This window comes from Styela clava, chromosome 12 (genome assembly GCF_964204865.1).
Source record: "Styela clava chromosome 12, kaStyClav1.hap1.2, whole genome shotgun sequence".
Classification (NCBI taxonomy): Eukaryota; Metazoa; Chordata; class Ascidiacea; order Stolidobranchia; family Styelidae; genus Styela; species Styela clava.
This window is the reverse complement of record NC_135261.1, coordinates 12,297,286-12,436,337: the sequence shown is the minus strand read 5'-3', so window position 1 is coordinate 12,436,337 and position 139,052 is coordinate 12,297,286. Positions and strand designations below refer to the sequence as shown.

The 139,052-nt window shown below is 34.0% G+C and overlaps 11 protein-coding genes across 13 annotated transcripts; 5 read left to right on the top strand and 6 right to left on the bottom strand.

Annotated features, from left to right (window-relative positions):
• Window positions 1-7,896: 7,896 nt before the first annotated feature.
• LOC120329591 (zinc transporter ZIP6-like) lies at window positions 7,897-16,407 on the bottom strand. Of its 3 annotated transcripts, none has more exons than XM_039396248.2 (12): window positions 16,249-16,407; window positions 15,770-15,959; window positions 15,525-15,577; window positions 14,994-15,080; window positions 14,402-14,540; window positions 12,252-12,454; window positions 11,654-11,788; window positions 10,854-11,046; window positions 10,469-10,546; window positions 10,085-10,276; window positions 9,835-9,914; window positions 7,897-9,014 (listed from the first exon to the last, which is right to left on the bottom strand). In XM_039396248.2, the coding sequence occupies exons 1-12, from the start codon at window positions 16,345-16,347 to the stop codon at window positions 8,871-8,873; spliced, it is 1,593 nt and encodes a 530-aa protein (XP_039252182.2). In that variant the 5' UTR covers window positions 16,348-16,407; the 3' UTR covers window positions 7,897-8,870. The 3 variants fall into 3 exon arrangements, with proteins under 3 accessions (XP_039252182.2, XP_039252184.2, XP_039252183.2); XM_039396250.2 differs by having other exon boundaries at window positions 16,245-16,380; XM_039396249.2 differs by lacking the exon at window positions 11,654-11,788.
• An 18,014-nt stretch (window positions 16,408-34,421) lies between these two features.
• On the bottom strand, window positions 34,422-41,772 carry LOC120329548 (farnesyl pyrophosphate synthase-like). Its single transcript, XM_039396197.2, has 8 exons — window positions 41,475-41,772; window positions 40,282-40,425; window positions 39,433-39,531; window positions 38,647-38,751; window positions 38,043-38,204; window positions 37,470-37,541; window positions 36,945-37,085; window positions 34,422-36,446 (listed from the first exon to the last, which is right to left on the bottom strand). The coding sequence occupies exons 1-8, from the start codon at window positions 41,628-41,630 to the stop codon at window positions 36,243-36,245; spliced, it is 1,083 nt and encodes a 360-aa protein (XP_039252131.2). The 5' UTR covers window positions 41,631-41,772; the 3' UTR covers window positions 34,422-36,242.
• Window positions 41,773-49,637: 7,865 nt separating this feature from the next.
• On the bottom strand, window positions 49,638-54,203 carry LOC120329549 (isatin hydrolase-like). Its single transcript, XM_039396198.2, has 6 exons — window positions 53,833-54,203; window positions 52,345-52,485; window positions 51,742-51,857; window positions 51,146-51,275; window positions 50,704-50,935; window positions 49,638-50,424 (listed from the first exon to the last, which is right to left on the bottom strand). Exons 1-6 carry the CDS (start codon window positions 53,888-53,890, stop codon window positions 50,259-50,261), a joined length of 843 nt encoding a protein of 280 aa, XP_039252132.2. The 5' UTR covers window positions 53,891-54,203; the 3' UTR covers window positions 49,638-50,258.
• Window positions 54,204-67,610: 13,407 nt separating this feature from the next.
• LOC120330256 (kynurenine formamidase-like) lies at window positions 67,611-72,293 on the top strand. The gene is made up of 6 exons (XM_039397133.2): window positions 67,611-67,832; window positions 68,754-68,894; window positions 69,423-69,538; window positions 69,965-70,094; window positions 70,487-70,718; window positions 71,993-72,293. Exons 1-6 carry the CDS (start codon window positions 67,775-67,777, stop codon window positions 72,153-72,155), a joined length of 840 nt encoding a protein of 279 aa, XP_039253067.2. The 5' UTR covers window positions 67,611-67,774; the 3' UTR covers window positions 72,156-72,293.
• A 139-nt stretch (window positions 72,294-72,432) lies between these two features.
• Window positions 72,433-83,825, top strand: LOC120329751 (crystal protein-like). The gene is made up of 11 exons (XM_039396528.2): window positions 72,433-75,274; window positions 75,863-75,971; window positions 77,102-77,231; window positions 77,303-77,513; window positions 78,019-78,152; window positions 80,132-80,340; window positions 80,557-80,818; window positions 81,213-81,370; window positions 81,501-81,659; window positions 82,034-82,287; window positions 83,182-83,825. Exons 1-11 carry the CDS (start codon window positions 75,091-75,093, stop codon window positions 83,457-83,459), a joined length of 2,088 nt encoding a protein of 695 aa, XP_039252462.2. The 5' UTR covers window positions 72,433-75,090; the 3' UTR covers window positions 83,460-83,825.
• Window positions 83,826-84,556: 731 nt separating this feature from the next.
• On the bottom strand, window positions 84,557-89,417 carry LOC120330020 (acetylcholinesterase-like). The gene is made up of 7 exons (XM_039396833.2): window positions 89,340-89,417; window positions 88,518-88,726; window positions 87,935-88,199; window positions 87,388-87,545; window positions 86,736-86,900; window positions 85,607-85,755; window positions 84,557-85,106 (listed from the first exon to the last, which is right to left on the bottom strand). Exons 2-7 carry the CDS (start codon window positions 88,685-88,687, stop codon window positions 84,838-84,840), a joined length of 1,176 nt encoding a protein of 391 aa, XP_039252767.2. The 5' UTR covers window positions 88,688-88,726; window positions 89,340-89,417; the 3' UTR covers window positions 84,557-84,837.
• LOC144430588 (para-nitrobenzyl esterase-like) lies at window positions 89,376-98,450 on the bottom strand. The gene is made up of 5 exons (XM_078118605.1): window positions 98,276-98,450; window positions 91,922-92,042; window positions 91,158-91,284; window positions 90,670-90,880; window positions 89,376-89,473 (listed from the first exon to the last, which is right to left on the bottom strand). Exons 1-5 carry the CDS (start codon window positions 98,448-98,450, stop codon window positions 89,376-89,378), a joined length of 732 nt encoding a protein of 243 aa, XP_077974731.1.
• A 5,941-nt stretch (window positions 98,451-104,391) lies between these two features.
• On the bottom strand, window positions 104,392-111,470 carry LOC120329202 (cholinesterase-like). The gene is made up of 11 exons (XM_078118604.1): window positions 111,269-111,470; window positions 110,631-110,751; window positions 109,982-110,108; window positions 109,462-109,672; window positions 108,467-108,600; window positions 107,638-107,846; window positions 107,065-107,329; window positions 106,519-106,676; window positions 105,867-106,031; window positions 105,558-105,706; window positions 104,392-104,660 (listed from the first exon to the last, which is right to left on the bottom strand). The coding sequence occupies exons 1-11, from the start codon at window positions 111,441-111,443 to the stop codon at window positions 104,392-104,394; spliced, it is 1,983 nt and encodes a 660-aa protein (XP_077974730.1). The 5' UTR covers window positions 111,444-111,470.
• A 5,793-nt stretch (window positions 111,471-117,263) lies between these two features.
• On the top strand, window positions 117,264-123,869 carry LOC120330056 (crystal protein-like). The gene is made up of 11 exons (XM_039396869.2): window positions 117,264-117,362; window positions 118,034-118,154; window positions 118,794-118,920; window positions 119,236-119,446; window positions 119,827-119,960; window positions 120,551-120,759; window positions 121,061-121,325; window positions 121,772-121,929; window positions 122,346-122,510; window positions 122,673-122,821; window positions 123,396-123,869. Exons 1-11 carry the CDS (start codon window positions 117,284-117,286, stop codon window positions 123,662-123,664), a joined length of 1,887 nt encoding a protein of 628 aa, XP_039252803.2. The 5' UTR covers window positions 117,264-117,283; the 3' UTR covers window positions 123,665-123,869.
• A 5,555-nt stretch (window positions 123,870-129,424) lies between these two features.
• On the top strand, window positions 129,425-133,751 carry LOC144430586 (para-nitrobenzyl esterase-like). Its single transcript, XM_078118603.1, has 5 exons — window positions 129,425-129,503; window positions 130,180-130,300; window positions 130,941-131,067; window positions 131,379-131,589; window positions 132,563-133,751. Exons 1-5 carry the CDS (start codon window positions 129,425-129,427, stop codon window positions 132,718-132,720), a joined length of 696 nt encoding a protein of 231 aa, XP_077974729.1. The 3' UTR covers window positions 132,721-133,751.
• On the top strand, window positions 133,346-135,247 carry LOC144430585 (crystal protein-like). The gene is made up of 4 exons (XM_078118602.1): window positions 133,346-133,515; window positions 133,806-134,076; window positions 134,524-134,681; window positions 135,079-135,247. Exons 1-4 carry the CDS (start codon window positions 133,346-133,348, stop codon window positions 135,245-135,247), a joined length of 768 nt encoding a protein of 255 aa, XP_077974728.1.
• Window positions 135,248-139,052: the final 3,805 nt, after the last annotated feature.

The following is a 139,052-nucleotide window of genomic DNA, read 5'->3' as shown; positions in this document are numbered from 1 at the left end:
TTGGGTATTAGTAGAAGTTGAAAATAAATTAATATTAAAATCCCCTACAATCAAAAAGTGTTTATGTGCCATTTTGGATAAAGAGGTTTCAAATGCATCAGTAAAATTTAAAATATCATTGCGAGGATGTTTATATATAACGCCGATTACTAGGTTATTGCAAGTGTTCACCAAACTGACTTCGAACCACAGATTTTCGCAGTTAGAATAATTATTAAAGTCAAGCTCTGTAATTTCAGAGTAGGTGATATCATCTCTTATAAATGCACCAACACCACCTGCTTTAGTGGCAGATGGCGCATGTATGAAGCTGTACCCATCAATAGGTATATTAAAATCATGGTTATCAGATAATTTTGTTTCACTTATTGCAATTATGTGTGGAGGTGAAGAAAAATTGGATAGAAGCGTGGTCAATTCGTCTAAATTTTTCATGAGGGATCTGATATTCACATGAAAAATACTTTGAGTTTGACAGGGTTTGAATTGAATATAAATTTGCAACTTCCACATTGTTGCATGTGACAGAATTATCAAGATGATCTAATTGGAATTCACTATTACTAACACTATCACAAGCCATTTAAAAGGGTGAGAAAAAAAAATTGTAAGGAAAATACAGAATCGAGGAAAGTCAAACATATATAACTATCAATAATTGTATAGACATACAACTGAATTATTATTATTATTACGACCAGACATAAAATCAAAAAACCTACTTGATGAATGAAAGGTCATCTTCAGTGACAATAGGGATGGTTTTGGTCATTGAGTTCTTTTTAATGAGTACCCTCCCATTGTGCGTCCATAAAAATTTATATCCACAAATGACTTTGAGATCTTTGGCTTTATAAAATAAGTCTTTATTAGTGTCGGTTAAATTTTCCACAACAAAAATTTTGGTGGATGATGGTAATTGTGGAAAGTCGGTACGAAAGTTGGCTGTTCTTAGCTGACGACGATTTTTTAAAATATTATGTCTGGTTTTTCGGTTGACAAACTTTACTATGATCGGTGATGGTTTCTTCTTGTTGTTTTTCGACATCCTGTGGCAGTTCGATATGTCGAATGGTTGAAGTGGTACATTGATTCGAGCTGCTACTTTCATGATTATGTTTTCGCAGTCTTCATCTGTGGAGTATGGGATGTTGTGAAACTCTAGATTATCTAGTCTAGATCTGCGCTCTTGATCTTGCTGGCGTTCGGTCAAGATATCTATTTCTTCTTCAAGATCTTCGACGATAAGTTCGAGTTCGCGAATTTTTTTGTTATTTTTTGCTGTTGTGTTGTTCAGATCTTTATAGTTTGCACTAAGGTCATCAAATTTTTTTGAAATGAAGTCCTGGCTTCTTTTAATCTCTCCCACTTCATCTTTTATTATACTGAAGGAGGACAGCTGGGTTTTCACTTCCTTCAGTGATTCATCCAGTGAAGACAAGGACTGCTGGATGCCAATGCTGGTGGGAGTGGTTAAAGAGACATCTTGAGCAAGTCTTTCCAGATGTTGTTCAATGATTGCTGGTATTTCTAAACGCAATGTTTTTAATATTGTGCTTTCAAGCACTGTAACCAAATCAGAGATTTTACTCTCCGACAATTTTGGCACTGTAAAAGTACTACCAGCTTGTCGATCGGTGGGGCTTTTGGAGGGTCTGGAGGAACATCACAAGATTTTGAAGTTGACATCTTTCCAGATCCTAAACCACAGGTCGTAACTGATGTTTTGAGTTCAAGTTGGTAGGTTTACTCAGACGTTTCAATTATTCATTGCAGAGAAGATATTATAGACTATAGTAGGTACTCTATTAATATAAGTTCATAAAGCTATATCTGCAAACCTTGGACAGCAAATAATGAATGTTGTTGCAGAATTTCTTCTGTTCTGCGCTGTTTCCCTCTGTTCTGCGCTGTTTCTCTCTGTTCTGCGCGCTTTGCGGTGTTTCGCACGCTATTCAGTAAGTAGCAAGACCGCCTGCGGCCTACTATGCTCGGACCTTTGTACATTCACTCGTCTTCTTCTGTAAAATGCAAGAAATTTCATTCATCATTTCTTCCATAACTTTCCGGTGATTTAAAACAGTGGTTCCCTACGCCGGCCTCAGTCCGCGTGAAATTTCGTTGTTTTTATGCCGTCTCAATCGCTTTACTAAAGACGAGGTCGCGGTAATTTATTACACAATTTCTCTTCCGCCGTCATATATTGCAGCTTCTTGGCAACGTCTTTCGCGACATCTTGGCGCCGAGTAATCACTTTTCGCTTTTTCGACTCCGATTCGTCGCGAATGCGCTTTATCAAATCTCGCAAGATTCAGAAACCTGGAGATCTTTTTCAGTACTTCGAGCAGACACAGTAGGATTTTGAGCCTAGTGTCAAGTTACCGACGACATTGTCATTATATTGTAAAATCATTCCGTTTGAGGGGTCGATCAACTGCAGAGGGATTAATATAGAGAGAGATTTATTATTTCGTCAACCAGAAAACAAGCAATGGTACAATCAAATATATACACAAAATGCAAGTTAATTCGGTACAGACTGGAGGGAACGATACAACCATAAGATCATCAAAGTCAGCTCATCCTAAATCCACTATTAAGATTCACAGTTATTGTATATAAACCATGTGGTAGATATTCATGCGCATAGTCTTGTATATAGCATATTGTGACGTCAGGGGATTTCCCGGGCTATTACTCATTCTAGTGTTTTCTGTTAAGCTTGCTGGCTGCTTGGTATTTGATCTTATACCGTTCGCTGTTTCTTTTGTATATATTGTGTAATATACTTCGTTACTTCAAACAGTAGTCTCCTTGCCTTGTCAGGACATAACACCATGTGTCATCAGATCCGTTTGACACACAAAACATTTAGTTTTAATATATACGTTGATAATAAGACACAAATTCAAAGAGTTTGGGCGTTGATTCTTGAGAAAGAAAAGTATATATACGAAAATTGTTGAATTCGGCCTTGAAGCTTAAAAAATAAAAATACATAAGCGTGAATTCGGGCTTTAAAATTAAGTTCTGGTCCAGAATAGATACCTATATCCGTGTCAAAACTATGTCAATTGACACACCGCTCGAGACTGAATGTTAGCTAGATTCTCCAAATGCTGCGTTTTTCACTGACATGTTTACCGACAAATTGCTTTCCCTTTTTGACTGACAAGAGCAGGCAAACTACACCGGAATGTAGAGTGCCATAGCAAAACCGAAGCTACCAGCACCAATCCCATCACAATCCTCAAGCGTTTTTGTCTCATCTTCCAAGCTGACCAACATGAGAACGAATATTCCATATTCTACAAAAATGATGTCTGTGGTCCAGATGTATTCATTGTCTCCGAGATTGTGTTGTAAAGCAAAATGTAGAATAGTTACCACCAGTAGTGAGATCCAGCCGGTTCGCTCCTGTTCTATAGAAGAGTCTCACGGAATTTTATGAGATCAGCGAACCGGTTAGCATTACTGAAAATAGCATGACTTTTTGTAACAGAACCAGATGAAAAAAATGACATTTGTGCGATGGAACCGGCTGACATAAAATTTGAACCCCACCACTTGTTACCGCACCAAATTCGTTTCACCAGTGCTCCATTTTCAGCTTTCATTTCAAATGCGTTATTTCCAGACCTAATTAAATTTATTGCATCCCATCACTACGAACGCTAAAATTATGAGATTCAGGTGCTGAAAAACCATACAATAGATTCGGTAACTTCGGGATGCTGGAAAAATAGTTTATTTTAGTTTACCAAAATGTTCCAACCAACAGGTACTGATAGTTAATTTCAGCATAGTCTTTCGCAGATTTTCCAGGGCTAATTTATGATTACTGCGATTAAACTAAAGCTAATCGGAAGACAAAATAACAACTAAATAACTTTATCTATAACTATTTTTTAAATCACAACTGAAACCAGACAAATAACACGCGAAACCACGAAAACGAAGTAATGTTTACAACCGTGCTTACAATATCTTCCTGAGCCCGACTTTAAAAAGTTGCCATTGTAAAACGTCATCGTTTACTATTTGCTGATTGTTACAGAAACAAATAAAGATATCGATGCTTAAATATGGATGAAAGAAAACCTACGGAAACGTAGGCTACTACTGGAATGATATTTGGACATGTGGGGATAAAAACAACAGTAAAAGAAGAAATAGGCTTCGCATATCGTATACGGAAACAAGGGCTTGTTTTAAATCATTTTTTTCTGTATTTTTTATTGAAATACCCCCTGCATTGCCGCTAAACTACGCCGAAACGTTGCGTTCTGGCAGCTGCATACGCTTTCTCAAAGTTATACTACATTACATCAACTTTCGCGAGGTGGTTTCGTCGCAGGGTCGTTCACGTGATGCTTATCGGTTACGTGTTACTATGCCAACCGCGTTTGGGGTCGCACTGAACTACAGCTGAGAAGGTGTGTAAGGGCCTTTATCAATTATATTTGTGGCGTTTCGAAGTATTTATTGTATATAAGAAGCGCTTGGCAAGTTTTACATCCATTTTCCTTCAACCTATTTAATACAAAAAATAATCAAATAGTACAGCCATTTTGAACATAAACAGGTAAAAAAATTGATTTAAAACAACTGTTTTAGAACAATTCTTTTTGAACAAATCCCTACGAAACGAGACATCACCAAATTGAGAAGTACAGTTTCATGCTTTACGATACAAACAGCAGATGCTCAAATGGAGTGTTAATAATCGGGTCAAATCATGAAGTTACTGAAATAAAGAGTCAGAAAAACGACCTCGATCTAAAAAACGAACTGTAAAGAAAATCCAAAAACACAAACTAAGCTAAATTTCACGTGTTTCCAATTGTTTATTTTATTCATTTATTTAATTTTTCTCTTTCTGATCTTTTAAAGTGTATATATATATAAATTTAGTCGTTTCCACTTCCTGTTTGTTGGTTTTTAATATTCATTTTTTTGTTTATACATATTTTTTTATCTATTTTCAGTACGCGCGTCTGTTTGTCGTACTTTTCTATTCCTTTTAAACTTGTATAATACAAAAACCTGCACCGCAGGAACAACAGTGATTATGGGCTCCGAAGTTCAAGTTTGTTTCGTAATTTGTATTTTAAGTTTATATGTCCGAAATTTTTTTACATCGAAATACAGCATTAAATGTAAGTCAATAGCATGTAACTGATCATTGAAGGAGATTACAACCACTGGGCGCCGCAACCCAAGAACGTGATTCTGACCACTGTTTCCACCCCCATGTTCGTTGATTTAACTGAAATGGCATATAAGTGTGTAAACGACCCTTTTTTAGATAGCTACAGGTTCGTTCCGATAGGTCTATGCTGAAATGTTACTCCGTTTCGGTTATTTAGGGTCCGTTCTGGTGCTTGTAGGAACTGTGTTTTTTACCATACGGCAATAAGTTTTTTAATCCTAGTTTGCATTTGCATGTTTCACACTCTTTTCTTGATGTGCAGATGTGATATTTTTTTATAATACACATGCATGACTTTTGTTTTCTTTTGGAGTGGTGGTATTTCCCTATAAGGTTTGTAGACAGTATAATATACTTTTTTGCAAAATAAACCACATCTGATAATTATTATATTTTTGCATTAGTTTATGATAGTTTTTGGTTGACGAAACAATAAATCTCTCTTTCACTTTCTCTAAGTTGTCGTTTCCGATGCATTGGGAAGGGGAGGCACAATACTCTTTTTGTGCCAAATTGAATTCCAGAGCCAATATGGAATTATTCAATTATATTTTTAAGCCAATAAGACTGTAAATTTCAGACTAATTTTAAATAATTTATTTTGGGAAAACAATTGCATATATTGAGTTACAGTCAATTGCAAAGGAATGAAATAGTAATACAGACAACTATTCATATATATATATATATATATACATATACCGCGTGTTTCCCCGAAAATAAGACCTAGTCAATAATGCGAAACATTTTTTGACCTAGTCGATAGCAAGAAATTTCTTCTACACGTTTTGAATGTTTAATAATCTATGTTTTGCAGTTATTTTGAATAAAAACGTGTATTCATAAGTAAAATGGATATCGGTTTTCATATTTTTTATATATGGAAATCCCGTAATTCTCTACTTTGTAATTTTGTTTTTGATAAATGAAAATATAAGACATAAGACAAATATAAGACTGGGTTCTATTTTCGGGGGAACACGGTTTATATGAAATCCAAGGCTGATAATCCGGTGTTCGTCATATATCCATTTGCATTGAATATTGTCAGCACATCATAATAATGTTGATAACTAATTATTATTATTAAAAACAGATTTTAAAAAATTAGACAGATAATTTGAAAACCTATCATGCTATCAACCTTTTTCTTATACGCTTTTTATGTTATGCAAACATTTATATATAGTAGACAAACCAATACCATAATTTCAATGCTCTACAACTCAACTCATATTGTCATTTTTGCCTTGTTAGAAAGAGAAGGTTTTATACAACTCATCAAAATAAACAAATCTTCTCTATCACTTTACACCGAATCAATGGAATCAAATTCTCTAATTATCGTGTTCCAATGTGCAAATCGAATTTTATTGTGTATTGGCTGTTCGACCCGGGTATAAAGCACTTCATAAAAAAAGACTATTATTGTAACCATAATTCTTTAATTTACTTATATATTACTTATACTGTTAAGGGCAACAATTAACACATGATGTAATCTGGAGTATAATTTGGATCTAATTTGGTGAATAATGTGGTCAAGCTCAGCGGTTCCCAACCGCTGATCCGCGAAGCCTTTTGTCGGTCCACGATGAGTTTTGTTGTTTTTCTGTCGTCTAAACTAGCTCACCTTGTCATCCATCCGACTTTGATTAGACAGTTTGGCAGTTGACTTCAACTATAATCAGCTTTGCGATATCTCTTTTGATAAATATTTTTCTTTACCCTTCACTCTTGTTTACAAAATTTAGTTTGCGAACCGTTATACAATTATTAATATGGTGTGGCAAATATTTTTCTATTATTTTTTTGGTTTACTATTTGATTTATTTTAAGTTTTTCGTTTTTTTTTTCCTTTATAATATTTCTGTAATATTTCTTTTCTAATATTTCAACACGTACCATTTCTTTTGGCAAAACGTTCCAACTTAAACTCTGGACGCCATAAAACTTATTTGAGGTTTTGTTTGCTTTCCCCGATTTTATATTCAGATTTATTTTTGTCATACAAGCATCAATATGAAGCAAAAAAACACACACAGTGAAACTAAAGAAATGGAAACAATGACTTATAGCAGTTGACGTGAGGTCGCCAAATTCTCAATGAGCCATACAGTCAGCAACAGTCTGATGCTGAATTACAGCAGCTAATTTAGCGACGAAGCAATCGGATGAAAAATTATCTCAAAAAATACAAAATCATGGAAAAACAACAATAGATTCAAAATAAATTATACTACGCAAGGACAGTTATTATGGTTGTTTAGTTTTAGATGGCTTATTTGTGACATCTAATATTTCTGTTTTTATTCATCTGTTTTTATCAATTAATTATTTTATCGCCTGTTATTCCGATCATGAAGTCAAAATAAACTTCAACTTATAGTTATGACACAATAGATTTTTAAACCTAACATATGATGGGTTGTAGGATAGCATGGTATGCTACAACAAAAAATCAAATTTAATTTCCTTAATATTTTAATATGACGGAAGGTGCTTTAAAAATTATCTCATTATTTATTGAATAATAAGGCATTTTTAGGCGTATGTCGAAGACTGCATGACTGATCACGACACCAAACACAACCAAAGCAATAGTGACGGTTTAAAATCCTTTCACAAAGTACTCATGTATATTATAACCCGCCATTAGTGAAAACAATACCCAGTAGAGCAAAAAAATTGTCATTTGTGGTTTATTACTTTTAACTTCGACAAGACATTTTTCATGGAATAAGGTTGAAAAAATTGAGAAAACATCTCACATAACAAAGCATATCGATCGACTAACGAATCGAAACTTCGCAAATTCAATATTTGAGCTTCTGTTATTCAAATCCACCCCGTATCAACTTTAAATCCCAAATTGAATCAAGTGGTTTATATTTTATTGTATTTAGTAAAGTTAGAAAATCAAACAATGAAGCAAAAATCGGGTCATTCCATTTAATTACATGCATGACAACATGTCTTCCTGACGTAAATCTTCGTTGCCAAGTACCGGAATCTTTAAGCAATATGCCGACTATGGCTATCCTAAACTCGAATTTGCAGTTGAAAGGGTGATATCATGTTTCCTAAACAATTTTGCTATCAGTTTGTGAAGATTTTATATGTGATATTAATAAAGACAAACCATATCTCAACCATATAAATATATTTATAGTTTGATAACCTACTATAACTAAACGTTATAAAAATAATAAAAACAAGACATACAAGCATTATATATATATACATATATATAATATATTTGCTTTGAAATGATGTCTTTGGGTGAGCAACTGCTTCTATTTTATTCTGGTTAGTAGTAAATATTATGCGATGCGCTTTGTTTGCTCGGCCATTTGAGCAATGCAGATATGTAATGAAAAGATGGTATGTGACAACAAAAATAATCATCAAGATAATATAGAAATATTTGTAGCGAAATCCTATTATTGCAATGTTGTTATTGACGCACTTGTAGTTTTCTGTAAAAACGGTTTTATGACACCTAGACATAAATGTAACGTAAATGTACATATGTATTTTGTTTGGAATGGCAAAAAGAAAAATTTTATGCATAGTTGACTTGCATCTATTTGGTCCATATGCTGATCAATCCTCTGGTCGACTCACAGCATATCCTTTGAATATTCTCATATCAAAACTATTCAAATTTAAATTCATCTTCAAAAACAGAAATTATGAGCATTAATCCAATCCCGAGTAATAATCCAACGTTCTGGAGTAGAAAATTGGTGACCTCAGTTTTCGTATTCGAAGCATAGTTTCCGGAATTCATTTCAGGTAGCTTGTGAAAATAAAATATATCAAGAACATTATATTCACGAACATTTACCAAAACTGAATTAAGGTAAGGGCAAGTTAGCCATGAGCGGAATATATATACCAATGTACAAGATAAGATTGGAACTTGTAAAGGTTAGATACAAGCTGTTTTATTTGGAATGAGATGATGGCGGAACAAGCATATTCTAATTCGGGACTTACATCATATATCAAATTGAAACGTTCAAAAAACTAACACAAATTTCTGTTTGATGTTTATTATGAAGAATTTTAAAGTTGACTAACTGCTATGAAAGATAGAAATCCGGGAAAACTCAATTGCAAGACTATTTCTTAATCCCTCGGCAAAGTAGGGTGAGCCACCCTACATCTAGCATTGTTTTGGCCTGTGGCCAGCGAACTTTATGCACTGCTGGACCAACTGCACATGCACTTAATTTGACCAACTGCAACTTCTGTATTATGTAAAACTAACGGTAAGCACGTTCGGCAAGTAAACGACTTACAACTGAGAAGTGTTTTCGATCACGCTAATTACTAAAAAGCAGACGCTGGGCGAAACAGTCATCGTTATGACATTCATTCGTGCGTAGATAATGATAAATAGATTAGAAATTTTTGTTTTTGTGCATCAGAAGTTAGGTAGTTTGAGAGCCACAAAACTTTTGTTGGCATCGCGAGCTAAAGATAATTGAATCTGCTAGAAGGCAGCTACTATAATTTTATGTGGCATATTTTATGATTATGGGACAATTTCATATAATTTTTGATCTTTTTGTTCAAATGTCTTTTGGTTTCAAGTTGTAAAACAGTTTACTCACCATGTCGACAAGAGCAACGTACAAAAACATTCCAGCAGTGACCGCAAATATCCATGGTGTTACATTAGCAGCGTAATTCCCTGTAAAATAATATTGTACTGAATAGGAAAGAACGAACCGGCAGAATGGTGATTCTAAAGAATTACATGCTGAATTGGGAAATTCAAATTCACCCTCTTATCACGCACTATTCTACTCAATAGTAGGAAAATAAATTTCAAAAAGTAATTAAGACATAACATATATGTACCAATCAAAATTCCAACGATGAGTCCAAAATAACCGAGACAAGCTGCAAATCCATTATAAAATAAAGCTTGCTTTATTGACATTCCTGCTTTAATCAACATGGCAAAATCACCAAGTTCGTGTGGCAGTTCATGACAAAATACTGCGATTGATGTACTCATCCCACCAACAAGACTGATTGAAAACGCAGCACCTGTAAAATAAATTTAACATATTCCTGATTTAGCGTACACGTTAGATAAAATAAAGAATCGTTAAAAAAGGAAATAATCAAATTATATATTACTACTATTGCAATGCAAATATATCGAAATCTCTAACCAAATTCAAGTACTACTAATTAAATTTATTTTATGTCAGAATGCCATTGTCACAAACATCTTACCGATGGCAACACCGTCACTAAAGTTATGCATTCCATCGCCTGCAATCACCATCCAAGCCATACTTGCAATGCCTTTGTCTGCAATATAAATTCATTTAAATGAGCATATTCATGATATACCTGCTATAATTATAGTCAAGATTATAATTCAACCAGTAAAATAGCATATAAAGTTAAGGTAAATCGAAATGGGACACACAATTTTACTGGGGAAAGGAAGCCGCGTGGAATCAGAGCTGGGTGTCAGGTAGCGACAACAGATGAGACAGAAGAATTTCCATAGGGTGTCATAGTTAAGAAACATATATACTTATTTTATTTAATTCTGGGCGATCATGAATACCTACAACCTATGAGCAATAAAATCACGACGAATCAAATTAACCTTCCATATTTTCATGATCATGGTGATGTCCATGAGGATCAGTCTCGTGATGATGGTGATGTGAGTGAGACTTTTCTTTTGATAATTGTATTTGCCTATCACCATCTTCAACATCATCGTTAACATAATCATTCCCGGTTTTACTACGTAGTTTTTCGTCACTGTTGTCCTTTATATCGTTATGTTTCCTGTTCTGAAATAAATAAAACGTTTGGGGTATTTATAGTCATTGGTAACTTATTTTATGAACTGTATTGTTACAGTTACTGTAACCCGACATTCTAATCCCGATATTCGGCAATCAAATTAAATAGCTATTCAATGCTCGAGCTGCTGAATGCAAAAAAAATGAAATGAAAGAGAACCTTTGATTGAAAAACGATTTATCTTCAGCAAGCATCCATTTGATGCCAATATTTTAGCGATGTGATATATTAAACTAAAGAGAAATGCCTAATCATATATATATATACACGTAGGTGATGCTCTACCGGTATCGTCAAATTATTGAAACTTGATTTACAAAAATTGAACCGACTGAAAAAAACGCTCAGTGGCGCGCCTTTTTAAACCAAGTGAATCTCTGGATAATAAAGTGGACTCCGAAAAGCTTACACTTACATTGCTAATTACTGAATTACTGAATTTTTACCGCGATTTGTTTGGTAACAAGAAAAAGAAGAGGTGGATTGCGATTTTTTCAAAACGATGCATATGCCTAATTCATGTTCAAAAACTACCAAGGCTTATCGACTTTATCACAACATGCAAAGCAATAAAAAAATTTATGATTTCCCTACTAGTTTCATTCTCTCCCTTCTGTGTTGCATTATTTTCATGATACCTTCGACTACAAACAGAAAATAGATTCCAGCAAGAACGGTGAGATTTTTTAAAATTGGTTCGTTGCTGTGTTCGTGAGATGATGATTGAGACTGGACAAATAATAAAGTGAAAGATGCAAGTTTAAAATGGTAATTCGAATTACCGATTTTGATCCGGACTAAACAATTTTCATGCCGGCGATTATTCTATAGACAGAGTCTCTGTCTCACATATTACAAGGGAAATTTCACTGAGTATACTGCAACGGGGGCTTCGTATTTAAGCACGGTATAGTTTCCTCACTGACAATATAAACTCGCCATTGTTAGGTTTGATGATACAAATACTGTTCACCAAATTCAAACAGTCCAGGGACAAACAAACTTTACGACACCTTCACCGAATGACGTGTCTACACTTATGTAAAGTTCAAAAGTGGAGATTGATAACAACTACTTTGCGAATACTATTTTACAATGATTGAAAAACTGAACGACGACAATTTGGGGTACAAACCGTTTGTATTTTAATCACAAAGTTTCGATCTAAATTCGATCAAGTTAAAACACTTACATGTGGGATTAAATGAAGTAGGGCGTCTCCACTTAAAGCTCCTACGGCGCCAGCAACCAGAACGGACAACAGTGTTTGGAAGAAAGAAGCCGATATCAGAGGAACAATAGCGACTCCAAGAAATGACAATAAACTAATTACGGTAACAGACAAGAAGCCATATCCCCACACTTGCGCGGAAGTTGATTTTGAACTGGTTTCGTCTGTAAGTATAAAGATTTTGAAGTTTCATAAAAACATGGTATGTCGATTTTAATATGGTATTGAAAAAAGTATTTCCTGATCATATTGCTGCTAAATATTCTAAAAAATGACTCAACTATGGCTAATTTGTCTACATAGGTCCTTGAGACTACTATGAGGGGATCAATCGTGAATGATATGAGAAACAAGTAAAAACTCCAATGCAGCCTGCCCAGTTACCTAATGCCCAGTTAACGCAGTGCATTAAAGTCACATTCTTATATAAAAACTGTTGAAAATATTCTATGTCGGTCGAATGCGTCAGTGAATATAAATGTCAGTTTGTTGAAGTTAAATAAGTTGTGCTTAGCTTGTAGTATCTCACATATCTTGTGGTAATACTCGTGATTAGAGTGTAGCGAATGTGGAATATAAATATGGATTTTAATGTTATTTAACTTTTTTGAAATAATAGCATATACTTCACATTCGATACAAAAGCATTATCAAGATTGTTAATTTTTTTGACGGCAAGAATTGGTGCATTTTTGGTTGAATGAATACAAATAATGGCGCGTCCTATTGCGTTAAATGAGTAATTGCGGGTTTTGCGTTAATTTTACAGCATTTTACCTTGAAGACGAAAGTGTGACAAAAATGTTTTATTAAGTATTTGAAAATTATCAAAAAATGCGGAAAATCCGCACAACAGTATAAGTAGATAAAGTTGAAGGGTAATGCGTAGGCTGACATTTATTTCAAAAATGAAAATAAGCAGTTTTAACAAGATTGTGAATGACGCTTTGCTCCAACGCCTGTGCAAGGTAACATTTATCATTGTTTTATTACCTCAAATTTCACTTGTTCGGTTACGAGAGCCTCGTCAGCCCATATTTATTTCACTAGATCAAATACGATTAGGATCGAGGCGTAAAGTATAGAATGCACCTGAAAGTGAAATCGACAACAAACTCCATATGGCTGAATTAGTGTAGCATTGACTGGAACGAATTGTTACATTTTTATCTTATGAAAATTTTATATCCGGCTATATCAGTATTACTTTGCTCTCTAAGGCTATTTACTATTCTATACGGAGATAAGTAAATTGAATTAATTAAATATGTAAAGAATGTATTTATGGATATTTACACTGAAGAAAAATCGTTCTTTATAATAGCTCATGCTCGATAAAATAAAGCAATTGTATTTTTAAAATGTTTAATATCACTCGGATTTCAACACGATATCAGCTATGAACTGCGCTTAAATTACGAGTGTTATTCTTATTTGAACTCCGCAAATAAGACTTCGGTTCATGATTATAACCGCTAGGAGCATGAGTATATTCCCTGATGATTCAACTTATCGTTTTAAAACGCAAACGTATATTTAAGTTTGTTTCTGTATTAACCTATGGCATTGCGAAATATTAAAAAAGACATAAGGTCATATCGGTTCCTATCACATTAGATTAAGTGAGTTTAGTGCCGGGCGAGGAAACTCAAAGACTAACTTATTGAAAGTTTACTGGTTGGTTACCGAACTAGCTGAAGAATCATACCGACAAAACATTTTATCTGAAATAGTCTGTTATTCTATTCTTATCAAGATTGAAAAGATTGATCACATTAACTATGACATCGATTAGCGGCGGTAAAAACCAAACGTTCTCAGGTATTCAGGTAATTTGCCCTTTACAAAACACCTATTGCTCGCAAAACCTGGCAACCAAATTTTCCAACTGGAGGAGAGGTAATGACTGTGAACGCAAACAGTATCATTTTCGGTTGTAACAAGCTAAAAAGTATATTTGAAGGTATTATTGAACACATACCACTCGGACATTCATGGCTAAAAATAACACGTGTCTTAAAAATATGAAACATCTAAGTTTATGTCGGCATCTTGGGTACATAGTTACACTATTTTGTTAGCAGCGACAGCAGAATTCTTTAAATACTAACCATCATCTTCACGTTCGATGCAGGTTTTCTCATCCGTTAGATATATTAATGCCGGACAGAGCATCCCAAACTGGTAAGCTCCGATTCCTCCTTCCTTGTTAATTCCATAATCTTGAATTAGGATAGAAGCAGAGAGACACTGGTAAATAAACGTAAGTATTTGAAAGTTAAGAATAATCTGTAAAGGTGTCATTATGAAATAATTTTCTAGTCCGTGCAAGAATTATATAATCAAGGTATTAAGATCTTATATGGCAAGACTAACAAATAAAAGGTATTAGGTTATGGTAACTAAATGACTGATTGAATTTGAAGAAAATTTAATAGATAGTTAAGTACCAGAGGATGACATAGAAATCCAACACATGAATTTCGGCCATTTCTAAATCTAAAAAGGAGAATTTGAACTGCATCGTGTTTAAAATAAAATTATTCGTATGAATATTGCAACAAGAATGCATGCTATTATTTCCAATACAAGTTTTTTATTTTGAAACACTGCATCACATTTGATACCGTTTATTTAGATAAACAAAAAAATTAAGCGTTGTCATTAGTTTTAACAAAAATTTCAACAACAACAACAACTTACGTTAGAATTGTTTGAGTTTTCAGTTACATTTTCATGAAAATGTGGAATTGACGATACGGAGTCGGCAAATTTAGTAACATCAGTAGGCTAAAATAATAATCAATTTCATTGTTTTATTCAAAACAGTGTATTATTAATTATCTACTGTTATAAATGATTCTTTGCTGGAGCAATCAATAGGGCACATTGCCAAATTTAAAAATGAATGCCTCAACTTCTATATAAACTAAAACACAAATGTATCTACAATTATCAATCAACATCTGTTTGGGCCGAATGCACTGATATTTGAGCTTTACTAAGCTTGGGGTCCAGAGCTAGGTTTTGTTTTAATCATTTTCTATTGCGGTTATAAGATAACAGATAAGGCTTTTCTTTTAGGATAGGGCTATTTCAGATCAAATTATTTTTATTCCTGCAAATTCCAACTGTAGTATCTTCACACTTCCGACAACCTGTTTTGTGAGTCATACAGATGCGTTTCATTTTCAAATTTAACCACCAAAAAAACGTCAAGAAATACTTTTGTACCTGTTTATCATGATCACGATTGCCAGGATTGCTTCTTTTTCTTCTTCGTCGATCTGACAAAAATTAGCGAAAAATTCGTGTTTCATTTTCAGAAGTAGCAATATGAAAAATATTGAAAAAAAAAATAAATAGATAAATTGAAACGAAAAATACGTTCCCTGGAATGACATTATTTTTTTTTCATCATGAAAGCATATAACAAAATCAATCACTTGTCGCAATAATATTATAAATTTTCAACTAACCGTGGTGATCTTCTTCGTCTTCATCATGGTGAGGAATATCGTCACTTCTGGGCAGTTTGTGGATGATCCCAAGACCGAGATTACTCATCAGTTCCGCCAGCATCTGTTCACTCATTTTGTCGCTAATTTTGAAATCGACCACGTACTTTGTAAATATTTTCTTGATATATTTGTTGGCTTCAAATTCAGGCTAGAAACAATTTAATTCATATTTAATATAAAGAAAGAAACGAAAATTAACAAAAATAAATTATGAAATGCCATCATGATGTTTATAGCGTCTTGAGTTCATTGCGCTTCAAAAATTGTCTTACTCTTGTTAATTTGTCAAAAATTGTAAATAGGCCTATTTTCTGACCATAAAATAGGACGTGTTTTTCACTTTAAATACGGACGAAAATGTGGAAACAACCAACAATATTTTTTAAATGTTTTAGTATATTGTTTATGAAAGAAGCTTTTTATTTAAATTTACCTACCGTTCCTTCTAAAGCAATTTTTCCATCCGGTCCTGTGTACCAACAATAGGATTTTCTTATAAGGCAAACCAGTAACAAAGTAACTAAGACGTTTTGCATACTTAATATCTATTATAAAAGTGTACAAAAACTGTAATGTATTGGAAAATAGACTATTAGTTTAGTTTATGTTTCATCAATATATAAAATACAAACAATATACCAAATTTTCTTGCATCTCGACTGGAATTTGGATAGGAATCATCTACAAAGCATGCTGTAATATATATAACGGGATCCTGTTCGTATGTAGACAACAACATTCATCAGCACGTTCACATGGGTGCATTTTTTGCTGCTGATTCTTCGTTTTTCGAATCAAGCGGTCAATCTCGTTCACTTCAAACACTCAGAAAATGCAACCGAATCACTTTGGCCACCAGAGATCGTGTTTATAGAGACACGTAACTCAATATGCCGGGTCTGTGTGTATGACCTTGCATACACTTGCCTCAAACCACAATTTGGTTGAAAACTGCTGATGATGTCCAAGTAACTTATACGTTGTAGACAGCTTTGGATTTGCTACCTTGTTTTGTATGCTGAACCTTTGTTATTCAAATAAAGCTTCCTCCAATTTCACTACACTACGATTCACCCAAATTCAAGCTATAGAATAGATATGCCCAAACTTGTTTCAAAACAGCCCCAGGCACCTGACAGGTACTCACGAAGGTGTGCAAATTTGGCCTTGCTAACTGCACTGAACGGCGTTGAAATTTATCCAACCAGCACGAAAATGAGGGATTACTGTCGCGTCAGGATTACAATTTAGCGAAGGAATTACCAACAACTTTCAAAAGTCGAGGCGTCTTAGCCATTATTTTGCTTTTATTAATAAAATACTTTGTTAAAATTCGATACACACTTTGAACTTTATATGTGCTAATATTGTCAAATAATCTTTGAATAGTGAGGACTTATTTTCATACGAACATAATACGTCAACTTTTTCTACAATTGTTCACACTTTATCCGTTGGAAATGGGTTGGAATATTTTATAATACTCAGTGATACACGACATTTAGAAATGAAGAAGTAATTTTGTGATGGAATGTGCATTTTATATCACTTGCAAACTTATTCGCACCTAAAATGTCTAATCTGATAGAGTTTCCAATGTCGCAGGTGAGCACGCATGCATTCTTAAATGTTTTTCCAAAACAGGTTGCGCGCGTCGCCGTGGGATAAGTTTGCGTGTTCAATTAGTTATACGCTGATCCGTAAAATCAACCACGATTAACAGCTTAAAGGCATTCAGGAACAGACTTCATTGGAAGCCCTAACGTGCGTTATCCGTATGCCTAAAACTACAAATGCTTAAAATTAACTGAAACCGAAATCAAGTGACAAGCGAACCTTAACAAAAATCATTGAATTAAATTCGCATCCTAAATCTAAAAACCTATACCAAAAATCACAATGCAGTATCGCTTTCATTGTATGGTGATTGACGTCTCAAATTGATGGGATATAACTTTCGAAATTCTTTAAAAACAATACTGATTGACATAAATATGTTTTTATTCGGAAGACGTTGCGGTTGATGAGTATATCCGGTTTTTTCCGCCTACAACATTGAAACTTTAGCTACAAAACAGTCTCAAAAATGGAATAGGGCGTTACAGCTAAAAATACAAATTTAGAACATAAAGAATATTTAAATTCTTTAGCACGGTCGGAAGTTAATTAACTCAATCATAGGGCATGAACCAATATTTGTAACGGTAACTTTGATTAAAGTCCTTTCGAAACTTGAAAAACCTATACTGTAGCAGATATTTGTCAAGAAGGACACTTATATTGAGCATCACTCTTCCGGTCGTGGGCAAATAGATTTTCTGTATACTGAAGTTGAATATACCGGGATGGTATTGTGAAATTTGAGCAGTTTTTACTATATTTTATACCAATTTGCGGTTTAGAACACTGACACAAATTAAGTATCAGAAATGACAATGATTTCCCACTTAGATTAATACACAGTCCATTAGCTTAACTTCCATAATAACTGCATTAATCATAGAGACGCGTCTTTTCCAAATATTAACAAAAATGTGGACTTTGGGGTAATCCTAATTATTCTAAATTATTATTTCATACGCGGATCAACTCAGTCAAAATACAGATTCTAATCCAATCCTTTAATGGGGTCATAGCTCAAGGAGTTTTCGTGATAAACAGTTTCGGAACCAGATTAAAATGTGGCGCAAACAAAGTTATTCTCAGCGATTACTGAACCGATAAAGACTTTCCTGTATACAAACTGATATAAACCCTTAGTTGTTTGTTTCAAATCTCAGTATGTGTTATGTATTACAAAACAGATGCTATTCTCAATAACATAAAATAGTGTCAAACACATGACTAGAAGCTCCTTATACTTAAATCAAGTAGCAATGCTAATCTAAAACACTGAATTTTTTCGTACGAGCATAAAAAACTGTTTAAGTACTGTACTAAAGAGTCATTCGAATTTTACTGAGTCTGAGGCACGTACTTAAAAGCAAGTCTTACAGCTGTATCAAATTTTTGCCTTTTAATAATACATAAACTATAATAGCGGTTCCCGAACTTTTTTTTCGTGTGGGGCCAAATCATCAGAGTAAAAAATCTCACGGCGCGCGTACACAAAAATAAAATGCTGCTTTTAAATAAAATTCTACGGAGTAAACGGATTAAAAAGGTCAACTTTTCATCCTCATATCTGCCTGGTTTTCCTCTGAAATGCTGAACAAATCACTCGCAAATCACATGTTCGCCGAACTCGGTTCAGCCTATAAATAAACCGAAGTTCACGAAATTGCAGCAAGTTGTGTCTATCTGTATTGTTACGTGTCAATAGATGCAGACACTACGTATCAGAAAGTAAACAACATAGAAAGGTAAAATGAATTCATTTTACTGAGCTAAAACTGGTTTATATACACATCTTTTAAAATAGCAAACAATGAAACATTTTTAACAAATTCAATATGTAAAATATTCAATTATATTTTAGTTATGTTTAACACAAGTCTGTTAATTTTCGCCGCACACTTAGCAACACGCCGCACCTTTTGGGAACCGCTGAACTACAATATAAATTCTATACTCTAACTGTCTGTTGGTGAAAGCACGTATTGGCTACGCACCAGTATGTTGCATCCGTGCAGAAATTTCGAAAAAATCGCCCCCAAGCTTTGATGAATCAATGTAATCGAAAACTTCCTCTGTGGATAGTTCAAACTATTCTCAATATCTTCCCGCTCTGCGATTTTAATTATATTTACAGTGCGGTGTTATGCATGAATAAATCATAACATCAGAACATAGACGTCCATCCATCTGGGTCTGCGATCGTGTATAATTAAATCTAAATTCGTGAAGGTTATATAGGCCGTCAACGAAGTTGCATTATTGTCGACAAATTAGCTGACGACAACTAATTGACTTGCAATTATTATTTTTTTAACGTTTGTGCAATTTTAATTGTTCAGCAATGTAACTACCCCCCGGCTATTATGAACGTTTCAAGTATAAATGTTAGTTATCGCATTTGGGAATAGATTGCTAGTTTAGAATAATATGAGCACATAAAATGCTATATACTGTACAGCGATTAGGAAAATAATGCGATGCTAGGACAATGGGCCAAAGATATGTTGACCTTTGTCTAACAATACTGTACTTTAAGAAAACCGGGTGTTGCTTAAGCTTGTATTACACCCTTCACAAACATGAGCATCAGATAGTCACCACTTTAATTAGAAATTAGTACATGTTTGTATTAGTACATACTAAATATTCATACCTGGTGAAGCTGTGTTTTATCTTTCTTTCAGACATATAAACACCTGTTTCAGACTTTCAGACTCAGTCTGTACCATATATTGTCTATTTATATATATTTTTGATCCTATCTCCATTAATAGAACGTTTAATATTCTAAAAATTGTACTATGGTACAAACTGGTTTTTACCAACGGAAAATCTCATGTGATACATATAGATTTGTACCATTCCACATTGACAATTTGAAATATTCTTTCCTTTTAACATATCCTAACAACATGCAACATACCTCCAAGTTCTATTCAACGCGAAAATCAGCCCTATATTATTTCTTCAGAAAAACTGAAATCTGGTAAGTGTTATACTATTTGATTCAAGAAGCTTGTTGCTCACTGTTATATTTGAAAAATGCTTGCCTGAAGAAGTCTGTCACCGGTCACGCACCCATTAGGTTTACCATTAATTCTTTATTTGACTTAAGCAAACAAAAATATTGTGGAGCGGAAGCATGGAATCGGCAGTCGACATGCACAAAGCAAACAAGCACTCAGTATATCATCGTGTCGTCAAATCACGCCCCAAACAAGTTGAAACAATTTTTTATATAGTTGATAACTGGTTGCATAATATACAGTATATATATTGAGGTAATCCGTCAAAAAGTCGCCATGTCATGTGAATTCGTAATGAAATGAAAGTTATGGTGAGGCAGAAGAGTTCAAATCCAATTTTACATAAATACGAGGTTAATGCCCAACTAATGTGAAGATTCATATATCTAGAGTGTCGATGGCGTCGGTAAAATTGATCCAGCTCGGTAAAAATATCATAGCAATGTGTTAAAATATACATGTCACTAACTCATAAACAGATTTTAATAAAGATTTTATAAATCCCTAAGACAATTATTACGTTGTGAAAGAATCCTTAAGTCAGCGAGCTAGTTAATTAAACAATTATGTTCTGTAATCACCAAACTGAACTTTTCTAAATAATTTCATACAAGTAATGCTTTGTTATGCTTCAAAGGGACCTCCGGAAGTATGTGTTAGCAATACACATGCTATATTCCAATCTGAACTATCTCTATACAAAGTTCGACCAAATTCTCCAGAAACGGTGAAATGTGGATATAGGGCAATTGTTTACAAATGCATATGCAGCGCACTCTCGTAAGTCTCGTTGAATCGCATAAGCCATATCAGAATAAATTAGACCAACTCTCCTAGTTTGATAATGGGGGAAACAGTAAGTCCGATATCGGTGCCTCTATCTGAATAAGTGAGAATTGAACATCTTTGACGTATTCGCTAATAATTGTAGTTACAAAAAGATTAACCGCTCACAAGTCACTACATAAGTTCGTTCAAATAAGATACATGAGTATGAAAGAAAATACATTGTTCGTTTGATACAGGATAATGTAAACATATTTTATCGAATAGGAAGAATCAATCTCCTTATTTATAGAACTTTAACCTATACGAAATTCACATCGTCAGGAATTCGGAAATTGTTCGCAAGCCGACGAAGGTCTTGACCCCACTGGCTAACCCAAGTAGAGCAAACATTCAGTCCTGTATAACAACGAACGAAACCTATTGTTTGCCGTCCAGAAAAGACGCACATTAAGTCTGGCAAGCTTGTCGTCGTCGGAACCGTTTGCCGATAAGTTATTTCATTCGTTTTCACCCTCAACAAATAAAGAAAACCTAAATAATCCCGATCGATCTAAACCCATTATGTATATTATCTATCGGTAATTATTTGGGATAATTACTGTATCAACATTAATAACGTATGGACTAATACAGCGAAATTGATGGTATGAGCAATTATAGTATTGTGTTTATGATCGCCATTTAGTACTAACTATAGGAACGGGGATGCGTGTATGGTTCCTCTCGCCGTTGAATGGCCTCATCCTTGGAGGGCTATTAGGCTGCGCACTACACAACTTCTACCCAGAATAAATCGGCATAGTGGTATATCGTTACCATCCTTGATGTTTAAAAAGCAATGCATATTAAGGTTGTCGGATACTTCATTACTAGATGGAGTCTGCATGCACTACGTTCTAACTAATCTAAAGTCCTTTTGTTAAACATAATTACTGTACTCATTTATTTTAAACTTGGGTGTAAACACACATGAAAAAGATCTTTCTCAGCATCACCGCGGAGCAAAAATTTGAAATAGCGTAAAGCGCGACACTTTCACCCGATGTAAGAAGAATAAATTTCAGAGATTAATGGTTTTACCTATACCCTTGACAATGCAAACAAACGATCCTAGTTTGACTAGTATTATTCTACATTCCCCATTCAAGAATATACATGGATTGATATATTACTTCGATCATGTTTCAAAAAAATCCTGGTTGATAGAATTTTATTCTTTTCGCCTTTTCGAATTAAAGTCTGGCCTTCCGATTGAATGGCCCGGGTTGAGAAAAGATTTGCTCGGGATCTCATCTATGAGTGGCGCTGACTGTGGACAGCGGTTACTAATTTTAAGGGCTTAAATTATTCTGTAGGCTAAATCTAATCTAATTATGACCCACGGGATCTAATCATCTGTCAAGCATCTCTCTTCGTGAATTCCATTTTAGAAAAATTTAAGATATTAATTACAAATGGTATTCCGAGTGCGTATAATATATATAACATGATTTGAAATTTGAAATTGGCCATTTCAAAGCGTCAAATTGTTAGTGTTCAGTGTTCAGTTTAAACCGCATGCGCAACATAAATGGTAAAACTGAGCTATGTTGAACCTAAAAATAACGACACAGAAGAAAGGAGAAAGCTGTATACGTGATACTAAATGGTTGGTAAATTCCTGTAACCTTTTCCGAAGGTTTAAACACTAAAAACAGCTTTTCATTTTGTCAACTCATGTCAATTCGACTCGCCTGTTTTAATACCTCACAAGTCATTTCCCTATAACCGTCCATGCAGAAGCCAAAGCTCGAATACACATGATGATCACTAGCGCTGAATAAGCATATGTCTATCGTCTTTTTTCCATAATATTATCGATTCTGAGAACTTACTTGACTTACTGATCATCATCATCATATACATATAATCGGCCTTAAAGCAATATCGGATATATTTCGCATCTATCCAATCGAAATGAAAGCCGATAACAAGGATTAATTCAAGACTCAAAAGCCCTCAGTTTGTTCGGCAGTTTTTTTTTAATAACTATCAAGTCAGATAGGTTGGACGAGAAAGATGATAGAACCCCGGAACGACAACGTAAAACGGCGAAAATGGCGAAGCAATTGCCTGAACTATGTACGGGACGGGAAGTAATTAGCAGTACAATGGCGAAGTCGTTCTTAACGCTTATCCGAGTAAGCAACCGTAAAGGCGCCGATCCAATTCAAGTCGTACATATATATTTTTTCGTATAAAAGTTAAACAACCATTCAATATCAGAAAAATAGAAGAGCTCGTGAGTGACAGATTTATCATCGAGTCAGCTATGACCCGAGTCAAAAAATATTGAATATGCAAAAAAATGATTTTAGTGTGCTTCAAAGGGTTATACCAACTGTTGGGACAGTTCCCGTCCTCGGTGCTGTTACATACCCATGTGTTTACCTCAAAAAGCACAGATCTCAATTAAAATGTAGATACCATTGCCGGGAATAGAATCCAATATTCTAATGCAACATGATGCCGTGGCTACACTAGATTTTGCGCCATGACGGCCATCGTATATGTACAAAAACAAATCGGCACAGTATGTTCTCAAGATATTCATTTCTTTCAGTGTTTTTAATCCAGTTGCAATGACGTTTTTGTCATTAATGACAATATGTGGTCATAAGGTTTAGTGAATCATGTAACTGGTATTTAGAAAACTTAGATTAGATGCTTCGTTTTGTTATGGCCTGAGTACTTAATATATCGCCTTTGCAGAATGCATACCGGCACTCCAACTCCATATTTTTATTGAGCCAGTAATCTTCTATCAACTACTTTCCACAAAACATTTTCTATTAAATATTCATACTCGTTGCTGAGCACATTAGCCAGCATTATTTGGATATTTTTGTCTTGAAACATATCCTAATCACCATATCAATGTTTTTTCATGATTGTGTATTTCTAAGTTATTATATTATGACATTGTTTCTTTGCGATATTTCCAGGTATTTTGAGCAGCTAGGTTTCGCTGACTGAATTATATTTCCTTGATAATTTTGGATAATTATTACGAATATTAGTACCGTGTGGACCTATATAGCAATATTTCTGCTATGACCATAATATGACCAATTGTCGTATTGTGTTCCTTGCCTCCATTTCCATACATAAGTTATGAATAGGCACGGGTATGTGGTCTCAACCTTCATATGATTTAACTTTACCGCAACTGGCAATACATATACATAACAGATTGTATTAAAACAGCGCAGCATCTTGTTGGACAAGTCATTGTTAATAGCCTACGTCTAGTCGCAGTTACCGATTAAAACAAAAGTGATTACTATAACTTAAATATAATAATAAACTCAAATATAAATTCTGATCACAAAATATTGAACCGATCGTTATGTCCACCTCGTGTCCAAAAAGGAATAAATTTTAGGGATTACTGGTTTTTGTTAAACAATGCAAATAAACAATCGGAATTTGTAGAGAGATATTGCACATTTATTCTTTAGTAATGATAAGGGGGTGATTATATTATATTTAAAACATGCTCAAAATGTCGTTGGCTTTAAATTTTATTGTATTTGCATAGCTGAAGAAGTAAAACACTAATTGCTAATTATAAGAGCTTCAATTATTCTGTTAATTATGTAACCATCACCCAAAGGATCTAATGAACTATAAATCATCAATATCTCACATTTAAAATATGACTTTGAAAATAAATCTATCTAACTATTACTTAATTTTCATGATGCTTTTATATATAGAATAGATTGTTAATAGTCTACGCCTAGTCGCAGTTACCGATTAAAAGTGATTACAATAACTTAAGTATAATAAAAACTCAAATATAAATTCTGATCACAAAATATATTTTGTTCTCGGTGTCCAGAGCTCCTGGCCATATACACTATTTTTTGGAGTTTCCCAAGGGTCAATTGTTGGACCTACATTGTTCCTAATATTTATCAGTATGACTCTGAAGTTTGCAACTTTACGTAGTTATAATAATCCGAAAAGTTTCGACTTTATTGCTTGAACTGCCTTCCTATTTTGATGGTAGTTGAATAGGCCAGTACTGTCTTGGTGAAACAAAAATTTGAAAATGTGTGAAAACGAAGAACTTCGAATAAAAGAATAAGAGAGCTATGCTCAAATATATGGACACGTAGAGTCACATAATTTTGATGACGTCATAGCAAAAAAAAAGTAATAGCCTTCTGAAGAAAATTTTTATCTTTAACCACTGAAAATTTCAAAGCCCATTATTCGAAGAGAAAAGCGATTTCTTCAAAACGTGTTGACAGAGACAAATAATAACAATAACAACAAAATTTTAAAACGATCGTTATGTCCACTACGTGTCCAAAAAGGAATAAATTTTAGGGATTACTGTTTTTTGTTTAACAATGCAAATAAACAATCGGAATTTGTAGAGAGGTATTGCGCATTCATTCTTTAGTAATGAGAAGGGGCTGATTATAGTATATTTAAAACATGCGCAAAATGTCGTTGGCTTTAAATTTTATTGTATTTGCATAGCTGAAGAAGTAAAACACTAATTGCTAATTATAAGAGCTTCAATTATTCTATTGATTATGTAACCATCACCCAAAGGATCTAATGAACTATAAATCATCAATATCTCACATTTGAAATATGACTTTAAAAATAAATCAAACTATTACTTAATTTTCATGATGCTTTCATATATAGATTAGATAGCTTATAACTTCAAATTGGTAATTTCAAAACTTCGAACAGAAAAAAACGTTGGATTTGAGGTTGCATCAAAAATCTAACGTTCGGCATCAAAGTATACCCCTGTTGAATATTCAACTTGGAACCTCTTGCTCGGCACGAGGCCAATATTGAAACTAAAAATAATCGCATGACCCATGTTGAACCTAGTAAATAACAGCACAAAGAAACAAAATCTCGAGTGCCAAGGTGCTTGCTTGCTTTTATTTCTGCACCACATCAGCTACATTAAAATGGCAATATTAGATTAATAAAATACATACCTATTATCGAAACCTAGAATATAACGCTGGTCATCATTTGCAGCGTATGTTACCTACTTGATTTGCTCATATAACCTTTAAAACAAAACAAAACGAAAAAACAAGAACGGGTTCGCTGAATACTATGATATTCTGAAAGCGGAATTTCAGAACCCGTTCCAACCCACTGCTTTTTTGTAAATGACGGTCAAACGTACGTTACGATGAACAACAGTCTGATGCTTTTTGGGAGACAAATCATGACTCCTCTTGATTTGTGATCGATGAATATTTACCAACAATTCGAAAAGATTTATCGAATTCTAAGCATATATATCATCTCGGCGTCTAGGCTCGCAATGAACTCCCAGTAGCTCATGCACGTGCTTACGATTCCACGGAAGATTTTTTTTTGTGTCTCCGTGTGGTTTTACTCTGTTCTACATCATTTCTATCTTTTGTTTACAAGTCGCCTAAGTCTTAAGACTGTCCAGTTAGAACATTTGTGGTTAGATGAACATGATTCTCATTTCCCGTACATTTGTAAATTTGGAATATATGTGGAGAACTTTTGCTGGCCATCATCCATCATTCATTGACCAAACTCGAATAAAACAAAAACTTATTGGTACCCCAACAATAAGTTTTCCGTTTTCTTTCTCATATTGTCACATTTCAAACTCGATATCCGGATAATTCATTGCAATTGCCTTTATTCGTTCGATATTTCGAGCAAACCCGATTGACTCCTTCAGAGGTTATATGAGCACACAAAAGATTTTGATGCCAAATATTGGTATATTTTAAAGTTGCACAATCGAATTGATCCAAATAACAGATAACGAAATACACCCAAAATCTCAACGCAACTATATGGGGTGAAACCAAATTTTCGACTAACAAAGAACCATGAAACAAAGACAAGCATCACTTGGGCGAGGGAAAATACGTCATCAACTTTTTGCATAAAATGTTGCATAGAAAAAATCTAATATGGCAAATGAAATCGAGCAACGACCTTGTTTCAGGCAAATGACATGCACTATTAACAATAAGTGGTGAAAAGTAATGAGGTACACATTAACTATTTTCATGTACTCCGATTTTTGCTATAAATGAACCATTTTTCTCTGATCGCATAATCAACAGCGTTCTTAATGACTGACATCGAAAAATGTTTTGTCAGTCAATCGTTATTTTAATTTTAATGCAGATTAAACTTTTTGAATAAAATATTTAGCCGCCATTAATATGATTGTTAGATTGTTTGAAAACCAATCATTGAACAGGAATTAAAAGAGATAGACAAAAACTTCAAGCGTATCGAAAAAACAATGATTGTTAAAATTAGTCAATGATCCTCTATTTCCGTAGCTCTAAACTCGTAATGAATATAATCTTTGTATTATCGTTTACACATTAGTCAAACCGTTTCTTTCTGTTTCAATGAAGGCTTTTTCAAATTACTTTTGTATAATCAATTATCTAAATTAATCTTAAACTGAGTGTTTAGTGCACTTCAATCTCTCTATACTAAGTAAAGTTAGTTGACTATTAAGCGATAAAAAATAAATATCCAAACTTCACATAATTAATTATACTTATCGATCTTAAGATCGGTAAGTATGTTGATAGGTATTTGTCTGTCTGTTTGTTTGTTTGTCTGTTAGATGAACGCGATATTTCACGAAGGCGAGGTTGAATCTGCTCCAAATTTTGCATGAGCAATCATATCTCGGACCAGAAGCCTATTGATTTTGGATGAATTATGTCGTATAATTAGCGAGTTAATTAGTGATGGGACACAAGGTGTCACTATGGAGTAGGAGCACTGTTTTGGGGAATCCCAAACTTTCGATCGATAAGTCTTCGGTCTCTGAGCGATATTCTCGTTTGATTGTCTGTTTAGAATGCTTAGTCAACTCGAACATTTTGAGTCTCGGAAATTCTGACTTCAACTATTACAATCGGATTTAAACGAATTCGAAATTACGACTCCAGTGCTAATGATATCAAAACATACTAAATTTCGGCTATCTATTCCATAGCGGACTCGTACCTTTTAAGAGGAAAAAGTCCGTTAGGTCGTCATATTATATTGAAAGAACTAAGAAAGCTCACTGGAAAAAAGACGGAAATCCTAATTTATTTGAGGAAACATCATGCCAATGCTGGTAGGGGGTAAGGTCGATGAAGTGTTTTCATGGGAATATCGGTTGGGTCAACTCGCGAATGTTTCTTACATGAGAACAAAACAGTTTTCCATTCGTAGAAAGTGAATACGCATGCAATTACGTTGAGGGTTTGGTTAACAAATGTGGTTGATGTGGAGTCATACCATTCATACGCGCCTAACGTTACAGACATAATAGTGAAAATGGTCTTAATGACTACCAAAGCAACACATACCTTCAAATAGCGTTTTATAATTGGAATCACAGGCGATATTATATTTGTCGTGCTATTCTGCCTGTTGTACCAATGCTTGATCATAGGAAAAAAGAGCAAGCCGAAAATAGTTGACTTCTCAAAAATTCTTACAACACCCATAAACACGGTCGATTGTCGAATTCCCGGAGACGATCCTTTCTCGAGGCAAGTGGATGAACCTATCACGGCATGTAATACCATCGCGATTAATATCGGATACGACAAGATCCAAATTGCAGATGATTTGCTCAGGAACTTTGTAAATTTGTTCGTTAGTGGATCCAAAAATGAATTGGTATAAATTATTCGCTGTGTACACCATATTGACACCAGTACTGCCATGTTAACAAGACCGAATAAAACGACCGTAAAGGATTTGAAGACATCGCAACAGTCTATGAAATAATAATCCAGAGTGAGGCTTGTGCAAGAGCTTATACCTGACAGTACATGACAAGCAATTGCGGTAATTGTAGATAATTTGCTCCATTTGTTCCAGGCATTCTTATTTCTGTTATGTCCTTCTTTCATAAAGATTGACACCCTGTTAACCAGGAGATATCCACAGACTATTGTTAGCACAGCCCTCAACGACATATGAAGCGAGTAAGTCAAAGTAGAGTTGTTAGAAAAATAAGACTTTGTATAGTTTTTAGCATCAACCTCAGACGTACTCTCGTGAATGTCCATGATAGCGGTGAAATTCATATTATTCGTTGTTTCGATTTCTGACACTTGAGCATCAACCTGCATCGTACTTTCTTGAATTGCCTTCATAGCGGTGAAATTCATTCTATTTGTTGTTTCGATTTCTGACACGTAAATAGCAAATCTATCTACAGTGAAATGAATCTCAGACGGGTGAACCTCACCGAGATTAAACAAATTTGAAAAGAACATTTTTCATTTATTTATGTATCGCAAGAGCGCTTGTCTTCACTGACGGATTATGCGCCTTGTGCTTAGAAATCTATGCAACAGGTGCTGAAGGAAAGCAATAAAAAGATATTACCGTCGCTAATATCGTGTTTATCCTCATTACATATTTATTTCAAATGAGCTAATGATTCAAGATTTAATTACTATCATCACAATCTCAATCGGGTAGGCTACAAATCGAACCAAAATGAGTGTCCAAATGTTGATACAGTATCGCAGTATATATCTGCAACATCTCGACTTGTTCCAATGTAATATGAATCCGAGTACCAGTTTTCATATGAAGATTTCTACTTGATGTACAACAAACAACAGCAAAATTCATTAGTCGCGAAGAAAAGCTATTTTCGGATCTTTTGTACGAAGGCGAAAAAACACCCCCGATAACGCTCAAGATAATAAAATAAGTAATTATACATTCAGGGTTAGGAATGTAGATTGCGCTGGAAATTCAAATTTTTAAATCATTTCTAACCCTAACTGCATATTACTAATTTTTTATTTTAAAACGTAGCGGAGGTGTTTTTCTCAAATCTGACATCTTTGACTTAGGGGCTTTGTACAAAAAGATTCCCAATTACTCACAACAAAAATCCTAAGAATAACTATATTTGGCGAAACAACCCACTTGTGTCTAAAAATATTCCACTCCACTAGTTTAGCACTGTGTTTGCTGAAGAGATCGGATCGAAAAAGTGGTAGCCTCCTAGCTGAGTATTTGAGATCGATTGACTGTGTGTCATCAAGCAATATTTGCTCAAGAACAACAGCAATAGCATAGCGATTCATAGGTTCCCTTCCTATTTTATAAGAAAACGGGATGCTATCCATAAGCATCATAGACCATTCTGTGGTATAAGGCTTTTAATATTTGGTCGTTATTTGAGTCAGATATGGGTTGTAATTACTTATTTATTTTAGTCAGAGCATAAGAGAAAATTTGAAAATATGAGAGCCGAAGTTGGTGTTTTAGATGGTGCCAGTGTTTGAATTTTGAACATTATATGATTAATGCAAAGTCACGCGTTTGCTCACCTCTGGGCATTGTTACATGCAATCACTGAAATATCAAGAGCTATTGAAACTAAAAAGAATTTTAGTGGTTCATTAAGCACCAGTTTATTAATGCCAAGTGAATCGAAACCTGAAAAAATTTTAAGCCGACAAGATCGGGAAAAGTAAATATATTTGGCGTTATAGTATTATTTTATCTTTAATCTTGGAAGGGGTTAGAAAAAATCGTTTCACATACGTGCAGAGTTATAAATAATTAATGTTTCAGTTATTGCGTATTTAACGTTCAAAATAAGCATTACCATGCCAACCTCATTAAGAATTAAAATAGCAATCGTAATGAATAACCTACAGCTTACACACAGAAAGAATTAAGCCCTAATAAATGCTGAACGAGAATATCGGTCAGAGACCGAAGACTTATCGATCGAAAGTTAGGGGATCTCCCAAAACAGAAACTGCGGTTTTGATTCATCCGTCCTTACCGTGTGTCCCATCACTAATTAATTTATAACTCGCTAATTATACAGTATAATTCATCCAAAATCAATAGGCTTCTGGTCCAAGATATGATGAGTGCACATGCAAAATATTCAATATTCAACTTCTCTTTCGTGAGATATTGCGTAACATACAAAAGTGTCTAACAGACAAATACCTATCAACATGATACAGTTGATCTTGTAACATTTGTCGACACATGTGGATTTCATGCGATCTTCTGACATTAGCGTAAATTTAGAGAGCTAAGCCCAGTCTAGCGCAATAATCTTTTTTCTAGGGGTTAGACCAAATGTTTTTAAATAATATATTCGACAAACATTGGTGTGTGCCTGTGTTCAGGGCTGGATTAACCATTAGGCCAAAATTGGGTGGTTCAGATGATATGACTCCAGCCTATGCCTGTTCTTTGTCTAAATTCTGTTCATGAGCCTGTACCCTCGTTCACAGTCGGCACTGTAGGATTGGAAGGAAGAGCATATTTAAAGGAGAAATTTGAAACTTTGACACGCCTAAAACAGATTTTGACCAAGTTACTCAATCCAACGCTGCCACTTGCTTCGAAAATTTCCTCTGCCAAAAACTTGAAATCATTGTAGGCATTCTTGTTATCGCTTTCATGCCCAAGGCCGGCAAGCAGTGTAAGAGTGAGCTGAATTGCCTGCCTACAGAGCTTTCCTAATTCATTGAAGTCAAAATAAAAATCGGCTTGTTTTTCGTGTGGCTGCAGTTAAATATGCACCAAAAAGATACTTTGTTATCATCTGAAGATAGGTCTTTCAAGTGAGTACAGAGTCTTTCAATAAATCTGACTACTGGAGGTAATTTTTCCATAGTTAATGTTGCTCAATTTATCAACTCTTGGGCAGTCATATTCCAGTGTTTGTGTTCACTCAAATGATGCGTCTGAAGCTTGGCAATCTTGCTGTGAGTGACTGCTTGTGCTTGGAGTGATATCGCTTTTTTTAAAATGCCCTTGATAAATCTGCAAGCTCTTATAAAAAAATATCGTTTAGCACAAACAAATTAGCTTTGATTTGCATTCCAGTTTTTCAAAGCAGAAAACTGCCACTGGATCACGAATTTATTGTTCTTTGCAGTATTCAATAAGTATACATCATAGTTTATTACAAGCGCTTTTATAGCAAAATGACGAGACAGCCACCTTACAGTACTCCTTAGAGGGAGATTAGGTTATGATCAGATGCCAGAAACATAACCATTTTTTTGAAAATCACTAATATTGATGATGTAAAACATCTCGATTTCTTCTAGAATTGATTGACTGTGACTATAGCAATAACCCTCATGATTTTACCCCGATTTCGGAGTTTTACTCCCATTTCAGTTAAAATTACGAAAACAAAGTTAGTTTTTCCAAAAATTCGAACAAAGACTTTAGTATGAATCAAATTTCTCCACGTTTAAGAACATAACAAGTTCTGTCATTATCAAATTAAAATTTATATTTTCAAGACCTTGAATCTATACTATTATAGATGCTTGTACCCATGATAAAAAGAAATTGTTTAGTACACCAGACCATCAATATCAAATAGCAAAAAGAAATCATATCACACAGGCAAATACAAAAATAGCACAGTATATAAATATCACAGTAAAATGCAACAATATCAGCAAAAATAACAGCTAATATGAATCAATTTCACAGCGCATCCTTTACCAAAAACAAGAAGGTACCCCCAAAGTTGTTATGAGAACTATTTCCAAAAAATATCATGTAAGCTAATCATAATTTGGCCTTAATCAATCAATATCGATTACTGGAACTTACCTATTTAATTTCAGATAACACGAAACACTAGTTAGATTCCCATTTTTGTCATATACACCAAGTCTTAATCGTTTAGGCCCCCAAAGGCCCTGATCCGGACCTGTCTGTGTTTGATATATTAAAAAATTAAAGCGAGTTTTCGTCATTGTCAAGCAGATTCGCAAACCTTGTTGATTTTCATTTCTAATTCCTGCTACAGCAGAAAAGTCATATCGGCATAGGTCTAAATGGCAACATTAAGATTTGTTTTCAAGACTACATTCCTCATGTAAGTTATACTAACCTTGATTGGTCAAATTTTGGCACAGCACCATCATAATCTTTCACTATAGCTCTTCATTGCCCATTTTTCGTAAAAATTCAATTGAGATTTTTTATTTGAAGCTGAATTACTTACTGACTGCTTCAGCGAGTTTTACATAATAATGTAAAAGTACGTGATCTCAACTGGTTTCTTATGAGAGGTGCTTCATGAGAAATCATTATATAACCGTCGCTGGACTGATTGACGCAAGTTTTACTTTGAAAACGCTTGGTAGGAAACACTCGTCAACCTAGGATGTGGACCTATGGACCGTTCTGGTGTTGTGATGTCGCTGTGAAAAAATCACTTTTCTCTTAAACCAATTGCTTTGAAACTACTTATATCTAAGCTCGTTTTTTTTAAAAAAAGTCATTCTAGGGAAAAACTGTTCAATTAATCTAACTAGCACATTTTCTTTTCAAGGCCATAGAGATAGAAATTTTCAAACCTTTCAAATGGGTAATGTTGGGGACAAGCATTATAAAGCTGGTATTAAATTTCGAACCGGTTCATTCCGGAAATTTGAAAACGTCTTAAAAATGAATATTAGACCAAAATTGAATATCGAGGCGCCTTGGCCTAATGATCGGCGGTGTGGCGCATCGTGTTAGGAATACGCTCGCCACCGCATCTCTGATTACCCTTCGTGGGATCGCAGGTTCGAATCCCATGCGGGGATGATCATGTGCGAGAGAATTGCTGGACTCCTCGGCGCCGTGGGGGGTTCACATAACCGCTGGTCGGTTACGGCTTCTCCACCGCCAAAGTCCATGCTTCCAAAAACAAATAACTGGCTAACTAATCCCATACCCGACCTGGTAACCGGATGAGAGGCCGTGGTTCGCCATATGATTAAGTCGTCTTATCAACTTTCCTCTCCCCCGGGATAAATATGTGAATTTTATCCTATCCTATGATAAATCCGGCCCTGCGTACATATCTGCAACCTAGTGTTAGTTCTGGAGCGATTGACCTGAAACTCATCTCGGGGCGCGTCCTTGAAACACTACAGCACCACAAGCCATGGACCCTGTTACTGGCAACACAACTGGAGCACGACTCCCGGCAGCCGCGTGAGAATTAATATAAACATATATAACTACTGTAAATTGTGCCTGAAGAGTAATGTATGGATATAACCATCTTCAAACAACGCGTCCACCGCTGTGCTGATGATAAGTTTTTTTCCCATACACAAGCACCTGGTTTACTATTTAATTATTTGCTCAATTTTCTCATTTAAAACTTGATCACATGTCAGATTCATGCTAAAATCGGATAAAATAATATTTTTAAACAAATATAGAGGTACACATGGTCAAAAATGACAATACAATATGACTAAGGATATATTATTTAAGTTGATATAATGGATGGGCCAAAAAAATGTTTTTTGCCCCAACCTGATATAACCATAGAAATCGAGATTCTGGCAATGACCAAACAATATTAGAATAGCAAATTAAAGATTATAGAGATCTATGGCCGTTCAAGTAATAACCCATGACATTTTGAGGACCATCATAATATGTATAGGTTGGGATTATGTTTTTAGTTTTTCTTTGATTAGGTAGGTATACTTTTCTGAATGGTGCGATTTGCAGAAAGCAATCCTGAAGTAGAAACAAAATCACCAAAAATCTCAGGATCTAAACTCTGCAGCACGTTTTTGTTAAGCCCGATAACCCAATATAATAATGATGGTCCATTAAAATGGTGTTGCATGAAAATTGTTTGATTTTTCAAAGTGACAATAACAGCTCAACACAATAATTTATACTATGTCAGTGCAAATCTTCACATTAAAAATTCTTCAACAATGCTCACATTATTACGTTTTGTTTTTAAAAATGACATATAAATTGAATTCCATTAAATACACACTGGCCACAAATTAACAATAAACATATTTGAAAAAGAATTGCATACATCCATCACAGCGATTAGATACACCAGAAATGGCCGTTGCTACGGATGTACAAGAATGTTGACACACATATGCAAATTACATACAAAACGAGTACATAGAACAATCCAAATAGATTTTTCCTCGTAAATCCTTGCACGGATGCATTTACAATTTTATGCGAAGCACTTTGACATGCGGTGAGCTGATCAATTTTTGTCCCGAAAATTTAACACTTTAATTTCCGTTTGGGTATGATTGTACCCAAAAGTGTCAGTAACAAAGGGCGCACAAAAGTTGGTGTTTTCTCTAGAATATGTTCCAAAGGATCTGGGTTATTTTTTGGTCACCCTGTAGTTATGTATAGATATCTTGAACTCAATGTAGGAGGTCATTCAAATGACAATTAATACCTCCACCTCTACTCCTTGCTGCTGTTTGGCAGTAGATTCTTTGACTTGAGCAGGGGTGGAAAAAAGACATGCTAATTGTGATAAGTGACATTGTGTGATAATTGATGAACAATTAGCACGAAAGCACTATTTCTGGCAATTAATATTTAAAACTACTATGATGTTTTGAATTGTGTGTATACACAAAGTTTTTACAAAAATTGGGTATTTTGAATCTCAGTGAATGAATCGGCAAGGGTATGAAAACGGCAATATTGACAATAATTAGAGCAAGCAACACTTCGAAGAAGATTGATTGTTCATTTGTCATATTGGCGTCCATAATTTGTTCGCTCAAAGTTTTTTGACTAGCCAAAAACAATTTTTCACAACGTTCCACCTTTGAGTGTAATTTAACATTGCAAAATAATCCATGTCATATGCGACAAATTCATAACATTACTAAAATTCTTCATTTGTAAATTATTTATATAAATAACATTCATATTTTCAACAAAATCTTCCGTGCTCAATGATTTGTAAAATAAAATAAAAATAACATGAAATTGAACAATGCAATCACATTTAGTCAAAAAGGGTTTTCAATTATTTTGTGTAGCACTTCCTCAAAGCCCAGGTCTTTATTAAATATATGTGCATGTGCAATCATGGTGACAAATGTAAGTCGTGATTCGGATGGGTCTGACCATGTAGATGATTTGTACTATTTTTTACGTTTGTAAATTTTGTCTAAAAGTTCTAAAAACACAACTCTAGGAATATTGGGATGATTGAATTCTTTGATATCCGTCGACAACTTAGCATATGTCTCTTCTTCGTACTTGTGGTAATGAGATTCTAAATTTAATTGCTCGTAGACATCCACCACAGCTCGTTTTTTTTCTTTATCCCACTTTCCATAGTTTTTCTGTGCAAAAATAGTCCACAATGAATGAATAGACATCAAAAAGAAAAACTGATTGGGGAACAATTGTCCTCAAAAATGTGATTACTTGTATTTTTTTGTCTAAATTCCATTAAAAAAAACTACCTCCGGATTTTGGGCCATTAAAGAAATGTACTGATTTTATAAATATTTGCTTGATGAAAACTGCAAAGCAAGCAAACTGGTGAGATACCAACCCCCAAGAAGATTTACTGAATACCTATACATTTCCAACATGGAATGAAGTCGAGTGATGAAGTAATAAAATGTTAATAAATTTTATTGCCAATATGTACTTGTACTAAGCAAACCAAATTACTTGGAAAGTTGGAAGTTTTGCACATCTGGTTCATTGAAATTACTCTCCTAAATCTCATAAAAACAGCCTTATGGCAACTGGCAAACATGAATATTTCGAAGAAAGTAACTAAAGAAGGAAGATGCACAGTTCATAGAAACTTACAGAACAATTATATTTACCTGTAAAACTTGTCGTTGTTCGGATGAACAGAGTTCAAGTGCTTTTACGATTAACCAGCAACATTTATTCGATTCTATATCAGTTCCGATCTTTCCTGTTATGTCTGGATTTCCATAACAATCTATAAAATCATCCTGTACCTAAGAATCGATAGTAAATTTTCTTAGTAAATGTTACCTAGATTTGGTGATACGATGAAGAAATTCTCACAAAATTAGGAAACTATTGTACTGTTTCTATCTCTTTTGACGTCAGTAAGAGAACAATATACAAACACTAAGATGAAGGCCCTATATGTCATTTATAAAGCATGATCTTGGAAGAATGGATCAGTAACAAAAGATGCATACAATGTCCAAATAATCTACTTCGATTGAAGAGAGCCTAATACCACTTTCAACAAAATAAATTTGAATTTATTCAAAATCAGTGCAGATTCCAAGATTAAATAGCCATATCTGACAGTTGTGAATACTGCACATTTTAATTAACGATATTTTTTTAAATAAGAATGCTGAAAATACCTGAAAATAACAGCCCATTTCTGTTAAAATAGAACACGATTTTTTCAACGTCGTTTCATCTGCATTTCCAGTCTGGTTAAAAATATGATCACATTATATTAATAAATTGTATTTTTACATTTTACACTAGTGCAAGGAGTAAGAGAATATTTTTGATAAAATAAAACAAAATAGAAATAGTTGCATCAAAATGCAAATGGTAAAATTCAGAGTCACAAATTGTAAGACTAAACAAGCATTAAAACAATTCTATTTAATGTTTGTTAATTATTATGAAGAATTATTTACAGTTCTTTTAATAAATTGTAACAAATCTAGATGATAATTTTCGATTATTTCTGAAAATAAAATTGATTATGTTTCTTTTGAGTTATAATGCAAACATATTGATTAGGTATACATTGCACAGTACAGTTGGTCCAAGTATTAACTTATAATCAGTTAGTCATGACTCAGTATTCAAGAGAGACATGTGCAGATTTGATAAACCAGGACTGCATAGTTCCGCATGAGCTGCGCAATTTATTGTGATGATTCCGTAAAATCAATGTAACAGTAACAGCCTGTACTCACCAGGTAGAGCGCACAAGCAATAGGAAGATAGAAAGAATAAAATGATGTTTTATATTTGATGATTGCATAATAACGTTCCTTAGTAAAATAAGTGAAATCAACTTCAGGTTTCTCAGAAGTTTCCATGTCCAAACTCTGTCCCAGCTCGGTGAATGTCATAACCTGTGGTAATAAAACAAGGAGTGAGCTGTATACACAACAGTAAATATTATATGGTAATCGTGAAATAGATTCAGTTACATTGTTAAAAAGTTACATTTTATGAACAATTTTTACAGTGTTACAACTAAATTTGAATGCTTTCTCAAAAAATTCCTTTAGATATTTTTAATTGACTAAAGCATCAAAATTTGGTTTTAGTTTGGTTGTGGAAGCATCAGTTGGGCCAAATTGAATTACCCGCTAAGCCGAATTTTGGCCCGCGGGCCATCGTTTGCCCATGTCAGCTCTAATCACCATGGCTTCAGGCACAAAATGTTTTTTACTGGAAAAACAAACAAAAAACCGAAGTTTCTGAATGTTAGAGTGACTGAAAACTCAGCAATTATTTCAGTCCTACCATATCAACTTGTTACGATGTAAGAGTGAAATGAATACAACATACCTCGCGAAACAAGTCCACCAAATCTGCGTAGTATGGCTTGTGCCTACAATGATATTTTAACAGAAGAAACACACATGATTCCAATACCATGCTGTCATTCACTGCCTGGAAATGATAACATCATTTGAATGAAAAAGTTTGAAATTTGAACTGCAACCCGTCATCACATGGCATTAACATATTCACAATTGAAATAGGCTTTGTATATTATATTTGTGTCATTTTCTGACACCCTAATTCCTAACCACGACTCGTATTCCAGATCAAGGGCTCCCAACCTTTTTTTCAAGTGACTCAATTTTTCTAAAAAATAAATTTTGAAAAATCTCGCAACACAAGTATTATACTCAAATACTAAATGGTGCGTAGTTCTTTTATGGCTGCAAAATTATTATTAAATTATTACTGAGAAACTATCGTTTTTATATTTATGTTACCAGTAATTACTACAAAGTCCAATCCCAAATGTAGGCCTATAATTGAAAAACAATTTTACAAACAAAAAACTCAGCAAGATAAAGCATGGAATGGGTGGGTGCTCAAGAAAGATTCCAATTTATTCACCTATATTGGAATGAGTGGTTATGGGTAGCTGATTGAAGCGTGCCCACAAACCATAAAATTCCACACATGCCATGCTTGCATACTATTCTTATTGCGGGAAGATAATGAAGTTCAGCTTATGACGGGTATCTTGACATTTAGCAGAATGGTACCCAGTAAATGACATTAAGCTAATACTTTTAAGTTATTAAGATTTTTTTGTTTCAATTCAATATACTATACCTGTAATCCAACACCGTCATTCTTATACCAACATGGTTTTCCACGCCTCGTTTGTGATTGGTCCATAATGTCATCAGCAACCAAAAATGAAGCTTGCATCTAAGAAAGTGGATAAAAAAGGAATATAAGACTAACCGTAATAATACATATAGAGCTAATATATAGAGTTATTTTCAAATATTAATATATGATTTTGCAACAAGTTCAAAGCTCAAACCTTGACTACAATGACAAACAGTTTTATTGTGAGATTAAAGTTTATGCACTTTTCAACGGCCTTCTTTGTTTATAACTGACCTTTCCTGAATTACATGGAATCTAGGTGTTTATACAACAAAGAAATGCAGTGATTATTTTTCAATGATTGGGTCAATTAATAAAGTCATTAAAGTGTGAAACAATTCTAAAAAAATTTTGACAAACTAATTAACGTATGTGACAGAAAGATTGATTTTATTCAATCATGTCATTGTTTACTTTGATTTCCAATAAATCATTGACAAATACAAACACAATCGAATAGGCCGTACCTTGTCTTTTATAATTTATATTTGGAAATGGTCTAATACAGAATATATTCAATATTATTATAAATAGGTACAGTAGAAACTTTTTGGCTTTTAACTTTCCTCATTCTTGATGGTGATTAGGTCTCATAAAGTCTTTTTTGGGTGAATTTTTTGAGTGAATTTCATGGTTTTATTGTATGTACCTTTTCAACACATGCTTGCTTGATATTACATTACATTAGAGGATATAATTCCTCATTTAATAACAATTTGCTTAAATTTCATCTATATATGAAAATTATTAAAAATGACAGATTGTATAATATGAGCTAATTCTTACAATTTCAATTGCCCATCCGAGAGATAAAGCAATTTTTAGATCCTCTTCTTTTACGTTATCTTTCCCCATAACATGAAGATAAGATGACACAGTTGCCAAACCTCTCATCCTCTTCCCGGATCTGGCATTGTAGTTCAAAAGTTCCTGAAATCAAAAGCAACAGAATTTAGTTTAATCGTGACATAAGATTCTATCATTTTTTATGGTTTGCTGCAATATTAATATGATTTAATCACGACACACATCGCCGTCACATGAATAAAATTCATGCGCCGAACTAATTATGAAAAATCGAATGGTATCAAACTGCCAATTTTAGAATGAATTGGTTTTTTAGTTTATTGAGCATACTTATTTGTTTGCGATTTTGTGGCGATATGGAGGTGGCAGAGTCATCTGCCAGTGGTTTGTGTTGACAGTTATAACTGATGCCTTCAAATATAGGGTTTATGCTTGGAACCGGAGAGCGGTATCACACTAGTCAGTACGGCACACTAAACAGATTGAGCGACATTGTCTCGTTTCAGAGAAACCCATTTTACCGATGATCAGACACACACACCCCTCCTTTTGGAGGACGTCTGGACATTGTTGTCCCCCAATATCGGTAAAAATACAGTATAATGAAGATACACAAAATACTACAAAAAAGTGCAATCTAATAACGTCATCCTTGAATTCCTCAGAAAAAAAATATTTCGATTTACTGAAGGGAAATTTTTTTTACGGTGACTTTAGAGAGTTATTAGCAAAAAACAGCCATTTTGGTCATGTGACGACCGCGATTAATTTAGACAAGCATGGCGCGATATGACACATTTGACGTGGTGCCAGACGCCCCTCGTTTGTGAGATACATTGAGTGTTTGATTCATTTACCCGAATGGAGGGAAATTCTTGGAATTTGGATAGTGTGCCGAACTGCTAGTATAGATACTATTTTAAATATATCGTATTCGTGGTTCTCAGTCCTAAAGTTGCATATTTTTATTGATACATTTATTCAAAAAATCAACTTGTGTAGCTGCCAATTACAAACTTAAAAATTGAAAACTGGCCAAGTGTTAACCAGGCCTGATTGGGTGTCATATTTTTATACTTATAACTGTATAAATAAAACAGAAATAAGTAAACTTATGAATGAAACTTCTTATAAAGAAAACAGAAATATAACCATAGACTACAACAGCTTACCTCAATTCTTTCATAACTCCACATAATACTGCTATCTTTATCTCCATTAAGAGATGGGGGTGCTTTTATCAATTGCTTGACAATTGATGGAAAATGGTTTTCAAATAAATCCCACAACTCAATACCAGACGTTACATTTCCATCAGATGTGCTCATTTTTTTCACACTTTCAATTCATTCAGACATTAACGAATCAATCACTTTCCCAATTCAGCAATTAGAGCTTTAAAATTTCCGTTTGGCAAATCTGCTTATGCTGTTATGTAAATTAGAAATTGTTGAAAGTCAGTTCAGTCAGTCAGTACACAAAGTTGTAACGTTAAGTGTGTCTGTTACTGTACTTCTGTACTTAGAAAAGAATATGATTTACATTTTACCCCGGGCTGCATCGACATCACAATCACGTCATAGAGCTTGCCGAATATACGTACAATCGCCCAAAATGGCATCGGCGCCGACGATAAAGAACTGACTTAACGTCACCGATCTCTATCCTATTGGGATTGTAGTGACGAGAAAACAAGAGAAATAGCTGTTCGATTTCGGGTGTTGTCTTGGATGGCAGTTCGTATGGTTTGGAAGGGCTCTATTACGTCACTGTGACGTAATTTTTGAATGACGTAGTCAGGTGGGGGTTAGGATTGGTACAGGGAAAAAATTGTTATTCTACGCCCACTAGAAGTATGTCAGGTACGAAACTACATGAGACCCGCCCTTGACAGGATAGGATTCATATATTTATCCCGGGGGAGAGGAAAATCAATAAGGCGGCATAATCATATGTGAACCACGGCCTCTCATCCGGTTACCATTCCAGGTCGGATATGGGATTAGTTAGCCAGTTATTTTGTTTTCGAAAGCATGGACTTGATGGTGGAGGAAGCCGTAACCGGCCACCGGTTATGTAAACCACCCTGCAGCGGCGAGGAGTCCAGTCTGCCAGTAATCCTCTCGCACATGATCATCCCCGCATGGGATTCGAACCTGCAGTGCAAACCCACGAAGGGTAATCAGAGATGCGGTGGCGAGCGTATTTCTAGCGCTTAGCACGATTCGCTACACCGCCGATGCCTGATGGTGGAGGAAGCCGCAATTGACCAGCGGTTATTATGTGAACCACCCTACGAAGCTACGACTGTACGATGGCAAGGAGTCAAACAATCCTCTCGCACATACGATAACTACCCCTGCTGCCCTGTGTGGGATTGAAAACCACACACAGACACAGTCTGACAGTGACGCAGGCACAGCCGCACAGGCAGGGGGAACCTAATCCAGTAATCAGAGGTGTGGTGGCAAGCGTATTTCTAACGCTTAGCACGATGCGCTACACCGCATATCCTATAACTGTTAATCTATTTCACCCTTTTAGTACAGCAGCCAATGAAATGCCAAAATTATGTACAGCTCACACATCAGCACCACTCCACCAGGTAACATTGTCAGAACAACTTTCAATGCAGTAACATATAGATTTTTTTTAAATCCTGTGGACCTTCCCCGACCTTTAACCCCCGAAAAATACTTTTTATAATTTACAATTGCAAAATTTTCGGGACTATTTTAGGAGTGCTTATGCGAGTTGGCGCCTGTAAAATGGGGTATGTGTTTCAAACCATCATTATGATTCATCGCATACAACAATCTGTTTTTTAAAAGTACCGGTAAAGAATTTTTGCGTAGTCCATCACAGCTAGTTCTACACAAATTTTTTATTACTGCAATTAAATTAAAACTCCTAGGAAGAGATAGTGATCATTGAATTATCTGATTTATATTTAAGTTTCCGAAACACAACTGAAAACTAACAAATAGAGTTCAAAAGCGCGAAAACGAGGTAATATTTGCGACCACCCTTGAAAATCTGTCTTGAGTGAGAAAAGTGTCTGAGTGGATGCGAAAAGAGAGCATTGTTACGTCACTTTTTGCATCTTGCTGTTTGACAAAATGTCACGAAGCAAAGAAAGAAGTCGATGCTCGGGTAAAGATCCATAGCTTAGCATTGTATTTATTGAATACGTCAGTGGACATAACGATCGTTTCAATATTATGTTATTGTTCTTGTTCCTTGACACGTTTTTAAAAAGTCGCTTTTCTTTTTGATTACTGGACCAATGGACCTTTCCCCGACCTTTGACCCCCTAGAAATTCTTCCTATTCTCTACCATTGCAAAATTTTTGGGGGCTATTTTGTGAGTGCTTTTGCGAGTTGGCGCCTGTGAAATGAGGTATATGTTTCAAACCATCATTATGATTCATCGCTTACAACAATCTGTTTTTAAAAGTACCGTTAAAGAATTTTAGCCTAGTCTATCACAGCTATTTCTACACAAATATTTTTTACTGCAATTAAATTAAAACTCCTAGGAAGACAGGGTGACCATTAAATTATCTGATTTACATTTAAGTTTACAAAACACAACTGAAAACTAACGAATAGAGTTCAAAAATGCGAAAACGAGATAATGTTTACGACCACGCTTGAAAATCTGAGTGAGAAAAGTGTCTGAGCGGATGCGAAAAAGGAGCATTGTTACATCACTTTTTGCAATTTGCTGATTGGCCAATGTCACGAAGTAAACAAGGAAGTCGATGCTCGGGGAAAGGTCCATTGCTTTGAAATTTTCAGTAGTTAAAGATTGATATTTTTCCAGAAAGTCATCACTTTTACTAATTTCAAAAAATTCTGTGGACTTCAAGAGATTCGTTTTTGATGTGTCAGAATAAAAAATAGCGACACCTTGTTACTGGTCCATGTATTTGAACATAGGTATCTTGCAAATTTTATATTTTTTCGTCAAGTTTTACCGTATATATACTATGTTTTGAAATATATTTGAAAACGTAAATAAAATCGTCGCCAGTGGATTTAATTAGCAAATTATTCATTGGGTGTTGTTGACTTTGCAAAACAACAATTTACGTGTCCATATATATGAATCAAATTATCATTTCTCTTATAGTTTTTACCTTAGTTCATATATATGAGAAAGTTTTGAATGACACATGAAAAAATTTATCTAGTACATAATTGTTAAATATGTTTTGTTTTGATTTTCCAAAACAAAATTGTTGGCCGAAACTATTGACAAAATATTACTTGTTTTCTAAAAAATAATTATGCGGGAACAAATTTTGCAAATAAGCTTCAAAATATAGTTTTGAATTCAAAAATGCCCATATTGAGTGAAATTCATTATCGAGAATTACTAGTTTCAAATAAGTTTTTGTACATTAAATCAAAACCGGGTTGACCGCGTTAAACTTTTTCAGAATATAAATTATTTTTGTCAGTTGAATAATATTTTAGCCTCAAAATATTTTCTCCGAACTTTTTTCCAGAAAAAAAGAGAATTTGAAAGGTGAGGTTCAGTAACAAAAAACTATCTTCCTTTAAATTGCTAGTGTTGCTGTGAAGAAATTGAGTTCGTGATCCTAGTGCCGTATTTGAGCAGCTGAAATAAATTTGAACTCACTTTGCGAAATTTGAGTTAATCCCAAGGAAATTCAACATCAATGATATCTTAATTCTTTTTGGAATCTACTAGGGTGGCTGAGGCTGCGGTCTGTGTTTCCTTTCTCATGGAAGAGAAATTCCAGCCAGGAAGCATCGTTGAGCATTTATCGAGATCGGCAACAACAAACGAGAGGTCCGGCAAGGATTTTTGTAATGCCATCACAGTGATCAAGGCGCGGCGGTATGGCTCATCGTGGGAAGCTTTGGGAATACGCTTGAGACCGCGCGTCTGATTACTTTGCGTGGGTTCGCAGGTTCGAATCCAATGCGGGGATGGTTATGTGCGAGATGATTGCTGGATTTGCCGTCGTAGGGTGGTTCACATAAGCGCTGGTCGGTTACGAATTCCTCCACCATCAAGTTCATGCTTCTGAAAACAAATAACTAACTAATCCCATACCCGACATAGAATGGTAACCGGACGAGAGGCCGTGGTTCGCCATATGATTGAGGCGACTTATCGGCTCTCTCTTCCCGGGATAAATATGCAAATCCTATTCCATCAGTACAACTCATTTCTATCTCACTAAACTCAAGCGAAGAATATCGAACCGTTTAAACCTTAGACGGATGAGCCTGTGAACTGGACAGTAGGGAAATTTCTGCCAAAAAATCTTTGCGGTTTCTGCGAAGTCTGGTATTCGCATTAGAATAAAGAAGTTGTGGGGATAGAATACTCAATCTCGTCTATGGATAACAATCACTAAATACTGCAATGCCGTCTAGTTCCTTGTTAATTCTTCCTGCTTATGTTGTGTTTGCTAGCCTCTATTTCCTTTTATCGGACATGAAATGTCCATTTTTGTTGGAGAAAAATCCGCATTTGTAAAACACAAATTAGAATTTGTAGCACTTAAAGATGAAAGAAGTCGCCAAAAAGCTAATATTTTTCTAAAATTAAATCTGATTCCCATTTGATCCGATATTTTTATTGTTGCCACAATTGCCTGTCAGTTCGCTTGTAACAAAATATAAGTATAAGTTTATTTCGACTCCATAATCAGCATAACAGGCAATAAAATTATTGATAAAAACAAATAAATAAAAACTGATTATGAAATCAGAAAGAGCAAACAAAACCTTGGAGAAGGTTTAAAACGTACAGAATATATATATGAGATGAAAGGTTTTACCAAATAGAAGTGGTACGGATTCACTCACCCAAAACTATTAAATTTATTTACACACACGCACAGACACACAACAACAGAGATTTTATAAAGTAAGAAAATAAATTACATAGTAAACAAAAACAAAATGAATGAAAATTACTTGCACACCACACCATATTAAAATTGGTTGCGGCTGCCAAATTGGTCGATTTTCTAAACGTGAGTGAACAGTAAGGAAAAACTTTTCTTAAAAATATATATATTGCCAAGCTGATTGAAGTTGGAGTCAAATGCCAAATTGACCAACCAGAATTGGGTACATGAAGAGATGGGCTATGGGATGGGATAGGATATACATATTTATCCAGGGGGAGAGAAAGGCCGATAACACTGCTAAACCAAATGGCGAACCACGGCCTCTCGTCCGGTTACCAATACATGTCGGGTATGGGATGAGTTAGGTTTTTGTTTTCAAAACCATGGACTTGATGGTGGAGAAAGCCGCAACCAACCAGCAGTTACGTGAACAACCCTACGGCGACGAGGAGTCCAGCAATCCTTTCGCACATAACTCTCCCCGCATGGGATTCGAACCTGCGAACCCACGCAGGGGAATCAGAGGTGCGGTGGCGATCGTATTCCTAACACTTAGCACGATGAGCCACACACTATTTACAAACTTGAGTCAAAATAGCTGAGTGATACTTTCCATATTTTTTACAGGTAAATTGAAACATTTTCGTGAAGTTAGATACATGTATAATACATATAAAATGGTGATTTTAAATGTATACTCCATATGAAATATATGTAATAAAATACCGCACAAAACGGATTATCATTTCCAGTTTAAAGTGCAACATTTATTGATAAACTAGATTGCAGTGGAACCACAAAACGTTGTTCAGTCATCCCACTGGTCTTTATCCACACTTTCCACCACAGACACCTTGTTTGACGCATCACCTTGTATTCCCCAAATTAGAGTCAAATACTACCACATTATAGTCCAGATGGTAATAAGTAGGCTACTTGAAGTTACCGATAACAGTATAAGTTAATTAAATTAATAGGGTAGGACAATAGAATATGGGAATTTTGGGTTACAAAGGGTGTAAGTAAGGGGTTTTTCCATTTCTTGACACTGACTCCAGACAAAGTTATGAAATTAACAATTGTTGGCAGGATCACTTCGAAATAATATGAAGGATTTATCAGAGTCTTTGTTTAATTTTTTTTATTAGGTTTTTACTTATCGATTTTAATCGGTAACTATGTTGATAGGTTTTTGTCTGTTTGTCTGTTAGATGCACGCGATATCTCACGAAAACGAGATTGAATCTGCTCCAGACTTTGCATGTGCATTCATCATATGTCGTACCAGAAGCCTATTGATTTTGGGCGAATTATGTCGTATAATTAGCGAGTTATTAAGTAATTAGTGATGGAACGCAAAGTGTCACTATGGAATAAGAGCGCTGTTTTGGGGGATCCCCTAATTTTCGATCGATAAGTCTTAGGTCTCTGTCCGATATTCTCGTTTCTTCATTTGAGACATCAGGAAAATAGTTGAGGACATGCGCATGAAGAAATTTAAATGTGCACAGCTAATCAAAGAAAATACCATCTAGGTTTGTCAGTCACCTTGTGATAAAACAAACATAGCCATGCATGCCCCATTACCAGTGTTTTAGTACGAGACTAGGATTAAAACAAAAGTGATAAAAATGGATGCAGAGTGGCTCAACTGTACGGCTAATCACAGTAACTAGAGTTATAGGAACAGTATCATTATAGCTGTCCAACATTCTCGTGAAAACAACCATGTGCAAGTGTGAAGTGCCCCAACTTTCTGTCATCGACCATCACCAAAAGTTTATTTGTCTTGAAATTTGATATTTACGGTATTTGCTTCAAAATTATCTTCATCAATACGTTGTGGTTAATTTAATACAAAAAGGAGAAATATCAGTTCCAAACAGTAATTTTTAATATTTAGGAACTAAATGAGACTTGACTTGTTTTTGAAAAGATTTGTTGGACTTCAAGGTCTTCAAATTGAAGGGAAGGGAATTCCTAAGTTTTGGTCCAGTAAAAGACAAGGAATGCTGACTCACAGCTTTACTTATGAAAGGTATGAACAAATCAGAATTACTTTATTGGTTGGAGATATTTTTGAAGTAGGTCGTCAAAGCAGTTTAGACGGGTATCATTATGGAAGTTGTGAGCTAATGATAATACTTCAAGTTCAAATTTCATCACATCCTCCCCCTTAAGTATATTTAGCGATTTGAAGTAATGGTCTACAGATCTTCTTTTACCAAAAAAAAATCTTAAAAAATTCTTACAAATACTTTATACAAAATGTAATGAAAATTACAATTTTGAGATGAATGTTTTGTTCCCGTGGAGCCAGACTGAGCAACAGTATCGAATGTGACTTAGTAACAATGATTGAAACCTTGCTAGAAGAGCTGGTTGATTGACACACTGGGATACTTGGCAGCGACTGCATGCCAAGTTTCTTTTGGTTTTACTAATAACATGAACAAGTTTTGATTTCCATGAAAAATTTTCATTGAAGACAACTCCTAAGAATATTTCACTCACTCTTTCGATTTCTTTGCCATCGAGCAATAAAGGGTTTAAGCAACTCTCATTCCTATGTCTGCTCTGATGGAATAAAACAAATTTAGTCTTATTGGCATTGAAGAACAATTTATAAACCAACATCCAGCTATGAACGTTGGCCAAGTCTTTGTTTGCAACTGTGAATAGTCGTTCCATATTTTTTGGACATGTAGTGGACATAACGATCGTTTCAAAATTTTGTTGTTATTATTATTTGTCTCCATCATTTTAAAAAAATCTTTCCCCAGAAGGCTATTACTTTTATTCATTTTAAATATTTCTGCTCTGTGAGATTTGTTTTTGTTTGCTATGACGTCATTAAACGTTCTGCGGACATCGGACGCCAATTTGTGTCCTGCTGTACTGCTTCGCTTGGTGTGAATATATTTGTAGACTGTGATCTGACGGTACGGTAAACCGTACTGTACTGCGAACAAACAGATGTCCATATATTTGGGCGTAGCTCTCTTGTCTCAAAAAGAATCAAATCAGTGTCATCAGCGAACATGATCGACTCGGAGGAGTCTAGACACCTAGGCATGTCGCTTATGTATAGGATTACCATATTTTCGTGACTTCAAAGCGGGACTTCTCCGAAAAGGCCTTTAGCTGTGATTTTTAATTTTACATTTTCCGATTTCACTGCATAGACCTACACTTAAAGCCATCCCGACTGTCATCGAGAGTTGGTGCGCATATTCTCTGTCTAAATATCGGTTTCAGTTCGAAAAATAGAAACAAAATTGACGTTATTGATACGAAATAATTTGAATTTAGCCGCGCAATGATTGCAAAGCACTTCATCTTTATCATTAACGGTTTCTTTTAAACATGGGTATTCCCGTTTTCAAATAATAATTTTCACTGAAATTAATTAACTTTTATTAAAGGATAATGATAGCTTCGGGAAGTATAGTTGAGAGCATGCGACTCTAAGGTTGAGAAAACTGATCTAAACACTTAGCCCAAATAACACTACACTAATCCCACGTGGCATTAAATCATCTCATCATGTTTACAAGTTTTTCCGATAAATTCTGAACCGAGCAACAAACTTGCTCAATTTAAATCAAATCTCTCCTCAAAAACGCTGCGCAGAGTCGATGATTGTTCGAACCAACTTTATTCATGTGGGAATGGGAAACAAGTAGAAAGAATTTGGGCTGCAAAGAAAAAAATATAGAGGGCCTTTAAATTGGATAATATAACTAAATTAGTTAATTGGGATTCGATTGACATAAATATTTTTGTTAGGATTGATGTGATTGCCGTCAAGTCAACTAACTTAGGATATTCCCAACCTTGGGTGCAAATTGCCATAATTGCAAAATTACTACAATTTCTTTCATTGAATAATTACATTTACAGCATACAATTAAACATTTTTTTACTGGGTATATATATTTCACAAATACTAAGCATCATAATATAATTCTAGCTTTCAGCATGGAATGTGAATAATTTTGGATATTTTGGAAACCTCAATGTTCAGAAATATCCGACTCATTTCCTATGATTTTCAACTTAGTTTTGCAAAAATGCAATAATTCTTGCAGGTGATCCAACACCATTTTTAATCTTCAATGGCATTGCAAAAACATAAAATCCCTTTGGTTTATCCAGTAATTTTTCTAAATTCGCCAGGTCTTCATAAACAGCAACGTTAGCATCAGCGAAGACTTTATGTGTGCTGTAATTGAAACAAAAATGTAGCTTAACCTCCTGAAATCTATATACAACAACCCCCAAATAAAAGGTATCAAAATCTGTGTTCATTATTGTCTGTTCTAAATACACTGATACTAGGTTTAAATTTTTACAACAAGTCGTATTTCTATCAAATCAAACACTTCTTAATTACAAACATTTCCTATTTGAATTCGTTCTGCAAAACTGTCTATAAAATTTAGGTTTTATATGATAATATCTCTTCTAGATCTAATTTGAAGCTTATTAAAAACAATCTTACTGAAATCCGTGATCTTGTCCGTTATCAACAGTGTAATTATCAATCCCCACAGCAGCAATACATCTCTCTTCAAGTAGCCATTTCGCTGCTTCTGGATCAATACCCGGAGTCTGAAGAACATACCGAGCGTCTAGACCACGAAACTTTGTTCCGAGATAAGCATCTCTATCGCTCCAGTAGTATTGACCGTACCCCGTGCGGAATAAAACAATTGTTCCAGAGCGAATTCGTCCTGCAGAATTGTTAATGATAAATATATATTGGCATCAAAATTACCTCGTCGCGAGAAATTGACAAATAAAACTCTCGACATGTAATTGAAAATATTTGCGGGATAGATGAACATATATGCTAAAAACAAAGCATATATATATATATCGTATAGGACTGAGTTAAATGGAGTCTACGTCATGAATTTACACTATAGGATGGAAAATCACACCATGCTTTCTCTCCCATGCTTTTATATCTGCTTTTGAGATAAATGATGTTCTCGGCACAGGATCGCCATCCTTGACTAAATCAATCACCACGCCTGGGGCGATCATCTCTTTCATTTCAAAATCTTTTGCCTGATATAAAAAGGGTAATCAAGTGTTGGGGTGGGAAAATGCAAGACTCCAACAAATTCTTATTTTTGCAAACAAATGAAAAAAGTGCTTTATATTATGTAGACATGTCAAGCCCAGATCGGGGTATTTTACTTGAATTTTACACACAGGATTGTATTCTACGTTGTGTCAAAATATTTGTAGGGCATTTTCACAATTCCTAAAGCTTATCACTATTGCTAAATTTTCGATGTCGTAACCTTACCACCATCTTAGTGTCCAATACAGTTTATTTCCCAAGAAAATTCCGATACAATGATACGGAATTTTATTGTAATAAGCCGATTAGCTAATTGCACTAACTACAATTATCTACTTTAGAGGTTTTTCAAATTGAATTGTTGAAGATAATCTCTACATAAATACTCGACACACCTGCCGCTCCTAAATTAAAAAAAAAGTGAATAAACTTATATGAATATTTTACCGATTTTCCCAATTCATTGAATTGAAGTGGTGCATCTGCATGAGTGCCCGTTAACGAATTTGTTGTGAAATAATTTGAATAAAGAAAGAACTTAAACGGTCCATTTGTGAGAATTCCTATAAAATGAAAAAAAATAAATCAATTCACAATACAAGAATGGGTATAAGTAATATGAACTATGGGGCACATGGACTTTAATCAACTGAACGGACGGGATATCGGCGTATGTCAATAATCAAAACGTTTCATTTGCTTAATTTATCAAATAATAATTTTGTCTGATATATAGGTTTACTGAAATATTTAAAAAATGATCTAAATGTTGGGGTAACGAAATTATCATACCGTGTAAACGATACACGATAAGAAAATGATATTTTCTTGAAAATAAACGTTCCATTGCGGTCGAAATATTGTATTACTGTTATTGTTTAATTGTACAATATGTTATGTACGACGGAAATAAATATCTGAATCTTATGTGGAGTAAATATAAATATATATCTGGAGTTTATCCGCAAATACATATATACGCCACTAATAAATACTAATTTGCCGGTACATGAACTATTGATCCAACAAACATCATAAACTAAAGTAAACCTTTGAATATATCCATCATTTTGAATCCATATTCCGTAATAGTCGGCCACAATGACGAAGTTTCATTCATTTCATGCGTAAGATCCACAACATTGGCAGTATCAATTCTCAGTCTTGCCCAGTTTGATCTTGGCCAACATTCTTCATGAATAATGTTTGAAAAATAATTTTAATATTACGGTTGAAAATTTACAATTCCAGGGAATGTATCGGAATATAGATTTTTGTAGGTCACGGTTTTATTTTCGATAAAGTCAAAATGGATTTATTGAATAGGTGAATTTTAATCAGCTGGTAATCCAGCAATCTTCTATTATCAAGTCCATGCGTCTGAAACAAATAACTGGCTAATTTGTTCCATACCCAAGCTGGACTGGTAACCAGACAAGATACTGTGGTACGCTATATGAGCCGTAGTATGTCCTTTTGTCTCCCCGGAATAAATATGAAAATCGCATCCTATCCATGGACAAGTTGATATACTATCACATATTGATAGGCAATTTTCTAACAATGTCGAACCCCCTCCCCCCTTTTAGAATGTCTGAAAAAACGAAAACTAATGGGCGCGACTTGCCACGCGCCGAATAAGCGCACAAAACTTTATGGCACCGAATGTCGTCAAGCAGAAACGACGTGATTGTGGCCTTTCCCCAGCATTTGACTCTTGTAAAAATCGTCCTATACTTTACCATTGCAAAATTGTCGGTGCTTATTTAAAGAGTGGTTTTGCGAGTTGGCGATGTATGTTGGGGTATTTTTGTTTCAAACCATCATTTTGATTCATAGCATTCAACAATCTATTTTGTAAAAGTACCGGTATCGAATTTTAGCCTGGTCTATCGCAGCTATTTATACACTAATTTTTGATTACTGCAATTAAACTGGAACTCTTAAGAAGACAAAGTGATCATTGAATTATTTGATATATATTTAAATATCCGAAACACTTACTAAAAACTAACAAATAGATTTCAAAAACGCGAAAACGAGGTAATGTGAGTGGTAATCTGTTTGAGCGAGAAAAGTGATGAGCGGATGCGACTACGTCACTCTTTGCATCATGCTGCTTCGCCAATGTTACGAAGTAAACAAGGAAGTCGATGCTCGGGGAAACATCCATTCAGTCCGCAATTTCTATTTGAAGCCCTTGTTTCTGACGAATCCTGGCATATTCAGTTTCGATTTCTTAAAACATTCTGAATCACACAAAGCAATTTTCAGAACATCAGTTCTCATAGAAACTCGCGTTTTGCGGCTTCCGGTCAAACTTGTCAATTACAGATTTTGGCGTTCCGGAAGTATTCGTACTAATAGGACGCACAACCTGAACCCTAACCGGGAACAAAACTATTTTCAGGTTGTGTGCCATTTAGTACACATACTTCGGGAGCACCTAAATTTCAGAATCCCCCTTCGCTTGAAAATTCCTGCATGAATACAATTATAATATCTATTTCTTATACCAAAAATTGTACAATTGCTCACTTGCATGACAGATAGCAAAAATGCCGAAGAAAACAATCATACATCTATAGATGTCCATCTTCACCGATTTCTTGATCTATCTTGCACAATTTAAATATTGAAATACTGTAACAAACGTTCTATTGTGTATAGAAAAAAATATTGTTATAATATTGTTATGTTATAATTTTATGCGTTAATATTGAGATTTTCTTATCAAAAGGCCAAACTGATGAATATTTCCGAATTAACTTACTTTGATTGTTGAATATACACAAAATATCTTGAACTTATCTTGCATATCATCAGTTACATTAAGTGATGGATGTATCATGTTCTACCTAAAAACTGTAATATATTTATAAAGCACGGGCCGGCAACCTTTAGCATATTGAAAGAGCCATTTGGCATCCCTTTCGTCAAACTCAAACCTACTCGAAGCCATAACATTTTCTCTAATGCCCATAGCTATTAAAACTCCCAGCAAACCATACTTGTAAAGCAATAATCTAAATCCTACTAAAAAGAAGCCAAATAATTTACGAATTATGCATAATTCAGTTTACGACGAAATGAAGATAACTTGTAAAACTAGAAGAAAAATTTGTTTTGAAAAATTCGAATAATCTTAATGCGACCTATTTTTACAGCTTTCGACATATACCCGCTGTGATGTGTAATTAGTGAGTAGCAATCGACTTTATGTCCTCGACTTTCATTGAATCTCCACTGCTTCTAATACAAAACTGCTGCCTGAAGCCTATTATTGATTCTGAAAATTTATATATTTATTTTATTCTATCGACATATCACGTTCTTAATTAAGAATACTCAACGTTGTATATATTTTACGTTGACGTAAACGCCACGGGCATTACTGGTTCCAGATAAATCCAAAATCTGTACTGACGAAGACCACTGTATAAAACGACGTTACGAAATAGTGTTTCAGTATAAAAAAAAAAATTTTTATCGAAGATATCTCTAGTGGTAACGATCCGGTGACTGCATTGCTTTGTTTACAACAATTTTAACTGACAGGTCATTTGAAAAATACTCGATGAAAACCATGTTTCTATAAAAAATTAATCTAAACAAATTAGGTGGAATCTGATGTATATGGTACAAAACAAAGAAGGATTTAGGTTGATTTGCGTTATGGTATTACTACGTTGGGTTCTTTTGCTTGTGATTGCTAGAAATACATATATTCCAATTTTCCTGAAGTTTTGAACAATCGTTTTATCGAACGGTTGTGAACCACCACAGAATAGTTCACTTTGGACTCGCCTTAAATTTCAAGTAGGAGGTCAGCTGAACAGCCACCAGATTTTCTAAACTAATAATAGGACATGGATAGACATTAAGGAACTATTACATTTTTCTGATTAACGGCTGAAAAATTTACCCGGTGACAGATTATCAGTGACCTTTTTTAAGTTTAAGAGAGCTTAAAACAAAAATTTCGAAATTTAAATATTCCAAATCTTCAGTAATGAATATTTGTTTCAACTCATATTTATTTGGCAATTTATTCAGCAATGGCTTTGAGAGCTTGTTTTGTCGCAACGATAAACCCCCACCTTGCACTGTAAAAATTCCACGGTGTTTATAGGGCGTAAAACTTACAGTTTTTATTTTGTTATTAACATTGACAAAAAAAAATATGTAAATATTACAATTTCCGCTGTATCAAACTACGTAAACTTGATGGTACAAAGTATTTTTGCAAAAATCTCATCAAATCATAAATTTGTTTGTAAGAAAAACATGTACTGTGTGCAAAATTGATCTACATGGAGGTAATTTTATATGTTTTCACAGGTGTTTGAAATGTTAATTTGTTAAGGGTGTGTGGAATCTATATCTATCTATATCTATGAGAAATAATATTAATAGCTTTGCTGAAATCGTCACAATTCCTTATATTACCGTAAACACTATAACTATAATATATATCGGAATTAGGCTATTTCATCTCCTGTTTGAAATAGGTACCATCAGCAAAATGCATTACAAAATCGTATTCCGTCAATTATATATATCCGTCAATTTTTTACTAAATAATATGTTCGAGGTTGTAAAACAAATTTGGAAATGATTTACTCACCTAGCCTAGGGCGCTTAGGTGCCTTGGTTAGCCTCCATCAATATTATCGTTTCAATTTGACAAGAAAATAATTTTTATGTTCGATTTCATGCAAACATAATATAATTATTTGCTTATAATCGTAAAACGTATATATCAAATCAGTGATCGACAACAACCGGGCAACCTTTCCCGGCTAGATCTATTCGCGCATGTATATTTTTGTACATTAGACGTTTTGTAAATTGATTTGATTGCCCGTTTTTGTAATCCTGTGGTGAAAAAATGAAACTTTAGAAAAACGTCATCGATGACATAAAAGAATTTTGGGAGCCGAAAGAAGACGTTGTGTACTATTAGAAAATCCGCGCTCTGTTTCCACATATACTGTTACTCATTCTAAAATACAAAGAGCCTATGTCCCGAAAATACATACGCCCTGAAGCTTGTTAACACGTATCGTCACGCTAATAACCGAATTGCGTAAGTCTTTTTGGCGGTCGTGCACTTGTGATATTTATTCACTGTATGAGTCCAATTCACCTTGGTTGGCTACTATATAAGGGTACATTGCTGTTTTATTCTTTATATTTAATCTTAGTCTTATTTCGATTGGTGTGCAGAGCGTGTTGTAGTGATGAAATATATATTTGTAAACATAAAAAATAATGTAATTGAAACAGATTAGCTATTTTGGGGGTTAGAAATCGTAGATACTAAGAATTACATTCGTTTTTTGATTGTTTGATTTTCAGGACTGGTGCATATAGTCAAGTTGCAAAAATGCGTATGACCCCAAGTCATAGACAAATTTCTGCCTAAGTCACAGTGCGCCATTATGACGTCATATGACTGCTTCATACAAATTAACTTAAATCCGGTTTCGATCACAAAATTGAACCATGGAAAATTATTGACTCTCAATGGCATAGCAATATCATTAGGAAGTTATTTACGTTTTTCTCAAAACTGCTAAAAATGACTTACGCAATTCGGTTATTAGCGTGACGACATGCTACTTTATTCTCCAAAACATAGTGCCCTCGGCCCCATTAACCCTCTACATTGCCTGAACTGCAAGGCATACACATGACAAATGAAAACACAATGAATTCAAACAAAAAATTTATTTCAATATAAAATGCAATGTACTTCTCATGAATTATAAAACCTGTTGTAATGTACTTTACGAGATATGTCTTTTTAGGTTGGTCTACATACTTGCAGTGTGAAATTGGAATGGAATTACTGGGATTTCCACAATTAATTCTATATTGCACATCGGTGGCTTTATGTATAAAGCTTTGTCGGGAGTGGAGGTGCGAAAACGTCTCATAAAATTTAAATATTCCAAAGACTGATTGATCATGCAAAATGATTGGCCTTAATGTAGTGGGCAAATTTCAGTAATGGAACTGTAATTCCGATTATCTTTTGACTGAAATTAACAAAATATGTAATGTGAAACAAATGAAAATTGAATACTTTAAAAAAAACTCACTAAAAATATTCGAAACGAGTGTATTTTATAAATTAATTATTTTCATTTCGAATATTCTTGACTTTAGTTAATAACAAAACAACACCATTTAAATCAGGGGTCACCAAACTTTTTTGACCGCGGGCCGGGTATGACTCAAATTGTGTTGAAACGGGCCGGATGAATATTTTTGTCAATGCAATACAATAAATTCACAAATTTTGGGAATATCGCAGAATATAGATCGAGAACATCCTAGGAAAAAAAATTAACAAGATTTCTATATCTAGACAACTATCCTGAGTTTAGCTGTTATCAAAACGTTGCTGTCATGAATTAGAAATGTTACAAAATCCGCGGCAAAAATGTACGCTTCACGTCTGCTAAGTACCGTTAAGCCGTGTTGAAATACCGCTCATAAAAACGACTGCCTGCTGTAGCTTGGAATTTTATGAAATTTTGACATAATTTAGATAAAATAATCAACTATTATCTGGTATTTAAATTTTTTCATTAGCGCATAAATTTCCCAACATTCGACGCTTTTAAAAATTACGCTCCAGTTATACGTAGTGCAAATTATTGATATTGTCTATGGACACCAATAAAATTTATATGGACGTGTGTATTTCTTGTCTAACTTGATGCTTACCAATTTTTATGAAGTTTGTACAATCAGAACATCGTTAATCATTACCCACAATGAACCACTGTCAAACTATCATGCACAACTCCAGCGTTTATTTGCGACGATCTTTCGGCGGTGTCAATGACCGTTGCCAGAATAAAATCCTGAATTATCTCAATATACCATAGATGTGACGCACATCGAAAGATTAGTGATTGATATGTGTTATTTTTCCATATTTAGTACAGTTCTTATCAAAAAAGTAATACAATCATTATGAAAACAAGAGAGCTATGCTCAAATATATGGACACGTAGAGTCACATAATTTTGATGACGTCATAGCGAAAAAAAAAGTAATAGCCTTCTGGAGAAAATTTTTATCTTTAACCACTAAAAATTTCAAAGCAATTGGTCCAGTATTCGAAGAGAAAAGCGACTTTTTAAAAACGTGTCAAGCGGTACTGAGTTAGCAGTCAGGCAGCATCTTACCTGTACACTGTAGGCCATATACGGTAATTGATCACAGAACAGTTGTTCCCTTGCAAATTTTATGTTGTTTACACTTTAGGACAGATAATTGATCCCAGAACAATTCTTCCCTTTCAAATTTTATGTTGTTTCCAGTAGACTCTCATCAAAATAAACAAATATAGTAGGCTACAAGTGCTACAACGCTTGCATTACTGCACTGGTAGGATCGTGAAAGAATAAGTTACGGTAATTTCATTGTGGTAAGACACCGGTACCGGCACCAGTACCAGTATCGTACTTACGTACTGAGCTACCAGTACCGGTTAGCAGTCAGCCAGCATCTTACCTGTACACTGTAGGCCATATACGGTAATTGATCACCGAACAGTTTTTCCCTTGCAAATTTTATGTTGTTTACACTTTAGGACAGATAATTGATCACAGAACAATTCTTCCCTTTCAAATTTTATGTTGTTTCCAGTAGACTCTCATCAAAATAAACAAATATAGTAGGCTACAAGTGCTACAACGCTTGCATTACTGCACTGGTAGGACCGTGAAATAATAAGTTACGGTAATTTCATTGTGGTAAGACACCGGTACCGGCACCAGTACCAGTATCGTACTTACGTACTGAGCTACCAGTACCGGTACCGAACCTGTAGGTCTGATATTCCGTTCCGCATACGATAGGCTATAAAACTTGCATTGCAGCATTAGTAATACCGCGGAAGGAATAAGTCAATTTCACTGCGTTACGGTACCTGTATGGCAACTTACCAGTACCGACCTACAGTAGCTGTAGTACTGAGCAAAACAATCGATCGCGAAACCGCTTGAAATAAGTGTAAAACAGTGTTCCCATGAGTAAAAATAAATACCGCGAAATTTTGTATGAAATATCATATCTCATAGGATTCATATAAAATTTAAGAATAAACAAAAGTAATAGCCTTCTAGCGAAAAAATTAATCTTTAACCACTGAAAATTTCAAAGCAATTGGTCCAGTATTCGAAGAGAAAAGCGACTTTTTAAAAACGTGTCAAAGAACAAGAACAAGAAGAACAACAACAACATAATATTGAAACGATCGTTATGGACACTACGTGTCCAAAAATTGGCTGTCGGGCGGTACTAAAATTCCGATATCTCCGTTATTTCTTGACCGTTTATTCCAAACTTGGTATTGTTTTCTATTTTTACTCAGATCTTTCCACTGGAGCAGTTTTTGGACACGTAGTGGACATAACGATCGTTTCAATATTATGTTGTTCTTGTTCTTGTTGTCCTTGTTCTTTGACACGTTTTTAAAAAGTCGCTTTTCTCTTCGAATACTGGACCAATTGCTTTGAAATTTTCAGTGGTTGAAGATAAAATTTTTCTCCAGAAGGCTATTACTTTTTTTTTCGCTATGACGTCATCAAAATTATTGCCATTGGGTGGCGCTACGTGTCCATATATTTGAGCATAGCTCTCTTGTTATTCAAATCGGATGAACTTCAATTTTTTTGTAACATACCTACATGAATATCCGCATTAAAGCAGTACAAAAGTTAGTGTGGCTTTTGAAATTGGAGCAGTACGCGAGGGATTACAGTACTGTTAGCACAAAATGCACATTCGACGTTTATTTTAGCACGAAAAACAAACAGTTTTGTCGAAAGCAAGCGCCACGAGTGTACAAGTGTATCGCAGAAAACGTTACGTACTGGTAGCATTCAAAGTCGCAAAAACGAAGTTTTGTTTACAACCACGACTGAAAATCTGTCAGGGTGACAAAAGTGTCTGATCGGATGCGGAAAGGCCTATTATTACGTCACTTTTCTGCATCTTGCCGATTGGCCAATGTTACGAAATAAACAAGGACGACGATGCTCGTGAAAATCTTCCTTGGAAAAAAATTTAGCCATTTTTGCATGTTATTGCGGACCGGATAAAATGACGCCGCGGGCCGGATAAAATGACGTCGCGGGCCGGATCCGGCCCGCGGGCCGTAGTTTGGTGACCCCTGATTTAAATAAATATGAGGTAGAATTTCAAAAAGTAAAAATTTTCACTTGAGGCAATTCTTCGAACCTTTTCTGGACAATTATCGAAACAGTATTGTACAAAATGGGTGATGAAAACAAGTGTGGAGTTCTCGGTAAGTACATTAATTAAAATATATATATTTACTGCCATTTTGAGTGACCATTCCAAATTTATAAAACAATAATAGATTCAAGGTTTTCATGATGGACTAGTTCATCCAATTAATTTGTTAAAGCGATATTAACATTTTGAGTTAATTTTTACTCTATACTGCACATACATTTAGATATTGTCAATCTAAAAATTGGTTCCCAAGCTGTATTTCTATATTTTCAAGATCAAAATCAAATTTAATAGGCAGTTGACATTGATAAACAGACGCCACATAAAAACGTTAATCTTTCTTGTGACATCAAAATGCTAATCAAATGTAAAAGATTGAAAAAATGGCACCAACAGACCAATACCCCTGGAATTATTCATTAAGAGATAATGCAGTTTAAAAAATTTAGTAAAATTTGAAAAAATCAGATTTGATAGGCAGATCACAATGACAAACAGGAACCATGTAACACCAACCTTATTAAAGTAAAAAACTGACCACATGTTCACACTGACACTATGGGAATTTTGCATTACCAGATAATTAAAAAATCCCACAAAAGCAATATGTGATATATCCAGCCTAACCCAAAAGGCGCCTGGATTATATAAACGTGACAGGAGTTATATTCAACAGGAGAATATATTCAACTCATTTGCGGAGGATAAAATCTTGCTATGAATGCCACAAACTCAATTTGTATCCATTTAATTTCTCTGTTGGATGTAGATCAGTTTCTGCATAGGATCTGAAATACAATAAAACAAGTCAAGAAAATCAGTAAAGGATCAGTTTTTGAAATCTCTACTTATTATGAGGGGCTTGTTGAATACAGTTAACTTAAACGCAACAAACGACTTTGCATTGCCACTTCTTGGTGGTGTCGTGCTTAGCGTTAGGAATACTGTCCATGCTTCCGAAAAACAAAATAACTGGCTAATTAATTCCATACCCGACCTGGACTGGTAACCGGACGAGAGGCCGTGGTTCGCCATATGATTAAGCCGTCTTATCGGCTTTCCTCTTCCCCGGGATAAATATGTAAATTCTATCCTATCCTACATCGTACCCCTGATTGAATTCACAGCTTCGAATCCAGTCTGAATAATAATGTGCTGGTGGATTGCTGGATTCCTCGCCACCGCATGGCAGCATGGTGGTTCACGTTAACTGCTGGTCGGTTACGGCTTCCTACAACATTACGTCTATGCATCTGAAAATAAATAACTGACTGACTAACTAATCCCATATCCGATATGAATTGGTAGCTGTACAAGAGGACGTGGCTTCCCTGAGATAAGTATGTAAATCATAACCTTTCCCCCCTAAACTGTAAATTATCAAAACATACAACTGCTGAATTGAGACATCATGCTTGTTAGATTTGACCTCGCATGCCTCATACTTTTGGCCATTTATATTCCTCTATTATCTTAACAATCCCAGCCAAATCATGTTCTATCTTTATTATCCTAATTTCCTGTTGACAGTGACTCATTATTGCGCCACAGTAAAGACATAGGGAGTGAAACGTTTCCCCCGGGTTTCGAGATAACGCTTTTCTGATTCTTTGTTCTATACCAGGGATGGCGAACCACTGACCCGCGGGTCACAAAGTGACCCACTGCGTTTTATTTGTGACCCGCCAAGCACGAAGGCACGAATAAAATAAAAAAAATGCTAACATATCAGTGATAAAAATTGATAAAACCGGCCTTAAATTAATCTAACAATAGCTAAACTATTATAATGTACCGTCAATTGGACAGTCAGGAAGGGCTGCGATCGCTCATGTTCAAAATGTTGATTTCAGGCCGGTATGGTAATTTTCAAAGCCCCTAATCTTGTACGCATGTATGCACCGCTGTGTACCGTTATTCAGCTATTGGGCCTGACATCGTTTATGACATAACAATGCAATCGATCTGTTCATTTCTCGCAACGCCCGTCTTTTTTGGAAGTGCATCTGCAGACTGTTTTAGGGGTTATACGAGAACTAGATGCTACTTTGCATTTTATTAGTTTCTCGTCTACAATGCTGTTGTGAAAACAAAAACTTCCAGTCTTGAAATAAAAATCTAGAAATCTGATGAAACAATGGGGCAGTGTAAGGGTGGCTTAATGTGGTTGAAAGCTGATCGAAAATTATAACACTATCAAAGCGGAATTACCTCCAAACACTAGAACCGTAAAATAATTTAACGCATCATCCTATACGATTTCGGTAATTCATGTGCGTGTTTTCGTACTCTAATATCATAAAACCGAGTGCCATGAAAAGTCCCTGATAGAAGTGCTGCATAAGTAAAGCCCAAACTACACCAACACCAGCTTATAAGATTTGTTTCAGAAGTTTTTTTATAGATACAAACGTGAATTAAATATCTGTGACCCACTCTCTTCTGTTCCGCGATAAAATTATAATTTTTGACCCATTCATTGGAAAAGGTTCACCATCCCTTTTCTATACGGACTGTGGAATTGTGAAAGTATCGTTTAATATTGAGATTTGCCTTGAATTTACCTCATCATAGGGGTGCGCGTTTCTTGAAATCTGCCAGATAAGTTTAGCTAGGTTAGGTCCTATTTAGTATTGGCTATTATTGCTTGTTATTATGAATGGTATTTTACCCTTCTTTCATTGCTTATTTATAGTGCATTCGTGTCGTAGTTTTATCGTTGGTCTTCATGTTTCTGTGCTGTAGCAACATTTTACTCATATGTGGCGATTGATGAATACAGTTCGTTTTCTAATGATCTTGTTGCCTCTTTACTACTTTGGTTGTGCAGTTACTAGAAGCTGGGAGATTGTGCATAATTCTTCAAGGCGGGTACGGATGCAAATAGGAATCCACTATGTTGAGTGGATTGGAATTCACGTTCCAACTTTACATTGAAATAAAACTAATATTCGTATGAAGAACATTTTTAATATATTGCAATAATGGCTTTAAATGTTTTAATTGATGAATCATCTGATGACATCGACATTCTTACAGTTCAGGTTCGACAATTTTCATTGGGTCAAGCAATAAAAGATGGTCAGCTAGGACCTAGGTCAGACGAATTACCATTATGAACAAACTTTTATGAATTCGAATAATATTTGTACACAATTTATTCTGGATAAACAAAATCGATAAAAGGTTACTCTACATTATCAGAAATTATGCGATCATTTGAATAATTGGAAATTTATTTGGAAAAATATATTACAAATAATGGACCTGATCAACATATGGCTAAATTACACCTTACTCAGGTTGTGGATAAATTGAAATCATGTGACATGATTTACCGCCAAAATTTGGACTCTTGCGTTAAAGAGGCCAACATTAGCTACTTTTCTAGATGATCAATATCTCATTCGTCGAAATCTAAATTGTCTTCGTCATCTTGTAGAAGACTGGAGAAATCAAGAATGTTGAGATTTGAAGCAGAACAAGAGAGAGAGAGTTAGCGGAGTTTAAAGAAAAGTTTAAAGAACACCAAGCTCAACTACTTGATGAACTGTCAAGTGACAGAAACTCTTCTACCTCCAAGTCAATTTTGCATTGTAACACCGTCATCTCAACAAAAGATGGCAATTGGCGTCACTCAACTGCAGTGAGTCAGAGACCTAGTTCAGTTCCACTTTCGTCCAAAAATAATTTGGAAAATGCAGGTATAAATTATTACTTGAATTCGTCTTTTAATGTTTTACAATCATTGTATTGCCCAACGTCTGCTGTTCATGCAGTTCAGTCTTCAACCCCATGCAGTGTTGTTGATTCTAACCAATTTTCCATTGTTAATGCAAATGTTTCACAGTTGCCAAACAGTGCACCTAATTTTGTTGACATTATTTTTCCTACTATTATACCTACTACTGTGATTAGCACAGCAGCTATAACTGTCTCTGATAGTTTTACGGGGCCAGTGTATTCACAACCTATGGTTTCTGTCCCACAGCGGATTATTGCGCAAGTTGATTCCATGTCTTTTGATTACAATCGGCCAGACGTATTTTCTCATGCCCTGTTTATACAACCACTGTTCATCAGCACATTTATAAAGCAACTTACTGAAGGACTTACGTAACGTAGGACAGATGCGTAACTGTTCTATTGTGTTTGACAATTGGAATGCAGGGAATTGATTTGAAGCCTGCATTGCATCAGTCGCGCTCTAAAGAACCATTACATGCACCTCAAACTGAAACAACTTCTGTGAATTCTATGTCTGTACTCAACACTTTGTGCCCTGTTTGACTCGTGGCTGTTGCTGTTGAAATACATCTACCTGACAGACGTGATGAAAAGAAAACGAGAATATCGGTCGGAGGCCGAAGACTTATCGATCGAAACTGCGGTTTCGTTTCATGACTCTATAGTGACATCGCGTGTCCCATCACTAATTAATTAATAACTCGCTAATTATACGACATATTCATATACGACATTCATCCAAAATCAATAGGCTTCTGGTCCGAGATATGATGAATGCACATGCAAAATTTGGAGCAGACTCAACCTTGTTTTCGTGAGATATCGCGTGTATCTAACAGACAAACACACAAACAAACAGACAAATACCTATCAACATACTTACCGATCTTAAGATCGATAAGTAACAATTGCTTTCTTGGATCTAGGATTTCAAAGATCATTTTGCTATACTCGTCTTGCGAAATCTATTGGCCTTTCTGGTAAACCATAGCGTTGCATGATACACACTACAAATGTCGTTGCTGTTCATATTGGAGAAAGAGTTTCATTTCGTCTGAATGGCGTGAATAATACTAACATTGTTGAAGTACATATTGCTTCAACTTTTGACAAAATTCCTGACGTCAGAGATTTATTTCCAAAGCCAGATATAATTGACAAATATCCTCATTGGATAGTTTGAAGTTCCCAGATATTGATGACAATGTTGAACTATTAATTGGGGAAGATACCTTGGGTAATTGTCCATTCACGGATTCCAGAGTTGAACCACCTGGCACTCCAGGTACCTTGCTTACATGCCTTGGACGGTGTCTCTTTGGCAAAGATCTATCGATGAAAATTCGCTGAATTAAATTAACACTTCTGTACCTATGATATCTGATGTACAGAATTTACAAAGTGATGTAGTTGTGAATTTTATTTCTACTACTCTTCCATTGCTATCATTCAATGATACTACTTGCGATACTTGCATGTTACCTCAATGTCTTCCAGAAGAAGATCATATTTTGCAGGAGCAAGAAATTGCATGTGATAATTCACAGACATCTACAATTAACAACCATGAACTATGTCGCAAAATCATTACAGAGCAGGAAGTGACAGAGAGCAGCAAATTCAACAGCTGTAATTTTTCATTTATTTGTTCCACCTTGCATGATGATATTCTGGATGAGAATGATATTAACCGTGAAATTGCTGTCTGTCAAACTTGTGGAAATGATTTCGCTGACATGAATGCAGATCCATTGACAACACAACCTTCTTTGGACGATGAAAGAGAAAATTATGAGTGATACTTTGTAGCGTGTTGATGGACGATTGGAAATTGGTTTATTATGGAAATATGATGATATTGATCTACCGTACAACTATAACATGACTCTCAAACGCCTCATGTCTGAGAAAACTCGTGCAAAGCCACGCCCACTTCTATTGTTTTTTGGCGATTCTGAGGCATGTGAATGGGGTTTTGGCCAAAGATTTGCCCAATTCTCGAAGAGTATAATTAAGTGAAGTTTTCTTGACCGAGAAATCTGTGTTCCCCCTCTCAATCGCCCTCCAGTGGCGTAAGAAGGTTGCGTACCTAAAAATGAAGCTATTGAGAAATAAAATAGATAGGCGTAATGAGGAAAATTAGTTTGACATTTTTTTGCGGAAATTTTTTTTCTTTTACTTCCCAGTCACGCTTTAGTGATTTTGGCTTATTGCGGGCTTCTGAGAGGTCGTATCAAGAATCTAAAGGCATGGGCATGATTAGAAGAATTATTTGAATCGGTTTTAGGTGGAATTTTTTCCCTCCCACCCCCCAGCCACGCTACAGTGATTTTGAGCCATACCTGAATGGTAATTGATAGAGGTGACATATTTGGGTCATGCCGGGTAATTAAAGTGAATTTCATGACAGAAAATTTTTGTCACGGTTGAGTGATCACGAACCTTTAAAGTGATAAATATCAACCCCCATTGGTGGTGATCAGTATATAACCTGATAGTTAAACTATTTGATGGACTAAAAAAATCGGCGGCACCGTGCCGGACGAATGCCGTCATTTGTTCGGCGCAACGACCCGTGTTCTCCAACGAACCCCGAAGAAAGGTTTTTTTTTTTAATTTACTTAACATATCTTTGTACATTTCCCCTCGCGGGTAGCGTAGCGACCGTTCCCTAGATGAATATATGAAGAATAGATATGCTGACCAGATACCAGAAGATGAATTGGCACCTACAGAGAGAAACTGGTTTATTCCACACCATGCAACAAGATTGAAGTTTCGTGTTGTCTTTGACAGTTCAGCAGAGTTTGATGAAAAATCATTGAACAAGAATTTACTATCAGGACCTGATTTCAATACCTCATTAGTTGAAGTTCTTCTACGCTTTTGTTTGAATCACATTTCTGTGTCGTGTGAAATTCGACAGATGTTTCACAGAATCTTGATAAAGCCGAAACATACACAATCTCTTCGTTTTGGGCAATCAAGTCAATTTACAAAACGGCTAATGTACAAAAATATACATGTGTGAATGGATCTAGCCTGGAAAGGTTGCCCGGTTGTTGTCGATCACTGATTTGATATATACGTTTTACGATTATAGCAAGGAAATATAACATGTTTAAATTATTTTCTTGTCAGATTGAAATGATAATATTGATGGAGACTAACCAAGGCACCTAAGCGCCCTAGGCTAGTTCAGTAAATCTCCAAACTTGTTTTACCACCTCGAACATATTATTCAGTAAAAAAATTATATAATTGAAGTTATACGATCCTATATTGCATTCTGCTGTTAGAACCTATTTCAAACAGGAGATGAAGTAGCCTCATTCCGATATATATTATAGTTATAGTGTTTAATGTAATATAAGAAATTGTGACGATTTCAGCAAAGCTATTAATATTATTTCTCATAGTCAGATAGATATAGTAGAAAGAAGTTGTGAAAATGAAAATTGCACCTTGTTTACTGTTATGCTTTGGATTTGCAACAGTTTGCAATGGAAGTAAGTATATTTGTGTCATTTTTTATTATTTCTTCGACATGCTTCATACTCACATAAGAAAACTCAGCGGCAAAAAACGAAAGTAGTTTTTCAGCAATATTTATATTCAATAAAATTTCAAATTGCATTTTTCAAAATTGTTAGGAATTGTTCTGAACGCGCATAAACCCTCCCAAATGAAATGCCGAGCATCCTATTTTTTATACTGCGGCGACAATCGTTAGGATAATGATAATGTAATTAAAATTTACGTTTTCGTAAATGCAGCACAATAAGGCAAACATTTTTTCTTCTTTATCTTAAAATTTAATTTTTTAATAAAATTAGGAAGTGACAAGGGTAGCGAATTTTTCCCATCTACGGTAATTAATATATATATCTCTCAAAGTGATTGGTGTAGCCTAGAGTTCAATTTTATATTATGTTTTTCATCGCGATGTGTTACAATTACGAAACGACCTGTTGGTAATGGCTGGTTTTGAGCTTTTCCGTTTTAAAGATCTGTAGCCAGCGCAAATAACACAAATTTAAAATATAATATTGCTTCATCAAATGATAAAAAAATCATTAAGGCATGATTTAGATTTCACCTTCTGAATGTATGATTCCGACAATTATATACAACAATTGGCAGATATAAATAACCTAACAATGATGTTTTTATTGAATTCTCGGGCATGTATATATAATGTTTTGTTTTATAATATAATTATAAAAACACAGCGTAACGTTTTCATGTCTGAAGAATACTGCACATGTCGCAACAAAAATACATTGATCATACAATAAAAGAAAAATATTAATATAAAGAATGATTGAACTTGCGATTAGATATAATATCAGTTTTTGACAGTGGATTACAAATCCTTTCTACACCCGACCCACCTGATTGTCTGATGCCTTTGCCTTATATTTTGACAGAATGTTGGAAACGAAACAATTGGGGAAGATTCAAGTTTGATTCAGCAAATGCCATAGATCTTACTCATGAAGTCAATGAAGATGCAGCCGTTTGGCCAACTGACTTATCTCTCGGTTACAAGCTGATTCAACATGTTAAAGGTAATCAACTAATTTCTTATTCGTATAAGCATAATTGTCTTATCAGGTACATAATTTAATTAAATTCAAAGATTACTTCTTTTTATCACAAGATTCGCCATAATGTTTTGACTATGGTTTTGCTGTGCTTATCAATTGCCGGAAAACTATGATCATAGTAAATACGTGGGGTATAGTGTACGTATAGTTGTTTCCTCTAAGACTCTTTTCGTACCAAGATTGAGCTTACTTACGGTCCGCTTTCAAGTTTTTGATTAAGAGAGTAAAATCTTGGTTGTATGAAACAACAGTGGTAAAAAAAATCCAGAGATTCAACTAAAGTGATAAATCTTTAAATAACGCTCAAAAATCAAAACGTGGCACTTCACCGGTCGACACAACCCGAACCAAACGGTGGGCCCCGGATACCAAAGAAATCAAAGGGTAGTATGGGAATAAAATATAAAAGGGGAGTGGGGATAATGTGGAATACCTTAATAAGAATTTGACTTGGTTCGATTTCACAAGCATAAACCGAATTTTTTACAGGAATTGTCAGCAACGGTCCATTCAAATTCTTTCTCGATTCCAACTCATTCAGTGCTAATACACTCACTGGAACTCATGTTGATGCGCCGAGTCATTTCAACGCGGAAAGGAATCAAGTAGCTTATTCTGTTTTTATTTCAACTAATAACATAAACATTAATGAAACAACAGATTTATCTAACTTTACATTAATTTGATTTCTGTTTGTCTATTTCTGTATACAACATTCGTCAGACGTCCTAAAAAATCCCCACTAATTTAAGATATACCTTTTCTGCTTGATAGCTAAAATAGGTGTTGTTGTTGCTGAGTCGCGTGACAAACTATCTATTACGTGTCCCCTGGTCCTTGTACTACTGGTTCAATATTTGACATCGGTCGCAAAGATGATTGAATACTTTGGATTATGTAGAATGAAATTCTGCTCTGCTAATGCGTAATGATATTTTTATGTATTTTTTTATATTTTCACATTTTGCAATCTGAATCACGTACTATGTATTTACCACAATGTGTAAGAAAAATATACAATATTATTTCAGGCACAAGATATTCATCTGAAGGAAATGATAGGGCCAGGTGTATTAATTGACATGACTAAAGACGGAGTTCCAATGCCACGAGAATCCTTGATTACAAAAGAAGATATAAGAGCTTGGGAAAGGAAGAATGGTGAATCAAAAACTAATATTTATTTCACTTTCATAACAAATATGTTCATGCAGCCTATTTCTCATCATCGTACATGATACTGGATATATTCAACCGTTCTAAACGTTGACAACTCTGTTTTGTGTAGTTGTTGACTACATTATCATGTGACTACTCTTTAGAGTAAAGTTATCTAAATACTGATCAAAGGTTACGAAATTCCATACTACTGAATATCCGATCTAATTGGGAACTAGTTATGATTGCATGTCGGCATGTCGCATAAATATTAGTTAAACACATAAAACCACTGATATGCTTGCTGTTCAGGAATGCCAGAAAGAAATTTTGAAAAATATTTTATTCTCTTATTGATGTTTTTATTTTATTTCGACAAAAGATATTTTTTGAAGGTCGCATCCGAGAGGATACGATTGTTCTTTTTCGAACTGGTTACGGAGATTTATACTGGAATGACAGGGATGGATATTACGGAACAAAGGTTCGTGGACCAGCTGCTGCGTTAGATCTTCATGTACCTGGATTGCATTTTGAGGCCGCCAAATGGTTAATAAAAAAAAGATGCATCGCTGCCGTTGGAATTGATATTTTTACTATTGATCGTGGACAAGATTTAAACTTTCCGTAAGAACTCTTTCGGTGATATTATTATTGATAGTTTTATGAGTCTTTCCTAGAAATATTTATTACTTATCGATCTTAAGATCGGTAAGTATGTTGATAGGTATTTGTCTGTCTGTATGTCTGTCTGTTAGATGCACGTGATATCTCACGAAAGCGAGGTTGAATCTGCTCTAAATTTTGCATGTGCATTCATCATAGCTCGTATCAGAAGCTTATTGATTTTGGATGAATTTATGTCGTATAATTAGCGAGGTATTAAATTAATTAGTGATGAAAAGATCTGGATTTTTGCAAATCGAGAGAACGATTTTGACGAAGCGAGGGATTTTTGAGACGCGTTGAGTGTGTGTGTGCGATAGGCAAGTTTTCACGCTAGTGAGTCATAGCGAAGGATACACACCGCTAGATCGTATCTCGTGATTAATCTCACTCTTGTAACTTTGACGTCGTCTCGATGCGCAAGTTTTCTTCGAAAAATTTTTCACGCTATTGAGTCAGAGCGAAGGATAACACGCCGCGAGATCGTATCTCGTTACTTGTAATTACTCTTTAAGCAATGTCCATGTCCCTCTATCATCAGGTTCGGGGCTGCAGAATTCCACACTAAAATATCGCTAGGCTGTGTTTGAATACACACGGTGTCGCTATGAAGTCGAGTGGGTGAATCGAAGCCGCAGTTTCTGTATTGGGGGATCCCCTGACTTCCGGCCGATATTCTCGTTTTATATTATCAGTGCTTATTGCCCCAAATATGCGCTATTCGTATGAATCCATAATTCGCTTATTACTTTGGTATTGCCAATATTTAATGTAGCAACATTTTCTCGACCGCAAATATAATAAAAGCAGTTATCCGAATATAATACTAATATTATAAAAAGTAATAGTCTTTGTCTCCAAGTACTCCAAATTTTGCAAGAATTGGGTGGTGTTATAGGTGCACACAGGTATTGTTTTGGTGAAGAGCTCAAAAAGGAGATCCGTGACGGAAAATGTCTAAACAGGGCATTCGTTTTAATTCCCGATGTTACTTGTGAATCTCGAGCCCTAACTTACGGTTACACTTACACTTTTTTTTTTATCTGAAAATGGCAACGTTATTAGTTTTGTCAGACAAATTTACAAATAAACATTCCCGGCATATTTTGAACAATTTCTAACCAATGTGAGTTATTTTGAGCAAGACGTCCAACTTGAAGAGTTAATCAAGTTGGATATTAACGGAATTTTTATTTATAATTAAAAAGCAAAGTATGATTTTTTTCATTTGACAGAACGCATCGAGTATTCGCGGATGCCAACATTGCAGTTTATGAAGATCTTGCCAACCTTGACCAACTTGTAGAACATCAGAAAAAATTCTTCGTCTTCGCAATGCCACTCAAGCTTAAGGGTGCTGCTGGTTCTCCAATCCGAATTGTCGCCTACCCACAGTAGAAGATTGTTCAAATTGATCGTACTATTAGTACTTTTATACATACATATATCTTTTAATCGAAAGGACTATTTGAAACTGACTGATATGCTAAATCCCTAATAGTGCTGTAATTCATACTAAAATGAAATGTTTTATTATTTCACCGTGACAATATTTTTAAAAGGAAATGACGAAAGTCAAGGAAAGAGGGCATGGCGCTTCGTAGTCTATTACTTTGCACTATTCAAACTACTAACAGTTATTGCTCTAATCTAACTCCGCCATAAGTTAATACAAAATATTCAATATTCGGTTGCCAAGTGTCGATATATTGTAAAATTAGTTACTCCAGGTAGCAGGTAGACGAGATGACAAATTAACCTTGATACATTTGAAAAAAAAATATTGAAAATAACCACCTAAAAATTAACTTTTAGGAACAGCAGCGGTTTTCTGAGTTCGTGGCAGAATATCGAGTCATAAATCTTCTCCATCGGAGTTATTTATATTCTGGGAATCTGCTTTCATACGGCGTAATACCACGTGAATTCCCCTTGTTTTGGGCGGTTAACTGAGCACATGCTGTTAGCATTCATAGGAGGAGTGTGGAAATTCACACTAACCACTCTTATGTACATGTACATGTTGGCGAGTATTGTCACGAATGTGTAGCAAATTAAACATTATTAATATTAATAAACCACTAGAATCTAAAAACATTACAAAGAATCCAATCTTGTTAATATATAACTTTTGCGTATTAAAGTGTTGCATAAATAATTTTACTAGTTATAGTGATTGAGTGACCGTGATACTGACGTATATAGCAAACGATATAGATAGAATAACTGACTTTTAATTTACCTCGACCTTGATACTCATCCTCAAATTCTAACAAGAACAACAAAAATGTGTTGTACAGCGCAATAGATGCCTATATGCCCAATTTGTTAAGTTCTTATGAAATTAGCATAATTGTTTAAAGGACTACAAAGCCTTCAGTCTGTGCAATCACTATTATACCATAGCGCCATACGATTTTGTTGAAGAGATCAACCGTTATTTCTACATTATAAACCAGAAGTTAACAGTGTCCATATTCGAGAATAGTAGATTTAAATCAACAAGACATAACGAATACGACGAAAAATCTTGGATTTAAATATCACACTAAAATGGTTTAATCATAAAAAGTTTCAGTTTCGATTTGGTTTATTTTTTTATCTACAATTTAAACATTTCGAGCAGGGTGTAATAACTGATAAATGAATTTCATAAAAATAAAATATGTTGCGTGGATCTCCTATTGTAATTTGAGTACACGGATATTACAACTTTTCCCAGTCCCAGGCATGAACAATTGTTACAATTATTTCTTGACAATGGCGCGGCGTTTTGTGATTTGACACTTGAAATCAGTAAAATCATTTACGAGTTATACAAAATATGATGATTTATAGTTTATTTTATCTTCACAGACCACAACAAGGGTGTGATTATCATTCAAGGCTATTTCGGCGAATTAACATCGTAATAAATGGCAATTGATGAGATTGAAATATGACAAATTTCTGTAATTTGAAACAATTTGGCTGCTCTGGAACAAACACACACTAGGACATATGGCCAAGTTATAACTACGTCCAAAAATATACATATTCAGGGCTTTATTAAGACTGCACACATGGTAAGTTGGGTTTTTGTAAGTTTTGAATGAGAGCTAAAGTTTTACTACTGTCATTTGGTAATTAGGAGTACGATGACCCGATGCAACGCGGACGTAATGTTTGTTTAACAATAAAATTTATGTAGTTATTTTGCCGATGCAGTCTCTTACACTATTCAAAATGATTTATTAATTCGCATGTTTTATTGTCACAAAGATAATCAAACCCAGAACATGCTCGATTCATTTCAACCCAAGAAAAATTATCAATGCGTGTAGGGGGATTATGTAAATAAAGTAAACACACGCCCATATCGTTTCGAATTTTATGGGAATAGTAAGCACGGTGTGACGCAAAATACTGCAATATACCATTTCTAGGAAAAGGCGAGGCTTACGGTAATTATTGAATTTAAAGTTGTATAAATGTACCGTTTTGCATAAAAATATTTTGAAGTTGTAATTGAGTCGTCGGGTGCAAGTTTGGCGAATGAACGAAAAAAAATGTAATACTGCAAAGAGTATGTAAAAGTGGACTATGCTCATAAGGACATAAACGCGTATGTTCAATCGAGTAGTTCAGAGGACGTTGATTGGTTGAGTATAATAGAACAAGTATAGAGTAGTGTTTGTTCGATTATGCTCTGCAGAAATGCCTTATTCATCGACATGCATTGTGAATTTCAAAATAACATAGACATATTACATTTTACGTTTGGCGGTTTTCGTTCTTCATTAGTAGCACACATATTAATGATCGAATCGAATCACCAAATAATCAATAATAAAATATTTATAAGAACAATCATATTTGATTATTATAGCTCTATAAAATTAGGGCACCGAACATAAATCAGTACTTTTAACAAATTTTCAAAATTCAAATTTCAAAGCACAGGCATATAGTATACGTGGTGGAGCAAATTTACACCAACATCGCATACTTTTTATTGCGTTTTCACGACTTCTGTCTAAACGAGCTCACGGGCAATGAGCCTCTTATAATCATGGGGTGACTGAGATATAAAATTACTTAGTCTCGCATATATTACCAAAATTGTTTGGTGCAAGGGTTAACCGCTAGTCATGGCTCTATTTATTTGAACTAACCAACACATTAATCATAGAGCCATCTGTTTATGGAGCTATAAAACTATTAAACTTGCATATTTCCCTATTCTGCAAAACTATATGAGATATTTTAAAGGAGAATTTTGTGTCATCGATAATTATATGTATTTAATTTAATAGCATATCTATTTTGAATTCCCGCTCAACCTAAAATACATATGGATTTCACGAAACTTTTCGCATTTCTCACATTTGTGGCAATTTGTCAGGGACATAGTGACATTGCACAAAATTTAGCTCGACTTATTCAGCACGTTGCAAATCCAGATGAACTGTATATTCCACCAACGCGGGAGACGTCTCAGAACAAAGAAAAGACAACGCAGCATAGAGCTGTTGGCGGTGGGTGTTCTAAGTTCATGTCTAATTCATGTATGTGTGCGATGAAAAGTTTCAAATTATTCGGGAAAGATGAATTTTAAGTCTTCTTTGTGAATACACAATCTCAATGAAATAAATTAAATAATATGTGACTTCTTAAAATTAATTTTTAAAATAAGAACCACGTCGGCATGCATAGTTCATATTTGATTTATTATTATTCCGGTTTTAAACCAGTCGATTTTGAATTCCAGATATGTATCGTGCAATTATAGAATTCAATACGTTGAAATATTCATTTCAAAAAATTTAAACATACGTGCAAGTTCCTTTTGTCCAAGTTACAGAGACGTCTACAATTTTAAAACAGAAGCCGTCAGGAAAATATTTCCATTTTCAAAATTAATAAAACCTTTGGTTTTGAAATTCCATTTGTCCATGTAATTATTTTATCAAGTATTTTATTTTTAGGTGTCTGGGCTTCAATTAATTTTCCAAATAGATTTTTATATAACTTTCTTTTTCCAGTAATAGAAGAATTGAAGATTAAAAAAAACCTACTGTATAAATTTGATTTTTTGATTAAAAATTCGCAATTATTTTTGTCAGATCCTCCGAAAGTTATGACAACGTCAGGCGAAGCGGAAGGTATTTCAAATGACATTGCACACGCGTTTTATCAGATTCCATATGCGGAGCCACCAATAGGGCTCCAGAGGTAATGATATTTTAATTATTAATCTCCTCTTCTCCAAAAAAAAATAATCCGTTTAATTGCAATCCACTTCTTGAAGAGCAAGGTCCCAAAGCTGCGTATGCACTATTCATCAAAGTTCAATTCTATGTGTAGTTGCATTTTGCACTGAACCCGATTTTGACGACGACAAAGAAACACTACCACTCATGCAACGACTCATGTCATACAAATAAGCAGGCTTGTGCATGAGACATATCTTTCTGTCCCATTCTCATTTCATAGCAATTATGCCTGTCCCATCTCATCCCATGGGATTCCCATTGGAATAAAATTCAATAAAAAATGTTAAATTTAGGTTCAGCGTCTACTAAATAGGACTACATGTACAAGGGGACATGCAACACGACAAAATTTACCGACTATGTTAATTTTATATTCATTACTTTTATGCGTGTGTCCATCAGCCTCTTCACGAAGTATGTTGTTGAGACTGAATATATTTTGCTCTTTATAACTAACAAGAGAGCTATGCTCAAATATATGGACACGCCGTCCATTACTAAAAGTTTTACCATCATTTTCCTAAAAATCATACGATTTTCGTGTCCCACGCGTTCCATGGCAAATACAAATGTGTGCTGTCCCAACCCATCCCGTGGGACGTCTCAATCCCATTCCCATGGAAAAGCCAACAAATAAGAGAGCAATTGTATGTCCAAACAATGAATTAAAATAAAACATCAAAATATTTATATGAAATATCAGGCTCCATTGGCCTAGTGACGAATTTATAAAAAGAAATACAAGTAATATCCCTCTAGCGCGTTCTTCCGTTTTAGGTACTGAAACCTCTAGTAGTTTTAAAACGAAAAACTCAAGAACCCTAATAAGACTTACAGCAACAACAATTTGGAACGGGATGCATATTTAAACTTATGTCCAAAATGTCCAAAACTATAAAACGGTGCATTGCTTATGTTCATTCATAACCACAACTGATATCAAGCCTTTGAAGGATTAGGGCTACTAATTTCTACATAGATTGACAAACGTGTTTATTGTTGAGAGTACAGAATGAATGATGGCATTACCAGAGCAAAAAACTCGCATTGTTTTCGCAAGTATACAAATATCTTATTCATATGGTAAAGGTGGCAGCCGCCGGTACCAATTCAAAATCCAACGGCTTTCACGGCATCTGTTAACGAAGGACTCCAATGTCATCAGTTTGAGGTTGACTGCTTACTTCCGACTACAATCATTGAGTGTCGCAAAATTAACGTAAGATTATCTGAAGTTTTTCATTAAAAAAATTAGACATACATTTCAATAATGTGCTTTCATACATTCAGATGGATGAAGATTGTTTAGTTTTAAACGTGTTTGTCCCGAAGTACATCGATTTATCCAATTCGACTTTTCCGCCTACTGAAAGACTACCTGTGATGTTTTACATCCATGGTGGATTTTTTTACGCCGGAGCTGGAACAAGAACGTCCTTAGATGGACAAGAGTTAGCCAATGCTACAAACACAGTAGTAGTCACCATCAACTATCGTCTTGGTAAGTCAGTGTTTCTTTCGTATTTTAAAATGTAGCAAATCGCGGACAAAGTGTCAAATGATGCTTACAGAAATAAGTCAGATTATTAAATAAGCAAATAAGCTGTCCAAAATTGAAACTAATTTGGTATTATTGCGTAATTAATCTGGCGTAGAGCATGTATTGTATTTCTGACTCGGATCAGACTATTAGGTCCATTTGCTATTTTTTATAAACAAGTGACCATTACGCCTAATATGAATGACGTGGTAGTTAGTATCCGCAATGAACTTATTCTCATTTAGAGCTTGCTTAGATGAACTGAAACTCATTGTCCTGAGATTTTTATCTTATGACATGTAAAGGATTTGAAGATATATTTCATTTCTTTATAGCTATCAAACAATTACGATTAAAATTATTTCACACAAAAAATCACATAACTCAAGTTAAGAGATCCAAAAATTATTATATTCGATTCAAAGAACTGACAGTGTCTATTACATATGCGGTTTGATAATTTTAGGTCCGTTGGGATTTTTATACCACGTAGAAGAAGGAAAGGATGATATTAATGGAAATCAAGGGCTGAAAGATCAACAACTTGCCATGAAATGGGTTCAAGATAACATTGCTAACTTTGGGGGAGATAGGACAAAGGTAGATGATTGTATAAATAAATTATACAACACTGTAGATAAGGGGTTCTCAGCCTGGGGTTCGCGAGAAAATTTCCAGGGGTACTTGAATGGCAGTTGAGTTTTCATGTGTTGCCACTTTTTAATGCCCTTTATCATCAGAGGAAAATGCGTGCCATTTGAAACTCAGCGTGGATTTTTCCCGATCTTACTTTGTTGTGACTCAACAATGTGAAATCCACAGCTTTGCAGCCAAACTGTGAAATCTCAAAAGACAATGTGCTGTTTGCTCCTAGAATTGAAAAACTTATTCGCAATAAACAGGAGCAGCGCTCACACTAATGTTCTGTATAAATGAAATAAATACTTTGGTTTAATATCATTTAAAATTAAAAGTGGTTCCCAAACTTTTTGGCGGACCGGTAAAATTAAAAAAAATGTTAAATAAAAGTTGAAATGAGTGGAATAAAAAATAATACCATATATTTGCAAATTGAAATACAATGTCGGACACTCATTATGCTTCTAAATAATGAAAAAAAGCCACACTTGAAAACATTTCACATGAATAAAAAGAAATAATGCGCCGGCCAAAATTGGAATAGGTAGATCAAACTTTGTCCAGAAAAAGACCTATTCCCCCGCGTTCCTGTTTAAAAAAAATTCAAAAAGCTTTGTTGGTCAGCTGATCTCATATTAATTCTGCAGTTATTCAACGCATCAAACAAAATGAATTTACAAAAAAGATGTAAAAGTCGTCTGTAACCTTCTGTGCATCGTCTGAAAAAGATCTCTACGACCCATGCTTTCATTCCGCGTCTTGTGAACACCTGCAGGGTTGCAACAAGCTCATATTATACTGAATGTCAAGGCGAAGCCCTGGGATATTATACTGTCTATGACTGTTTTCTGGTTTAAACAAAGAAGTATTCCTCACCTTTCAATTGGATGTTCATATTAAGCAGGAAAAGCATGCAGTACAGAAAAAATACATGTGCCGATCTTTGGGTTTCTGACTCTTGCGAGATTTGACGGACACATCGCGGTGAATCGGAACCGAAAAGCGAAAAGTCTGATTACTCGACATCAAGACGTCGTGGGGCCATTAATACCGCAAATAGCAATATGTGGGCGAAAGAGACATTGCGTAATAAACAAACGGAACGTCGTTATTTCGGGTTCGATAAAGCGATTGAGACGGTTGAAAAACAACAAAATTTCTCGCAGGCCGACAAAAACGCTTTCGATGTCGGTCCGCGGACCAGCGGGTGGGAATCCACTGCTTCAATTAAAACACAGTTTAAAAATTGTTAGTCAATATATTACAACTTTGTTTAGTGTCGGATTACTGGGCGTTCGTGTTAATTATTTCATGACTCGGGGGGTACTTAACAAGAAAAAGGTTGAGAACCCCAGCAGTGTAGACTATCTTTCAAAAATGAAATACACAAATCGAATTTTTAGTATGTTGAAACAATACTATAATTATAATAAAAAGTTTTGAAAAGAAATCTCTTAATATATATATATATATATATATATAGGAAATGTAAGACAGTAATAACTGCAATCTGAAAATTATATATATGTTAGAATATATATATATAATATTCTAATTTATATATATACTGGGAATTTATTATGCACAATTTTATGGGGATCACAATTTTGTGAAGTATATATACACGATTGATAACACAGGATGAATAATATTATTGCTGACTTTGACAATTTTGTTTTTGTCCATATATGTCTCATGTTGTGAAGCACAGTTTCCAACTCGCTAAATGTAATCAGTAGTAAGTATAGTAAGTACATCAATGTAAACCTCGCCATTTATTATTTTACGCTTTTGTCATCTTAGTGGCTGTTACAATAAAACTGTCATGCGGACTACTTGACCCTTAGTACATGTATAGTAATAATATACCTAACTTCACTTTAAATATTGCCTTACTTTCTTTGACAACTATTGTTATGTCCCCTTTATCCTCATTTTAGGTAACTTTATTTGGAAACAGTGCAGGAGCGCAATCGATCATGTTTCATACATTATCCGATGTCAGTAAAAGTTTGTACTCTGGTGCAATTCAACAAAGTAATCCAGCTGTCTTCAAATATCCTACTCCAGAAGAATCTTTAAAGATTACCGGCTATCTCACCACTAGCTTACGATGCAATGAAAGTGAATCTATGCGTGATTGTTTGATGTAAGCCAATTGTTTTTTTTAAGGTTTTTTTTTTGGGTATTTGTGGACGCGCGTTTCAACATATTCACAAAAGTATAGTAGCCTACATACTCAAGCCGAAATTTCAGTTTCTATATTCCCCTAATCTTTGTAAATTTTCCGGATTAAATTGATGGATTGAATAGATAAAATGATTGCCACAAGTTTGTATTGATAAAGACTCATGTGAAATAACAGGGATGCGGAACCCAGAGCCATAATTAACCGGCTGGTACCGGTGAGCGGTCTGGCTCTTCTGAACGGCGACGTCGACACTTTAATCGAGCCGTATCGTCCACTCATTGACGGAGTAGAATTTACAAAGCAACCTTTGGCATTATTCAAAGATGGAAAGTGGAATTCAGAAAAAAATATGATTGTTGGAGTAACTACGGAGGAATTAGAAGATATCCAGTTTTATCTTCCTGAAAATCTAACCGTTGGAAGAAGTCTTTTTACGGTTTGTTCCCGCAGCTCGTACTTTAATGAGTGCTTAAACAACGAAACAAAATTCTGCTTGTGATTGATATTTGTAATATATTTAACTTTGTAAGCATTGCCCATTTTACTGTACAACTCTTTTATAAAATATTTTCTTTCTAAAAATAATTTATTCTAATTTTCGCAAAATAAAAAATTATGTTATAACATCACCAATAAAAATTTTCACGCAAATCACAGTTAAGCAATATATGTACCTAAATATCTCATAAACGTTCTAATTATATTATATCAGGTCGACCTTAAATACCCTTGAAACAAAACAAAAAAACTCAATACAATATTATACAATTCGACAGAATGAAAATAATGATTGTTCGAATACAACATAAGTTTGATTTGATAAATTTCAGGTTGTCAACTACATTATATTTGGTCCGGAAAAAACAGACACAGTTGTAAAGAAGTATGAAACAGACTACCCACCTGGCCCAGGAGAAGATTGGGCAGTTACATTTGGAATTGAAATGACGCATCTATTTTTTATATGTCCTAGCAGGGCTATGGCCAGGTGACAAGTATTTTGAATTATAAGTGGAGAGAAAAGAGGAATAAAAAAGAGAGAACATAAACTTATTTTCTCGTCTTGTCTTAATTAAAAGCAAAATACTATATTAATGAAATTTTTTTTTTCATCAAAGATATGCTTCGGAAAGTGCAACGGGCGAAAAGAAAGTTTATTTTTTCGCAGACGATCATCCTGTACTGGATAGAGTATGTGTGGAAAGGAATGACGGAAAAGAAGAAAATTGTTATTATGCGACACACGCAGACGAAATTGAATTTGTATTCAGAACAACGTGAGTGATGAAAAATTTATAAAAAAATTTTTTGCAAACATTAGATAACAAGAATAAGTGGACTGGAAATGATTTTGTCCTGGACATTTCATTACATAACTATGGCAAGGAGACAAAAATAATTCCAATGAATGGTGTGTTATTCATAACTTGATTGAGTACACTGATTTAATGTGATCATTTGTCGAATGAATTCGGGTAATTGATTAGAAGTGGTATCAGTTATAACTATATATACCATATTACAATATTTAAAATTTAAACTTTTCTGTAGTAATTGCACAGCATTGTGCAAATTTTGATGAAGTTAAATGAAAACATTAAAATTCAAAAGGGTAGCGAATATATCAATATTTTTTTTTTTCAAATTTTAGAAATAGCATCCTGACTGACGATCTTATCATTGAAGATCAGTTCAGTACTTACTGGGGAAGTTTTGCTAGAACAGGAAATCCATCAAACAATCTTGAAACCCCGTTAGGAGATTATCCGGATTGGCCGCATTATACTTCTCAAAACGGAAGTTTTCTCAAGTCGAAAAAATCATCGGTCAACGAAGAGAGAAATTACGACATAGGCCAGATTTATGGAAAAATTTTACCAATTTTGGTACAATCCAATAACATAGGTAAATTTATTTATTGAAACATTTTTGTAGTATTAACGAAATCTATAAAAATTAAAAAAAAAACGAAAAAGGGGGGATGATGGTAATATAAATCTACATAATCTATTTTAATGCAAGAGGCGATGAAAAGCGACAAGACGAATGTATGTGGCATATTGCAAGTTAGTTTCGGTAAACGTACAAAGAATCAACACCATATTTGCTAGAAACAAAATACTCCGATGTCCAAATTTTTAACATATTGAAATTTATTGGTAAATTCTCTGAAACGTAATATTTAAAAATCCACTAGCATTAATTTTGCAAGAAAAATCTAATGTCCTTTTCATTTCAAATTCACAATATTTAACACAACCCCAATTTATTCTAGACCGAATATATTTTTTGGGTGTTGTAGGAATGTACAGGTCGGGAATGAGAATAACTAACATCAATAATATTTCAAATACATGAAAGGTGTGTTTTGTGTATGTGAGCATTTTGTTCGTCTCATACTGATGTTCTATTGGTCTCATCATGAAATCAGGCACTTATTATTCACTTTTGTTTTTTATGCAACAATTTTCAACTTATTAGCCCAATGAATCCATCTTTTCATCTGTTTTGTCTCGTAGTCTCAGAATATATTGTCTTTTTTAAAACACAATTCTTAGACTAGAAAATTTGGTAATGAGTAAAATTGTATTTTTAATTTGTTGAATATCAGGATACTGCAATTGATTCATAGAAAGGTGTTGACTTGTTGATTGCTATGATTTTCTATTAACCTATTGGAATGAACTATATATTCTAAATACTGTAAAGGTTTTCATCAATATGAAAATATGTATTAAGTTTATAGTCAGTCCCTAGCAATTATTTAAAAAAATCTTTTGGTGATATTGTTATCATCAGATGAAAAGACTGTGGAAATGTGGCAGAATATACGCATAAAAGCGCCGATCAGTGAAATTGAAACCGAATATGAAGATGATATTTGTGACTTTTGGGATAGCATAGGATATTACATGGATCCGATACCTTTGCCTACAACTACAACAATCTCAACAACGACCACTGAAGGGAATCCTACGGAACCACCCCCTGAGACAACAACAAGCAATGCGAGGCCGCTGACGTATTCAACTGTTCTCAATCTTGTGTTCTTGTCCATCTTTATCTTCATGCCCTAACACAAATCCTAAATAAAATACCTACTGTCTTGAATTCTAATCGACATTTAATCTTCTAATATGTTGTTGAATTTTTGATGTGTAGCATGCGAGTCATAAAGAGGACGCTATAAGCATCGTTTAAATTTTGTAACTGTTTATATATATATAAAGAGTCAACGAAATCGCTTATGTATCTATTATATACAATATATCTGCTATCATTTTGAAGCAACCTGGCTTTCGTAATACGTCAGCACGATACTTTTCCTTTTAAAAATGCGATTGCTATATATTTTTGCTAAAAACAAGAACCATTGATGTTTCTAAACAACATATTTCGCATTTAGGCAACGCCAATTTTGAAAATTGAATATATATGATATGAACAGATGCATTATTTGATTTTGACTACAGAGGTTATGTACAAGAGTTATGGTTGTATATTGTGTTAGTTATTAGGAATTAACTCACTCTTTAAAAACTGTAAACAAAGCTTGCCATATAGTACATGCAACTTTTGTACAGCGTACAGCGGGAAATATTTCTAATCGATTAAAATTTACATATTCGCCAAAATCTAGCTGGAGAGCTGGTAGTGGCTGGGATTTATCTATTTTAATGTTATTTCACAATGTGGTGGAACAGTGACAATGCATTTTGCGCAACTTGGCATATATCTTTCTTTGTCTCACAAATTCGTTTTTAAAAAATGTGAGAAATTGAGAAATTTTGAAGATCACTAAATTAACAAACTTTGATTTCACGTTTTTTCACAAGATAAATGGCATACTCATGGCCAAACCACCTACGCGGTAACCGCAGTAATCTTCCGAGCATTCTCAGTGCATATTGGAACCTACCGTTTAAAGAAATAAGTTTTTCATATGTTGCATAGTTTTTTTTACATTGAATATGAAACATTTCAGTCAAATTTAAGAATATTCAGGAGCAGCATTACTCTCCGTTCATAAGAATAAATAATTCTTTGCAATCAAAGTCATTGTTTTGGACATTTCAAATCTCAAAGTAGACTTTGGTACGAACGACATTTTGCACAAATATCAAAACCCATATTCAAAGACCTTCATCTTTATTGATTCAAATGTATGCACAGTTCAATTAGCCATGCGGGTGAAACTTGATTGAATTTTGAGTTGAAACCAGTGTCTACTGTTTTTACCCACCAACTGAGATGGGACCTGTGAGGACTCCTTCGAAAATCATTTAGACAGAAATATATATTTCTAAATGTTCTGTTCAGTATTCCAAGCTATGGTTTGATAAAGATATATTTTATAGGTCACGCATCTAGTATTTATATTTAGCTCTATAATTGATCCTATATATATTACATGCAATTATTGTTCAAATTAACCTTTTCATGAAAAACTCATATTCAACATTGTGTGAGGACACACATTAACGTCCCAAAAAGCAATGCTGTAACTGTCACGGTGGTACGATGAATAGGGTGCATTGCGTGACTAGTTGTACTTAGTACTTCGGTAGTGGTGAATAGTGTTGTTTCTGTTGCAGTCGGTATTGTGTAATTGAGTTGTCCGTAGTTAATACTATCCCAAAAATCACAAATTTCATCCTGAAATCCCTGTCTTACTTCACCGGATGGAGAATGGATGTACATATACAACCACGACTGGTTTCTATCTGCATTTAAATAGACGCTTTATTGCCGGTAAAATGGTAATTAACACCTACACCCTCACTCACTTCTAATTCGTCTTGAATTCTAATCGTCTTGAACAATCATCCAACGACAACAACAAATCATTGTAACAGTGCAAAACAGAAACGTTGAAAAAGATCATTTTAATTTAACAAAACTTTGTAAAATTAGATGTTTTGACTCAGACATTATGCTACGCACTGAACATGATATAAAAGTTAGGCTTATCATAAACTCCAACAAATAGTTTAAACGACTGTCGAAATTTATAAGATTAAAGTATTTATTTGTATTTTTGAGCTTTCCGAACAACATTTCCACGACAGAAACAACATGGAGTCTTTGAACTATTTGGACGAAGGTACAAATGCTTCATTTTTGACGACGTCACATTTTTGAAACAATATTTGGAATTTCGATGAGATATACAAACTAATTTGAAAATTCAACAAAAAAATATTGAATTGACGATTATAATTACCATTGCTGAATTTGTATTTTGGCCAAGATGGAAAACTTCCCAAAGAGTTGTTCAACCCGCTCGAAAGATTTCCAGTTTGTACAAAACTGCCCCAATAAGTGCTAAATTGATTCTCCACCGACAATTGTTCATCAGTATAATTGTCCGGCCTAAATAAATGATAAAGTACATTTTTATTTTTTAATTCAGAACGACCTTTGGGACTTCTTACCTCTCACGCATATATATCGTCACGCTAATAACCGAATTGCGTAAGTCATTTTTGACGATTTTGAGTTTTTTATAAAATAGGTATTTATGTAATGCTGCGCACCTGTCTGTTAACTCAGATTTTATTTTAAGAATTCTGAAACCCATAAAAATGGAGATTTAGTATGACATGCACATTTGTGCAATTGTTTCGTCATAATGAATTATCATTGTTATCGCAGGACTATTGTGACGTCACAAAGGTAGAATAACCTCGGCGAAGTATTTTCGGGTTTTTTCATCTTGGATTCTAGCTTAGCGCGTATTAATTTAAATTTATACTACAGTATAGGAAGACGTGCACTTGTGATATTCACTGTCCGAGTCCAATTCACCTTGGTTGGCTTTATATTGGGTGCATTGCTGTTTTATTCTTTATATTTAATCTTAGTCTTATTTCGGAGGGTGTGCAGAACGTGTTATATTGATGAAATATATATTTTCAAACATAAAAAATAATGTAAACTGATTAGCTATTTTGGAGATTAGACATTGTAGATACTGAGAATTACATTCGTTTTTGGAATGTTTAGTTTCCAGGACTGGTTCATATAGTGAGGTTGACAAATTGCGTATGTCCCCAAGTCATAGACACATTTCTGCCTAAGTCACAGTGCGCCATTATGACGTCACCTAACTGCGTCATACAAATTAACTTAAATCCGGCCACGATAAAAAATTTCAACCATGGCAAATTATTGACTCTCAATGGCATAACAATATCATTAGGAAGTTTTTTACATTTTTCTCAAAACTGCTAAAAATGACTCACGCAATTCGGTTATTAGCGTGACGATATGCTCATTTTGATTCTTTAATTACCAAAAATCTGACCTTTAAGATTGCATTTGTTATAATTGAAAACAATAGTAAATATTACCTGACTTCATCAAAAGTCCTAAAAACAAACTCAATTTCTGTCGCATGGAAAGCAAAGTAACATCCAGTCTTATTTCCACTATTATAATCAACACATGTTTCAGAGAGAACCTTTTCATCAAAGACGTAATAATATACAGAGGCAGAAGTTGTTCTCGATGCTAATCTGTCAAAAATTGTCCGTGGTAATTAAGCTTATTGGTGGGTTACAATTTTATTTAAATTAACTTGTACATTCGACAGTAACCTTGACCTCCTCCGCGCAGGAGGGCAAAAAGTTTATTTAACTACGGACTATTCTATATTGTCAGGTGCTATCGCCAGGTTGACAACTTGGGCTCCAAAACTTGGGACAAAACTCTTGTCGGTCAAAACTCGTGCCAGACTACAAACATAAGACCAACCGATCAACAACCAACGTGTAGTGAGATCTGATCTCTACAGTATTAGTATTATACGACATCTCTCATTGTACTATTACATCCACCAGAAATGGTCGAATCTTATCTGGTAAAAGTTCCAGGTATTTCCACTACCTGTATGTCTAACGCTCAATTGTTGCTTGTCTAAAGTTGTATCCTGTATCTTATGAGTTTCTATTTTCTATTTCTATTTTTGATTCGATGAATACACATTGCAATATGAACAAATACTTTGCCATCAGTCTGCTAGGACAATGAAATATGTATTCAGTCATTTCCTTTGCGAACGTTTCTCGAAAATCTGCCGAACTTGTAGGATAAATCTTCTTGTATTTATTGACGACAGTACTAGATATTTCTTTATCAGGGAAGATATCTGTATTCAAATTCTAAAAAGTAATGTATTCAAAAAACAATATCAATTGATATACACATACACAACTTCAACAAAATATCGATCAATGCGAAATTTGGAAAATTTTTCTCAAAACGATTTTGAGAAAAGCTTTTATTGACATGCTTTGAGTTGCTGTAATTGATTGTAGCTTTGCGTTGTGATATGCTAGAATCTAGATGTTTTCAATGCATTGATATTGTTATTAGAATTATTATGATTAGTATTAAATTCTCAATATTATGTTTCATAATTTGACATTTTTAAAATTATCATGTACGGTGCATGACTGAAAAATGAGTTATATGTGGAGGTGATGCGTTTACATGTTCTAAGTGAGGAAAGTTAAAAAGATAAATTTCTGGTATAATTAAACCAACTTACCAAAAACACTTCCTCGTCGAAGCTGAAATTTTTTGAATATGAATATGCCATATATGCCTGTTCTTCTGTTGTAACACCGATAATCATATCTTTATCAGAATTCCATTTTCCGCTCCCATATAACTCCATCGGCAAATCCTCGAACTCGACTCCGTCAATTACAGGTAGATAAGTTTCGGATGAATATAACCCATATCCTTCTTCATATTGAGTTGAGTTTTGTACTTGCATAGTTTGATTAACAATCGTCTGGGGCGCAGAATTTCTAAATGAAACATCAAAACTAAAATTCTATTTTATTATATCTGGATGTAAACAATGTTACTAGGAAGCATTGGAATGTTGCAAGGTCATAGAAGGTATGCTTTTTTCGATTTTGGATTTTATTTCCGTATTTGTAAGTAATTGCATTTTACCTATAGAAAATGTTAGATGAATTTAAAATACATTACTCTACTTTTCAATTGTTACATATATATATAATATTTTTATATAAGAATATAATTTAATTTATCAATCTTCACGATGTGAACATTTGAAATGAAATTTTAATAAATGTGTTTTGAAATAGTGTTTCACCTACAGCAAACATGCTCTTTTGTCACCGGTACATTCTAAACTTTGTAACAATCTGTTAGTAATCCTCAGTGACATCTCCGGTGAAGGATAATAAAATGAATAAGCAGCTGGATTACTTTGTTGAATTGAGTTCGTGTAAAGATTTTTACTGATTGAGGAAAGTGTATGGAACATGACAGATTGCGCTCCAGCACTGTTTCCAAATATTGTTACCTTAATAAGATCAAATAAAAAATAAGGAGAACGTACTACATACTAAAATAGAAAAATATGAGCAGTAATTGGATGTTTAACTATCATATATTTTCTACCACGACCTTTTTTTTTTTTTTCGTCTCATTATGATGTTAAATATAACGGTTCGCAGTTGAAAAACACTGCAATATTATCATCATCTTCTACATTCAATGCCGTTACCAAAAAATCGGCAATATTATTTTTAACGTATTGCCTAACATAACAGATAAAGATAACATAGACTAGACTAGATGATACCCACGGTAAAACTCTGAAAGATTAAATACTATAAAACTATTTCATAGCTTCTTTGATGTGATATTACAATGAAAATAAAACTGTTGAAAACCACATGAACAATCATTTTTTCGTGTTCAATTGATCGTTAATATACCTTAGTACAGGTGTGGAGGTGGATTTTTTTTCGTTTGTAAATATTTGTTTTCCTTCTTTATCGGTATTCAGCCAACTGGCGCAGTTTACCATTCGACTTGTAACAGCTCACCATTATTTTTTCAGTCTACATGTGTCAACATTTAATATACTTCATTGATTATCGCAGTGATCTATGTAAGAGTGTACACTCAACCTTAGTTTTGTCTCCTCCAAAGTTAGCAATGTTATCTTAAACCCATGTCATAGCAAGTTGTTGATCTTTCAGACCTTGTTTTCCTTTTACATCTTCCCGGCCTGTTTGTTGATGGCTCAGAAATCCAAATGGTCCTGAATTGAACAAAACATTAATTTTAAAATAATAAATTATCTACATATCATCACTTTGGTAACTTTATGAAACCTTCATTGGCTTTATTTTCACCAAAAACTCACATTATGCTTGTGGAATATACAGTATCACGCGAAAACGTTGTAAGGAATAAGTTATGCTCAATACTATCGGAAATTTTGAAGATGCAGTCATACAATCAATCAAATAATTGCTGTCAGCATTCACCTAAATCTTTGAGTCTTTCAAGTAATTTGTTTTGCAACCAATCAGAAGTTTTCTGTGAGTAGCTTTTCCCTACAATATATCGATAGAGTGGCTGCATCAAACTTTGATAAAATGTTATAGACAAACTTGCTAAATTTGGGGGCTAAGTTTCAACATGTCTGCCCACTTGTGGAAAGCCCTTACAAATAGATGATATTGAGTTACTTTCAAGATAATATAAACTTCTATTTTTTTTGATTAGAATATTGTTGACATCCATTATTATAAATCAATATTAATTATAAATTATGTTAACAACGACTACAACAACAAAGGATTTATATAACAATGAATACTCTGAGATCGAGCAGTGATTATTCAGACACAGTTATGTACAGATAGATTGATCAATCAATATTGAGTTACTTTCAAGATAATATAAACTTCTATTTTATTTGATTAGAATATTGTTGACATCCATTATTATAAATCAATATTAATTATAAATTATGTTAACAACGACTACAACAACAAAGGATTTATATAACAATGAATACTCTGAGATCGAGCAGTGATTATTCAGACACAGTTATGTACAGATAGATTGATCAAATATTATTAGAATAACATGAAGCTCGACAATTCCTCTTAATAATTAAATGTTCATTTAAAGCAAGCTTCACAGTACATACGTTGGATCATTCTATTATTGTAATGACACAAATTTTACTTATTTAATCACACAAATTACTCAAATTAAAGTGTTCACCAAATATCCATTCAATGACAGATAGCAAGCAATGCACTAAAGCTTTTATGAGACCTTGTTAAGTGCTCGTATACCAGGCATTTTAAAAAGATTAGTGAATAGATATTTGAATATTATTGATCGATAAAGTTTTTTTTTACAGCCGTTAAACAAACTCCTAATTTCTTTTTCAAATACGAATTGAACTGCATTTATTGGTGAGTAGATTTCTCCACTCACCCAAGCGATAGTTGGTTGTTACTACAACGGTTCCTGTAACATTCGCGAGTTCTCTTCCATCATGTTGTGGCTGTGTCGCTGAGTTGAAAGTAAAAGATCCTCCATGAATATAGAACAGCACAGGAAGCTTTTCAGACGGTGGTTTTGTTGCATTTTTGAGATCCATAGATGCCGGAGTAAACACATTCAGTATAAGGCAGTCCTCTCTCATCTAGATCATTTATCATATTTTATTCTTAGAGTTTATGGTTCATTTTTAAACCCTGAACTGTGTTGTCAAGAAATGGGAAATTGTCAAACATGTGTCAATATATTTTAGTAATTATACTTCTAATATTGAATTAATTCTGAAGTAATCATATTTGTTTGACTGAACAATGAAATGTGTATCAAAGTGGTATGGCGGTACGCTTAATTTTTTTTTAGTTCTAATATTGTTTTCTTTTTATAAGTTAATGCCTTTGATAAAACAAAAACTTTTAGATTACGTTTAGCCGGCATAGATCTTCAGGAACAGAAACACAAGCTTCTTCATACTGATAGCATTGAAGAAAGTTATTGTTTGTTCCATTTATTTCATTATCTGGGGTTCTGATCGGCTTCGGAGCCTGATACCTGTAGAACAAAATAGAAAAAAATTGGATTAGTCAATGTATGATTTCAGGAAATCTGAATACTTCAAATACATTTGTTAAATGAATTTATTACAGAAGAATATTTTCGAAATCTATGACACATGTTACATCTCTAGCAACGAAGTTGTCAGCGACACAATTATAAACTAGCGGATAGGTCCCAACTAAAAATACGTTCTTTACCGCCAGAATCAGTGAAATGGTTTGTTAGAGACTCAAGAATACCACAAAAAATTAATAACGTAGACAAATACTTTATTTTAATTTACCATATTGTATGAAAAATGAATTGAAATCTAGAGCCTTATTAACTATTTTGGAATAGATAACCGATAAAATTCATCGAATATTTAAAAACTAGGAAGATATCAGCGTGGATAAATAAATATGAATTTTACGACAAGAAGAAAGTGTATGTATCAAGCTAATTGATATGAGAATGCTCGCGTTACGACACTTGCTATTATGGTATTTCATTGATATTTAGGGCACTATGCCTGCTGGTAAGGTGAACTTATTTTTGAATAAAATGTTTTTTTATCTACCTACCAAATATCATACGCAACACCTTCTTCTTACTGGACTCATATTACCCATACATATAGTGGTTGTAGTACCTTAAGTTGCCCAAAGGTGGTTGAGCATACGGAATCTCCCAAAATGCATTCGATTCAACTGTCGTAGCTCCAGTAACGAGGCCAGATGTGGTCTGTACTTGTGGGTAATCAAGAGTGATATCTAGAAAATACAGGATTTATGTGCTATACAACTATTGCGTTATGAAAGTAAATAAGATTACTCAATAAAGTCGCTAACATCTTTGCATATATATATGTAGTCAATGATATGACAACGGACATTGAGAAAACAAAACAAACAAGGTCGTCTCTTAGTGTCATTACAAAAATAGCCAACAACTTAAATACATCTTGTTTAATATCTCTACACCACTCTCTGATAGAAAGCCATATTCGTTATTGTGCCTCAGCTTATGTTCATCGCCAATCGTCCATTCTCAAAAAAATTCAAAATGTTTGCAATCGCTTTATTAGAAGGGTTTTTGATAGAGGTAATCGCGAAAAAATTGATGACTTATTTAAAGAGCATAGGCTACTACGAGTTGTGGATTTAGCTAAATTCGAACTATGTACGATGATGTTCTCTTGTCACATTGGAGAGCTTCCGTCCAGCCTGAACAGCCTGTTCCAAGCAAACCCAAATTCATACAGCAGAAATAAAGATAATTTTTTATTCCATTTGTGTGTGTTTCCACACACATTTATCATATTTCACCAAAACCTGTGGGGTCACATTTTGGCCAGAACAGCCATAGACCACTTATAACACTATCGCCCTTGAGTGGTGCATACCATATATGTACACACCCTTTAAACTTGACCCTTCCCGCGTTTTATAGTATGTGGTATCATCACTCAATGGTGTTGTACATTCAAACAAGTTTTTTTTTTCTTTTTTTTTTACTATATTCATATGCAGTGTGTTTCATGTTGTGTTGTGTCTCTATTTATAGATGTCTAACTAACTCCTTTGTACAAACAGTTTTGTACACTCCACCCTTATCCCTGTTACCACACCCACCCACCCTCCTTGCACAACTGCCTGTATAAAGGACCATATTGTACATATTTGATTTACCCTATTACAATTTATATATATCAAAAGGGGTGTATGCCGCACATTTGTGTTTTAGGCCAATATGGTCTTGTGCATACATCCAGTCTTCAGTATTTATAATTGCTTACTCTTTCATATTGCTTTTACGAGACGAATAAACATACATACATATAGGCCGCGAGCCGAAGCCATTTATCTTTCAGTTTCGTAGCGCACATAAGGTAACTACCTGAAAATGATTTTAAAATGTTCCTTGGAAATTGAGAAACAAATATTGCCTTGTTCAAACTTCCAAAAGTTGCACGTTTTACAGAAAATACGCTTTTACTACAATAAATATGCGTTACCATCTGTCCTATTTTCTCTGCTTTTCCGGTATCATGGGCCAATGAACGCAGACTTCTGCATGGCGTAACAATGAAATTAGTCAGCTGTAGGTGGATCCCCAGTGGTCGGATGAATATCAGATGTACTACTACTGCTCGCTTTTGCGTTGAGTAGCCTTTCCATAATTTTTTTCAGTTATTACTAGCTCATAGACGTTGTTAAATAGGTACGGTGCTCCAGGGTAACTCCAGGGAAGGCTAGACCTAGAATAATATGTCACAAACAACGATATTTTCTGGCTTGCATGAGATGTGTATGATTAATTTAATGACTCTTCTTGACTATTCAGCAGATCTATTCTACTATATAGGCCACAGCATGTTTGGAAATAAAAATTAATGGCTGTTTCTGTAATGCACGGTTGTGTGAAAGAGAAGAAAATAATCAATTTTACTAATGTCGGTTGGTCTAAATCTAAATTCATAAAGTTATTCCGGAGTGGAAAGCAAGTAGCATTGGAAACGATAGAGAGGTGAGAAATCAAGTTGTAGACAGACAGTTGATGTTTTAAAATATAGTCTATACTCATACTGTCATAGGGCATTTCAGACTGTGATATATCAAAATTTAGTGTAGATATAGTCTAGTAATGGTATGCGAACACTGCTGAACTGTAGTACATGCAATGAACATATCTACGCTAATTGAGTACATCAGATAAAATGCATTATGTATTCAAGGTATTAGTTAGTATTTAGGGGTATTTTTACACTCATGCTGTTCCCAATATGATTTTCTTCATCATTTTAGATACTGTACTACAAAAGAAAACGGCAATGTTCCACCAATCCGACCTAACGCAGGCTCTAATCCCACTGCTGCTAGCAGTGCTATACAATGGATTAAACAAGAAGTCTTGAAGCGTAAAGGTATATGAGAATCATAATAGTTGCAAACAGCTTAGACGGACTATTCATATTGAAATACTTTAGCACTTTTCTGCAATTGGAACTGCCCATCAAACACATGTTGGAGACTTCATTGAGGTTTTCCATTCATTTTTTTCTCAATTATGAAGATCTTTTGAGGTTAACGAGGCATTAATAAATAAAGCTGAGGGATTTATTTGTTCACTGTATGAAGAGGATATGAAGAATGTAAATGATACCAGGGCACGTCTATTTAACACTGGCAAACATAAGGATTATACTCTGCCACCCAACAATGATTCACTGAAGAAGCGTGTGGCCCTCAAATCAGTTCTTGAGTTGGCAAACTGCAAGTGTAAGAAAAATAGTCAAAATAATTTATGCAAGTGTGCCAAAATCAACTTAAATTGCACAGATTTTTGATTTTGTATTGACTGCAAAAATCACAGTACACTTATAGAGGAAAAGTCGATTTTCGAGATAGTGGATTTCGAAAACAATTCAGAAGAAAGTGAATTAGCTATTGGTATTGCAGTTGATTTATTAAGTATTATTTATTTATTTTTTTCGGACATTTGTTAGTGTCGTAGTCCTGTTTCTAGAAATAATATTGCCTTTGTTCAAATACATAATCACATAAACTAAAAAAAACTAATAGTAATATTTCTGTTCACCATGTTATGTACATATTGTACATTCATTTAATTTTCTTGACTTTTCCGGTAAATTTCTAAGTTAGAAATAATTGATTTATTTGTGTTTTCGTGCTCACAATGTTAATTTGTGACTTCATTGCTTAACTCTTTGAACTCTGGCGGCTCAGAGCGAAGTTACTCGCTCACCCTGAAGGTTCGCGGCGCCGTATTGGTAGAACAAAAAAATAAGTCTAAATACGGGCTATTTGGCACGCTTATAATTTTTTACCAATTATAGGTAGCACGTTGTGTGACATTTCAATCGAAAGGAAATTTTATCGTGCATTCAGAATGTATTTTCCATTTCGAAATACATTTTGTCAAAATTAATAAAATTGACCCTAATCTAACAGTGATTTTTCTGCATGTATGTGAGTTTTGGGTTGAAATTTTGTTACTTTGGTACAAAATATACTGCCAATATTTGATGTTCATAAAGAGTTTTTTATAAGCGTTTTGTTGATATTCGAATTACTATTGTGGCTGCCATATAACCAATTTTATATTTAAATATTTAATTGTGTATCATTGTGTCGGGTGAACAACTTCGATAAGCGGCCATGACGCACTGATTACGCAGCTACGCAAAAGCCGATCACGTGACTACCGTCATGAAGCTGTTGATAAGTACGTCCGAAACGTATTGCGTGGCAAAATGCGCAAGATAACTTTCACGACGACGTTCTCAGCGTGACATCGGTCGCCGAATTTCGATATGATATTAACCCTGTATGGATTCAAGTACCGACGTCGAGTAATGCGTGCAGTAATAGCGAAGTGAAGGGAAGTTAATATCGTCATATAAAATTTCACGTGGAAAATGTTTTATTCGCCCATCAGTATTTGTTCAAATATCAACCAAAATAAGTACTTGCCTGCTCTGCAGATCAAAATATCTGATTGTACGAATGTTAGGCGAAGCAAGTGGATGGATCAATATCTGAGAGAACTAATAATGCAGAAAGAGCAACTCTTATTCCAACGATCATATGCGTCGCCAGAACTAGATACCCTACCGCAACGCCAGTTCTAATTTTAGATGCGTCGTATGATGCAAAATTCACATTATTGCCAAAAAACCAATCAAGCTGCTAAAGACAAAGCGTTGCTGAAACGATGCGAGACAGTATATAAGTACAAATACTGTAATGAGTACCTATGTATAGGTAACGAAACCAACAACCATGGGTATACCTGACACAACAAAGTGCAATATTGGATTTAGAATGTGTCTTTTATCTGCATAATATTTTCATGTTCTTCATTGTTCCGGGCACAACAAAGTGCAATATTCAATTTAAATTTTTTAGCAAGCAGTCTTTTATGTACTTACATTTTTCATGGTCTTTATTGTTCCGTTATTTGCTAATAAAATCACAATATTGTTCATATTGCGTATACGTAACCACAACTTAATGGGGCTTGAGCGGGCAGTCAAAGTCAAAGCGTAGTGCGAATTTTGAATGCGTAGCATCGGGTTAATTAATTACTTCCTGCGGACATTTAAATAATAACATCTCGACGTAACGTCATTGCGGATATCGTCACGTTTAGTTGCATTTGCGTAATATACGTAAAGTTGTGCGTGACGAGACGTAGCCTCTCTTCAATGAGAACATCATTTTGACGCAGCGTCGCTGTTAAATCACAGATAATCTAATATATTTGGCCATAAAATTTGAATGGCTCATCGTAAAATCGTTTTGGATACGTATATAAAAAGCTATTCAAATTCTCCGCATATATTGCCGATTGAATATGTGACTATTTAGGCAAGAAGTCTGAATTCTTTATATTAAATATTTGTTATCATACAATAATTTCATACGCACTTTCAAATTGCAAATTTTACTGAAACATCGTATATTAGAGCACCGATATTTACAATATAATTAGTCCCAATAACAAGCTTTCATGCAATCTAAAATTTATTTAAATACTCATTGTGGTTCTTGAGATACGAGATCATAAAGTTGATTCCTTCCGACACGAAAAACAAGCCGGTAAACCGGCTTGCCGGGGCACAGAGCGTACTCAAACAAGCCGGTAAACCGGCTTGCCGGGTTCAAGCGGTTAAAAATAAATACGTTTGATAGCTTCTATAAAACGGATGTAGCTTTTTATGCTGTTCTTGTTATAAACTGCTTGTGGTTATTACATAAAATTTATTCGCTAATGTGAATCAGCGTTGTTGGTGTCGCTGCTTTCGAGGTCACTCGCGACTCCTGTCACACAATTAAAGTATTTTTTTGTTGTTGGTTACATGTATGCCATTTTTTTCGTAATATACCTAATAAATTATGATTGACTGAGGAAGTCCGATTTTGGTCAGGCAAAACATTACAGGAATACATTTGTGTTAGTGTGCTGTAGGGCTCTCGAATTGCATAGTTCTTATGTATGTGTTGTAAACTTATGGTTATTGAATTTCCGGGAACCTCTTATATTCAATTTCGCATCAGGATTGTGGAACAAGCTGTGATGCGTTCAGTATGTTCATTTTCACACGAAACTGAAGAATTTTACGAAACTCATTTTCTGGGCGTTTTCAAGGCTTCGTCTCACGGCCCATATCCGTGGTAAGGATCTACAAGTGTTTAATAACTTACTTATACATTTTTCAACAACGTCTTAGCATAACTTAATTAATAATAATAACTAAACAGGGCTGTGGAAAGGCTGCCCAACTCAACGCAAGGTCGAGCAATAATAACTAATATTCATCCGCTCGCTAACAGCTGATTCGATTCAATTGTTACGTCGTGCAGAAGTCATTGTTCATTGCCGAAAATGTAGAGAATATAAGACAGATCGCAGCACATATTTCTTGTAGTAAAAGCGTCTTTTCCGTAAAACGTGCAACTTTTGGAAGGGGGAACGAGGCAATATTTGTTACTAAATTTTTAGGGAACATTTTAAAATCATTTTCAGGTAGTTACCTGATGTGCGCTACGAAACTCACTTTCTAGGCGTTTTTCAGGGCCTCGGCTCGTGGCCTAATACAACTGAACGTTCACGTCGTTTGAAAGTATTTTTGAAGTAACATTTGGAACACAATGACCGGCAATTAAATTACCAAACTTTTTAGCTCTTTATTACGCTACATATCTGTCAACTGAGTCCATTATCCTTAGAGATAGTATCCTCTAACTAATATATATTGATAGCTATAGACGAAAATTTAAAAACATTCGTTAATGATTTGCTATCTTACTAAACAGCCACTTATATTTTAATTTATGTTTCTCAGCCGAGATCATATACTCGAAAAATATACTTAAAAAATGCCACAGATGACAATAATTTTGTCATAAGTCTGTGATCTAGTATCAGTCTCCACATATTTCTTATTGGCGAATAAATATATATTATTGATATAACAAACCATTCATCCTTTCTAAATCAGAAGCTTCGGCCGATGTAAACTTTCCTCTTTCCACTTTTGCGAAGCGAAGTATATCGGGAAGAAACAGTCGCAAACCTTCCGTGACCTTGTTTGCTTTACCACCAGTGATTATAATTCCTAATAATATACTTCCTACAAATACTCTGAAATCCATCGTATGTTATAGATATATATATTCTAAAATATTAGGAAGAAAACTTCAAACTGTATTCTAGTATTTCAATTGCTTGCTTTTTGAATGGTGTTTATAATTGATTTAAATATTTTTATTGGTAATTGACTTCTTTCTTTTGTTTGTGCTAGCTCTTGATATTTTCGCCAAATACAACAGTAAATAATAATGCTGCAGATAGGTCCTGTTTCATGTTTTGTATAAATTGTTGATTTTTCAATTTTTGTTCTGAAGTGGAAGAGGTATTGCGGATAGTTCCAAACAGGTTAAATTGCTCGTTGAAATTGACCAGAAAATAGTTCAATTTGAAAATTGTGCAAAACTGTTACCTCAAACACAATTCTGGCTCATAGATTATAATTTGAAGATTTGAATATAACCTAGTCCTAAAGTACTCACAATACTAAATTAATCTTTTCATTTGAAACTATAGAGTTAAAAGCACCCTGGCGAACTAGATCAAAGATTTAAACATCTCAATAAAGATTTTATGTAGTTTTTATTAGTAGTATCCGACAAAATATTTTGTCAGTATTTGCCTTTGAATATTTTAAAACGTTTGAGAGCAAGAATGCAAATATTTATTTACACTATATATTAGGTTTTATAACAATGTCATGAATAAATTTTATTGCACTAAACAAATTAGAAAATTGGATGAAACAAAATCGTAAACTGTAATCTTTTATAACTACCCATGATAACATATGTGAACACATATAAATATGTGTAGAATATTATGTTTCCCAGAACAAATATACAAGAAAAACGAATTATATACTAGTTATACCCCTGGTTATTATTAGTAATGGGTATTTTCTAATAACTATTGATTTTTAGATCTAATCGAATATTTTGTTTAAATCTAATCAAATCCCGAACACTTGGAAGATATTCAATTGTGTGTGGTGATTTTATTGTAATTCGTCCTCTACCGTTTTAACCGATTCGACTAATTTACTATTCGATTCGAATCAACAGCTCAAAATGCTCAGCGCCTGTGATAATGTAAGCTGTATAGGCTGTAAATAAAGTCTGAAATATTGGAACATATAATCACTCTCTAAACATTCGAATAATCTTTTTGCCTATTTTATTTAATATACAATAATTACAAAATCGTTATATTAAAACATTCTCAAGTAAAAAAAAATCTTTCATTACTTTTTTTTAATCATACAGACTGTTGGCATTGTCTAGCAGCACTAAAATAAAATTGGTTTAGTACTCTTTTCAAATTATGGATGTTTCGAATATTTCATTTTCTAATGGAATTTCGAATCGGAATGTTTCGATTTGAATATTTCTGAATTTGATTCTATTTAGTATAGCATCATATCATCGTTAACTTTCTTTGAATTTGGAACAGCTACAGAATAAATTGTGATTAAATAGTTTTATGAACTGAAGAATGATTAAAGTTAGTATAGAAAAAAGGAAATACCCAATATATATGAGATCAGAAAATTTGTTTTTCGTTACAAAAACCTACACTCATTACATATAATTTTTGTTGGAAAACAATACCAAACGTACAGTTATTGTTTGCTTCTAAAATGAACCTTCAAAATAATCCAAATAATAAATGCATGGAATTACAAGCAATGATTGCGCGGAAATCAAGCCGTTTTCTTCTGAAATTGCTTTGAATCGAATCGATGTTGAGTTGTATCGCTTCGATTTGAAATTTTGAAACATCCCTATTTCAAATAGATATATAGTGAATTAATGCATTTAAATATTAAGACTACAGAAGTTATATATCAGAGTTATGGTTGTGTACTGTGTTAGTCTTTAAGAAATAACTTCACCCAAAGCTGGCCAAAGTACATATCACTTTCCATTGTAGTTTTGTACAGTGAGATTTTAGGGGAATTATACCTAACGATTAAATTTACATATCCGTCAAAATCTAGCTAAGGAAGGGAGTAGCTGGAGTTTATATATCTTTACCGTTATTTCACATTGTGGATCAGTGACAATTTATTTTGTAAAACGTCACACACACACACACACACACACACACATATATATATATATATATATATGTCGTTTTAGACACATACAATTTGAAGATAATTTGTTTGGGGGAAGGGGGTGCAAGGAGGTGGGGGTTGGCATCATGAATGATTCCGGTCCTTATATATAAATCTGCATAAATGGGACAGATCAGTCAAATAATATTTGAGCGCCAACATGAGAGCAGAGCAACATTTAGCAGAGTAAGGTGTGCCGTGGCGTAGGATTTCTAGAAGGGCAGAACCGCATTGATGTAGCATGTTTCTGGCTGGTCGGTTGAAGTTCAATGGACAAAAATAAACCAGATGATGAACATCCTTCTTTTTTATTTGTTAATCAGGGTTTATATTAACCAGTTGTTTGAATACTGATTTGATATAAATGAGAATGAATGGGAACATTGTCCTTCTTGACGAAGGAAATAATGTCTCCTCCAAATTTTGATGAACTCATGCAAGCAAAAATACAAATGAACTTAATTTTAAAACTTGACATCTTCTTCTTTTCTATTTTATTAGGACAGCATGTTGTAGGATAGTAATCTTCAATCGGATATACGTTATATATACCCAAGTGTACAATGGATCATAAGTAGATTATACAACTGAAAAATGATAGACGAAGGCTGTACAGCAGGGGTCGGCAAATCACGGTCCGCGGAGTAATATAATCCGTAATGTATGTTTTGACTATTATATTCTTCACGTAACAGAATTTATTGTGAGACACATGTAGACTAAATTATATTATAACCTACCATGTATGTTATTCACAACTACTCGTTTAACGAGCCTATAATTTAATTATAATTAGACAAATGGCAACAAAACGCAGAAAAGTTGATGCTAAGCGAAAAGGGTTCAGTGGCGCCGAAAATATTCAAATGGATTTTTTGGAGATGCAATGCAATGAGGAAATAAATCTATTTTCTATTCGAGAGATGTATTACTGCTTGATTTTCATTATAAGAAGTATTGTCTTCATAGAAAACTCGATCCAAATTTTACAAAACATGCAAAAAAAATTCACATCGATGTTTCGAAGTACATATGCATGCGAACAAATATTTTCGAAAAAAAAATCATACCAAAGAATAAGCTGAGAAGTTGGATTAGTGATTCCTATTTATGAAATGTTTTATAATCTTGGCTTTATCCAGTGCCCAATTTAGAAAAGCGTGTTGCAACAAAAAGTGTCACATCAAATGTAATTTTTTTTTTTCAACCAAGTTGAGTTCACGAGCTGGCGCAGTCTTCGTGCGATGCTCAAAATTTAATTTCTAATCTGTGTGAAAAAATGTGATTCATAGGCCATCCGTTTGGATTTTAACTTTCTAAAAATATGTGCCGCCCGCCAATGACTTGCAACCCTTAATTTTGATCCGCTAGCGACAAAAGGTTGTCGATCCCTGGTGTACAGCGTAGGGCACGGGTCGGCAAATTTTAGCATTGAAAGAATCATTTGGCACCATTTCAATCCACTTATGATGCAATAATCCAGCTCTTACTAGGACGAAGACGAAGGAAATACGAAATATAAGTTTTGTTGCGCGACAGTAACCGCCAATACTTCCTTTGTAGTAGTGGGTCCGTATAAGCAATAAATCAGTTTATGGTGAAAAAAAAAGGAAAAAATGAAAAAAAAAACCGTTTGTTTTGACAGACTTGAATCACTTCTAATGCGGCCCATTTTCACTGCTCGCTACTTATACTTTGGGACCGACTGTGGTGTGTAACAAGTGAGGAGTATTGGCTTTATGCCTTTATTTCCATTGAATTGCAGATCGCTGGCCTAGGGGCGTCTGAACTCTAATATGATAGAACATTTAAGACAACAATGCAAACGTGGCGCACATCGATAGGGAAGACCGTCGAAAGGGACATTCACATTTTGGGGATTTTTTCCTTCAGATTCAGTTTTTTCCTTCAGATTTGAGTGTGAAAATTTACCGACCTGCCTTCATGTTGCAGCTAACTTCGAAAATCCTTAGTGTTTTGTCGTGAGCTTGGCTGCATGTCGGCTGCCTATACAAGGCCATAACCAGAGTGGGTAGGCTAGCGCGACCCGACCCCCATTAAATTTTCAAAAATATCTTTAAAGGCATCCTTCATTGTCGACTGACAATGTTTTAATTTTGGTACAGTATTTGAAAACAATGAAATATATCTATCAGTAGAGAATGCGCAAGACTAACTCCCAATCCTAACTCTGGATGTCTTTGCGCTAGTGTTTCCGTATAATGCAAGAATGCTGAAGAAGAATTAAAATACTATACTATGCAATTCAAGATTCCTGCTGCACCGTAATACAAAAGTATTTCTGTAACTTTTGTCTGACCAAAATCAGACTTACTCAGACGAGCAGTTTACAACAATATACAATAATGTTATAAACTGCTTGTCTGAGTAAGTCTGATTTTGATCAATGAAACGCCACAGAAATACATTAGTGTTAGTGTGTAGCAGGATTCTTGAACTGCATAGAATGAAATATAAAATATCATTTACGCAAAGCACTTTGTTACATCAGAATTAATATAGATACTAGCAGGCGCGTGGTGGATTGATGATGCCGGCTACCATACACGTGACTCGTTTGACGTTGAACATTATTAGCATTGAATCTATGACCGAAAAAACAACATTACATCGTTCGCAAATAGGGGACTGTAGCCTATAAGATTGCATGGTGATATCGCAGTATCGTTAGTTTAAAATATATTCTCGAATTTCACGAGATCAAAGATATTGTCGAAAAAGCCGCTGCTGTCTTAGTGGAGATGCCTAAAACTTATATGTGGGAAGAAGTGTTTTCTAGTCTTGTTGAAATCAGTCAAAATCAATCAAGTCAAAAAGAGAAACTAAATTTGATTCTTTAATGCGGGGAGCAATTGAAAAAGAACTAAAACCCCGTTAGGATTAAATTGTCAAAATTATACTATAGAAGAACGATCACTAAATTGAATTTGTTTTTTTTTACACAACTTTTGCATGGGTAATTAATTGCTTCTAGCAGTAAAAACTAAAATAATCATTTGTAATAGTTCGACCAACCACCTAGATTTTTATTTTTTGTGCAGAATTAAACATTGGTCGTTGTAAAGGTGTAACACGGTAAAGCATAGGTTGGAGATCACTCTTATAGAGCATATACATCACCCAATTGGGAATAGGTGGGGATTCAGGTCAATAATGTATTGATAACACCGACCGTCACTGTAGGTATCTGGTAAATTTTTTAGTTACCTACTTTGAACGCCGATGTGTTTCTACTGATGCTCGTAGAAAGATGTCATACGCATGGCCAAACCACCTACGCGGCAACCGCAGTAAATTTTCAAGCGTTCTCAGTGCATATTGGAACCTACCGTTTAAAGAAATAAGTTTTTCATATGTTGCATAGTTTCTTTTACAATGATTATGCAACCTTTTTGGTCAAATCTGAGGATATTCAGGAGCAGCATTACACTCCGTTCATAAAATTAAATAATTCTTTGCAATGAAAGTCCTTGTTTTGAACATTTCAAATCTCAAAGTAGACTTTGGTACGAAAGAGTTTTTGCACAAAGATCAAAACCCATCTTCAAAGACGTTCATCTTTATTGATTCAAATGTATGCACAGTTTAATTAGCCATGCGGGTGAAACTTGATTGAATTTTGAGTGGAAACCAATGTTTACTGTTTTTACCCACCAACTGAGATGGGACCTGTGAGAACTCCTTTGAAAATCATTTAGACAGAAATATATATTTCTAAATGTTCTGTTCGGTATTCCAAGCTGTGGTTTGATAAAGATATATTTTATATGTCACGCATCTAGTATTTATATTTAGCTCCATAATCGATTCTATATATATTACATGCAATTATTGTTCAAATTAACCTTTTCATGAAAAACTTATAATCAACATTGTGTGAGGACACACATTAATGTCCCAAAAAGCAATGCTGTAACTGTCACAGTGATACCATGAATTGGGTGCATTGCGTGACTAGTTGTACTTAGTACTTCGGTAGTGGTGAATAGTGTTGTTTCTGTTGCAGTCGGTAATGTGTAATTGAGTTGTCCGTAGTTAATACTATCCCAAAAATCACAGATTTCATCCTGAAATCCCTGTCTTACTTCACCGGATGGAGAATGGATGTACATGTACAACCACGACTGGTTTCTATCTGCATAAAAATAGACGCTTTATTGCGGGTAAAATGGTAATTAACACCTACACCCTTACTCACTTCTAAACAAGAGGGAAATGATCAAATATATGGGATCGAAGGCAGCGATGGGATTCAGGAAGATCGTAGGAATTTGAGGGGGCCCGTTCTTGGAATGTAATGGTTATTGGCGAACCCTTTTTTGAACTGACGACTATTGTTTTATTTGGCGTTTCGAAATTCTTGTATTAGATTTATGAAGCGTGTCATGTTGGTGCAGCTTACGCAAAGACATACATTATAGTAAATATGACGTATAGGGTTAAGTTCGGTCTGGTTTTCTGAAATGAGTGAACTTGCTGTCAGTGAGTTCGACACAAAAGCGAACTAAAACTTTGAATCCCATCACTGCACGAAGGTCGCGCATCGGTAACGGTAGAGTAACACCAAAGAACATCAACTGTATTTAAGTTTAAGTAGCGGGAAATTTGATTATTTCTCCACAATAACAATCATCCAACGACAACAACAAATCATTATAACAGTGCAATCAGAAACGCTGAAAAAGATCATTTTAATTTAACAAAACTTTGTAAAATTAGATGTTTTGACTCCAACATTATGCTATGCACTGAACATGATATAAAACTTAGGCTTGTCACAAACTCCAACAGATAGTTTAAACGACCGTCAAAATTTATAAGATTCAAGTATTCTTTTGTATTTTTAAGCTTTCTTAACAACATTTCCACGACAAAACAACACGGAGTTTCTGAAGTATTTGGATGAAGGTACAAATGCCTCATTTTTGACGACGTCACATTTTTGTAACAATTTAATTAAGGAATTTCAATGAGATATACAAACTAATTTTAAAATTCAACAAAAAAATATTGAATTGACGATTATAATTACCAATGCTGAATTTGTATTTTGGCCAAGATGGAAAACTTCCCAAAGAGTTGTTCAAACCACTCGAAAGATTTCCAGTTTGTACAAAACTGCCCCAATAAGTGCTAAATTGATTCTCCACCGACAATTGTTTATCAGTATAATTGTCCGGCCTAATTAAATGATAAAATACATTTTTAAATTTCAATTCAGAGCCACCTTTGGGATTTATTAGCTCTCACGCATATATATGCTCATTTTGATTCTTTAATTAACAAAAATCTGACCTTTAAGATTGCATTTGTTATAATTGAAAACAATAGTAAATATTACCTGACTTCATCAAAAGTCCTAAAAACAAACTCAATTTCTGCCGCATGGGAAGCAAAGTAACATCCACTCTCATTTCCACTATTATAATCAACACACGTTTTAGAGAGAACCATTTCATCAAAGACGTAATAATATACAGATGAAGAAGTTGTTCTCGATGCTAATCTGTCAAAAATTGTCCGTGGTAATTAAGCTTATTGGTGGGTTACAATTTTATTTAAATTAACTTGTACATTCGACAGTAACCTTGACTTCCTCCGCGCAGGGGGGCAAAAACTGTATTTAACTACGGACTATTCTATATTGCCAGGGGCTATTGCCAGGTTGACAACTTGGGCTCCAAAACTTGGGACAAAACTCTTGTCGGTCAAAACTCGTGCCAGACTCAAAATATAAGACCAACCGATCAACAACCAACGTGTAGTGAGATCTGATCTCTACAGTACTAGTATTATACGACATCTCTCATTGTACTATTACATCCACCAGAAATGGTCGAACATTATCTGGTAAAAGTTCCAGGTATTTCCACTACCTGTCTGTCTAACGCTCAATTGTTGCTTGTCTAAAGTTGTATCCTGGATATTATGAGTTTCTATTTTCTATTTCTATTTTTGATTCGATGAATACACATTGCAATATGAACAAATACTTTGCCATCAGTCTGCTGGGACAATGAAATATGTATTCAGTCATTTCCTTTGCGAACGTTTCTCGAAAATCTGCCGAACTTGTAGAATAAATCTTCTTGTATTTATTGACGACAGTACTAGATATTTCTTTATCAGGGAAGATATCTGTATTCAAATTCTAAAAAGTAATGTATTAAAAAAACAATATCACTTGATATACACATACATAACGTCAACAAAATATCGATCAATGCGAAATTTGGAAAAATTTCTCAAAACGATTTTGAGAAAAGCTTTTATTGACATGCTTTGAGTTGCTATAATTGATTGTAGCTTTGCGTTGTGATATGCTAGAATCTAGATGTTTCCAATGCATTGATATTGTTATTAGAATTATTATGATTAGTATTAAATTCTCAATATTATGTTTTATAATTTGACATTTTTAAAATTATCATGTACGGTGCATGACTGAAAAATGAGTTATATGCGGAGGTGATGCGTTTACAAGTTCTAAGTGAGGAAAGTTAAAAAGATAAATTTCTGGTATAATTAAACCAACTTACCAAAAACACTTCCTCGTCGAAGCTGAAATTTTTTGAATATGAATATGCCATATATGCCTGTTCTTCTGTTGTAACACCGATAATCATATCCTTATCAGAATTCCATTTTCCGCTTCCATATAACTCCATCGGCAAATCCTCGAACTCGACTCCGTCAATTACAGGTAGATAAGTTTCGGATGAATATAACCCATATCCTTCTTCATATTGAGTTGAGTTTTGTACTTGCATAGTTTGATTAACAATCGTTTGGGGCGTAGAATTTCTAAATGAAACATCAAAACTAAAATTCTATTTTATTATATCTGGATGTAAACAATGTTACTAGGAAGCATTAGGTATGCTTTTTTTTCTTTTCGATTTGGGATTTTGTTTCCGTATTTGTAAGTAATTGCATTTTACCTATAGAAAATGTTAGATGAATTTAAAATACATTACTCTACTTTTCAATTGTTATATATATATATATAAAATATTTTTATATAAGAATATAACTTAATTTATCAATCTTCACGATGTGAACATTTGAAATGAAATTTTAATAAATGTGTTTTGAAATAGTGTTTCACCTACAGCAAACATGCTCTTTTGTCACCGGTACATTCTAAACTTTGTAACAATCTGTTAGTAATCCTCAGTGACATCTCCGGTGAAGGATAATAAAATGAATAAGCAGCTGGATTACTTTGTTGAATTGAGTTTGTGTAAAGATATTTACTGATGGGGGAAAGTGTATGGAACATGACAGATTGCGCTCCAGCACTGTTTCCAAATATTGTTACCTTAATAAGATCAAATAAAAAATAAGGAGAACGTACTACATACTAAAATAGAAAAATATGAGCAGTAATTGGATGTTTAACTATCATATATTTTCTACCACGACCTGGTTTTTTTTTCGTCTCATTATGATGTTAAATATAACGGTTCGCAGTTGAAAAACACTGCAATATTATCATCATCTTCTATATTCAATGCCGTTACCAAAAAATCGGCAATATTATTTTTAACGTATTGCGTAACATAACAAATAAAGATAATATAGACTAGACTAGATGATACCCACGGTAAAACTCTGAAAGATTAAATACTATAAAACTATTTCATAGCTTCTTTGATGTGATATTACAATGAAAATAAAATTGTTGAAAACCACATGAAACGGCACAATCATTTCTTTGTGTTCAATTGATCGTTAATATACCTTAGTACAGGTGTGGAGGTGGATTTTTTTCGTTTGTAAATATTTGTTTTCCTTCTTTATTGGTATTCAGCTAAATGGTGCAGTTTACCATTCAACTTGTAACAGCTCACCATTATTTTTTCAGTCTACATGTGTCAACATTTAATATATATACTTCATTGATTATTGCATTGATCTATTTAAGAGTGTACACTCAACCTTAGTTTTGTCTCCTCCAAAGTTAGCAATGTTATCTTGAACCCATCTCATAGCAAGTTGTTGGTCTTTCAGACCTTGGTTTCCTTTTATGTAATCCTGGCCTGTTTGTTGATGACTCAGAAATCCAAATGGTCCTGAATTGAACAAAACATTAATTTTAAAATAAAAAATTATCTACGTTTCATCACTTTGTGAACTTTATGGAATCTTTATTGCCTTTATGTTTACCAAAAACTCACATTATTCTTATTGCACATATAGTATCACGCGAAAAGTTTGTAAGAAATAAGTTGGCTTAATACTACAGAAATTTTGAAGATGCAATCATACAATCAATCAAATAATTCCTGTCAGCATTCACCTAAACCGTTGAGTCTCTCAAGTAATTTGTTTTGCAACAAACCAGAAGTTTTCTTTAGGTGCCTCTTCCCTCCAATATATTGTTACAGTGGCAATATTAAAACTTTGATAAATGTTATAAACAAACTTGCTAAATTTTGTCGGCTAAATTTCCCCACTGGTGCCGACTGGTGGGATGTCCTTTTAAATAGATGATGTCGAGTTACTTTCGAGATAAGATAAACTTTTATTTTATTTGATTAGAATCTTTTTGACGTATAATATTATAAATCAATATTAATTCTAAATTATGTTATATATATATATATATAAACAATTTGCGTTAAACATCAACGACGACTGCAACAACAAAAGAATTATATAACGATGGATACTCTGAGAGATCGAGCAGTGATTATTCAGACACAGTTGTGTACAGATAGATTTACCAAATATCATTAGAATAACATGGAGCTCGACAATTCCACTTAATGATTGAATCTTCATTTAATGCTTTACAATACTTACCTTTGATCAATCTATCATAGTAATGACACAAACTATTTAAGTTTCCCTTTACAGCCGTTACAAATTCTAAACTTATTTTATAAAATCAGTTGAACTGCATTTATTGGTAATTAGATTTCTCCACTCACCCAAGCGATAGTTGATTGTTACTACAACGGTTCCCGTAACATTCGCGAGTTCTCTTCCATCATGTTGTGGCTGTGTCGCTGAGTTGATTGTAAAAAATCCTCCATGAATATAGAAGAGAACAGGAAACCTTTCAGATGGTGGTTTTGTTGCATTTTTGAGATCCATAGATGCCGGAGTAAACACGTTCAATATAAGGCAGTCCTCTCTCATCTAGATCATTTATCATATCTTATTCTTAGAGTTTATGATTCATTTTTAAACCATGAACTGTGTTGTCAATTGTGTTATTAGAAATGCAAATTGTCAAACATGTGTCAATAAAATTTAGTAATTATACTTATAATAATAAATTTATTCTGACGTGATCATATTTGTTTGACTGAACATTAAAATTGGTATATGTATTAAAATGGTATGGTATGTACCAGAAGGAAGTTGCGTTTAATATTTTTTTAAATTTTAATATTGTTTACTTTTCATAAGTTAATTCCTTTGATAAAACAAAAACTTTTAGATTACGTTTAGCCGGCATAGATCTTCCGGAACAGAAGCACAAGCTTCTTCATACTGATAACATTGAAGAAAGTTATTGTTTGTTCCATTGATTTCATTATCTGGGGTCGTGATCGCCTTTGGAGCCTTGTACCTGTAGTATAAAATAGAAAAAAATGGATGAGTCAATGTATGATTTCAGGAAATCTGAATACTTGAAATACTTTTGTTAAATAAATTTATTGCAGAAGAATATCTTCGAGATCAATGACAATTTACATCTCTGGCAACGGAGTTGTTGGCGACACAATTGTAAACTAGCTGATAGGTCGGTCCAAACTAAAAAATATTGTTCTTTCCCGTCAAAATCAGTGAAGTTTGTTGTTTCTCGAGACTCTAGTATATCACAAGAAATTAATACCGTAGACAAATACATCATTTTGAATGGCCAAATTGTACAAAAATTGAATCAAAATCTGGCGCGGTATTACCTCTTCTGGAATAGATAAGAAGATAGTTACGACAAAAAGATAGTGTATATAGCAGTCAGTTGATATGAGAATATTCGCTTCACGACTTAATTGGGAGGTCCTTTTTTATATACATATCACACATCATACACAACACCTTCTTCTTACTGGACTGATATTACCCACAAATATATTGGTTGTAGTACCTTAAGTTGCCCAAAGGTGGTTGAGCATACGGTATCTCCCAAAAAGCATTTGATTCAACTGTCGTAGCTCCAGTAACGAGGCCAGACGTGGTCTGTACTTGTGGGTAATCCAGAGTGATATCTGGAAATGACAGGATTTTCTTGCTACACAACTATTGTGTTATAAAAGTAAATAAGATTACTCATAAAAGCTCATTACTCATACTCTTTGCATATACGTAGGAACAGACATTGAGAAAACAATCTGAACGTTCACGTCGTTTGAAGGTATTTTCGAAAAAACATTTGGTAGGCAATAGACGAAAATTGAATTAGCAGATCCTCAAAGATATAGTTTATTTGCCATACTTTGCGCTCTTATATAGTGTAGTTGGGAACACACTAAATTATTTTACACCAATTACCAAACTTTTCACACTTTTTTCACCATACATCTTATTCATCCTCTGAGTCCTTTAACCTTGAAGATAGCCTCTATTGATGAATATTGTCTTAGATAGCGATAGACGTAAAATTAAATAATATTTGTTACTAAACATCCACTTATATTTTAATGTATGTTTCTTAGCGACGAGCATATAGCTGAGAAAAATACTTGAAAAATAACGATAAATTATAATATTTAATATATAACGAACCATTGATCCTTTCTGAATAAGAAGCTTTGTCTGATGTAAACTTTCCTCTTTCCTCTTTTGCAAAGCGAAGTATATCGGGAAGAAACAGTCGCAAACCTTCTGTGACCTTGTTTGCTTTACCACCAGTGATTATAATTCCTAATAATATACTTCCTACAAATACTTTGAAGGCCATTGTATTTTATAGATATATTCTAAAAATTCTAAAATATTATAACAAAACTTCAATCTGTATTCTAGTATTCGCTCAATTGATCGCTTTGTTTATGGCGTGTTTTATTGATTCAATAGCCCACCATGTGACGGTAATTGACTTCTTTCTTTTGTTTGTGCTAGCTTTTGATATTGTCAATGACAACAGTGGGAAAAACAATATTGCTGCAGATAGATCCTGTTTCATATTTTGTATAAATTGTTAATTCTTTCCTTTTTGCTATATTTTACTGATTCACAGAATATCGTTAATATAGAAATGTCATTTTAAACGTAAAATTGTGAAACCTTTGTTTTAAAGTGGAAAGGATATTGCGGATAGTTCTTAAAATCCAAATCAGTTAAAATGCTTGCTAAAATAAACCAGAAAATACTTCAATTGTGTTAATCATGCAAAACTGATAACTTGAACGCAACTTTTGCTCAAAGATTATAACTTGAAGATTCGAATATAGCTAATACGACCTCCATCACTTACAATACTAAATTAATCTTGCCATTTAAAACTACAGTGTTAAAAGCACCCTGGCGAACTAGATCAATGATTTAATCATGTCAAGAAAGATTTTATGTAGTTTTTATGAGTATTATCCGAAAAAATATACTATCTCTGTTTGCCTTTTGACCGTTTTAAAGCTGGAATGCAAATATTTATTCACACCGTATTTCCTGTTTTATAACAATGTCTTTAGTGTAAATAAATTTTATTGCACTAAACAAATAAGAAAACTGAATGAAACTAAATCGTAAACTGTAATCTTTTATAACTACACCATTGCGATATACCAGAGGAAGATTGATGATAAATGAAGAGAAGAGAAAAAATTCCTTCCCGGATGCATTAAAAAAATAATAATTACTTTTTGACAAATGAATAACAACGAGTTCATGGAAAGTCAAATAATAATAAAAATCCCTATTCGAAGGGCCATATCAAGTGAGTTTTCAAATTTTATAATTCTGGGAAAAGTGTGTGTAATCAAATCAATAATTCTATTCCTTTTTACATATCAATTTACATTTTTACCAGTTACGATACCCGAAAAATTCGTAAAATCACTGAATTCTTCCATAATATTTCGTTTTTTGTGGAATTCAAATTGGGAAAGAGTCAAGCGTAAAACACTGATTAGCCCGAAAATGAAATGTGGAATTGATACGGTAGATGTTGAAAGTGTCATTATTTCTAAAAAACTGAAATGGTTGTATCACCTGATTGATGAGTCGAGAGAGAGTAATTGGAAAACAATTAAACTTTATCATTTACGAGATATAGAAATACATTGTTTACTAAAAGGAAATTTATGGTATAACTCTCTCTTCATGCGAGTTGGCACATGTAATGCCAATATCCAATGAATCATTATGGTACAACAATAAATTGCAACATGCAAGAATGCCATTTTTAATGAAAAAAAAATGGAAAGAACAAGCAGTCTGTAAATTACACCACTTGGTGAACAGAAATTCTCTATTCCCTTATTTTCAACTGATAGAACGTTACGGTATAGAATATAATGTAAATGAGTATCGATAAATACTACTATAACTACTATGAATTAATTGGCTGCATACCAGAATGTTGAATTCTAGTGATCTTAATTGTTTACAGAATATAAATATGTCTGATTTTAATGAATTTTTATCCAGTACATTATGTGAAAATACGTGCCGCTCATCGTATAAACGTATTATAGAAAATAAATTTATTCCCACGGAAAAACAACAAGGGTTTTGGAAAGAAAATCTAAATTTACCCAACGAATTTAATTGGCTGTAATTACAATTCAACAATTGAAACTAAACTAAAATCTTATCAAACTAAATTTTTTCTGAAGGCCATTGTACTAAATAATATTTTATATGAATTTAACTTGGCGAATTCGAATTTTTGTGGATTTTGTGAAAATGCAATTGAAGACCTATTTCACTAATTTTTTTATTGTCCAACCACCCAATATTTTTGGGCAAAAGTTAAATGGACATTTCGATCAACCATTGCTACAAAACCAACACAGTCAGGACTATTACCAAGTGTATTACAATTCGGGTAAAACAATGCACTTAGAATATTGCAATTCGTGATACGTACAAACAGTCCACGATACGGCGGACAACAGGTAAAAATTTGGTACGGCGAATAATTAAATGTGTGTACAACCTAGTTTTAGACCTAGTATATCTTTGTCATCTTTTCTAATTGTTCACTTGAGAAAATTGGGAACAATTATGTAACTTATTTAAGGTGAATCGAGGACGATACTTACATAAAGCCACCGTGGCGATTTCCAATAAAATAAGAGCACAATTAAAACCTAGGTTATAGGTTTTGAGGTTCAGTTTATACTTCACGCTTCTTTAACCCAGGACAATACTATTTTATTTTATATCGCATTTATCGCTACGCTGAATCGCATTTTAAAGGATCGCGTTATTGAACCAAGTCTTTTTAAGGTTTGGAACGGCTTTTATTGAATTTAAGCTATTTGCTACTCAGGAACGACTAATTGATGAAAAATCGGTACAAAATATTTTCAAATGTGAGAAAAAAGAAAATATTGTGTTTGAGATTATATATAATGTTTTCACCAAATTTTAGTTTGTCAAATGAAAACTGTCGGGCAATGTATAATAGGAAATTTTACACAGGTAAAAAGATTTTTAAGGATTTCAGTTAAAACTAGGATTGATATATAATTTTGCGGAAAAACGTAGAATTTAAAAATACCAACTTTTTTAACCATTCTTCGAGTTTAGACGCAAAAATTATAGAAAAGAAAGAAAGTGAAGACAATTTTAATCGTGACTTGGCATTGAAATATCTGCAGGTGTGAGGTTAAACATAACACTATCAGTTTCGTAGTATTCATATTCTGAATATTTAACTGCATAAGTAGTTAGAACAACAATAATAAAGTTCGGAAATTTTTTTTTTTTTCAAATTTATTTTTTACTTTATTTATTTCACATGTTCTATCTTGAAGCTACGATTTTATTTCTTTCAATATTATTCTATTAATATTAATTTTTGACACTTAATCATTTTTTATATAGACAGAGTAATCTCAAATACAAATTTATCAAAATTCAAATTTTATTATAAGGGTTTTGTAAATATTGTATATTAAATAAAAGAAGTAAAAAATTTATTCGACTGTTTATAGAAAGATTATTTGAAAGATTGTTTGAATATTACAGACTTTAGTTGCAGCTTATACAGCTTACATTATCAATATTACTGGAGATATCACTAACTAGTTTACTGTTTAGTTCCTCTTGTATTTCTGATCTGGGAAATTTAGTTTTCTTCTTGGGATCATTTACTGTTAGAATGCAGCCATGTTTATAGGAACAGAGTATATAAAGACGCACCTGACATGGATCTTTGAATAGAGATATTTGTTATTGTTTGACTTTGCATGAACACTTCATACTTTTATTTATCAGCAATAGCACGTCAATCGCGATCGACCGGTCTATCGCCACGGGTCTAGCAGTCGATCGCGTCTGATGTGAATTTTATTGAAATGCCCTTAAAAATTGTCTCAAACCATTTGTGTGTTTTGCAACAGGGAGAATACAGTAACTTTACATCCGGAAAATACAACATACACATACAGTATTTGAGTCTTGGCACGACCGATAAAGCACATTATCACGTAACAAATGCAAGTTTTTCCTCTGCCAAGGTTTAAAAATGAAGTGCCTAATATCGTGTGTCAATACCAAGGTTGCCATATTGGTTTTTTTAACGCCAAATTTCATTATTTTGGCTTTTTGGAAACACGTTTGGCGTCAGAATTTCCGTTTGGCTTTTTCTTGGCTTTTTTGATGTCCATTCTACTGTCTATTATTAAAATAATTCAAAATACAATACAGGTATTTATTGTGCAACAATAGCAATCTCAGCTACTCAACATTTAGATTTTCCCTTAACCACAATCAATCAAAAAGATGCCAACAATGACATACATGTGCTATCGATTAAATTGAACTATGAGGAAGTCTGACCTTGGTCAGACGAAACGTTACAGAGATATATTTGTCTTAGTGTGCAGCAAGACTATTGTATTGAATCACTTAAAATAATATACCAATTGCAGTTTCTGCAGTCGCTCAGACAGATGTTCAAGCAGCTTCGTTTTCTTAGTTTTGCATTTATCTTCCGAGGAGCTTTAGTTTGGTTGCGGTAATCAAAATTCTCGCAAACGACGTGATTATTTATATAGGCTAAAATCATTAGTAGACTATCTGTGCAAGCGGCATGTGATTAAATAATTTCATTAAAAACGACGTCTTCAAACATGTGAACAAGTTTATAATCGCCAACACTTCAAACCAATCATGAAAAAAATTCAATAGTAAAATATCGGGAGAATTTTCTGAGGAATATATATCGCATGTTAAAGTAGAAACTTCCTAAAGCGGTATACATGATGTATTGTATTCACCTGAATTGACAAAATACTGCTGTCTCTCTCTTTATCAGTAAAATATAGCAAAAAATGTAAATTTAACAAGTTTATTTAGAACAAGGCTGCTCAACCCGCGGCCCGCCAAACTGTTTATTGCGGCCCGCCTATAATGTTTGTAAGCAGACTTTTTAAATTTTCACTATTTTATATATCAATATATAGGCTTAAGTATGTTTCGTGATTTTGGTGTGATATTTCTGCCATCTATCTACATTCAAATGCCGGTTCAAATTATTACGTATGTGTCAAGTCTTGCACCCTGGTGGACATCGAAGTCAGTTTTTTTTTCTCGCAAAACTGTACGTTCTGTTCGAAGAACTCGAAAGATATTGTGTGATCACTGGGGACGAACGCTGAGCGCAATTATAGGTTATCGCAAAGGCAAAATGAAAAGTCAACAATATCTTTGGTTTTGTTATGTTTGCGTTAAATAAGATTTCGGAAATGTCTTCACTAAAGTCGTATCCGTCAATAATTCTGAGGAAGTTGACATTGCTACATATTAGTCACAAATTAGTATATATAGGCTATTCGTCCAGAAATCTTTGTAATGTCACTTCATTAAATACTTGTACAGGTGTTTCAAATTTTACAAAACGACCCACCTAACTTGATATTCCCGCGACATTGGCGCACATTATGCTTATTCAAACATTGACGCAGTATCATAGCTACTGAAAATGAATGAATAAAAACACTATAACGCAAATATTACACTCAATTTTGACGTGATGTGTGTGTGTTCGTCAAAAAACCGCAAGTGTGTTGTGTAATGAATCTAATGATTAATTCTTTGATCCGGTGGCCCGCGAGTGTCATCCACGCACGTGTTACCAGATATTCGAATAGTAAACTGCTATTCTAATATTTGACTTGATATTCGAATAATTTGCCAGCCCTGCACAGTAACCAGAAAGAAATTATTAACTTGATTGATTTTATGTTGATAAACTTGCCTTTCATGTGCTATTTAAATGACCTACACCGAAATCAGGACTTAGCTGGTATTAATGTTTGGTACAAACGATTGCGGCCAGCAACGAATTTCGTCACGTGAAAGTGGCCCGTGAGACGAAAAAGGTTCGGCCCGTCTGATTTGGAACAGGAAACAGGACATATATGCAGCATTATTATTTGTCCACTTTTGTAATTGACAAAAATATCAAAAGCTAGCACAAACAAAAGAAAGAAGTCAGTTACAGCCACATAGAGGGCTATAAATGAATAAAAACGCATAAATGAAGCAGGAAATCGAACAATTAAGAGAATGCAGTTTGAAGTTTTTTCCTAATATTTCACAAATTTTAGAATATATTTATAAAACATTATGACATTCAACGTATTTGTGGGAAGTATATTTCTAGGAATCATAATCACTGGCTGCGAAGCAAACAAGATTACAGAAGGTTTGCGACTGTTTCTTCTCGATATTCATTGCTTCACAAAAATGAGAGATAAGTTTCAATCGGGCAAAGCTTCTGATTTAAGAAGGATAAATGGTTGATTATATATAATATACTATATTTTATTGTCAATAACCCATGTGTGGACACCGAAACTATATCACAAAACTATGACTGAATTATTGTCATATCTATTGTTTTACAAGTATTTTTTTCTATCATATGCTCGCGACTGAAAAATATACATTAAAATATAAGTGGCTGTTTAGTAAGATAGCAAATCATTAACGAATCTCCTTTATGTTACGTCTATGGCTATCTAAGACAATATTCTCTAGTGGATCTCCGAGGTTAATGAACTCAGATAATAAAATGCAGCGTGAAGAATGGGGAAAAACTTTGTAAAATAATGTGGTATCTTCTCAAATAGACTATGCGGACGCGCAACGTACGGCAAATAAACTATATCTTTGGGAAACTGTCAAATCAATTTTCGGCCATTGTCTTCCATATGTTTTTTCAAGAATACATTCAAATGACGTGAACGTTCAGTCATTGTTATTTTTCATATCGTGCCCTACATCCACACAAATATGTTAGCGACTTTATCGAGTAACCTTATTTACTTTTACAACGAAATAGTTGTATTACAAAGTAAATCTTGTCATTTTCAGATATCACTCTGGATTACCCACAAGTACAGACAACATCTGGCCTCGTTACTGGAGCTACGACAGTTGAATCGAATGCATTTTGGGAGATTCCGTATGCTCAACCACCTTTGGGCAACTTAAGGTACTACAACCATTATATGTATGGATAATATGAGTCCAGTAAGAGTAAGACATAAGTGTATGATGTTCGGTATATATATATATATGAAAAACATTAATTTCTAAAATAAGTTCGGATAATAAGCATACTGAAATGCCATAACAGGAGCAAGTAAGTCGTGAAACAAATATTCTCATATCAATTGGCTGCTATATACACTTTTTTTTTGTCGTAAAATTCCTAATTATTTTTCCACATTGATATCTTCCTAGTTTTTGAATAGTCGATGAACATCATCGGCTATTTATTTCATAATAGTAGATAACGCAACAGATTTTGATTCGATTTTCATACAATATGTTCATTTAAAAGGATGTATTTGTCTATACGTTATTAATTTCTTGCGATATACTCGGTCTCTAACAAACCATTTTACTGATTCTGGCGGTAACCAACGGTATTTTTTAGTTTGGCCCTATCAGCTATAGTTTACAATTGTGTCGCTAACAACTCCGTTGCCAGAGATATAACATGTGTCATAGATGTCAAAGATATTCTTCTGTATTAAATTTCCCGTTTTAACAAAACTATTTAAAACATTCCGATTTCCTGCAATCATACATTGACTCATCCAATTTTTTTTTCCATTTCATACTACAGGTACCAGGCTCCAAAGCCGATAACGACCCCAAATAATGAAATAAATGGAACAAACAATAACTTTCTTCAATGTTATCAGTATGAAGAAGCTTGTGCTTTTGTTTCTGAAAATCGATGCCGGCTAAACGTAATCTAAATTTTTTTTGTTAACCAAAGGCATTATCCCATCAAAATATAAACAATAATTAATTAAGAAAAATTTAAACGCAACTTCATTTTGGTACATACCAATGACATTTTAGTACACATACCATTTTCATTGTTCAGTCAATCGAATATGATTGATTCATGATAAATTCATCATTAGAAGTAAAATGACAGAACCATATTGACATATTTTTGACAATTTCACATTTCTAATAACACAACTGACAACACAGATGATGTTTTAAAAATGAATCATCAACCCCAAGAATAAATGTGATAAATGGTCTAACTCTAGATGAAAGAAGACTGCCTTATATTGAACGTATTTACTCCGGCGTCTATGAATCTTAAAAATGCAACAAAACCACCATCTGAAAGGCTCCCCGTGCTCTTCTATATTCATGGTGGATTTTTCATTATCAATTCCGCGACACAGCCACGACATGATGGAAGAGAACTAGCGAATGTTACAGGAACCGTTGTAGTAACAATCAACTATCGCTTGGGTGAGGGGAGAAATTCATACTCAGCAATAAATGCAGTTCAATTGACATTTAAAAAATAAATTTAGAATTTGTTTAACGCTGTAAATAAAAACCTAACCGATCAATGCAATTAGAATATCTATCCAACAATATTTTGTAACGAAAAAATGTAGGGAAAGGGCACTTAGCAACAACTTCTGGTTTGGTGAGAGTATATAGTTTAGAACATATGATTGCTTTTTCAAACTTATTCCTTACACAATTCTTCCCGTGCTACTAATTGCAATATGCATAATGTGGGTTTTCAGTGAATATTAAGTCAATATAGGTTTCTCAAAGATAACAAAGTGATAAAATCTAGATAATTATACAGTTTAAAATCAACGTTATGTTCACATCAGGACCATTTGGATTTCTGAGTCATCAAGAAACGGGCCAGGATGACATAAAAGGAAACCAAGGTCTGAAAGACCAACAACTTGCTATGAGATGGGTTCAAGATAACATTGCTAACTTTGGAGGAGACAAAACTAAGGTTGAGTGTAGCCCACACTCTTAAATATATCAATAGCTAATTAATAACGTATTGGCACATGTATACACTGAAAACCTAGATTCTACGCTGAACTACCCATGTTGGCCAAATACCCATAATGAAGAAAATAAATAATATAATTGCTATATAATTTATGTCACACTTGTACTAAGGAAGATTTACAGTCATTAAAACATAGGAAAAAATTAAAAAATGATCGTAACTTTTCATGTGCTTTTCAGCCATTTTATTTTTTATTAATATAATACCTGAAAAACTATGAAATAGTTTAATATTATTCAATTTTTCAGAGCTTTTGTATTAACTTCATTTTTTGTTTTAAGCGATACGTTATGAACCATATCACCAAATTTTTAGTAGCGCCAATGAATATAGGAAATGGTGCAACTAACTATTTTCAGTGTTTTATAACTGCGAACCTAGAAATTTAACATCGAAATAGGACGAAAAAAATGACCAAGTCGTCGTAGAAAGTATTCACAAGAGGAAAACATCCAATTGCTGCTCTACTATTTTCATATTTTCAGTATATAATACGTTCATTTTACTTTTTATTTTATTTAATTAAGGTCACAATATTTGGTAACAGTGCTGGAGCCCAATCAGTCATGTTTCACACACTTTCCAACATTAGTAAAAATCTTTACACGAATTCAATTCAACAAAGTAATCCAGCTATTGCCTCATTTTACTATCCTTCACCGGAAATGTCACTGAGGATTACTAACAGATTGTTACAAAGTTTAGGATGTACCGGGGATGAAAGAGCTTGTTTGCTGTAGGTGAAACACTAGTTTAATTAAAACACTTTCAATAAAATTCAAATTTAGATGTTCAATTTTTTAGATAAAGATATTCCATAAGAATTGAAAAGTAGTGTAACGTATTATAAATTTCGTTTAATATTATTCATAGGCTAAATACAATTACTTAAAACATGAAAACAAATATCTAAAGCAAGGTATCAAGAATGAATAGCTTACGTTATATGGCGTCGCAGCAATTCAATGACTCCCATTAAAATTGAAAACATACAAATATAATGGTATACGATTTTAGTTTTGATGTTTTTTAATCAGAAATTCTACGCCGCAGACGATTGTCAATCAAACTACGCAAGTACAAAACTCAACTCAACATCAAGAAGGAAATTGGTTATATTCAATTGAAACTTATCTACCTGTAATTGACGGAGTCGAGTTCAAGGATTTGCCAATGAATTTATATAAAAGCGGTAAATGGAATTCTGATAAGGATATGATTATCGGCGTCACAACGGAAGAACAGGCAAATGATGCATATCTATATCCAAAAGATTTCAGCTTCGACGAGAAAGTGTTTTTGGTGAGTTCGTTTAGTATACCATAAACTAACTTTTTATTTTCCGATTGTTAGATCTTATATACGCAAACCTCTCCATTTCATTAGTAGTCATTTTTTTCCGTCATTCACCGCATGTAATAATTATGCAAACTTCAAATTTTAAAACATACCGTAATATCAAGAATTTAATGTTTCTCTGCTGTGCTTACATACTAATATCTCCATAATCATAATAATTTTTATAACAATATCAATGCATTGAAACCATCTAGCTGCTAGATATCACAACGTGAAGCTACAATCAATTATAGAAATTTAAAGCATGTCAATAAGTTCTTAAAAAAAAGGTTCTTGAAATCGTTTTGAGCATGATTTTCTAAATCCTGCATTGATTGATATTTCTTTGACGTTGAATATGTGACTGCTGACATCAAGTAATATTATTTGTTGAATATATTACTTTTAAGGATATGAACACAAATATCTTCGCCGATAAAGAAATCTCTAGTATTGTCGTCAATAAATACAAAGAGATTTATTTTACAAATTATGCAGATTTTCGTGCAACGTTCTCGAAAGAAATGACAGAATACATATTTCATTGCCCTAGCAGGCTCATGGCAAGGTATTAATTTGGTTATTTCGCAATATGTATAATTTATCGAATCAAAAATAGAAATGATCATAATATCCAGCAACCTTAGTCAAGCAGCAGATTAGCATAATACATGCAGGTAGTGAAAGAACCGGAAACTTTGATTAGATAAAATTTGATCCCTTATGATGAATCTTATGGTACAATGAGAGATGCCGTATAATACTAGTTCATTTTTGTAATTGTTTCAACTGTTACCCAACAATCTATTGATTTCTATTGACAGCAATGAACTGATTTCATTCCTTCTTGGACTTTAAGAATATATCAACCCACATTTTTCCCTCATAAAATTCATCTTTTTTGACTATTATACAAGATGACTTAGTTAGAGTTACCATTGTCACCTACCAATAAGCTGTATCACCACAGACAATTTTTGACAGATTAGCATCGCAAACAACTTCTGCCTCTGTATATTATTACGTCTTTGATGAGAAGATTCTCTCTGGAAAATGTGTTGAATATAATAGTGGAAATAAGACTGGATGTTACTTTGCTTTCCATGCGACAGAAATTGAGTTTATTTTTAGAACTTTTGATGACGTCAGGTAATATGTACTATTGTTTTCAATTCTAACAAATTTAACCTTTATACAATCAGATTTTTGTCAAATAAAGAATCAAAATGAGCATATATATGCGTGGGAGGTAATAAATCTGAATGTCGTTCTAAATTGAAATTTAATGATGTAATTTTAACATTTAATTAGACCGGACAATTATACTGAGAAGCATTTGTCGGTGGAGAATCAATTTAGCACGTATTGGGGCAGTTTTGTACGAACTGGAAATCCTTCGAGCGGCTTGAACAACTCTGTGGGGAGCTTTCCATCTTGGCCAAAATACAAATTTAGCAATGGTAATTATAATTATCACTTTAAATTTTTTTTGTTTGACTTTTCAATTAGTATGTATATCTCATTAGAATTCTTAAAATTGTTTCAAATATGCGACGTCGTCAAAAATGATGTATTTGCACCTTCATTCAAAAAGGAGAAAATCCCATGTCGTTTATGTTGTAAAAATGGCTTAACAATATAGAAGAATATTTTAATCTAATAAATTGTAACAGTCATTTAAACTGTTTGACAACCCTAACTTTGATATATTCCATGTGTAGCGCGTAGTATAATATCTGAGCCAAATCAGGTAAGTTTGCAAATTTTCGTCACATATATCCAAGCTTTTTGGTTTTCTGTTTTACGTTGTTGCAATGTGTGTATTGCACATTACCGTCCACCAAATATCGATCTCAAGGCATAATTCACAAAATCGAATCGCTCAGAACGATTTTAAAAGAAAAAAGAAAAAAAGAACTTAGTGACATGCTTTGGGATGCTATATTTGATTGTAGCTTTGCGTTGTAAAATGCTAGATGTCTTCTAGGCGTTAAGTACCATTTTACTGTGATTGAAGCGTATATTTGAATGCAGACAGAAACCAGTCGTGGTTGTATATGTACATCCATTCTCCATCCGGTGAAGTAAGACAGGGATTTCAGGATGAAATCTGTGATTTTTGGGATAGTAGTAACTACGGACAACTTGATCACGCGATGTCGACTGCAACAGAAACAGCGATATACACCACTACCGAAGAACAAAGTACAACTAGTCACGCAATGCACCCAATTCAACGTTCCTCCGTGACAGTTACAGCGTTGCTTTTTGGGACGTTAGTATGTGTCCTCACACAATGTTGATTATGAATTCTTTCATGAAAATGTTTTAGGATTAATTCGAACAATAATTGCATGTCACATTTATAGATTAGATTATGAAGTTAAATATAAAAACTAGATGATTGACATACAAAATATACTTTTATCAAATCAAAGTTATGAAGACAGAACTCAATATTTAGACATATTCATTTCAATCTAAATGGATTCAAAGGAGTCCTCACAGGTCCCATTTCAGCCTGCGGTTCAAAACAGTATCTCATGATCGCATCTTAAAATTCAGGTAAATTTTACCCGAATGTCTTATTGAGCTGTGCACGCCTTTGAATCAATAAGAATGAACGTCCTTGATGTGGGTGTTGGTATTTATATAAAAAGTGTTTCGTACCAAAATCTATTCTGAAATTTTAAAATGTCCAAGACAATGACTCCCATTGAAAAATTAATTAATTTTATGACAGAGAGTAATACTGCTTCTGAATATCCTAAGATTTGACTAAACATGTTCCATATTCAATTAAAATTACTATGTAACATATGCAATTTCCATGTAGCTTAGTTGGCCATGCGTAGTTCATCTTACTACGGGCATCAGTAAAAACACATTGGCGTTAAAATAATTTACTAAAAATTTTACCATCTACGTACAGTGACGGTCCGTGTTATCAATAAATTACTTCCCTGAGTTCCTCCTAATTTCAACTTGGTTGGTGTATATCTGTATATGCTCTATAACAGTGATATCCACCTTTTTTTACCGTGTTACACTTTTACAAACCTTACAGAGACCAATGTTTAATTATGCACAAAAAGTTTAAAAAAAAAATCAAAATCTAGGTGGTTGGTCAAGTCATTACAACTGAATATTTTATTTTTACAGCTAGAATCAATCCACGCTAAAGTTGTGTAAAAAACGCAAACACAATGTTAAGTTGGTGATCTCTACGTTCTAGTACAGTTTCGAAAATTTGGCCATAACGGGGTTTTAGATCTTTCCGTCATACATGCATACTGGACAAAGTTTTAGCTACACAGAAATAAAATTGGTTCAGTACTCATTTCAGATAGATATGTAGTGGATGGCATCCAAAAAGCTTCTTCATTCTACGCACTACATCGCTAAGCAATTGAAATCAGTTTACTCCGTGATGGCAATTGTGGAAGCATGAATAAGTCGTTGTGGAATTTCTCAGTGATTGAATCGGTAGGTGGCGCCCCATAGTTACTATGCAAAAGGGCAAGCCTTCAAATCTATCGCAGATTTATCTTGTGCCGCGAAATTAACAAATATAACAACTCGCACAGGAAGACACCAATATCTTCACAATGGAATAGCACGTAGACAAATATTACTGCATGGGTGCAACACAAAATTCTATTTCTGTTTATATGTTAGAAACCAAATATCCGAAATTTGTAGCCGAACATGAAATTGAAAAGATCTCGAACGCGGCATCCCACCCCACTATTAACTTCACTAACTATTAACTTTATCTGCAATCAATATACAGTTCTAAAATGATTACGAACAAATCAGTAGAATCCGTTCACCTAAAACAGCGGAAACATATGTGACGAAGGCGAAAAATTGACGAAAAAAAGAAAAAACAATCGATTAGTTAAGACTGCAATGTATAAACCACAAATCCGTGAATGAACGGTCAACGTCAAAGCAGCTAGTGCTACAGATAATATGCCAAACCCAAGTTATCGGTGAATCAGGCCGTTGAAATGGACAGTTTGATCACCTATTGCTACTAAACCAGCACAGTCAGGACTATTACCAAGCGTATTACAATTCGGGTAAAACAATGCAATTAGAATATAGCAGTTTGTGATACGTACAAACAGTCCACGATACGGACAACAGGTAAAAATTCGTTACAGCGAATAATTAAATGTATGTGCAACCTAGTTTCATATTGGATGAATCGTGAACAATGCAGCACTACCCCAATAACTGTTTTCGGCTTGGTATATCTTTGTCATCTTTTCTAATAGTTCACTTGAGAAAATTGGGAACAATTATGTAACTTATTTAGGTGAATCGAAGGTGAATCGAAGACAATACTTATGTAAAGCCATCGTGGCCGATTTCCAGAAAAATAAAAGCACAATTAAAATCTAGGTTATAGGTTTTGAGGTTCAGTTTATACTTCACGCTTCTTTAACCCAGGACAATACTATTTTATTTAATATAGCATTTATCGCTTGCCGGATCGCCTTTTAAAGGATCGCGTGATTGAAACAACTGTTCTTTAGGTTTGGAACGGCTAATATTCGGTTATACATCATTAAATCTTTTATTGAATTTAAGCTATTTGCTACTCACGAATGACTAATTGATGAAAAATCGGTACAAAATATTTTCAAATGTTAGAAAAAAGAAATTATTGTATTTGGGGTTATGTATAATGTTTTCACCCAATTTTAATTTTTCAAATGAAAACTGTCGAGCAATGTAGAATAGGAAATTTTACACGGATAAAAAGTTTTTTAGGGATTTCAAATAAAACTATGATTGATATACAATTTTACGGAAAAACGTAGAAATTAAAAAATACCAATTTTTTTAACGATTCTTTGAGTTTAGACGCAAAAAGAATAGAAAAGAAATAGAAAAGAAAGAATGTAAAGACAATTTTATTTGTGACTTGGCATCGAAATATCTGCAGATGTGAGGTTAAACAAAACACTATCAGTTTCGTAGTATTCATATTCTGAATATTTAACTGCATAGGTAGTTAGAACAACAATAATAAAATTCGGAAATTTTTTTTTTCAAATTTATTTTTTACTTTATTTATTTCACACGCTCTATCTTGAAGCTACGATTTCATTTCTTTCAATATTGTTCTATTAATATTAATTTATATAGACAGAGTAATCTCAAATACAAATTTATCAAAATTCAAATTTTATTATAAGGGTTTTGTAAATATTGTATATTAAATAAAATAAGTAAAAAGTTTATTCGACTGTTTATTGAACGATTATTTGTTCGAATATTACAGACTTTAGTTGCAGATTTTACAGCTTACATTATCAATATTACTGAATATATCACTAACTAGTTTACTGTTTAGTTCCTCTTGTATTTCTGATCTGGGAAATTTAGTATTCTTCTTGGGATCATTTACTGTTAGAATGCAGCCATGTTTATAAGAACAGAGTATATAAAGACACACCTGACATGGATCTTTGAATATATATATTTTTTATTGTTTGAATTGGAATGAACACTTCATATTTTCATTTATCAGCCATTAGTTAATATTTTTAATTGTACTTGGGAGGGAATTTTGTCACTTTTCTTTATTTATCATTAATGTTACACTTATATAGGCCAACACGTCAATCGCGATCGACCAGTCTATTGCCACGGGTCTAGCAGTCGATCGCGTCTGATGTGAATTTTATTGAAATGCCCTCAAAAATTGTCTCGAACCAGTTGTGTGTTTTGCAACAGGGAGAATGCAGTACTTTGCATGCGCGAAATACAACATAAACATGCAGTATTTGAGTCTGGGCACGCCCGGTAAAGCACATTATTACTTAACAAATGCAAGTTTTTCCGCTGCCAAGGTTTAAAAATGAAGTGCCTAATATCGTGTGGTATACCAGGGTTGCCATATTGGCTTTTTAATGCCAAATTTCACGATTTTGACTATTTTGAAACACATTTGGCGTCAGAATTCGTTTGGGTTTTTCATGGCTTTTTTGATGTCCATTCTACTGTCTATTATTAAAATAACTTAAAATACAATACAGGTATTTATTGTGCAACAATAGCAATCTCAGCTACTCAACATTTAGATTTTTTCTTAACCACAATCAATCAAAAAGAAGCCAACAATGACATACGTGTGCTATCGATTAAATTGAACTATGAAGAAGTCTGACCTTGGTCAGACGAAACGTTAAAGAGATATATTTGTGTTAGTGTGAAGCAAGACTATAGAATCACTTAGTGTTAGAATGACATAACAATTGCAGTTTCTGCAGTCGCTCAGTCAGATGTTTAAGCAGCTTCGTTTTCTTAGTTTTGCGTTACAAAGTTATTTGTCAGTTTTTAGTTATGTTTCCAAAAAATAGTTGCATTTTTCAATTCCGTAATTTTCATTTTTTCTTCCGAGGAGCTTTAGTTTGGTTGCGGTAATCAAAATTCTCGCAAACGACGTGATTATCATAGGCTAAAATCATCTATCAGTAGACTATCTGTGCAAGCGGCATGTGATTAAATAATTTTAGTAAAAACGACGTCTTCAAACCTGTGAACCAGTTTATAATCGCCAACACTTCAAACCAATCATGAAAAAAATTCAATACTAAAATAACGGGAGAATTTTCTGAGGAATATATATCACATGTTAAAGTAGAAACTTCCTGAAGCGATATACATGATGTATTGTATTCACCTGAATCGACAAAATAGTTTTGTCTCTCTATCAGTAAAATATAGTAAAAAATGTAAATTTAACAAGTTTATTTAGAACAAGGCTGCCCAACCCGCGGCCCGCCAAACTGTTTTTTGCGGCCCGCCTATAATGTTTGTAAGCAGACTTTTTAAATTTTCACTATTTTATATATCAATATATACTATATATAGGCTTAAGTATGTTTCGTGATTTTAGTGTGATTATTTCTGCCATCTATCTACATTCAAATGCCGGTTCATATTAGTACGTATATGTGTCAAGTCTTGCACCCTGGTGGACATCGAAGTCAGTTTTTTTTTTCTCTCGCAAAACTGTACGTTCTGTTGGACAAACTCGAAACATATTGTGTGATCACTGGGGACGAACACTGAGCGCAATTATAGGTTATCGCAAACGTAAAATAAAAAGTCAACAATATCTTTGGTTTTGTTATGTTTGGGTTAAATAAGATTTCGGAAATGTCTTCACAAAAGTCGTGTCCGTCAATAATTCTGAGGAAGTTGACATTGCTACATATTAGTCACAAATTAGTATATATAGGCTATTCGTCCAGAAATCTTTGTAATGTCACTTCATTAAATACTTGTACTGGTGTTTCAAATTTTACAAAACGGCCCGCCTAAACTTGATATAACCGCGACATTGGCGCACATTATGCTCATTTAAACATTGAAGCAGTATCATAGCTACTGAAAATGAATGAATAAAAACACTATAACGCAAATATTACACTCAATTTTGACGTGATGCGTGTGTGTTCGTCAAAAAACCGCAAGTGTGTTGTGTAATGAATCTAATGATTAATTCTTTGATCCGGCGGCCCGCGAGTGTCATCCACGCACGTGTTAATAAATATTCGAATAGTAAACTGCTATTCTAATATTCGACATGATATTCGAATAATTTGCCAGCCCTGCACAGTAACAAGAAAGCAATTATTAACTTGATTGATTTTATGTTGATAAACTTGCCTTTCATGTGCTATGTAATTGACCTACACCGAAATCAGGACTTAGCTGGTATTAATGTTTGGTACAAACGTCTGCGCCAGCAACGAATTTCGTCACGTGAAAGTGGCCCGCGAGACGAAAAAGGTTCGGCAGGCCTGATCTAGAACATGAAACAAGACATATACGAGCATTATTATTTGTCCACTTTTGTAATTGACGAAAATATCAGAAGCTAGCACAAACAAAAGAAATAAGTCAGCTACAGCCACATAGAGGGCTATTAAATGAATAAAAACGCATAAATGAAGCAGGAAATCGAACAATTAATAGAACACAGTTTGAAATGTTTTTCCTAATATTTCACAAATTTTAGAATATATCTATAAAACATTATGACATTCAACGTATTTGTGGGAAGTATATTTTTAGGAATCATAATAACTGGCTGCGAAGCAAACAAGATAACAGAAGGTTTGCGACTGTTTCTTCTCGATATTCATTGCTTCACAAAAATGAGAGATAAGCTTCAATCAGGCAAAGCTTCTGATTTGGGAAGGATTAATGGTTGATTATATATAATATACTAAATTTTATTGTCAATAACCCATGTGTGGACATCGAAACTATATCACAGAACTATGACTAAATTATTGTCAGATTTATTATTTTACAACTATTTTTTCCTATTATATGCTCGCGACTGAAAAATATCCATAAAAATATAAGTGGCTGTTTAGTAAGATAGCAAATTATTAACGAATCTCCTTTATGTTACGTCTATGGCTATCTAAGACAATATTCTCTAGTGGATCTCCGAGATTAATGGAGTCAGATAATAAATTGCAGCGTGAAGAATGGGTAAAAACTTTGTAAAATAATGTAGTATCTTCTCAAATAGGCTATGCGGACGCGCATCCTACGGCAAATAAACTATATCTTTGGGAAACTGTCAAATCAATCTTCGGCCATTGTCTTTCATATGTTTTTTCAAGAATACTTTCAAATGACGTGAACGTTGAGTCATCTCATCGTTATTTTTCATATGGTGCCCTAAATCCACGCAAATATGTTAGCGACTTTATCGAGTAATCTTATTTACTTTTACGACGAAATAGTTGTATTACAAAGGAAATCTTGTCATTTTCAGATATCACTCTGGATTACCCACAAGTACAGACAACATCTGGCCTCGTTACTGGAGCTACGACAGTTGAATCGAATGCATTTTGGGAGATTCCGTATGCTCAACCACCTTTGGGCAACTTAAGGTACTACAACCACCATATGTATGGGTAATATGAGTCCAGTAAGAGTAAGACATAAGTGTATGATGTTCGGTATATATATATATATATGAAAAACATTAATTTTTAAAATAAGTTCGGATAATAAGCATACTGAAATGCCATAACAGGAGCAAGTAAGTCGTGAAACAAATATTCTCATGTCAATTGGCTGCTATATACACTTTCTTTTTGTCGTAAAATTCCTAATTATTTTTCCCCATTGATATCTTCCTAGTTTTTGAATATTCGATGAATATCATCGGGTATTTATTTCATAATAGTTGATAACGCAACAGATTTTGATTCGATTTTCATACAATATGTTCATTTGAAATGATGTATATGTCTATACGTTATTAATTTCTTGCGATATACTCGGTCTCTAACTAACCATTTTACTGATTCTGGCGGTAACCAACGGTATTTTATAGTTTGGCCCTATCAGCTATAGTTTACAATTGTGTCGCTAACAACTCCGTTGCCAGAGATATAGCATGTGTCATAGATGTCAAAGATATTCTTCTGTATTAAATTTCCCGTTTTAACAAAACTATTTAAAACATTTCGATTTCCTGCAATCATACATTGACTCATCCATTTTTTTTTCTATTTCATACTACAGGTATCAAGCTCCAAAACCGATAACGACCCCAAATAAGGAAATAAATGGAACAAACAATAACTTTCTTCAATGTTATCAGTATGAAGAAGCTTGTGCTTTTGTTTCTGAAGATCGATGCCGGCTAAACGTAATCTAAAAGTTTTTGTTTTATTAAAGGCATTATCCTATCAAAAATAAACAATAATAAAATAAAAAAAATAAAAAATTAACGCAACTTCATTTTGGTACATACCAATGACATTTTAGTACACATACCATTTTCCTTGTTCTGTCAACCAAATATGAGTGATTCATGAAAATTTAGAAGTATAATGACTGAACTATATTGACATATTTTTGACGATTTCACATTTCAAATAACATAATTGACAACACAGTTGATGGTTTAAAAATGAATCATCAACCTAAGAATAAATGGGATAAATGGTCTAACTCTAGATGAAAGAAGACTGCCTTATATTGAACGTATTTACTCCGGCGTCTATGGATCTTAAAAATGCAACAAAACCACCGTCTGAAAGGATTCCTGTGCTCTTCTATATTCATGGTGGATTTTTCATTATCAATTCCGCGACACAACCACGACATGATGGAAGAGAACTAGCAAATGTTACAGGAACCGTTGTAGTAACAATCAACTATCGCTTGGGTGAGGGGAGAACTTCACTCAGCAATAAATGCATTTCAATTGATATTTAAAAAAAATAAATTTAGAATTTGTTTAACGCTGTAAACGAAAACCTAATCGATCAATGCAATTAGGATATCTTTCCAACATTATTTTCAACAAATTCAGTTTACTCGCACGTAAACAGGTCTCTAAAAAAGCATTGGTGAAATATGCTAACTGTCGTTGAATGGGTAATTGGTGGACATTTAAATTTAAAAAATTTGGTTGATTTAATTAGTAGAATTTGCATTCTAGCAATCATATATATCCCAAGGTAGGTATCGTAAATCAGTCAATAAAGATTCAAATAATAAGCTAAGGGATTAGATCGAGCTTCATGTTATTCTAATGATATTGGGTCAAACTGTTGTCAATTTATGTGTACATAACTATGTCCCAGTAGTCAATGCTCTATCTCAGAGTAAAATTCTTTTATAATTCTTTTTTATTTTATTGTTGTTTCACGAAAACTGTGTTAACTTGATATAATATAGAATTGATATCAAAAATGTCAACAACATTCTGATCAAATAAAATAGAAGTATCTCATCTCGCCAGTAACTCAACAACATCTATTTGATTTGGCTACCTGCCAGTGAGCACGCGCAAAAAAGTTTATCCTCATTACTATTTAGCATGTTTGTCCAAAATATTTTGTCAATGATTTAAGATTGTCATTGTAACAAAAAAAGGTAGGGAAAGGGCACTTAGCAGAAACTTCTGGTTTGGTGAGAAAAATATTACCTGAAAGTATCTCGCAAAGTATATAGTTTAGAATATATGATTGCTTCTTCAAACTCATTCCTTACCAATTCTTTCTGTGCTACTAATTGCAATATGCATAATGTGAGTTTTTAGTAAATATAAAGTCAATATAAGTTTATTAAAGATAACAAAAGTGATAAAATTTAGATAATTGTACAGTTTAAAATCAACGTAATGTTCACATTAGGACCATTTGGATTTCTGAGTCATCAACAAACGGGCCAGGATGACATAAAAGGAAACCAAGGTCTGAAAGATCAACAACTTGCTATGAGATGGGTTCAAGATAACATTGCTAACTTTGGAGGAGACAAAACTAAGGTTAATTGTAGCCCATACTCTTAAATATATCAATAGGTAGTTAATAACATATTGGCACATGCATGTATACTGAAAACATTCTACGCTGATCTACCCAAGTTGGCCAAATACCCATGATAAAGAAAATAAATAATATAAACAAACGATATATAATTCATGTCACACTTGTAGTAAGGAAGATTTACAGTCATTAAAACATGGAAAAAAATAAAAAATGATTGTAACTTTCCATGTGCTATTCAGCCATTTTATTGTTTATTGATATGATATCGAAAAAGCTATGAAATAGTTTAATAGTATTCAATTTTTCAGAGCTAAACATTGTATATATATCTTTTATATTAACTTCACTTTTTGTTTGAAGCGATACGTTAAAAACCATATCCCCAAATTTTTAGTAGCGCCAATGAGTATAGATAATGGTGAAACTAACTATTTTCAATGTTTTATAACTGCGAACCTAGAAATTTAAAATCCAAATAATACGAAAAAAATGTCCAAGTCGTCGTAGAAAGTATACACAAAACGAAAACGTCCAATTGCTGCTCTGCTATTTTCCTATATTTAGTATATAATACATTCATTTTACTTTTTATTTTATTTTATTAAGGTCGCGATATTTGGTAACAGTGCTGGAGCCCAATCAGTCATGTTTCACACACTTTCCAACATCAGTAAAAATCTTTACACGAATTCAATTCAACAAAGTAATCCAGCTGCTGCTTCATTTTACTATCATTCACCGGAAATGTCACTGAGGATTACTAACAGATTGTTACAAAGTTTAGGATGTACTGGAGATGAAAGAGCCTGTCTGCTGTATGTGAAACACTCGTTTAATTCAAACACTTTCAATAAATATCAAATTTAAATGTTCAACAAAGTCAAGTATGATGAATTAATTTTTTTTTAGATAAAGATATTCTATGAGAATTGAAAATTAGTGTAACGTATTATAAATTTCGTATAATATTATCTATAGGCTAAATACAATTACTTACAACATGAAAACAAAACTCTAAAGCAAGCTATCATGAATGAATAGCTTGCGTTATATGGCGCAATTCAATGATTCCCATTAAATTTTAGTTTTGATGTTTTATAATCAGAAATTCTGCGCCCCAGACGATTGTCAATCAAACTACGCAAGTACAAAACCCAACTCACCAGGAAGAAGAAAATTCAGTTAAAGGATATTCAATTGAATCTTATCTACCTGTAATTGACGGAGTCGAGTTCAAGGATTTGCCAATGAATTTATATAAAAGCGGTAAATGGAATTCTGATAAGGATATGATTATCGGCGTTACAACGGAAGAGCAGGAAAATGATGCATATCTATATCCAAAAGATTTCAGCTTCGACGAGAAAGTGTTTTTGGTGGGTTATTTATGTATACCTTAAATTAACTTTTTTATTTTCCGATTGTTAGACCTTATATACGCAAACCTCTTCATTTCATTACTAGTCATTTTTTCAGATATTCACCGCATGTAATAATTATGCAAACTTCAAATTTTAAACCATACCGTAATATCAAGAATTTAATGTTTCACTGCTGTGCTTACATACTAATATCTCCATAATTATAATAATTTTTATAACACTATTAATGCATTGAAACCATCTTACTATTAGATATCACAACGTGAAGCTACAATCAATTATAGAAATTTAAAGCATGTCAATCAGTTCTTAAAAAAAATTTCTTAAAATCGTTTTGAGCAAGATTTTCTAAATCATGCATTGATTGATATTTTTTTGACGTTGTATATGTGGCTGCTGACATCAAGTAATATTATTTGTTGAATATATTTTATTTTTAAGGATATGAACACGAATATCTTCGCCGATAAAGAAATATCTAGTATTGTCGTCAATAAATACAAAGAGATTTATTTTACAAATTATGCAGATTTTCGTGCAACGTTCTCAAAAGAATTGACTGAATACATATTTCATTGCCCTAGCAGGCTGATGGCAAGGTATTAATTTGTTTATTTCGCAATATGTATAATTTATCGAATCAAAAATAGAAATGATCATAATATCCAGCAACTTTAGTGAAGCAGCAGATTAGCATAATACATGCACGCAGTGAAAGAACCGTAAACTTTGATCAGATAAAATTTGATCATTTATGATGAATCTTATAGTATAGAGATGCCGTATAATACTAGTTCATTTTTGTAACTGTTTCAACTGTTACCCAACAATCTGTAACTGATTTCATTTCTTCTTAGATTTTAGGAATATATCAACCCACAATTTTCCCTCATGAAATTCATCTTTTTTGATTACCTCTATTATACATGGTGACTTAGTTAGAGTTACCATTGTTACCTACCAATAAGCTGTATCACCACAGACAATTTATGACAGATTAGCATCGCAAACAACTTCTGCCTCTGTATATTATTACGTCTTTGATGAGAAGATTCTCTCTGGAAAATGTGTTGAATATAATAATGGAAATGAGACTGGATGTTACTTTGCTTTCCATGAGGCAGAAATTGAGTTTATTTTTAGGACTTTTGATCAAGTCAGGTAATATGTACTATTGTTTTCAATTCTAACAAATATAACCTTTACGGTCAGATTTTTGTCAAATAAAGAATCAAATAGAGCATATATATGCGTGGGAGGTAATAAATCTGAATGTCGTTCTAAATTGAAATCTAATGATGTAATTTTAACATTTAATTAGACCGGACAATTATACTGAGAAGCATTTGTCGGTGGAGAATCAATTTAGCACGTATTGGGGCAGTTTTGTACGAACTGGAAATCCTTCGAGCGGCTTGAACAACTCTATGAGGAGCTTTCCATCTTGGCCAAAATACAAATTTAGCAATGGTAATTATAATTATCACTTTAAAATTTTTTGGTTTGCCTTTTTAATTAGTATGTATATCTCATTGGAATTCTTAAAATTGTTTCAAATACGCGACGTCGTCAAAAATGATGTATTTGCACCTTCATTCAAAAAAGAGAAAATCCCATGTCGCTTATGTTGAGAAAATAGCTTAACAATATAGAAGATTATTTCAATCTAATAAATTGTAACAGTCATTTAAACTGTTTGACAAGCCTAACTTTGATATATTCCATGTGTGGTGCGTAGTATAATATCTGTGCCAAATCAGGTAATTTTGCAAAGTTTCGTCACATATATCCAAGCTTTTTTGTTTTCTGTTTTACGTTGTTGCAATGTGTGTATTGCACATTACCGTCCACCAAATATCGATCTCAAGGCATAATTCACAAAATCGAATCACTCAGAACGATTTTAAAAGAAAAAAGAAAAAAAAGAACTTAGTGACATGCTTTGGGATGCTATATTTGATTGTAGCTTTGCGTTGTAAAATGCTAGATGTTTTCTAGGTGTTAAGTACCATTTTACTGTGATTGAAGCGTATATTTGAATGCAGATAGAAACCAGTCGTGGTTGTATATGTACATCCATTCTCCATTTGGTGAAGTAAGACAGGGATTTCAGGATGAAATCTGTGATTTTTGGGATAGTATTAACTATGGACAACTTGATCACGCGATGTCGACTGCAACAGAAACATCGATATACACCACTACCGAAGAACAAAGTACAACTAGTCACGCAATGCACCCAATTCAACGTTCCTCCGTGACAGTTACAGCGTTGCTTTTTGGGACGTTAGTATGTGTCCTCACACAATATTGATTATGAATTCTTTCATGAAAATGTTTTAAGGTTAATTTGAACAATAATTGCATGTCACATTTATAGGTTAGATTATAGCATTAAATATAAAAACTAGATGATTGACATACAAAATATAGTTTTATCAAATCAAAGTTATGAAGACAGAACTCAATATTGGGACATATTCATTTCAATCTAAATGATTTCAAAGGAGTCCTCACAAGTCCCATTTCAGACTGCGGCTTAAAACAGTATCCCATGATCGCATCCTAAAATTCAGTTAAATTTTACCCGAATGTCTTATTGAGCTGTGCACGCCTTTGAACAAGAATGAACGTCCTTGATGTGGGTGTTGGTATTTATGTAAAAAGTGTTTCGTACCAAACTCTATTCTGAAATTTCAAAATATCCAAGCCAATGACTTCCATTGAAAAATCAATTAATTTATGAACAGAGAGTAATACTGCTTCAGAATATCCTAATATTTGACAAAACATGTTCCATATTCAATTAAAATTACTATGTAACATATGCGATTTCCATGTAGCTGATTTGGCCATGCGTAGTTCATCTTACTACGAGGATACAACGAGCATCAGTAAAACACATTGGCGTTAAAATAATTTAATAAAAAAGCTACCACCTACGTACAGTGGCGGCCCGTGTTATCAATAAATTACTTCTTTGAGTCCCTGCCAATTTTAAATTGGTTGGTGTTTATGCTTTATAATAGTGATATCCCCCCTTTTTTTACCGTGTTACACCTTTACAAACCTTACAAAGACCAATGTTTTAATATGCACAGAAAGTTTAAAAAAAAAATCAAAATCTAGGTGGTTGGTCAAGTCATTACAACTGATTTTTTTATTTTCGACAGCCAGAAGCAATCCACGCTAAAGTTGTGTAAAATCGCAAATACAATGTTGAGTTAGTGACCTCTTCGTTCTAGTACAGTTTCGAAAATTTGGTCATATCGGGGTTTTAGATCTTTTCGTCATACATGCATACTGGACAAAGTTTTAGCTACACAGAAATAAAATTGGTTCAGTACTCATTTCAGATAGGTATGTAGTGGATGGTATATAAAAAGCTTCTTTATGCTACGCACTACATCCACTAAGCAATTGAAATCAGTTTATTTTGTGATGGCAATTGTGGAAGCATGAATAAACAATTGAAGTCGGTGTGTGATTTCTATATGATTGAATCGGTAGGTGGCGCCCCATAGTTTCAATCTTACCCATAATTACTATGCAAAAGGGCAAGCCTTCCAATCTATCGCAGATTTATCTTGTACCGTGATATTGACAAATATTACAACTTAAAAATAAGATACCGATATCTTCACAATGAAATAGCACGTAGACAATTATTACTTCATCGGTGCAATACAAAATCATATTTCTGTTTAAAACCAAATATCTGAAATCTATCCACGTAAAATTTTCCTCACTCTTACACGTCGAATTTGAGGCGTGGCTGCAACAACAAAGATAAAACGACACAAGGCAACAGGTAATAATTACTGCTCCAGTACGGCGAAAAGGTGAATATATGTGCAAAGTGCAACCTAGTTTCGTATTAGATGGATCATTTACAACGCCACACCACCCCAAGAATGGTTTTAGACCTGGTAAATTTTTGTTCTCTTTTTTCCAATTGTTCACTTATTTTAGGTAAATCGAGAACAATACCAATGTACAACGCCACACCACCCCAAGAATGGTTTTAGACCTGGTAAATTTTTGTTCTCTTTTTTCCAATTGTTCACTTATTTTAGGTAAATCGAGAACAATACCAATGTTAAGCCATCGTGACCGATTTCTCGAAAGTATGGGCAAATATGCAATCTAGCTCATAGGCTGAGTTTTAGTTTATACTCCACGCTTCCTTAACCCTATAATTTTCTCAAGGCCATACTATTCTATTATGTGACATATATCGCTACGCTGGATCGCATTTTAAAGGATCGCGTGATTAAACCGAGTTATTTTCACTGTTTGACTGGCAAATATTTGGTTATACCTCATTGAATTTCATTGTGATAAACGCAAGCTAAAAATTTTCAGTCAGTTGCTACTCACGACTGGTTGGTGAAAGAATCGGTACAAAATATTTTCAGATATTAGAAGAATAGGGAAAAGTGAAGTTGAGGTTGTAAAAAAAGTTTTACCTAATATTATATTTGTCAAATAAAAAAATGTCGAACAATGTAAAATAGGAAATTATACACTTTTCAAAATTTAACTATGTAAATTAAAACTATGATTGATAAACAATTTTGCCAAAAAATGCAGAATTTGAAAATTACCAACTTTTATAAGAATTCCTCGTCTTTAGACACAAAAAAATTACGTAGAGAAGAGTAAACAGGAAATAAATCGTGTTTGTTCGGGCATCAAAATACTTGCAGGTGTGTCGTGTGAGGTTGAGGATAACGATGTGAGGAATTCCAGCAAATGTACTGGCATATCGTAGTAAGCGTATTCTAATTAACTGCATAGATAGTTAACAACAATACCAGGCTTGGGAAAATACTTTTTCTAATTTTTTTATTTTATTCCACGTACTCACTTATCCAATTTTGTTCTATTGATAACATTCTGGCATTGAGAGAATAATTTCAAATACGATTTTACCGATGTTCACATTTCTTGACATTAGAATTTTTTAT

Coding starts and splice junctions, on each gene's coding strand:
- LOC120329591 (XM_039396248.2), bottom strand. CDS start 16,347: ATGCAAAACGTCTTAGTTACTTTGTTACTGGTTTGCCTTATAAGAAAA. Junction 11,789..12,251: donor TACTTCATTTAATCCCACAT/GTAAGTGTTTTA, acceptor TTATTTGTCCAG/TCTCAATCATCATCTCACGA. Junction 10,547..10,853: donor TGATCATGAAAATATGGAAG/GTTAATTTGATT, acceptor TTTATATTGCAG/ACAAAGGCATTGCAAGTATG.
- LOC120329548 (XM_039396197.2), bottom strand. CDS start 41,630: ATGAGCACATCTGATGGAAATGTAACGTCTGGTATTGAGTTGTGGGAT. Junction 38,752..39,432: donor ATGACGGTGTTGGATTACAG/GTATAGTATATT, acceptor TATCATTTCCAG/GCAGTGAATGACAGCATGGT. Junction 37,542..38,042: donor TTGCTTGTGCGCTCTACCTG/GTGAGTACAGGC, acceptor ATTTTTAACCAG/ACTGGAAATGCAGATGAAAC.
- LOC120329549 (XM_039396198.2), bottom strand. CDS start 53,890: ATGGACATCTATAGATGTATGATTGTTTTCTTCGGCATTTTTGCTATC. Junction 52,486..53,832: donor TTTTGCTATCTGTCATGCAA/GTGAGCAATTGT, acceptor TTATTCATGAAG/AATGTTGGCCAAGATCAAAC. Junction 51,276..51,741: donor TCAATGAATTGGGAAAATCG/GTAAAATATTCA, acceptor TTTTTATATCAG/GCAAAAGATTTTGAAATGAA.
- LOC120330256 (XM_039397133.2), top strand. CDS start 67,775: ATGAAAATTGCACCTTGTTTACTGTTATGCTTTGGATTTGCAACAGTT. Junction 67,833..68,753: donor TGCAACAGTTTGCAATGGAA/GTAAGTATATTT, acceptor ATATTTTGACAG/AATGTTGGAAACGAAACAAT. Junction 70,095..70,486: donor AGCTTGGGAAAGGAAGAATG/GTGAATCAAAAA, acceptor TATTTTTTGAAG/GTCGCATCCGAGAGGATACG.
- LOC120329751 (XM_039396528.2), top strand. CDS start 75,091: ATGGATTTCACGAAACTTTTCGCATTTCTCACATTTGTGGCAATTTGT. Junction 78,153..80,131: donor TTGGGGGAGATAGGACAAAG/GTAGATGATTGT, acceptor TCCTCATTTTAG/GTAACTTTATTTGGAAACAG. Junction 80,819..81,212: donor TTGGAAGAAGTCTTTTTACG/GTTTGTTCCCGC, acceptor GATAAATTTCAG/GTTGTCAACTACATTATATT.
- LOC120330020 (XM_039396833.2), bottom strand. CDS start 88,687: ATGTTCCATACACTTTCCTCAATCAGTAAAAATCTTTACACGAACTCA. Junction 87,546..87,934: donor TCGACGAGGAAGTGTTTTTG/GTAAGTTGGTTT, acceptor ATTACTTTTTAG/AATTTGAATACAGATATCTT. Junction 85,107..85,606: donor AAAATACAAATTCAGCAATG/GTAATTATAATC, acceptor ATTTAAATGCAG/ATAGAAACCAGTCGTGGTTG.
- LOC144430588 (XM_078118605.1), bottom strand. CDS start 98,450: ATGGATTTCAGAGTATTTGTAGGAAGTATATTATTAGGAATTATAATC. Junction 92,043..98,275: donor TGATTTAGAAAGGATGAATG/GTTTGTTATATC, acceptor TGTATTTTCTAG/ATATCACTCTTGATTACCCA. Junction 91,285..91,921: donor CCACCTTTGGGCAACTTAAG/GTACTACAACCA, acceptor TTTGTTCTACAG/GTATCAGGCTCCGAAGCCGA.
- LOC120329202 (XM_078118604.1), bottom strand. CDS start 111,443: ATGGCCTTCAAAGTATTTGTAGGAAGTATATTATTAGGAATTATAATC. Junction 109,673..109,981: donor AAGATCTATGCCGGCTAAAC/GTAATCTAAAAG, acceptor TAAATGATCTAG/ATGAGAGAGGACTGCCTTAT. Junction 106,677..107,064: donor TCGACGAGGAAGTGTTTTTG/GTAAGTTGGTTT, acceptor ATTACTTTTTAG/AATTTGAATACAGATATCTT.
- LOC120330056 (XM_039396869.2), top strand. CDS start 117,284: ATGACATTCAACGTATTTGTGGGAAGTATATTTCTAGGAATCATAATC. Junction 119,961..120,550: donor TTGGAGGAGACAAAACTAAG/GTTGAGTGTAGC, acceptor TATTTAATTAAG/GTCACAATATTTGGTAACAG. Junction 121,326..121,771: donor TCGACGAGAAAGTGTTTTTG/GTGAGTTCGTTT, acceptor ATTACTTTTAAG/GATATGAACACAAATATCTT.
- LOC144430586 (XM_078118603.1), top strand. CDS start 129,425: ATGACATTCAACGTATTTGTGGGAAGTATATTTTTAGGAATCATAATA. Junction 130,301..130,940: donor CCACCTTTGGGCAACTTAAG/GTACTACAACCA, acceptor TTCATACTACAG/GTATCAAGCTCCAAAACCGA. Junction 131,590..132,562: donor AACAATCAACTATCGCTTGG/GTGAGGGGAGAA, acceptor TGTTCACATTAG/GACCATTTGGATTTCTGAGT.
- LOC144430585 (XM_078118602.1), top strand. CDS start 133,346: ATGTTTCACACACTTTCCAACATCAGTAAAAATCTTTACACGAATTCA. Junction 133,516..133,805: donor GATGAAAGAGCCTGTCTGCT/GTATGTGAAACA, acceptor TTTTATAATCAG/AAATTCTGCGCCCCAGACGA. Junction 134,682..135,078: donor CCTAGCAGGCTGATGGCAAG/GTATTAATTTGT, acceptor AATTTATGACAG/ATTAGCATCGCAAACAACTT.